The sequence below is a fragment of the Salvelinus namaycush genome, chromosome 20 (assembly GCF_016432855.1).
Source record: "Salvelinus namaycush isolate Seneca chromosome 20, SaNama_1.0, whole genome shotgun sequence".
Lineage (NCBI taxonomy): Eukaryota > Metazoa > Chordata > Actinopteri > Salmoniformes > Salmonidae > Salvelinus > Salvelinus namaycush.
In genome coordinates this window covers 16,238,573-16,382,751 of record NC_052326.1, presented here as the reverse complement: position 1 = coordinate 16,382,751, position 144,179 = coordinate 16,238,573, and the positions used below count along the sequence as shown (strand labels likewise).

Sequence of the window (144,179 nt, the reverse complement as noted above, 5' to 3'; positions counted from 1 at the left end):
CCATAATCATTATGCTTAAATATATTTTAAAAATATGTATACTTTTCTGCATATCTCTTGAGCTTTTTAAGAAACTAAATGTTTCTTTCCATCTCTGCTAAATTCTGGGTAAAAGGTTGAAAGGAACATGAGTTTTATTATGTAGGTCTACATTTAGAAATTGCTTGCTTTTCTCAAGTCTACCAACCTTGCCAGCAGGCATGCCAGCTAAGATTGTTAGACAAGCTAGCTCGTCCAACTTAATTGATGACTTGAAATGGCTTCTTGATACCTAGTTATGAGGCTGGGAGATTGGGAACCTATCTGGGCTAGCTAAACCCATCTTCATAAAATTGCTAGTTGGCTAGTAGTATTACAGAGCAACAACAACTATATATACATTTACAGTATTTTAATTAAAAAATGTGTAAACAGGACATCTGAGGGGTGACTTGACCCTATGGGCATGACACCTTTGTATGTACCCAATGATTCTTGAATAATATAACTTGATGCCTCATTGTCATACCCCTTCAGAACCTTAAATATAAGCTTGTTTTACTCCTATATATTTTTTTAACAGAGTAAACAAACACTATATAGCCTCAAAACATGGTTAAAACTATACTTTTGATATCATGGACGGTCAGTCCATACACTTTTTACCAAACGGGGAAGGGAGTCACTTTGTTATTGTTTCTACTGCTGATTGCCACTTTAATTATCCAACTCACTTGGGATCAGGGCCATAGCCAGGGTCTGAAAAAAAGTATTATAATATCCACAAAATTTTAAGCTCCTTTACTGCATTTCTATACAATTAAAAACCACTAAAATGCTATTTGGAGAACAGCAAAAAGTAACCCAGCCGTTATCACATTGGATGCTTAAGTCGCCTCAGTCGATCTACAAACACATTGGCTATTAGCCATACAATTAGCCGCTACACATTAACTCACATTAACTCAGCACCGGGATTAAAGACTATAATTGAATACTTAGAGGGATCTGTTAGCAGAAAAAAAAAATGTATTAACAAAATGTTAACAAATACGTTTGCTTTACAGAACTTTTTTTGTTGTTGTTGCTGTTTTCCTGCTAATTTCCTGCATTCTACACATTTTGCCATGACCTATGCCATGTTAATATATCGGAGTGAGAATGACTAACAAATTCAATGGGAGCCTCCTGGAGGTCAGTGCCCCTGGGTACGTACCCTGAGTGCCCGGTCAGTTATTTGGCCATGATTACTACAAGTTCAGATAGCTGGCTTGACTAACTAAACCATTTTACCAATCAACTTTATTTTTTTACTGACATGGGTAATTGTGTGAGTGACATATAACACGGTTTCGCTAACGCACAGACATGTTTCGAAATTGTACCTTGTGTATTCTACTATTCTAACTCTGAACATGAAGTTCAGACTTTGACTAAAAATATATATATGTTTACATTTTAAAAAAAATGACAGATGTCCCGACCTCTGTGTTCTCATATGTAGCTACTGCCCTGACTGGGATCAAGTATAAATCAACTAGATGGATGATCTCTAAAACAGGGGCCTCTGTTTGTCTCTGAGGTCAATTTCCTCCCCGTACCATTGTCCTGTTGTCAAAGACCCGTTGGGAATGATGCAGGGTGATATTGCTTATTCCTTAGTGCTTTATTGGTTACTGATGCTTGAAATGAAGAAACACCTCTGACGTCAGTGCAGAATAAGCAAGCAGTACACAGAAATGAGGTTATATGATCAGATTTTATTTTGCAACCTTTCCTTACATTGTTACAAACACAATAAACAGAATTCAAATGGTTCCCTACCTATTACAATGTCATGAGACCATCTGCCTATATATTATTATTTATGCTCACTGTAGCGGAGACAAAAGACCAGCTTCATCTTATATTTGATCAGTGACATTTAACTGGCAAAATTTGTAATTCTTTTTACATAATGTTTTAGTCCAGGCAGTCAGTGGAACTTTTTGGCATAAAATGAGGTAAGAATTATGCAATGGAAATATAAAACAGATAAAGGGCAACACTTATTAACGACTTCAAGATGTCTTTTCTTCTAATAACAACACTTGTTTCATCCCCATGACCTATCCATTCCTCAACCTGCTTTTGTAAACCCACAACCCTGGTGAGGTGAGAATTGCCCCCCTAGCCTTTTCCAATGTGACCCCAGCCCTTATTTCCTTTTGCCGATGCGTGCCATCAGCTCTGCATTGGCAGCAGCCTTGGCTCTCATGTCGTGGTTCTTGGCCAGGTCTATGAGGACACTGAGGATGCTGGTGGGCACGTCCAGGGACAAGGCAAAGCGGGACCCTTGCTGGGCTCTCTTGGGGACCTGGGAGGACGGGCGTGGGGCTCTGGTCTCCCGGAGGGTTGGGTGAAACTCTAGGGGGAGCAGGGAGCCCAGAATGCCACTGCGGTTTACGATGTTGACAGCCAACAGGTCACTTTCTGTGTCTTCTTCTCCCAGCTTGGCACTGGCAGGGCCCATCCTTTGGCACAGGCTGCACAATGGCAGCAACAGAGCCAGGCTCAGACACAGACGCATGTCTCGCATGGTAAGCACAGTTGATCTGAAGTAGGAAAGGTGGAGAGGAAGACGGTCAATAACTCAAAATCTCATGCTTTAGTGTGAGAATTGTCCTACAATTGTGAGGCATTTGTTAATTTGTTCTAAATATACCATGGTCCTTGTAATGATGGTAAGGCACACCATTAATGTTTTCTCCATGCTATGTAGTTATCACAAATAATGGTTACCCACTGGGATGTATTTACATATCAGTGGTCCTAACGGATGCATAAACTTCCAAACATGGTTGAATTAGTGAAGAAATGTAGCTTTGGTCTTCAAACTCTATTTCTGGAGTACATCAGACCATTCAACACCTGTTCAATTCATAATTAAAGACATTCTGGTTCCTTAGAATTATTTTTACAATCACATTTTACTGTGTAAGTTGTGGTTCATCCTTGGAAAGTATAAAACACAATGTAAGCATCAGTAATAGGGACTTACCCAATGTCCTGGCTTAGAAGTAGTAAGGTCCCCAAAAGCCACCTCTTAGATGCAGGGTGGTGGCAAAGTATTGTTTTTTTTGTTTCCCTCTGTCCTCTTCTGGTTCTCACAGTATCTCTGTCAGTTTTGCCCAGCAAGTAGAGGAGCGACCACTGTAATGCAAGCACAGATTTTCAACTGGACTTCTCTCTTGTTACCCAAGACTCTATCTTTCTCCCTCTCTATCGTCCACGTGTCACTGCACCGTCACATCCAGCTTTCCCCCTACTCTCTGTTTATCTTGTACATCTCTCCGTCCATTGCCCTCCCATCTCATCCTGTCTCATTTCCTTTTCTGCCACGGTTTGATATCATCCTCTTAGTCTAACAATAACGTGATGGTAATTGCATTTTTTTGCTCGGTCTTGATTGGATATCACCCCCACCACTCTAAAAATACTGTATATTTATCTCTCACAAAGAGAAAATAAACACATGTGTTCTCATGCTTTAGACAGAGATGCTAGATTAGTAATAATTTGGTGGATGCTTATATTTGTGCTATTTCACACATGTACAATGTATTATACGCATGTTAAAATACCATAATAATTTTTGTGTTCATTTTTAGGATTACGCCATCTGGTCCTGTCTAAACTACTAAGATATGTGTTTTTTGCAAATCCCAACTCCCCCTGAGACACCCTTGGAGAGTTGGGTCAGCCATCAACGGTGACCCTGGAGCGATTAGTGTCTTGCTCAATGGCACATCGACAGATTTTTCACCTTGTCTGTTCAGGGATTCAAACTAGCGACCTTTCAGTTACTGGTCCAACGCTCTAACCACTAGACTCCCTGCCACCCACATATACACTGCTCAAAAAAATAAAGGGAACACTAAAATAACACATCCTAGATCTGAATGAATGAAAAATACTTTTTTCTTTACATAGTTGAATGTGCTGACAACAAAATCACACAAATTATCAATGGAAATCAAATTTATCAACCCATGGAGGTCTGGATTTGGAGTCACACTCAAAATTAAAGTGGAAAACCACACTACAGGCTGATCCAACTTTGATGTAATGTCCTTAAAACAAGTCAAAATGAGGCTCAGTAGTGTGTGTGGCCTCCACGTGCCTGTATGACCTCCCTACAACACCTGGGCATGCTCCTGATGAGGTGGCGGATGGTCTCCTGAGGGATCTCCTCCCAGACCTGGACTAAAGCATCCGCCAACTCCTGGACAATCTGTGGTGCAACGTGGCATTGGTGGATGGAGCGAGACATGATGTCCCAGATGTGCTCAATTGGATTCAGGTCTGGGGAACGGGCGGGCCAGTCCATAGCATCAATGCCTTCCTCTTGCAGGAACTGCTGACACACTCCAGCCACATGAGGTCTAGCATTGTCTTGCATTAGGAGGAACCCAGGGCCAACCGCACCAGCATATGGTCTCACAAGGGGTCTGAGGATCTCATCTCGGTACCTAATGGCAATCAGGCTACCTCTGGCGAGCACATGGAGGGCTGTGCGGCCCCCCAAAGAAATGCCACCCCACACCATGACTGACCCACCGCCAAACCGGTCATGCTGGAGGATGTTGCAGGCAGCAGAACATTCTCCACGGCGTCTTCAGACTCTGTCACGTCTGTCACATGTGCTCAGTGTGAACCTGCTTTCATCTGTGAAGAGCACAGGGCGCCAGTGGCGAATTTGCCAATCTTGGTGTTCTCTGGCAAATGCCAAACGTCCTGCACGGTGTTGGGCTGTAAGCGCAACCCCCACCTGTGGACGTCGGGCCCTCATACCACCCTCATGGAGTCTGTTTCTGACCGTTTGAGCAGACACATGCACATTTGTGGCCTGCTGGAGGTCATTTTGCAGGGCTCTGGCAGTGCTACTCCTGCTCCTCCTTGCACAAAGGCGGAGGTAGCGGTCCTGCTGCTGGGTTGTTGCCCTCCTACGGCCTCCTCCACGTCTCCTGATGTACTGGCCTGTCTCCTGGTAGCGCCTCCATGCTCTGGACACTACGCTGACAGACACAGCAAACCTTCTTGCCACAGCTCGCATTGATGTGCCATCCTGGATGAGCTGCACTACCTGAGCCACTTGTGTGGGTTGTAGACTCCGTCTCATGCTACCACTAGAGTGAAAGCACCGCCAGCATTCAAAAGTGACCAAAACATCAGCCAGGAAGCATAGGAACTGAGAAGTGGTCTGTGGTCACCACCTGCAGAATCACTCCTTTATTGGGGGTGTCTTGCTAATTGCCTATAATTTCCACCTTTTGTCTATTCCATTTGCACAACAGCATGTGAAATTTATTGTCAATCAGTGTTGCTTCCTAAGTGGACAGTTTGATTTCACAGAAGTGTGATTGACTTGGAGTTACATTGTGTTGTTTAAGTGTTCCCTTTATTTTTTTGAGCAGTGTATATATTTTTTTATCAGTATGACAAAAGAAAGACCATATGCAGACAAAAAAAAATGCTTTGTACACTTTTAGGTTGACCAAGTGTCTTTTCTTTATGATACAACATTTCACCATCCTCAAACAATAGGTCCACGGGTATCAAGTAACAACACTATGGAACCGTGACCTGTTCACCGGACATGCTACCATGTCCCGGACCTGCTGTTTTCGACTCTCTCTCTCCCTCTCTCTATCCCTGTCTCTTTCCCTCTCCCTCTCTACCGCACCTGCTGTCTCGACCTCTGAATGCTTGGCTATGAAAAGTCAGATATTTACTTGTTGCATCCTCTACAGCCACTGTGATTATTATTTGACTCTGCTGGTCATCTATGAACATTTGAACATCTTGAAGAACGATCTGTCCTTAAATGGCCATGTACGTTTCTCTTCACCAAGCAAAGCCAGAATAGGCCTGGCCACCCCTCAGAGCCTGGTTCCTCTCTAGGTTTCTTCCTAGGTTCCTGCCTTTCTAGGGAGTTTTTCCTAGCCACTGTGGTTCTACGTCTGTATTGCTTGCTGTTTGGCATTTTAGGCTGGGTATCTGTAAAAGCATTTTGTGACATTTGCTGGTGTATAAAGGCCTTTATAAATATACTTGATTGATTTTAACTATGGTCTTTGAAAAGAGATTCAAACACTGAAAGATGAATGCAGATCTCTATCTCTGATTTTGAAGTTACCATGATTAATGTTTTACCTATGTGATTATCTTCTGTTCAGAGTGGAAGTTTAAGTTCTTCTACTCAGATCAGATTGACTTCACATCAAGGGCCGTTCGACTGTCACAGCACTTTGCCACTCAATCATCCTGTCCTTGAGTACTGTGACAGCAAAGCCACTCTACTGACAGATTCCTTTTGTCAATCCTGCCAACAGTAAACTGGAGGGTGTATGCAACTAGGGTTTAACTAAGTTAATCATCCAACAATGAGATCAACTGATCAATGACATACAGTATAGTCACATCCGAAATGATTGGCACCCTTGTTAAAGATGAGCAAAAATGACTATAAATGATACAAATACAGATAGATATATTGTATGCAATAGTATTTAATGCTACAATAATGTCTCAGAGAAATACTTTTTGTTTAACATGTTAAGAAAAAACATAAAAAACAAAAGATAGGTGTCAATGTTGATTTCATTCTTATGAATGAAATCAAACAATTTTATCTGCATTAATTTTCTACTTTTTAAGTTAATCTCAGTTTAATAAGGAACTGTATTGTGAACTTTCATGGTTCCTGTTTCACTGAGGTATAAAAATGAGGTAACACATGTAAAATCCATTTGTCATCCATCACAATGGAAAAAGGCAAATAACACAGATGAAAAGAGATAATGGTTATTGACTTTAATAATTCAGACAAAGGGTACAAAAAATGTAAATCAAACTTATATACCACTTACCACTATTAGGGCAACAATTTATGAAGTTTAAAACTGCTGGAACAGGGAGAAGGATGCTTCAGAGGGTTAATAAAAGACCAAGGGCCACAGTCAGAGAATTACAGAACTTAGTCACATCCTTGGGTCTCCAAATCTACAATTAGATGCCACCTCCATGCCAATAGGCAATATGGAAGGGTTGCCATAAAAAAAGCCTTTATTGAGCAACCAACAAATGAAATGCCTCGACTTTGCTAAACAGCATTGGCACCATTGCTATGGTCAAATGAGAAGAAAAAAGCGATCTTTGGCCACGCAGACCAATGCTGGGTTTGGCGTCAATAGAAGGATGCATGCAGAAAAGAACATCCTACTGTATCTACTGTAAAACATGGATATTTGATGTTATGGGGCTGTTTTGCTTCCCCTGGTCCTGCTGCCCTTGTTAAGGTCAACGGCATCATGAACTCTATCAAGTGCCAGGACATTTTAGCCAAAAACCTGGTTGACTCTGCCAGGAGGCTGAAACCTGGTCGCAAGGGGATCTTTCAGCAAGACCATGACCTGAAGCACACTCAAAATCCACAAAGAAATGGTTAATTGACAACAAAATGGCCATCTCAATCTCCGGTCTTTGAAAACCTGTGGTTTGAATTAATAAGAGGGCAGTCCATATGCTCAGACCGAAGGATATCAAGGATCTGCAAAGATTCTGTATGGAGAAATGATCTGTGATCCCTCCCAATGTGTTGTCCAATATTATACAACATAGTCTAAGTGCTTGTTATCCTCTCTTAAAGTATAAAAACCGGGATGTCAAAAATGTTGACCAATATCAGTTGGACTTTTTTTTATAACTTTTTAAACAAAATTTATTTTTCTCTGAGCAATTGTATTAGTATATAAGAAATCATTATTTTGAGCATACAATATATATATATATGTTTTAGCATACGATATACACTGAGCATACGAAACGTTAGGAACATCTTCCTAATACTGAGTGGCACAAGAAAGCGTTCCACAGGGATGCTGGCCCATGCTGACTCCAATGCTTCTCACAGTTGTGTCAAGTTGACTGGATATCCTTTGGGTGGTGGATCATTCTTGATACACACGGTAAACTGTTGAGCATGAACCCAGCAGCATTGCAGTTCTTGACACAAACCAGTGCGCTTGGCACCTACTACCATACCCCATTCAAAGGCACTTACATTATTTGTCTTGCCCATTCACCCTCTGAATGGCACACATACACAATTCACGTCTCAATTGTCTCAAATCCTTCTTTAAGCTGTCTCATCCCCTTCATCTACACTGATTGAAGTGGATTTAAACTGGATTTATCCAGCTTTCACCTGGATTCAGTCTGTCATGGAAAGTGTTCTTAATGTTTTCTATACTCCATGTATCTCAGTATTTGTATTTATTTATTTATTTTATAGAGTCTTTTTTTGTTCATCTTTATCAAGGGTACCAACAATTTTGGATATGACTGTATGTCTTGGGTGTGTGTTCAGTACGCGTTGACCCATTTATCATTGTTGTCTTGAACTGCACCATTAAGGATAGCCAGGGCCGTAGTTAGATATCATATTAACATGCCAAAATGTGTAGAATTGCAAGAATTTTGCTTTGAAACTTAAATAAAAAAGTTTCCCCAAACCATGGCAAAATGTTAAATTACAGGAAATTAGCTGTAAAACTGGCCCCCTCAAAAAATCTGTAAATCAAATGTATTTCTTTACCTTTTGTTAATAAAATACTGCTAACAGATCCGTCTGTGTACTAAATTATAGTTTTTCATCCTGGAGTTAATGTGTAGTGGCTAATTATATAGCTAATAGGCTTTGTGTTTGTAGATTGATAATGGCTGGGCTCATTTTTGCTTGTTTCTTATCTTCTCCAAATAACATTTTAGAGTTTTTCAATTGTATAGAAATGCAGTAAATGAGCTTCAACTTTCTTAAAATGTATAGGATGGGGCTGTCAACCTCAAAAGGAGGAAAAAGGAAGACAAGCCTCTTTCGTTTCCTGTGTCACATCTAGCCCATCAAGACATTATCCTCATCTGACTAATGATAACCATGGTCTTACTTACACAGCCTGAGCCAAGGGACTGGACCCTGAGGGCCACAGAGAGAAGGCCCCGCCTCATTCAGTGACCCTGTATGTAAACACAGAGTTGGGGGTTGTACGCTTCATTCAACGTAGTCAGGTCAGTGGGGGACGATACATAAGCTATCCTCTCGGTAGCTACAGCAAGGAACAGCTTGAAATAGAGATGTCTTGAACGGCTGAAGGAATACCCAGTCTCCCCAGCAGACCCAGAATCATAGATAGAGCACAGATGATGATCACTTTAATCATCAATCGTACACAAGGTCTAACTGAAGTTTGACTTCCGCTTTATCCCAACCCCTCTCAAAGACATGCATACAGCAGGGGGCTGCTGCACTGGGGTCCCGTGGAGCAGTTGTTTTGGGGGTTGCTTTGCTCAAGGGCACAACGGCAGGCAATGGCATTTAGGATTTGATATCAGCAGCCCTCCGGTTGCCAGCTCACTTCCTGACCAATTTTTACCGTTCGAACTGTCAACCCTACGTTGAGTAAAAGTATTTGGTTTTAAATATACTTAAGTATCAAAAGTAAATGTAATTGCTCAAATATAAAAAGTATGAATAATTTTTAAGTCCTTATATTAAGCAAACCAGATGGCACCATTTTCTTGTGTCCCCATTTTCATTTCCTTGCTGTCCCCAGTCCACCTGGCCGTGCTGCTGCTCCAGTTTCAACTGTTCTGCCTGCGGCTATGGAACCCTGACCTGTTCACCGGACGTGCTACCTGTCCCAGACCTGCTGTTTTCAACTCTCTAGAGACTGCAGGAGCGGTAGAGATACCTTAATGGTCGGCTATGAAAAGCCAACTGACATTTACTCCTGAGGTGCTGACTTGCTGCACCCTCGACAACTACTGTGATTATTATTATTTGACCATGCTGGTAATTTATGAACATTTGAACATCTTGGCCATGTTCTCTTATAATCTCCACCCGGCACAGCCAGAAGAGGACTGGCCACCCCTCATAGCCTGGTTCCTCTGAAGGTTTTGGCCTTTCTAGGGAGTTTTTCCTAGCCACCGTGCTTCTACACCTGCATTGCTTGCTGTTTGGGGTTTTAGGTTAAATTCTGTACAGCACTTTGAGAAATCAGCTGACGTAAGATGGGCTATATAAATACATTTGGTGTGTGTGTAGCCAGGGGCACATGCCAACACTCAGACATAATTTACAAATGAGGCAGTAGGGATGTTCTCTTGATAAGTGTGTGAATTGGACCATTTTCCTATCCAGCACTTTTGGGTCTTAGGGAAAATGTATGGAGTAAAAAGTACATTATTTTCTTCAGGAATGTAGTGAAGTAAAAGTTGTAAAAATATAAAAAGTACAGACACCCCAAAAAATGACTTAAGTAAAAATACTTTAAAATAGTACTATACACCACTGGCTACCTGCCGCCCTCATAAGGATGTGAGATGATGTCAGCGTCCACATGATACAGTAGCAGAGTTGTGTCCTTACACAAAGCCGGGGGTATGACATTGGTTCTTTAAATAGGCTTTATTCATAGATATGCCAAACAAGATAACACCAATGAGCTGTCTCTCTGCCATTGGTCCACAACTCATCTGTAATTAATAAATATTTTTCTGTGTTCTGTTCCTGGAGATGACTGATTGGAAGAACATATTCACAGATTACATGTTGATTATTTTTTTTCAGGCATGGAATGGTTAGGTTGCGGTAAGGGTTTGGTTTAGCCATACAGCCAGTCATGTCTGTACAGTGAGAACAGGCAGATCCGTGATGTAACACACGCCCCCCGCAAGTAGGGGGGTGGGGGCCACAGGCTCCAGTTGAATCCAGGTGAAAGCTATGATCCCGCCCCCTTAAATCCACTTTAATCAGTTCAGATAAAGAGGAGACAGGTTAAAGGATTTTTAGACCTTGAGACAATTGAGAATGTGTAGAATTGCAGTCAATTTGCTTTAAAACAGCAACATTTATTTTCAGCCTAATGGCAAAATGACTAGAATAGCATTGAGAGTAGCTATAAAGCTGCATATGTTTCTCCTTCCCCTCTGGCAAAATGTGTCGAATTGTAGGAAGTTAACTGTTTCCCTGCCCTTGTTGAGACCGCAAAACTGCAGTACGCCATTGAGGCAGATAGTAGATTTACTATCTTGAGAACAGGTAAATGGTCTAATAATATTATTATTGGTATGTTTAATGGAAAGGGGGATAAGGGAGGTACATTTAGAGGGGGGGAGTTGAAGCACAAATAAGGGGAGAGGAGATGCGGTTAAGGGAGCGTGTTTGTGCCGTCAGTAAAAATAATTTAAAAAAAATTGTACTGCAACAGGGGACATAAACGTGGGCATAGTCAACTCTGGTATCATCATAAAATAACATCTGGACCAAACATTTGTTAGCGAGTCAGTCCTTCACTGAAGTGTAAATGAGAATTCCTGTCCCCTGTAAAGCAGTTGTACTACAGTGACCTCTCCTGACATGTCTCCATCTATCTGATCATGCCCAAGCTGATGGAGTTTGGGAGTTGTGTTTGGTATGTATGTATGTATGTATGTATGTATGTATGTATACATACATACTGAACAAAAATATAAACACAACATGTAAAGTGTTGGTCCCATGTTTCATGAGCTGAAATAAGATTCCAGAAATATTCCATATGCACAAAAAGCTTATTTCGCAAAATTTCTTTGCATCCCTGTTAGTGATAATTTCTCATCTGACAGGTGTAGAATATCAATAAGCTGATTGAAACAGCATGATCATTACACAGGTGCACCTTGTGCTGGGGACAATGAAAGGTCACTAAAATTAGCAGTTTTGTAATACAACACAATGCCACAGATGTCTCAAGTTGAGGGAGCATGCAATTGGCATGTTAACTGCAGTAATGTCCACAAAAGCTGTTTCCAGGGAATTTGTGAATTTCTTAACCATAAGCCACCTCCAATATCGTTTTAGAGAATTTGGCAGTACGTCCAACCGGCCCCACAACAGCAGACCAGGTGTAACCACGCCAGCCCAGGACCTCCACATCCGGCTCTTCACCTGCGGGATCGTCGGAGACCAGCCACCCGGACAACTGATGAAACTGTGGGTCTGCACAACTAAAGAATTTCTGCACAAACTGTCAGAAACCATCTCAGGGAAGCTCATCTGGGTGCTTGTCGTCATAACCAGAACCAACATAGACCTCGAAGTGCTGTAAAGTCCAAATGAGACCTAAAGCCTCCTTATCGTTTTTCTGATACTTATTACATTTCCGGGAGAAGAAACTGAATGGACACTCAACATTGTCATCATTCTCCTGGAGAAGCACAGCCCCAGCACCAATTTGACTGGCGTCTACCTGCAATTTGAAAGGTTTCCCAAAATTTGGTGCTGCCAACACAGGTGCCAAACACAAAAGAGCCTTAACTGCATCAAATGCCTCTTGACACTGGGTGGACCAGAAATTCAGCCTTGGCCTTCAACAGATTGGTCAGGGGGGGACACTACTACCGAAAAGTTTACAGAAAGCACGGTAGTACCCCGCCATTCCCAGGAAGCGCATCAGTTTTCTTTGTGGAGGGCTGTGGGAACTGCTTCACAGCCTGAACCTTGGCTTCCACGGGACAGACAAATCCCTGACCAACAACCTTGCCTAGGTATGTGACTGTAGCTTTGCCAAACTCACATTTTGCCAAATCAATACCATTGTCCAACATATACTGCACCTCTGTTTCCAATTGCAGTCTCTTCTCAGATACACGATAAAATCTCTGTTTGATAGGCTTAGCATCTCCGATGTCTATATCATGCTCAATTAAGTGGGTTTGTGATAGAGTTTCAGAAAACAACAGGGTAGTTTCTAATAAGAGCTACCAATTCATCACGTTTCTCAGAGTCTAAATGATCTACCAAAACCCCAAGGTTTTGCAAAGTCTGGGAGTTTCTCAACCGACCTTGTAAGACCTCATCCGAAACTTTAACTTCCTCCTCTTCTCCCCCCTCCACCAAATTAAAGCCACAAGATGCAGTGACTGGAGCAGCAGTCAACGCTGACCTCACCGCTGGAGTGCCTTCAACTTTGCTTAGATCACGGGAGTGATAACATTTTAACAGGTTCACATGGCATAATTTAGAGGACTTCCTATGACTAGGGGTTTCAATAAGATAGTTCAAATCTGACACTTTACGCAACACAGTGAAAGGACCACAGTATTTTGCCTGAAAAGGTGAACTTACAAGAGGCAGAAGAGCAAGTACACGATCACCGGGACTAAACTCACGCAGCTCAGCCTGTCCGTCATATTTCAGTTTCATTTTCCGTTGAGAACATTTTAGTTTTTCTTTCGCTAGTTCACCAGCCCTATACAACTTCAACCTAAAACCATTTACATAGTCAATAAGGTTCCGAGGTGGTTCCTCAGGCAAACAAACATCCTGCAACACTGCTAAAGGCCCACGCACCTTATGACCAAACACTAAGTAATTTGGGCTAAACCCTGTGCTTTCCTGCACTACTTCCCGAGCAGCTAGTAACAGCCAAGGTAACCCCTCCTCCCAATCTGCAGACAGTTCTGTACAGTATGCACGAAGCAAGGATTTTAAAGTTTGATGAAACCGTTCCAAAGCTCCCTGGCTCTGGGCATGGAACGCAGTAGACTTGTTGTGTTTAACTTTAAGCTGATTGAGAACCTGAGCAAATAAATGGGAGGTAAAGTTAAACCCCTGATCTGACTGGATGGTTTTTGGAATCCCAAATGTTTAAATAAATTGAGTTAACTTCAAAATCAGTAGTTAAAGCGTTATGGTACGCAAGGAAAAAGCCTCCGGATATCTAGTTGCTTGACACATAACAGTTAATAAGTAGCTATGACCTGACTTGGACCTTGGTAATGGCCCAACACAATCGATAATAAGATGCTCAAAAGGTTGCCCTACGGCTGGTATTGGATACAAAGGTGCAGGCTTTACAACCTGATTTGGCTTGCTTGTGCGCTGACACGTATCACAAGTTTTAATAAACTGAGATACATCCCGCTTTAAACGTGGCCAGAAAAAATAACGAAGTATGCGATCATAAGTTTTACGAACACCCATATGACCTGCCACATCACCATGTGAAGTTTGCAACACTTTATTTTCGCAAACTAGTAGGTACAACTATTTGAAAGACTGGTTCTTCTAGACCCTGATCATAGTGTGGAACCCATTTCCTGACCAACAACCCATCAAGAAAATAACACTGAGCACTATTCCTCACCACTGAATCAGGAACCACTTCATCAAACAGATCAGCCAAAGTAGTATCGGCCTTTTGCTCAGCCATCAATGAATCTCTAGAACTAGTCAACTGTTCTGTCTGGAGTTTGACTGGCAACTCAAGACTTTCTGGCTTACTCTCAATCTCCTTACGAAAGGCCTCGCGGGTAACTGCACAAACTGGAAATACCTCAGGAGACACAGTTTTGATCCGGAGATTCCCTTGCAGGGGACACTGAAGGTTGCTTCTTACAGATGTTTAGTTTGCCATCTGCCCACACCTTACTACCTGCCAAGTCATTCCCCAAAATCATGTGGACTCCCTCTTCTGGCAACTGGGGTCTAACCCCAACATCTACATCACCCTTCACTAGACCACATTTTAGGGTAACTTCATGTAAAGGACAAGAGAGTGGAACTAAACCCATACCACATACCATTACACAACTGCCAGTATCAGACTCTTTAGAGAACAGCAAAACAGATATCAGAATAAAATAATCTAAAGCTCCAGTGTCTCTTAAGATCTTGATTGAAACATTTTGGTTGCCATTTACCAGGGACACTACACCATCTGAAATAAAGGCTGAAAAATCACAGCAGGAAGACTGAGAATCACACTCAACTAGTGGCTGAAACAGCTCACCCTGGTGGTCAGAGGCTGTAACAGAAGCTGCCATCACAGCAGGTTTAACTTGACCTGACTTTTTGGATTTAAGCCGAGGACAATCTTTCTTCCAATGTCCTTCAACTAAACAGTAGCGACAGGTATTAGCATTAACCGGTGCTTTAAGTCCTCCAGACCCAAACTTCTGCTGAGGCCTTTGGAAAGAAGCTCCAAAAAAAGGTGACCTACTATTCCTAGGAGTAAAGTTATTTTTATGGTACATGTCACTGTTTGACTCAAAATGGCTTTTATGTGTTAGCCTGTACCCATCTGCAAGGATTGCTGCATCACTTGGAGACTTAACTTTACGTTCATTCATGTATGTAGCAACCTGGTCAGACACAGAATTTTTGAACTGTTCTAACACAATCAAATTAGACAGACCCTCAAAAGTACTAACTTCAGAAGCTGTACACCAACGATTAAATGCAGAAGTCAAATCACGAACAAAATCAGAATAGGTTTGTGAATCTAACTTTTTCCTGTAACGAAAACATTGACGATATGCCTCTGGCACAAGCTCGTAGACCTTCAGAACTGCTGCTTTAACAAAAACTTTACTGTCAGCTACACTCAGTGCTGCAAAAGCCTCACGTGCTTTACCTGTAAGTACACATTGCAACATAGTCACGTCCAAATCTGACCAAGCTCTAGCTTCCGCAATACGCTCAAATAAAGCAAAGTATGTGTCTGGATCTGACTCATCAAATTTAGGCAACAAACGAAGATTCTGTGAAACATCAAACTGTGGTAGTCCTTCTGGTCTATTAGCATTTCTCAATCGCTCTATCTCTAACTGCATTTGCAACAGCTCCCTCTGCTGCTCAAAAGTTAAAGGGCTAGACTGAAAACTTGCACCCTCACGACTAGCAGACTGACCGCCAAAAACACCCATTTCCCTAAGACCCTGCTTTAAGCTAGTTTTAAGTCTCTTTCATTTTTTTATCAACAATCTCAATCTGATAATGTTCAGCAATTTCAATTAACTGCTCCTTAGTACACAACTCTAAGGCTACCTCGGAAGGAGCGTGAACAAAACTACTCAAAATGGAAGACATTTTCCTCAACCAATACAACTACACTGGTCCCGTGTGGCTCAGTTGGTAGAGCATGGCGCTTGCAACGCCAGGTTTGTGGGTTCAATTCCCACGGGGGGACCAGGGTTCAATTCCCACGGGGGGACCAGGATGAATATGTATGAACTTTCCAATTTGTAAGTCGCTCTGGATAAGAGCGTCTGCTAAATGACTTAAATGTAAATGTAAAATGTAAATATTACAAATGCTCCAAAAACACACAACTCACCTGCTGTCAGTCTGGGTTCAAGGACAGGAGCCACACCCCACTATCCTCCAAAAACAACTAACTAACTGGCCCTGGTCTTCGTGCAGTCACATGTGGTGGGGTTTTATGCACACAAAACCAGTGGAGTGGAAAAGACAACCAGAAACTGGCAGCCCTCCCATAACCACGGAGGTGCTCCCGAGCCGATGTAAGGGAAAGGGATGCTCTACCCACGTTCACTGCCACCTAAAACAAAAACACCACGAGCCTCCTATTGACACTCGCTGATAAGCCTGAACAGGAGAGGACTCCCACCTGAACAAAACCCAGAGTGAATTGCTTAGTTACCAAGCTAACTGAACCAAAAGAACACATGGCTCTCAATGCTCTCGTCAACAAAATTGCCCCAACCAAAACATCCCCTCAAACAATTATTTTTTTTGGCAATCTGAACTAAACTAACCCAAGTTAACTACTGTCCCGGACGAGCCCCCACTTGTCACAGGCCGGCTCATAGCCTGTGACAAAAATGAGGGGACACGAACAACAGGTATTGGCCAATTAAAAATGTTCTTTATTATAAACCAAACTATTAACTTTAAACTAAGAAAAAGGAATGAGGTGTGGAAGTATCATAATGTAAGGTGTATGTAAAGTGCATGGATGCGTGAATCTGTGTGTGTGAATATGACTGAGTGAAAACTATGCAAAACTACAAAGGAACAAACAAAACAGGATCATACCTGGAGGAGCAGAGAGAGAGATTAGTGAAGCAGCAGTTTAAATACCCTGAGCCCAGGTGACTCCAATCACTAACGACCCTCCTCTGCCTGCAGGAGGAACCGCCCCCTGCACTGCAGAGGAGGAGCCGTGACAACAGCGTGTTCCAATTCCCGCCAATATTCAGCAACTTCGCACAGCCATTGAAGGAGTGGGACAACATTGCACAGGACACAATCTACAGCCTGATCAACTCTATGTGAAGGAGATTTCGCACTGCGTGAGGCAAATGGTCACACCAGATACCATTTTTTTTATCCATGCCCCTACCTTATTGTAAGATATCTGTGACCAACTGATGCATATCTGTATTCCCAGTCATGTGAAATCCATAGATTACAGCCCAATGATTTTTTTTCTTCAATTGACTGGTTTCCTTATATGAACTGATAATCTTTTAAATTGTTGGTTATTTTTGCTCAGTGAAGTTACAGTACATATCCCTTGTTTACTCTTCCCTAGTGACAGATAGATGGGGTGTCACATCACTCGTGCCTCAGTCATAGCAATGTTTTCCTTTTGTCTAACTGATCCTGTGTAATCTGTGGGGACATCCAGGCAATTACTGATATTCTATCAGCCACAATGGGAGAGATCTGTAATCTACTTAACATTTGATATTCATAGGTCAAATATTTTATACATTGGAAGACATGTCATTTCATGACTGATAATCTCCTCCCTCATCAATAAAGCATGTTCATACCATTGACAGTGTTAGAAGATCAGTTCATACTGGAGTGATCTTGTCCCTCTGGTGGGTAGAAGTGGTCCCTGCAGCTCAAGTCAGAGGAACAGGAGTTTTAACCCAACTATTGTGGCTGAATTAGAACAAGAACTAAATACTGGAATTATGCCATTTGATACAAAAACAAGGATAGATCATAACATGTTAATTCTTACTAATCTAATTCTGTGTGGGACAATGACTCACAAACATGTTTTACTTGAATGTCAGAATGAGTTTATGTACAATAGGACAGAAACAAAACATTACCTCAATTCATAAATACTTCTCCACAACTGGTTGTACAGTGCTATGATTGTACAGTATATGCGTCACTGGATGTGTTCAGGTGTCCCCCTCTGTTCTCCAGAGCAGTACCAGGTGCCTGAAAAGGCTCAGTGATACTAACAATCTTCTGTATTACAATCTTTCAAGATCATCAGTGACAAATACAAGGAAATAGAACACTCAACTTATGCACACCCTCAACACACCATGGTTCTCTCCCTCATAACCAACTAGAACTGAAGTAGTGAGAGGAGAGATGGAGAGAAGGCCTGGAGTCCATACTGGTCTGTGCTAATGAGCTGAGGCAGTTCTCGGTTCTTTACTCTTGCAGTGATGGGAGGAGTATGGAAGTGGAGGAGCGTAGCAACACTATGGGGGATCTTAGAAGCGGAGCCAGTACATGGCACTGCGCATCCTGTTGTAGTCAGGCAGCTGCTCAATAGGGCCTGTACAACAGAGAGAAAGACAGATGAGAGAAGGATAGAGTCTGGACTTCCAGACTCTATCCTAGACAAGAGGATAAAGGTGCAAAGGCTGCTTGGAAGGAATACTGATGTGTGGTAACTAGGGATGCAAATTTCTGTCAATTTTTCTGCCGAATGACCGACCATCATTAACAGGTCAAACTTAATTTTTTTCCAAGGTAAAATAGTGATCAACAAACTATGCATGCATACAAGGAACTGACATTTTTCATTAAGAGCTTAATGGAAACATGCAACAATAACAAGCCTATTGTCTTAGTCAAAAGACTATAGCCTATTATTTAACATCCACCTCCTGTAATGAAGCAGCCAATTTAACATTCAAACATTTGCCAAAATGCAATAGCGGGCAAACACTGTTCTGAACAGCGCACCCAAGGCTCCCGAGTAGTGCAGCGGTCTAAGGCACTGCATCTCAGTGCTAGTAGACGTCACTACAGGCCCTGATTCAATCCCGGGCTGTATCACAACCGGCCGTGATCGGGAGTCCGATAGGGAGGCGCACAATTGGCCCGGCGTCACCCGGGTTTGGCCAGGGTAGGCAGTCATTATAAAATAAGAATTTGTTCTTAACTGACTTGCCTAGTTAAAATAAAGGTTAAATTAAACCTAATGCGAGCGATTCCATATTAGAAATCTCAGAAACAGAGGGATTCTAATAGCAACAACTACAATGAGTTGTTAATATGACTAGGATTGTGCTTCTGGACAACAAAAATAAGTTGATATGAAAACCAATAGAACAGGAAAGAATTGCTAGTTAATGTCAAGAGGAAGACTTTATCAAATAATTGCCTCCAATTAACAATATGTCCCACTTGGATTTTGGCAAGGCTACTTTGAAGCAAAGTAAGAATTGCCTCTATGAACTAAAGTAAAACGTTCAGGTTTCAAACAATTCTACTGCCTCAAGGTCACATTGCAAAGTGGCGTGTGACGCGCTGATAGCCTCCCGCTGACTATGGTCTACGCACACGAATGGGAGGTGTGCTTTAATTATGTGTTGAGATGGAGAAATAAAGTAGCTCTAAAATCATGGCCATCAACAGTTACACTCGATTGCATTTAGAATAGTTATTTGTTGCGCAATGACTGGGCTTACGAAAGCACGTTTCACTCCTGTACCGGCTTTTTGAGGAGCTGCTCTTGTGCCGTCTCTGACAGGTGATAGGCTATTCCGTTTCTCAAACTAGGCTCTGTAAGCTGTGCGCATGTGATAAGGTTTTAAAAAACCTAGAGACCGATAAGCATGTTTTATTATATTTTTCGGCAGCTAACCGATTTAAGTCAACATCCCTTGTGGTAACTTACCAACAGCAGAAACGGCGGGACACTTGTCATAGATGTATTTGGAGCAGACGTCACGCACCATCTTGGGCGTCACAGCCTGAGGGGGGGACAGAGATGGTAGGAAGAATGTGGGTGAACGCAGTGGGGGTCGGTTTGGAAGAAAGAGACGCAGAAATAGCACCCTCTAGGTGGTAGGAGGGTGTAACAGCCGTATGTGTGGTGCAGTGAAGGGGGTTGTACTCACGTTGATGCGGACGTCCCACTCGGCCAGAGGGATACGGCGGCCGTAGTTCAGGACATGTCTGCCGATGTCATCACATATCGGTGTCGTTCCTACAGGAGAGCAGTAAGGCAGTGTTAGTGGGGACCAAGGAGTACTAGTTCACCATGTCATCTCCAGTACCACACCAACATTAAAACGGGAAAAAACAGCACATTTCTATGTTTTGTAGTAAGAGGAAGATGAGTGTTTCTAATTAAATCAACCAATTAGTAGGCAACACCTACTCACAATTGGTTAAAATCACATGATGCATACCGATGTCATTGGAAACACACATTTTCCTCTTTCAATACAAAACAAATGCGCCATTCTTTTTTTTTTTTTTTTTACATGTTGATGCTGGTGTGGTGTTGGAGATGAGAACATTTCTGAAATGTCCATTGAAGTTTCTTATGGGCTACATGAGGTAAAGATCTTACCGTTGAGCTGTCCCACCAGGCTGGCCTTGAGGGCATTCTTGGCTCTGGCAATGTCACTCTCTGTCACTGTGGTGCACAAGTTCATCCTTCAGGGAGAGAAAGGAAAAAGGTGGGTCAATACCATCAAATTTAAAAATACACAGGCTGAGGACAAGTGTTCGACGAGGACTGCATCCATGTGTAGCGCTTGAGTGTACGTATTGTAAATCCCAACTAACCATGCGTTCTGTGACCAGTGCATCATGTCGTCGATGTGGTGTTTGTCAGTGACAAAGTAGATGCCCAGCAGACCAGTGTCACTGTAGGAGGAGTGGAAGGCCTGGAAGCTGTGGCACAGACTCTCCTCTGAGGCTAGACGAGCCAGGCGACTGCTCAGGTGCTTTCCACCACCGAAAGTGATGTCATAGCTGCCAATGATGGAGTTGGCCACCATGAGAGGCACTATGTCTGGGCTGGCGGCACTGGCACCCTCCACGGCGATGGCAATGTGTGCCAGGGGCATATCGTCATCACGCATGCGGATCTACAAAGAGGGAGACAACGCAGGGTTAACAATATGAACATTCTTAACAGAACAAAGAAGAAAAGCTCCGGGCCTCCCGAGTGGCGCAGCGGTATAAGGCACTGCATCACTACAGCCTGGGGTTCCATCCCATTACCGGCCGTGACCGGGAGTCCCACAATTGTCCCAGCGTTGTCCAGGTTAGTGGAGGGTTTGGCCGGGGGCTTTACTTGGCTCATCACGCCCTAGTCGACTCATTGTGGCGGGCCGGGCGCCTGCAGGCTGACTTCGGTCATCAGCTAAACGGTGTTTCCTCCGTCACATTGAAGCAGCCGGCTTCCGGGTTAAGCGAGCGGGTGTCAAGAAGCACGGTTTGGCGGGTCGTATTAGAGTCTCTCTCTCTCTCTCATTGGGGAGTTCCAGCAATGAGACAAGATTGTAATCACGGAAAGGGGGTGGAAGTGACAGAATAAACCCTCTGATGGGATGCCTGTGCCCTTGTTCAGACATCGGTAAATTCAGACAGAGACCGGAGCGTTCCTCACCTCGCTGCCAGAGAAGCGGCAGGGGGACAGAACAGGCACAGCATCATCCTCGTACTCAAAGGAAACGCCACTGAAGTGCTGCTTGGCCAACTCAACCAGCTCCTCGTGAGTCACACCTACACAGGAGACAGGCAGTGAGCCATTACAAACAAGGACGACATTACACACACACAAAACAATCAATCAGGGCCGGTTTGTATTTGCATATTATACCTCTCTACACAGCCTTAACATGGCAGTGTTAATGTATGGGAGACATACCTCCAGCAGCTGCCAGCACCATGCGCGGGGCCTTGTAGTGGCTCCTGATGAAATCTACCAGATCCTGTCGACTCAAAGTCCTGAAGGGAAGAGACAGATCAAAACTAACTCGGAACGCTGTGAAATGTAACAGGATGCTGTAACGGGTATGTGGGACTTTCCCTAGTGTTTTGGCTTGGCCCTAGCATGCTCTGACCCAATAAGATTCCCTGGTAGGCTCAGTGTGTGTGTACCTGGCGTTTTGGGATGGCCCCAGAACACTGTGTCCTAAGGGGGTGCCCTGGAAAGCTGTAGCGTGCAGCAGGTCCAGACACACGTCCTGCAGACTGCCCTCCACCTCCTCCAGCTCTTTCAGCACTACACTCCTCTGCTGCTCAATGTCAGCCTCGCTCAGGGCATTGCTCTGCAGCACCTCAGATAACAGCGCCACCGCTGGGAATAGAGTACTGATTCAGTACACACACACATATATATATATAGCCACGACAATAACTAGAGGACATGCACAGTAAACTATACTGAACAAAAATATAAACACAACATGTAAAGTGTTGGTCCCATGTTTCACGAGCTGAAATAATATATCTCAGAAATGTTCCATACGCACAAATTTGTTTACATCCCTATTAGTGAGCATTTTTCCTTTGCCAATGTAACCCATCCACCTGGCAGGTGTGGCATATCAAGAAGCGGATTAAACAGCGTGATCATTACACCGGTGCACCTTGTACTGGGGACAATAAAAGGCCTCTCTAAAATGTGCAGATGTCACAACACAATGCCATAGGTGTCTGAAGTTGAAGGAGGGTGCAACTGGCATGCTGACTGCAGGAATGTCAACTAGAGCTGTTGCCAGAGAATGTAATGTTAATTTCACTACCATAAACTGCCTCCAAAGTTGTTTTAGAGAACTTGGCAGGGAGTCCAACCGGCCTCACAACCACAGACCTGGACTGCCACATCCAGCTACATCACCTGTGGGACTGTCTGAGGGGGGTGGGAGGGGTGATGAGCATTTGTTTAATAAAGCCCCTTTGTGGAGAAACTCATTCTGATTGGCTGGGCCTGGCTGCCAAGTGGGTAGGCCTTTGCCCTCAAATGGCTGCGCCCCTGCACAGTCATGTGAAATCCATAGATGAGGGCCTAATTAATTAATTTCAATTGACTGATTTCCTTACAAACTGTAACTGTCAAATTGTTAATTGTTGCGTTTATTTTGTTCAGTATAATTGACCAAAAGGCAACAGGTGCTTTACAACTACAGTGGATTCGGAAAGTATCCAGACCCCTTCATGTTTTCCACATTTTGTTACGTTAGTCTTATTCTAAAATTGATAAAATTACATGTTTACCTCAATCTACACACAATACCCAATAATAACCTAGCAAGAGCAGTTTTTTCAAAAAGTATTCAGACCCTTTGCTATGAGACTCGAAATTGAGCTCAAGTGCATCCTGTTTCCATTGATCATTCTTGAGATGTTTCTACAACTTGATTGGAGTCCACCTGTTGTAAATTCAATTGATTGCACATGATTTGGAAAGGCACACATCTGTCTATATAAGGTCCCACAGTTGACAGTGCATGTCAAAGCAAAAACCAAGCCATGAGGTCAAAGGAATTGTCTGTAGAGCGCCGAGACAGGATTGTGTCGAGGCACAGATCTGGGAAAGGGTACAAAAACATTTCTGCGGCGTTCAAGGTCCCCAAGAATACAAGAAGGGCCTTGGTCAAGGAGGTGACCAAGAACCCAATGGTCACTGACAGAACTCCAGAGTTCCTCTGTGGAGATGGGAGAACCTTCCAGATTGGTGGAGTGCTGCAGAGATGTTGTCAATCAGGCCTTTATGGTAGAGTGGCCAGACGGATGCCACTCCTCAGTAAAAGGCACGACAACCCGCTTGGAATTAGCCAAAAGGCACGTAAAGGACTCTCAGACCATAAGAAACAAGATCCTCTGGTCTGATGAAACCAGGATTGACTATTTGGCCTGAATGCCAAGCATCACATCTGGAGGAAACCTGGCACCATCCCTACGGTGAAGCTTGGTGGTGGCAGCATTTTGCTGTGGGGATGTTTTTCAGCGGCAGGGACTAGGAGACTAGTCAAGGTAAAGATGAACGGAGCAAAGTACAGAGAGATCCTTGATGAAAACCTGCTCCAGAGCGCTCAGGACCTCAGACTGGGGCAAAGTTTCACCTTCCAAAAGGACAACGACACTAAGCACAGTCTATCAAACGCAGGAGTGTCCTCAGGACAAGTCTCTGAATGTCCTTAAGTGGCCCAGCCAGCCACATCTCTGGAGAGACCTGAAAATAGCTGCCGTGACGCTTCCCATCCAAACTGACAGAGCTTGAGAGGATCGCTGCCAAAGGTGCTCCAACGAAGTACTGAGTAAAGGGTCTGAATACTTATGTGATTGTCTCAAAAACAGTTTTTTCTTTGTCATTATGGGTTGTGTGTAGAGCTGATGAGGGGAAAAAACAATGATCAGTTTTAGAATAAGGCTGTAATGTAACAAAATGTGTTAAAGGTGATGGGTCTGAATACTTCCCGAATGCACTGTATATACACAAACACTCCCTCTCTATGACCAGGGGCTTATAAGAACCCCACCCCACATACACAACACTGAATTATCACATCTTATAAACAGTCTCCATTCCTTATTCCTGTCTCATTGTGTCTGCAGGTGTCTGGTTGGCACACCTTTGGGCAGGTCCTTGGCCAGGGTCTTCATGTAGTAGGCAGTGTGCTCCCGGGAAGTGTATGCACTCAGGTGAGCACCCATGGACTCCACCTGCTGCTCCAGGGCCATCTGGGAGTGCTTCTTTGTCCCCTGGGGAAAAGAAACAAAGGGAAAAGGGAGGGAACAGAAAAGTGTCAAATGCTTTTGGGCCAGTCTGGTGCAGTAGTTAAGTGTGAAATCCCTTATGAGACTCAAGGTAGATGTCACAGCTGTTATGTACCTTGAAAGCCATATGCTCCAGGAAGAACCCAGCTCCATTGTTCTTCTCAGTCTCGTAGCGACTTCCACAGTTGATCCACAACCCAACCTGAGAGAGAGTACAGGTGGAACTTATACCGTGCTGCGCAAACAAATAGACAGCCAGGTTCATCTGAAATGTGACTGTATTACGCAATGTTTCCCAAAACCATCATGAACAGTACTTAGATTGTATAATCAATGACACAGCAGAGGTCCTTACAGTGCATGTGCCATGTCCAGTCTCCTCGGATGCGATCCTCAGGCCATTGTCCAGGGCAGTGAGACGGGTCTCCGGAGCTCCTAGAAGGCTCTGGGCGTAGGTCACCGTCGCCTGGCCACGCCGTAGAGACAGCAGGATGGGCTAGAGGGAGAGGATAGTCAGCTGTGAAGAGATTCTTCAGCAAATTAATTTGGTTGTGTTGATAAAGACTACAGCTGGTGTACGGATTCCATGTATGAAATTGCTGAAATAATTTGTAGTAATGGGATATAGAGTCAGCAAAATATGAATTTTTCCAACTCAATGTCATCATGGCCAATAAAAATGTTAAATGGACAAGAGAAAGTGCTTGTGGGGTGATCTGCTGACTTGATCCCACAATAAGTGATAGCTACCAATTTACACGTACAGCCTGTCGACCTTGCTAGCTAATACGTTGGAGGTAACAGTGAGGGGCTATTTTTTTTATCTGAAGTGAGGGTCCGTCAAGAAAACACTTCACCGGTTAGCTAGCATAACAGCCCACTACAGTTTGCAGTCAAAATAAACTTCATAGTTAGCCAAGATCATATAATGACTTTCTAGCGAGCTCAAATTAACATATGGCCAGTGGAATGTGATTACCAGTCAGCAACGCAACTGGTCGACTACTAAAATATACTGTCATCATTTATCTGGACAAGAGGTAACCAACATCTGCTAGCTAACTGGTTAACTTAACGATTGGGCGAATAGCTAAGGACAACGCGGAAGATGGTCCAAATGACCTTGGGTTAGTTCTTAAAATCGAATAAACGCAGGTATAGGTTAACTAACATGATGTCAACATTTCCACTCATATTACGTAATCTACAGTGATGTGTTGCGCCTTTCCTGCCAATATAATGTTTACCGGCTAGTTATCACTTTGTCTGGTTACACAGCCAAGATAGCTCGCTAACGAGCTACAGCCAGAGACATACCTCTGCTACAGCCTACACAGGGGCCTACTTTTTTTCGCTGTGGTGAAGGAAATGCAGATACCAACCAACAACGTTATTTTCCTTACAGACCCCTCAAATACCAAGATGTTCCTGAATACTTACGCTACGTGCTTTGGCTAGGGCTCGACCCACCGTGCTCCCGACTCGGCACACGGACGCTGCCATCTTTTCCTGGCAAGTAAAGAAAGATCAGCTGCGCGCACGTTCCACAACGTGGACGCACGCGAAGTCCTGTATAGAACTGTGACGTCAGCGGTTGACGCAAGCAGCAGCGTCAACAAGTCGGACAAAGGCTACACTGTAGCAGCATACACTGTTATCTAAATGACAGTATTATACAGAAATGCTAAACAATCTAGCTAAGTGGATTCAATCCTGACTTTATTATAATGAGGTAGGCCTACAATGGCTGAGTGCAAAAAACTGCTTAAAACATTAGGCAACAGTAGTCCAATACCCCCCTCTGTCAGGAGCTCTTGTAAGTTCCCCTCCATACACATATGGTCCTGATCACCCTATGGGTGAGGTTCTTGTGCCTGGAGATGTTCTGGAACCTGATCCCAGCATGGGGTACCAGAGGAGTGGGCACAAGCAGGGCAGGGGGCTCCTTGTCTGGGTCTTGAAGGTTGATGACCTCCAGAGGAAGGAAACGGCTTTTGTAACTATCAGGGGCAGCAGGGGGCTTATAACTCTGGGGCCTTATAACCCGGGGTCTCTACCAGCAGTCCATGGTATGGGACTGGGTGGCAGATGGAGGGAGTTGACAAGGCTCAGGCGATGCAACCTCCAGGACTCTCTGGCCAGCAGCCTTCAGGCACCTCTTAGAAGAGGCCGGCTTGGGTTTCTCTGCCACAGCCTCGTTGTCCTTGCTTTGGTGATGCCGTCTGGTTCGAGACTCTGGGGAATTGGATGTTTTTTTAGGATGACGGCGGACCATTTTATCTGAGAGCCCTCAACAAGGAGGTTGACCCCCACATACTGAGGCACCTCCCTCTTGCCTATAGACAGAGAGCAAGAGAGAACATCTGTATAACCTCTTATTCGGGGCAGAGGTAGTCTGGCTAACACCGAACTCTCAAAGTCCTCCTGACGTCAGAGTCTGGAATGGATCTTTGGTGTCGGCACAATGTGTCGATAATGAATGGAGTTGTGCTTTTACTGGTTGCCTCTGTCTTTCTCACTCAAACACCCACACACACAGCCTCCGAGTGAGATTTATTGGTTGCCAGTCTTTAAACTTAAATCCATTTTTATCTAAGTTCTACCAGAATGTTATATGTGCAACCAGAGGAAAAAAACTAGACCACCTTTACTCCACACACAGAGATGCGTACAAAGCTCTCCCTCGTCCTCCAAATGGCAAATCTGACCATTACTATATCCTCCTGATTCCTGCTTACAAGCAAAAACTAAAGCAGGTAGTACCAGTGACTCGCTTAACACGGAAGTGGTCAGATGACGCAGATGCTAAACTACAGGACTGTTTTGCTAGCACAGACTGGAATATGTTCCGGGATTCTTCCGATGGCATTGAGGAGTACACCACATCAGTCACAGGCTTCATCAATAAGTACATCGATGAAGTCATCCCTACAGTGACCGTACGTACATAACCCAACCAGAAGCCATGGATTACAGGCAACATCAGCACAGAGCTAAAGGGTAGAGCTGCCGCTTTCAAGGAGCGGGGCTCTAACCCGGACGCTTATAACAAATCTCGCTATGCCCTCCACCGAACCATCAAACAGGCAAAGCGTCAATACAGGACTAAGATTGAATCCTACTACACCGGCTCTGACGCTCGTCGGATGTGGCAGGGCTTGCAAACTATTACGTACTACAAAGGGAAGAACAGCCACGAGCTAGCTGCCCAGTGACACGAGTCTACCAGATGGGCTAAATGCCTTTTATGCTCGCTTTGAGGCAAGCAACCCTGAATGCATGCATGAGAGCACCAGCTGTTCCGGACGGCTGTGTGATCACGCTCTCCGTAGCCGATGTGAGTAAGACCTTTAAACAGGTCAACATTCGCAAGGCCGCAGGGCCAGACGGATTACCAGGACATGTACTCCAAGCATGCGCTGACCAACTGGCAAGTGTCTTCACTGACATTTTCAACCTGTCCCTGACCGAGTCTGTAATACCAACATGTTTCAAGCAGACCACCATAGTCCTAGTAACCAAGAACACCAAGGTAACCTGCCTACATGACTACCGACCTGTAGCACTCACGTCTGTAGCCATGAAGTGCTTTAAAAGGCTGGTCATGGCTCACATCAACACCATTATCCCAGAAACACTAGACCCACTCCAATTTTCATACCACCCCAACAGATCACGCAATCTCTATTGCACTCCACACTGCCCTTTCCCACCTGGACAAAAGGAACACCTACGTGAGAATGCTATTCATTGACTACAGCTCAGAGTTCAACACCATAGTGCTCTCAAAGATCATCACTAAGCTAGGGACTCTGGGACTAAACACCTCCCTCTGCAAATGGATCCTGGACTTCCTGACGGCCCGCCCCCAGGTGGTAAGGGTAGGTAACAACACATCTGCCACGCTGATCCTCAACACGTGGGCCCCTCAGGGGTGCGTGCTCAGACCCCTCCTTTACTCCCTGTCCATCCATGACTGCACGGCCAAGCGCGACTCCAACACCATCATTAAGTTTGCCGACGACACAACAGTGGTAGGCCTGATCACCGTCAACGATGAGACAGCCTATAGAGATGACGTCAGAGACCTGGCAGTGTAGTGCCAGGATAACAACCTCTCCCTCAATGTGATCAAGACAAAGGAGATGATCATGGACTACAGGAAAAGGAGGGGTAAGCACACCCCCATTCTCATCGACGGGGCTGCAGGGGAGCAGGTTGAGATCTTCAAGTTCCTTGGTGTCCACATGGTCCAAACACACCAAGACAGTCGTGAAGAGGTCACAACGATGCCTATTCCCCCTCAGGAGACTGAAAAGATTTGGCATGGGTCCTCAGATCCTCAAAACGTTCTTCAGCTGCACCATCGAGAGCATCCTGACTGGTTGCATCACTGCCTGGTATGGAAACTGCTCGGCCTCCAAACGCAAGGCACTACAGAGGGTAGTGAGTATGTCCCAGTACACCACTGGGGCCAAGCTTCCTGCCATCCAGGACCTCTATACCAGGCGGTGTCAGAGGAAGGCCCTAAAAATTGTCAAAGTCCCCAGCCACCCCAGTCATAGACTGTTCTCTCTACTACCGCATAGCAAGCAGTACCGGAGTGCCAAGTCTAGGACAAAAAGGCTTCTCAACAGTTTTTACCCCCAAGCCATAAGACTCGTGAACAGGTATTCAAATGGCTACCCGGACTATTTGCATTGTGTGTCCCCCCCCCAACCCCTCTTTTTACACTGCTGCTACTCTCTGTTTATCATATATGCATAGTCACTTTAACTATACATTCATGTACATACTACCTCAATTGGGCCGACCAACCAGTGCTCCCGCACATCGGCTAACCGGGCTATCTGCATTGTGTCCCGCCACCCACCACCCGCCAACCCCTCTTTTACGCTACTGCTACTCTCTGTTCATCATATATGCATAGTCACTTTAACCATATCTACATGTACATACTACCTCAACCAGCCTGACTAACCGGTGTCTGTATGTAGCCTCACTACTTTTATAGCCTCGCTACTGTATATAGCCTGTCTTTTAACTGTTGTTTTATTTCTTTACTTACCTATTGTTCACCTAACACCTTTTTTGCACTATTGGTTAGAGCCTGTAAGTAAGCATTTCACTGTAAGGTCTACACCTGTTGTATTCGGCGCACGTGACAAATAAACTTTGATTTGATTTGAAATGTTAATGCCTAACCTCTGTATTCAAACATTCAACCATCTGACATTTTCAAGTGTGACCTCATGACTTATCCAACTGTCTTTATACATACATACGGTATACACACAAAGGCTGAATCTACTGAGAGTGTAAGCCATACAGAACACCCATAGCTTATATTATATCTGCTGCTGAGTCCAGTGGAAAAGAAATGCTGCACTGTAGCAGAAACCCCTATTAGTTGAAATGTGGCTGTGTGTATGTTCCTTATCTTTGACAGACAGATGATTACAGATGATTTCCCACACCACTGTCAATGCATGGTGTTGGGCTTCCATCAGTGTGCTGATATCCATACGGCCTCTGCCCCGGATGGACACACTTTCTGGGCTTGGGGCCCTCCAAAGAGACACTGGCCCAGGAGCCCATGGTCTCTACTCCCTATATCATGTTGTTTCCAGTTTGTACTGTTCTTTAAGTCTCTGTTTGGCCTGATCAGTTTGCCATAGTAACTGTACAAATAATTCACAGGTTATTGTGAGGTTTCAATTATGGAAACTATAATACCCAATGCATAATTACAAACATGTCATATCCATTCAAATGTTTACATCCACTGTTCATCTAATGCGAGACAGTTGATTGGTGCATGCAACGTGTCTTTACTAGATGCAGTGGACTATAAAGTGGGTCAAATTGTGGACTATAAAGTGGGTCAAATTGCTGAGTGGAGACAGCTTGGCTACACCTGTCACGTTTCTTACACCCTGGACCAGGCAGTGTTACGTTACACCTACTATTGTCACCTACTACTTCAGACAGTGGAACACTGGCCGAGTTCTGAACAGCCTATATCTGTGACATTCACAGATTAACACAGCAGGAGGACTAACCAAAAATACTAAATGACAAAAATGAACCTGTCATTGATAGATAGACACAAAAATCAACTACCTCTTTCTCACACTGCCACGTCTGTATTCGTGATTTTGCTGTTCGTTTACAAGACACCCACGCTTCTAAAGACCCCAGCTTCACTCAATGATTGTGAAGCTACAATAATCGGAGTGATTGCCCGATTGCACAAAACATTTTTCCCGGGAATAGGTTTAATTGTCCGTTCACCTTATTCTGCGTACGGGGTTTCTTGATGTTTAGGTCTACTGACATTTCAGTACGGAAAAAACGAGTTGTCAGAAAGCGAATTTTCGTGCATACTTCACTCGCCTCATAGGACATGGTGCGTTCTCCAGCTTGCAGGGTTGCACCTGTGCAATGCCATTTCTCCCTGCTATCAGTTTAGCCAGCCTAGCCCACTGTCTCCATACTGTAACAATGGCGAATATGAGACATATGAAGACAGTGTGAGGGCTAGGCTACATAGGCAAACGTTTTGCTCAAAGCAAAGTACATTCGTTTTTTTGGACTACATTTCATTCAGGTGACATTACCTTTCTATTTAATTTACTGCACGACTTTGCTTATCTCATGAGTGGTTAATCTACGGAAATCTAAGAAGAACTGATATTTGTGATGCGTTGCCTTCTGCTCAAAGTTGCTGTCTTGTTACAATGTTATGTAGCAATATTGTTTCCTGTAGAAAAAAATGTATCAGAAATTGATGTTATGATCAGTATGTTTATGATCACTAGGTGGCGGTCAATGCCCATAGTAGCATATCTCCGTATATGGAGAAAAGCACAAAGCCTCTCTAATGTGGTTCGAGAAACAATGCACTAGCCTACAACCATGTTTTATTTCTGGCTTTTGTACAACGATAGACTGATATCTATCCATATCTCAACCATGTTTTCATGGACATGGAGAGAGAAAATCTGGGTAATCTCACTCTCACTGCCAATGGCTCCCTGTGGGATGACTATGCAAGGTCATGGTTCTCATCCTATGGCCATTGCCCTCTGGAGCTAGTATATTATTTATTTATTTTTATTTAAATTCTTATTTACAATGATGGCCTATCAAAACGCAAAAGGCCTCTTGCAGGGACGGGGGCTTGGGATTCAAATGTTTAAATAAATACATTATAAATATAGGACAAAACACACATCACAACAAGAGAGACAACACAACACTACATAAAGAGAGACCTAAGACAACAACATAGCAAGGCAGCAACACATGACAACACAGCATGGGAGCAACACAACATGGTAGCAGCACAAAACATGGTACAAACATTATTGGGCACAGTCAACAGCACAATGGGCAAGAAGGTCGAGACAACAATACATCATACAAAGCAGCCACAGCTGTCAGTAAGAGTGTCCATGATTGAGTCTTTGAATGAAGAGATTGAGATAAAACTGTCCAGTTTGAGTGTTTGTTGCAGCTCGTTTCAGTCGCTAGCTGCAGCGAACTGAAAAGAGGAGCGACCCAGGGATGTGTGTGCTTTGGGGACCTTTAACAGAATGTGACTGGCAGAACGGGTGTTGTATGTGGAGGATGAGGGCTGCACTAGATATTTCAGATAAGGGGGAGTGAGGCCTAAGAGGGTTTTATAAATAAAAAAGTTTGCAAGTATTCAGCCCAGTCATTCAGGGATCTCTCACCGGGGAAATGTCAGGGCCTTACGCAGCTGGTGAAGTAGTGCAAATCTTGGATACTTTTTTTTATACCATAACATGAGACAATACAAGCTATTTAAACTCCAGCATTGTCAGTAGGCCTACAGTAGCTACTGGTATAGGAGGCAGCCCTCATGGTAGCCTACCTGAAGACCTGGGGTCTCATTTATAAACGTTGCATAACCACAAATATATGTCCCAAAACATGCGCCAGTTTTCACGCAAAAGTCAGCATTTATAAATACTGAACTTGATGTGAGAATGTGGTTATCCTCCCCCAAACTTTAGATCATGCTTGTGCACAGTTTCTAGTGGTTTAAGTATTGCATTGCAAGAAGGCAAAAGTAGCCTAGTAGTAGCCTAGTAGTAGCCTTGTAGTAGCCTAGTAGTAGCCTAGTAGTAGCCTAGTAGTAGCCTTGTGCAAATGTGGAATATACGATGACACTTTTATTCATAACAAAAAAAACAGGTAGGCCTAGCTAAATATAATAGCGTTATGGGAAAAGTTAGCTGAAAGGGTTAAGTAACCATCTGTCTTATGCAACCATACCAAAACATAACATATCATACTAAACATAATGTACTCCCTGTTCACTCATGACTGCAACGCCAGGACCGACTCCAGCACCATCATTTAGTTTGCCGACGACATAACAGTGGTAGGCCTGATCACCGACAACGACAAGACAGCCTATAGGGAAGTCAGAGACCTGGCCGTGTGGTGCCAGGACAACAACCTCTCCCTCAACGTGATCAAGACAAAGGAGAAGATTGTGGACTACAGGAAAAGGAGTACCGAGCACACCCCCATTCTCATCGACGGGGCTGTAGTGGAGCAGGTTGAGAGCTTCAAGTTCCTTGGTGTCCACATCACCAACAAACTAACATGGTCCAAGCACACCAAGACAGTCGTGAAGAGGGCACGACAAAACCGATTCCCCCTCAGGAGACTGAAAAGATTTGGCATGGGTCCTCAGATCCTCAAAAGTTTCTACAGCTGCACCATCGAGAGCATCCTGACAGGTTGCATCACTGCCTGGTATGGCAACTGCTCGGCCTCCGACCGCAAGGCACTATAGAGGTTAGTGAGTACGGCCCAGTACATCACTGGGGCCAAGCTTTCTGTCATCCAGGATCTCTATACCAGGTGCTGTCAGAGGAAGACCCTAAAAATTGTGAAAGACTCCAGCCACCCTATTCATAGACTGTTCTCTCTGCAAACGCACAGCAAGCGGTACCAGAGTGCCAAGTCTAGGTCCAAGAGGCTTCTAAACCGCTTCTACCCCCAAGCCATAAGACTCCTGCACATCTAATCAAATGGCTACCCAGACTATTTGCATTGCCCCCTCTTTTACACTGCTGTTACTCTCTGTTATTATCTATGCATAGTCACTCTACCTACATGTACATATTACCTCAATTACCTCGACTAACCGTTGCCCCCGCACACTGACTTTAATTATTTGTTACTTGTATCTATTTTTTAATGTATTTTTCTTAAAACTGCATTGTTGGTTAAGGGCTTGTAAGTAAACATTTCACTGTGAGGTCTACTACACCTGTTGTATTCGGCACATGTGGCAAATAAAATTTGATTTGATTTAATAATTTGAGTGTCCCGGATTTACATTTACTATGTTACATCTGTCTATGAGACCAGGCTGGTAAAGCTTGTAAAGCTGCTACCTGTGTCCTCTAAGCAAATTCATAATGCTAATGACTATCATTTAAACTTTAAAAACAGATGGAGCTATTGAAACCTATTCAACGAGTGTGTGTAAGTGAATGAGATAAAATGTGATGAGATGCTGAATAGCTGTTGGTTGGTTGTATTGTGCCGTGTGCTTTTGTTCCTTTCTGTACTCATAAACTGAAGGGCAGGAGGGCTTTATGTTGATTCAGAGCTCATACACCCTCAATGATGCTCATCCACTATTTGCAAGAACACTTATTGCATTGGCTTTAAATGCCAGTAGGACTCATTTTACTACACAGGTGGTTCTACCCTGTCATGAATCTTCAAGGCCATAACTTCACCCTGCCTCACACCAGAGCTCTACTCAGTCACAGATTACCTCCTCCTTCTCAATGTGTTTGTGAAATTGAGCTCAGTAGTGAGTGTATTCTCTCCTCTCTGTTATGGCCAGTAAACCTTTATGGGTGTCTGAAGAGGATGGCACTCCATTTGGAGGGTCTGGTAAACACTACTCTAACTCAGATCAGCTCCACTGGCACAAGGTTTAAATGGCAAGGAAGGGAAGAGGCAAACGGTGTGCACCATGTGTGAGGGTTGTGGTGGTGTTGAAGAGAGGATGAATATATTGTGTTTGTGTGTGTCAACGTGTTTGTACGTGCCTGCGTGTGTCTCTACAGAGAGAGGGGCTCTCTGTCCATTGGACCTTTGTCTTTGTCTGTGCAAGCCATCTCTTTCTCTCGGTCTCTCCTCCTACTCCACCTCCATCCCTACGTTCTAGTGTTTGAGGCAAACAGAGAGAGTGGGAGTGGGGTGAAGGCAGGGAGACACACAGTGGTTCAGACAGCTGCTGTGGTCCTTCCAGTGTGAGGAGCCTCTGTCCAGATAGGCCACGCCCCGGCTCCTCTGCCTCACAGAGCTTCCATTGTCCACACCATGACTGCCTCTACTATTGTGATGTCACAGTTTGTCATTCTCAGAGCTGTGCGGCTGCTGCTAAGGTAAACTGACATTCAAATTTTATTCGGGAGAGAATAATCACTAATACACATGTTGACACGACACACGCACACACTTGTTTTACTGTCTTTCTCTCTAACCAAGAGGAAGAGATCCAGCCTCCCTTATTAACCATGTGTCTCTGGTACAGGCTCTTCTCATGTGGATGTAACTGTGACTCATATGTCATGACAGATGTAAACATACTGTCTGTAACCCTCACCCTTTGACCCGCTCTTTATCATCCCTCATTTCAATCTATTTGCATCTCATTTGCATGGCAGTTGGAGCTCCCTGTGTGGCGCCGATGAGGCTGACAGCACATGCAAACCAAACTTTTTCTTTCCCATCCAGCTCAGATGACTATTAGAACCCAGAGGTGTTAAAGAAGTATGTGGGGGTCTCCCCCACTTCCCCCTCATTTCCCTTCATGGCCTGGTAGCACTACGGGCCATTCACTCTCAGGGGATCAGCAGAGGAAACAACGGTCGACATGTGAACAGGACAACACCCTCCTGTTTACTTTGTAAGCTGTTGTTGGTGCTTATATCAACAGGAACTAAATCTGGTTATTGGACTGTCTGATATGCAGTAGATATGGATATAATCAACAGTGGCTAGACCAACAACATCATATTATATTCGATTTTGCTCCACTATACGTTCAATAGGGTTCTTACATCATACCATACCTCATGGTGACACATCTAATGCTTGACAAACCTTGAAACTACATGCAGGTTGCTCTGGCAACCGATACAAGAGATAGAATCGCTAAGATGCAGCGATAACGACCAGACGCTGAATTATCAGTTAGTTCATATTTACTTTCTGTATCTTTTCATTGTTGTTCTTCCTGAGTCTCACCCACTGTTAAACTCTCCTAGTTCACTATGTGTCCTTGTCAGCACATGATCATAATTAAATCCCTCCCCCCTTATGCTCTGGACCTATGAGAGAGCCCCCTGAGCTGACAGGGTGTCCCTCATTGGTAGTCTACTGTTTCAACCACACAGAGCAGCAGTTTGTAAGAATCACTAAGGGATTACATGGGAGATAAGAAAAATAGGTATCCTGCGGGCGCCACATTAAAGCGCTGTTTGGACAGCAGTGGTCAAAGCTTTTGAGTGGCGATGGAGATAAGGCCTGATACAAGAGGTATGTGTAGAGCAAGTTTAAGTTAATGGCATCAAAACGCACTGAGAGGCAGGCTAGGAAAGTCGTACACACAGAGATGTGTGCGCACAAAAACAAACCACAAACACATTTTAGCATATAATTGAAACAATTATAGTCACCCCAGGGTGCCTAAACAATCCAAGAGGTGGAACCGAGCAGAGACGCTGTCAAGGGGGCAGTAGAAGGACCCATTAGGGGCTGATAATACGTGCCCTGTATTGACTTCCTCCATCCCACCAGGCCACTGGCAGACACAGAACACTGATGTGGATTTAGATGACAGCCTTTGAAGAGCGCTCAACATGTGAGGCACAGTGACACCCACAGTGACTCTTTCTCTCTCCTCCTCCTCTTTCTCTCTTTCTCTCTCCTCCTCTTTCTCTCTCACACTGTCTTTCTGCTCTGTTATTATCCAGATCATTATTATTCTCCCTCTACCTTCTGTTCTTAGGGAGAGAAAGGCCTGCATGCCCGCCCACATGGCTTTGGTGAGATTCCTGACAGAAGCAGAGGGGAAAAAAATAGACAAGAGGCCCAATAAAGTCTGTCTAAATATAGACTACAGGCCTTTTTTCCCTCTGTCCTTATAAAGAGCTGTGGTGAATCCGTGTGGAGTATCTTCCTCACTCCTGAGAGAGCAGAGCTGTGCGCTCCCCCTCGGACTGGGAACACTGGGAACACTGCCTCTGTACAGTTTTAAAATATTTTCTTAAAAAAAAAACATCTTAACTTACTTTTCATCTTTACACGAGAGAGGGGAAATAACATTAAGCGGAACATACTAAAATAGGAGAGGTTCAAGGGAGGAAATCAGGGAGAGAGGGATTTTGAGGAGTTAGGCTTCACAGAGGAAGATACTGTGGCAGATTAGGAGTTGGCCTTCAGATGAACTGCTGTCAATGAATACTGCCCAAGTATCTTTTATTCTACAGTCCTATTCAATACAATTCCTTCCTAATCTAATTTCTATGACCAAAATACCTTTGACAACCTTTGTCCTTATCGGTTTCTTTCTCCCTCCCTTAGTTGAGTTCACTTTATCTTTCCCTTAGTAGATTCTCTTGAGATTTAATCTAAATTTAAGGAGAAATCTCTGTTAAAGCACACAGAGTTCTAGAGATTGTTGCACAAGACAGGCAGGGGCAGACTGGGACCAGAAATCGGCCCTGGCATTCCTAACACACCTGACAATTTTTTTCCTTGAGGCCCCCATACCGGCCCATATTTTTCCTCAAGGCCCCCACACTGGCAAACTTTTTCCTTAAAGCTCCTATTATTAGCCAGATATACAACTCTCCTTCCGTGGCCTCCAATTGCTCTTAAATACAAGTAAAACTAAATGCATGCTCTTCAACCGATCGCTGCCTGCACCTGACCGCCCGTCCAACATCACTACTCTGGACGGTTCTGACTTAGAATATGTGGACAACTACAAATACCTAGGTGTCTGGTTAGACTGTAAACTCTCCTTCCAGACTCACATCAAACATCTCCAATCCAACGTTAAATCTAGAATTGGCTTCCTATTTCGCAACAAAGCATCCTTCACTCATGCTGCCAAACATACCCTTGTAAAACTGACCATCCTACCAATCCTCGACTTCGGCGATGTCATTTACAAAATAGCCTCCAATACCCTACTCAATAAATTGGATGCAGTCTATCACAGTGCCATCCATTTTGTCACCAAAGCCCCATATACTACCCACCACTGCGACCTGTACGCTCTCGTTGGCTGGCCCTCGCTTCATACTCGTCGCCAAACCCACTGGCTCCAGGTCATCTACAAAACCCTGCTAGGTAAAGTCCCCCCTTATCTCACCTCGCTGGTCACCATAGCAGCACCCACCTGTAGCACGCGCTCCAGCAGGTATATCTCTCTGGTCACCCCCAAAACCAATTCTTCCTTTGGCCGCCTCTCCTTCCAGTTCTCTGCTGCCAATGATTGGAACAAACTACAAAAATCTCTGAAACTGGAAACACTTATCTCCCTCACTAGCTTTAAGCACCAGCTGTCAGAGCAGCTCACAGATTACTGCAACTGTACATAGCCCATCTATAATTTAGCCCAAACAACTACCTCTCCCCCTACTGTATTTATTTATTTTGCTCCTTTGCACCTCATTATTTATATCTCTACTTTGCACATTCTTCCACTGCAAATCTACCATTCCAGTGTTTTTACTTGCTAAATTGTATTTACTTCGCCACCATGGCCTTTTTTTTGCCTTTACCTCCCTTATCTCACCTCATTTGCTCACATTGTATATAGACTTATTTTTCTACTGTATTATTGACTGTATGTTTGTTTTATTCCATGTGTAACTCTGTGTTGTTGTACGTGTCGAACTGCTTTGCTTTATCTTGGCTAGGTCGCAATTGTAAATGAGAACTTGTTCTCAACTTGCCTACCTGGTTAAATAAAGGTGGAAAAATAAATAAATAATTGCACAAAAGAAAAACCAAGTTGCACAGGCCCAACTGGCATTTGCCCAAAATTCCAGATGGCCGGTCTGCCCATGAAGACAGGTGAGAAAGACTTGAATCTAGTCTTTGTCTATGACCCCCCTCCCATCTCCAGACTGTTCCTGTCTGTCTCTGTCCCTTTTTATCAGTAATTGACTGCCCTGTTTTCCTCAGCCAGCTGTAGCATGGTGCCGCTGTCAGCATCCAGCTGCTCTGTCGCACCAGACAGCGTTATCTCAATCATCATTAACAACACAAGTGCCCCCTCACTTATCAGCAGATTGAAAGAAACACATACATAGTCAAAAACATATATTCATGCATGCATTTACACACACGGACAAAGACACAATATCACGAATAGATACCAACTCACAAAATACAACTCTTCATTCTGCTTCCAAGGGTGTTAGATAACAAAATCTATACAGCTGTCTCCATATGAGAACAATGAACCAAGAGGGCCTCGGTTCAGAAGTTGCTGACAGACAGAGGGAGAGAGTTATTGTGTTTTTAACATCCCCCTTACACCTGTTGCCTGCTCTCTCCTGTTGTATGTGGCCACACACAAAGGCCCTTATGAGAACACATACTGTGAAGTCTCACACACTTCCTGTGACTGTAAAGCCTCACACATGTCCTGTGACTGTAAAGCCTCACACAGGTCCGCACACGCAAACACGCACACATGTGCGACACATGCTCGCACACACACGGGCACACACACACACACACCTCATGTTAGTATTGTGCTGGCCGTCTGAACTGAGATCAGTTTAAATGCTTCACAGAAAGGCAGGCTCCGGGAGGCTGAATAACATCCACACAGAGCAGATAACACATCGTTATATGATCAGCCATTGCATTCCCTTTCACAGCAGAGCCAGTCAGAGTCGGTGTGTGAGGCAGAGCTAGTATTTCTCAGTGTATAGGTCTTTTTTTGTTTTGTTTGTGGATGTGTTGGGGTGTGTGCCTACACCAGTACATGTATGCTTGTGAGTGTGCAGAATGTGTGGGCACACATGTCCCCTGTTTGCTGCTGTGAATGACACACTGAATGAGGACGCTCAACTTTCAGAACACATCAGGCTTTCAGGCCTCTCTGTCTCTGTAGGTTCTGCCACTTAGCCTCTCCTCCCCTCTCCTGTCAGTAGCTCTCTCTTGGGCACTGCTGGGGGTTAGGGCAGGGGCCAAGCCCTGGGTGTATGCATGCTGACCAGAGATAAGGAAATCTGGCATAGAATCAAGGAAACCCCACTGCGGAGAGCACACACGAGTACCCTCTCACATTGGGGCCATGGTATGGTTTGGTCCTCAGAGGTAGAGTAATGATTGGGGAAAGGGGGTTAGGAGGGAGCAGAGGCACTTGTTCCATTTTGTTAAAAGCTAAAATAACACCTTGAGTGGATCCCTTTCTCCCTCACTCTCTCCTCTCACCCCTGCTCACCCTAACCCTTCCTCCCTCACCCTCCTTAAGACGTCCACATGCTTCCCATCCGAAACAGTTCGGAATTAGTTTGTGCATATATTCTGAAATTATTTTGGCAAGGGGTTTTTCGGCTGTTCGTGCACACAAAACATTTTCTCGAGGCAAGAAGAAGTCTATGCCTCTTTGTCTGTGACTTGTCAACAGAGAGACTAGTTTTCAAGCAAATTTTTTCACTTGAGAAATACTGCACCGAACATCTTAGTTAGATGTAAAAATTGCAACTAAGATCTCATTGGCAAAAACATTAAAATGAATGACAGATTTCTTGAGTTACCTTAGATTAACTCAGACTATTTTGAGGAAATGGCTACAGCGTCTCAAGATGGACAAACTTTTTTCTAGTGTTCAAGCGAAGGTCTTTTAAGTTAGTATATAAGCACACTCGTTCAGCCGAACCGAATCATGCTGATGCCTTTATTTAAACCTATCACCCCTCCTCATAACCCTTCTTACACACACACACACACACACACACACACACACACACACACACACACACACACACACACACACACACACACACACACACACACACACACACACACACACACACACACACACACACCCACACCCACACCCACACCCACACCCACACCCCCACACACACACACACACATTTTAATATCCTTGTGGGGACCTACAATTGATTTCCATTCACAATCCTATTTTCCTTAAACCAAACCCCAAACCCTAATCCAAAACCTAAACCTAACTCTAATCCTAAACCTAACTCCTAAGCCTAAAATAGCATTTTTTCTTGTGGGGATCGGCGAAATGTCATGTTTTACTATCCTTGTGAGAACTTATTTTCCCCACAAGGATAGTAAAACCAAAAACACATGCACAAACACATACACCTCACCCTTCTCTTCTCACCGCTCCTCACGCTAACCTTTCCCCTCGCCCCTGTATGTGATCTCACCCAGAGGAATGTGTTAGCCATGCTACATTAGCCACTCATACTGCATGATGACACACAGCCCTTGTGACTGCACAGAGAAACCCCCTTTTTCCAGCTGTATGTACAGCAAGGCCCATGTCCTGTGTGTGAGCAGACTGGGCACAATCACACATCGCTGGGGAAAGTGTGTGTGGTGCACTGTCCATCCTACTGAGGAGTGTGTTTGTGTGCATTGCTGAAGAGTGTGTGTGACAGTGTGTATGTGCATCGTGTAGGGCGTATGAACTGTATATATAGCCTGGTGTGAACAGATTAGTGGACAGGGGGAAGGATATGGAGATAAGAGGGTTTTGTCTTCCTCGCCTGGCCTGGTCTGTATGTCTGTCTCTTGGAGACTCTGAGCCAATGATTACACACTGCTCCTGCCTGCCCTCCCCAGGCTTAAACTCAGTGAGACAAACTCAGATCAAATTACAGGCTTGAAGACATGGGGGATCTGAAGGGAGAGAGAGAGAACAAAACACAAACACTCCATCACAAGGGTGATGAGAGCACACATACACTCACTCACTCACTCACCCACCCACACACATTTAATTTCTCTCCCTCACACTTCCTGTAAAGTCATACATAATCACACTCCCAGAGCAAAACCTGTGCATCAACATTCTGTTATTAACACCAAAAGACTGAATATGTCCAAGTGCATCATCGCTCTAGAATAAAACACGCATGACCTTGCAAACACCTTGCAAGCACACACACACATAATCACACGCATACCAATTAACCAACCTCCACTTCCATTTAGCCTTTAATGCACATGACTGACAGTAACAGCCTGCTATAGATAGTCTGAGTAGTGGATGTCTTCATTATCATCACCCACCCACGCCTTTTAATGGCTGAGTGTGAGAATCACACAGAGGTCCATTAGACTAGCTGATAGGGAGCAAGCCTGTTTATTGGAACGCACAACAACCCATCCCATTCCCACTCAACAGTCTGCGGCCCCCTGTCCATAGCAACCTATCCTCTATTCCCTACCTCCTGGTTTTTCTACATCCCATTCCTTTCTAACTATGTCCTTAAGAGCAGGCTGCTCACACGGACATCAAACCTGCCTTCACAATCTGCCTTCACAATAAACCCCTGTCTGGCTTCCCCCTGCCTCTAGAGACCCCCCCCCCCCCATCCATTGTTCCCAATACCCTACCACTCATCAGCCCTCTGCCCCCTCTGTCGATGTTCCACATACCTATCCCCAACACTCTACCCCACTCCAGACCTGTCCTTATAATCTCTCTGGGTTGGCGCGGGAAGATGACACGGGTCAGGGCTGGGCACTTTGAGAGGGGGGGTAAATATAGAGCTGACCCTATCTGAAATGGCTGCTGATATTACCCAGGCCCCAGGGGGCCACTTCAGACTGTTACACAGGACCACTAATACAGCCGAGTTGAGAGATGGTCAGAGTAGCTGGATATAGGGGGAGGTGTGTTTACAGAGGAAACAGAATACAGACTTTGAGTAGATGGGTTAGTTCAGTATTGCAACAGTACACAACATTCCAGTTATAGTACACAATAGGATATACCAGAACATTCACCTTTTGCTGTTGGTGTTTTGCAAAGGGGTTTCCTTCAATCCAATCTATGTGGCTTTTTGAATACCACTACATAAGGTGACCATGACAGGCATTACCTCATACCATTATCCATGAAAAAAAATTATTCAATAATAGTTGTCGATTAATATTGAAAAATGTTATACAAATATTTTATAGTTATAAAAACGAGTAATTGCAAGAGGCATCACAGAGAGTTATAAAATGTGTCTGAGGGATGGAGTGGAAATCCACCTCAAAGTGAAAGATCAACACATAGTGAAATCAAGAAGGGTGGGAGTTGGGGGGTAACTGAGTAGAAAAAGTCATTTCATTCTGAGTGTAGCTGGGGGCTGATAAGACAGGACCAAGTTATATGAGTTCTGAGGAATCCATTGACATCAGAGGGGAACATGACTCAGAGTAGAGCATGTGTGGAGTTAGATTTGAGTGAACTGCACTGTAGAATGTGCGTGTGATGCCTTATGGTGACTCTGCAAAACATGCTCCAATGGGCCTGTGTATGACCTCGTTCATCCACCTGACACTCTACTCTGTTTCTCCCCGCTCATGATTGAGTGGGACAGTGGGAAGGTGAGAGAGGGGTTAGAATGACAGGGAGAGCGTGAGATAAGGACAACGGAGGGTGAGGAGGAGAAACAGAGGCAGTAGGAAAGAGAGAGAGAGGGAGAGTGAGAAAAGAAAGTGAGAATAAAAACAGAGAGGATGCAGGGAAAAGGGCTACAAGGAGAAACTGTGAGGACTGTGAGAATGTGAGGGAAGCCAGACGATTGGGAGGAGCGTTGGGGAGAGTAGGGAAAACAATGAGGCGACCATACATTCACAGCACTTTAACTCAGCACTCTCCTACTTAAACACAGTGACGTCACATAGACCAGAGGACACCCAGTCTGTCACCCCACACTGGCCATAAACACCTATGACATGATTCAACAATGTAACTGTAACCCTGAGACATGTTTAATTACTGCACATTGCTTATTTAAACATGCTGTATGGTTCCCTGAAAATGTCCAGCATACTGCAACAAAGCCATCTGGTTTCTCTCTGCGCTCTTTAAATATACACACGGTCCTTCTTCCTCCACTAGACCTTTGTACGGAGTCCTGTCAGTCAGTGAGGCTTCACAACCTTGTACTTGACATGTTCCAAAGCATTTTACATGACTCCGTCAGCATCTCTGTGTGGTCTGGTAAAATAAAACATCTCAAATTGTTAAAGGACTTAAGCACAGATAGAGGGAACCAACCAGGTAGACCTTTTATATTTGACAGCTGACAACTCACATGGTTACGATGCATTAAAATAAGCACGGTAACTAGGGTGACTGTGCTTTTAACCACATACTGTACTAACAAACTCCCCCTTCTGGCTCTACAGTTCCAAGTTTGTCATGTCCTCAGCAACACCCCGTGGCCCTGGCAGGTGGTAGTGTTGTGGGCTGATAAAGTACGGCCTCCTGCTCCCAGAGTCCACCACAAAGCCGACAGAACACACAGCACTGTGATAACGACTGTCACACACACTAGCAACTGAACCCTCTCACCCCAACAGGAGATAGTTTGTATCTCTAGTCAACTTTAGAAAAGACTAATGGAGTCCATTCTTGAGATTGTAAAAATCCATTCCTTCATACATCTAAGGCAAAAATATGACAGTTTGTAAAATGTTCTGCTCTTCATAGAGTTGTGGTATCAAGTTAGATTTTTAAAACATTTAATCAAGAAACATTTAATCAAGAAACAAGTCAAGAGCCTTTTTAAATACAAATTCTTTATTTTTCCAAGATTTTTTTGGTTCAGCTTCTTTGAAATGACATTTTGCTGAAACAGTCTACAGAGTGTCTGATCCTAGCCAGCAGCAGTGAAACTGGGCTACAAAAGAGCATCTAGCATTGTGCATACAGGCAAATCCATTGTTTCTGAGGGAACATGGAAAATACAAATATGGCCATCATCAAATGAATAAGAAATTGTGGATCTGCACATACACTTTCGAAGTTGTAGGACTTCAGTGCAACAAGACCAAGTTACAAAAAAGCTACAGAATTTCCTATAAATACCTCAAAACATAAATATTGTAAATGTACTTGATAATGAAACACTTACAAATACTGTACATGTCCTTTCTGAGAGGTCAACATTTGACAATCCTAGATTAACAGTTCCACAAAATATGCAGGCACTGGTTACATCAGCTGCCTTACATAAAATACCCAATGCTCTTTGACCCCCTCCTCCCACTTCCTGCATATGATTATCTACAACAATCAAGACAAAGTGAGTCAATAGACTACAAGTGTCTGGTATAAATATGAAGAGTCAGGCCATGTGAAAACTACCCTGTGGCTCTGTGAGTGAAGGAAGGGGTTAAAGGAGGAGTGTTTGTAAAAACAGGAGTTTTATTAAGGCATCTTTCATAAAAATAAATGTAGTCCTGATGTCTAACGATTGATCGACTCAAATAAGGGGATCCCAGGATCTCTTCATTCTCCATTTAGTGATGACCTCTGAAAGGCACAGAGTCATGACCCCCATGGTGTTGGAGCAATAACACTGGGGGTATGAGAGGGCAGAATCCTCATCTGCTCTGGTGTGGATAGAAACAGTTGGCGTCATGCCTCCCACCTCTGTTCCAATTCCCAGTGTACCCAAGCAGCAGTGCCGTCGCCAACCCCATGCACTGGTAAAGAGGGGGGAGGGGGCAAATGTCCAAGTAAGCCCACCACCCCCCTCAGCGCTCTCCAAAACACAGGTATGTACCATGGACATTGAAGGTTTCCATTGATTGAAACAAAATAACAATTAATAATTTTACATTGATAAAGGATACTAGTATTAATACAATAAAGACTAATAATAAAAATGAAGTGTCTGTTTCTGGAAGCCCTCTGAAGCAACCATGCATTTTATCCTAGCCCCCCCCCCAGACTCAGGGGAGGGCTCATTCTATATAGTGCAATAGTCCTGCTTTCTCCAGCCCTTCCCTGAAAGCCCTGGCAGGGGCAGCACAGGGTGACTCCCCAGGCAGCCTACAGGACTCCCTGCATCCTGCCTCTCCTCACTGCATGCGGTCTGGCTGAACATGCTGCTGGGGGTTGTACTGTAGGAAGGTGGAGGCTGGGCCTGCCCCTGTGGGGAGAGTCTGGTGAACAGAGGCAGGGGCCTGGGAGGGGGCGGCGGCAGGGCTGGGGGTGTAGCCATAGCCCAGGAACCCTGGGGAGGCAGCGTAGGGGTACTGCTCAAAGGCTGCCTGGGCGTACTGGGCATAGGCAGCACTGTAGTCCAGGTAGGGGGCGGAGGAGGACAACTGAGAGGGGAGAACCAGGCTGGGCTGGATGAAGGCTTGGGGATACACATACTGCTGGGCCAACCTGGAGAACAGACAACAGGACACTAGTTACACACTTGAATATACAATGAAGGACAGGAGCAAAGAAAGCTTAGGCCTGGATGCTGTCATTTACATTCTCCAGCAGGTCTTCAATACATTAGTTGTGCTGTATGTGCTGAGCCCAGTATATCCAGTGGTGGGGAAACTAACCAGATGCCACACCACCCACTACTAATGTGCAAAGAGAGCGAGGTATTGAGAAGAGATCTCAACATCCCTCGTCACTTAAAAAAAACCTACAAAACCTGTTAGGTAAGCCCCCTGAGAGAGAAAGGGTGTGGTAGTGGGGAGAAGAGAGCCAGCCGTTACTGGCAGGTTTTCAAGCCCAGACACCAGCTAGTGTTTTAACAGCTGCTGCTCTTCACTCACTGAGCACACTCCAACCAATGTCTGCGCACACGCGCACTTGCTCACAAAGGGGAAGTTTGATGGAGTTGTGGTTCCTGTTTTTGTGTGCAAGCTACATTGGGCATCAATGGTTGAAAGGTGGGGAGTACTTATCAAGGCAGTCTATTAGCCAGTTGGGTCTCATGTGCTCAAAGCTCTCCCTCCCTGAATGATGATTAGTGCTCTGGAGTCTGAAGACCGCTCATTCTCCTCCAGTCTCAGTCTAGCAGCACATCATTCATGGGGAGACAGGCGGAGTTGGGGCGATATTTTTAACCAGGCCTCAAAGTGCCTCTAGGGTCTGTTCCTCTGGGGTTGCGCCCCCCCCCCCCTTGATACTGCAGCTCAAGGGAAACAGAGGAACTCGCTCACTGCAAAAGCACACAAGCCAAAAGCAGAGCTCAGAGAGTAAAATGGGGAACGTTCTTCACACAGAGTGTCTGGTAGGAGACTGCAATACGGTCGGAGTGAAAGAAGGTCAAGACAAGATAGTACAGTCACAGCACACAATGCAACAATTCTCAGCTGAGTTTCAATAGACCAACGGCTTCCTTTCCTTGCCTCTTAACGTCATGGCCACTGGATGGGTTACCACCATGTTGTGTCCACCCGTGTCCTTTCAGGTCAGTGGTCATGAGAGAAGACGTGGGAAAGAAGCAATGGAAGACAGCCATCAAATCAAATACAGCAAAGGGGAAGCGTGCAGGAGTGACAAGACATACTCACAACATCCAATTGCACCCTGCCTTACACACTCACCCAGCCACACCCCCAAACCCTTCAGCCCCACACTGGAACTTTAAACAGCAACCAAAGTCACCACTGCAAACCATGCCATAATAGGGAATAGGCACTCTAATCAGCATAACCTTTTCATGTCATATCACACACATGGAAAAATAAAGGCACTCCAATCCATCACAACACACTGCACTCTCAAGCCATCGTTGGCACCTTAGAGGGGCGGGAACAGTCACAACTGCCTGCTACCATCCTCCTGGGAGCTTCCAAACAAGGCAGAACGAAGACTGTACCTCGGGTATCTTCACTCCCCCTCCGGCACACTGTTCAGCTGGGAGCACAGAGCAACCATGAGGGGGTTGGGGAGGATAGTGGAGGTTAACAACATGTATTCATTATCTGGATCCTCATTGATACTATTGGGATTGTTCCATCCTTCAGGGTGATGAGTGAAGCTAGTGGCTAAGCTTTTTTGCAACGTCTGGAGACATTATGCTGATATGATACAGAAGTCTAGACCCGTGTTGCCTGGGTTCACACACACACATAGCAAGTCTTTCTCTGTGTAGGTAGGCATTTAATAGTCAGGACAAGAGGTCTGCTGAGTGGTATAGACAAACAATAATCCACACAAAAATAAAAAACATGAACGCTATAGACAGAGGGAGCAGAGCATGCTGATAGACACTGTTCTCCCCTCTAACGGTACTGAACGGTCAGCTACTCACAAAGAACCATTCAGACATCCACACAGACAGATGACTATACATGAAGCCTGTCGGGCATACGCACATTCACACAGAGATGAGCCTCTCCTGTGGCCACAGACCTCAAGCTCAGACCTCTGGTTAGATCAAGATGACCTTTCTGATGTACATTAGTAGGAAGTAAAACAAAATAATGGTCAATGCTTCAATCATTTTGATAGAAAAGTGAATAGAAATTACTCTACTGAGAGGACGAGACATGAATGCAGAGAGAAACAGTGAGAGAAGAGGCAGAAAAGGAGAAGATGAAACCGGGACGCTGAGGAGAGCAGAGCTCTCTGGGCCATCTGACATCACAAGGCCTGTGGGGGTCTGGAGGGATCTGAGGTCAGCTGGTTTTGTGACAGGGAGGTGGGGCTGGCAGGGCAAAGGGACTGCCGCACCAAGCAGATGGACTTCCTGACCAAGCCCGCATGTTTTCGTCATGGTGAAAAATCAAAGGGTTTCATCAATTCATGCTAAATGTAGTTAGCTAGGATAAATCCGTTACATTTTGGCTTTCATGGCAAATAAATCCACTGCCAATACGTAGTTCCTACCTACATGCTAGGGCTGACCCCATTTAGTCGACTGGTCGATTGTTTGGTCAATAGGTTGTCAGTCGATATTAAAACACATTTTTACGATCTTGTCTCGTCGCTGCAACTCCAACGGGCTCGGAAGAGGCGAAGGTCGAGTTCTCCGAAACACCCGCTCGCTTAATCCAGAATCACCAATGTGTCGGACGAAACGCAGCGCAACTGACGACCGAAATCAGCCTGCAGGCACACGGCCCGCCACAAAGAGTTGCTAGAGCGCAATGAGCCAAGTAAAGCCCCCTCGGCCAAACCCTCCACTAACCCGGATGACGCTGGGCCAACGGGACTCCCGGTCACAGCCGGTAATGACACAGCCTGGGATCAAACCCCAGGCTGTGGTGATGCTTCAACACTGTGCCTTAGACCACTGCGCCACTCGGGAGGCCCCTTTATAGCACGTCTTGATTGACGCCAGTCTCAGTGGACTAATCAATTGCGGAGACGGCACACCAGTAGCAAACTTACCGTTAATTCTAATAATTTCTCATCTACAATGTTTGTGTGGTTACAGTAATTTCTGTTAATGGATTCAATATACACTTAACAAAAATATAAAGTGTTGGTCCCATGTTTCATAAGCTGAAATAACACATTTTCCATATGCATAAAAAGCTTATTATTTCACTGAAATTAGTTTACATTCATGTTAGTGCGCATTTCTCCTTTTCCAAGATAATCTATCCACCCGACAGGTGTGACATATCAATTAGCTGATTAAACAGCATGATCATTACACAGGTGCACCTTGTGCTGGGGAAAATAAAATGCCACTTCAAAATGTACATGAAAAAAATGTGAGAAAAAAAAGTTTATTTCATTCCATTTATAAGTTGTCAATTTATTCATTATGTTTTGTTTGGAATGCTCCTGTCAATGTTGAGTAAGGACCTGCACCTGATTACGCATGGAAGTAGGCATAAACTACCTGGCCTGCGCGCAAATGTGGGCTTATAAAATGTGCCCATTTGGGGATCTGATAGTATTTCTGATCACTCACCACCACTAATGAGCTGTGGAGCTTCTCAAAGTAATGTTCTCTTCACAACAAACAGCAAGTCTGTTTTTACATCCATTAAGAATGACAATAGTTCAATGTAGCCCATTTGAAAAATCTTTCCAGCTCTCTCCCTTTTGATAACCACTCAGCGTGAAAGGGAAAACAATGGCATGCTCTGATCCGCTGGAAACGTCATAAAATAGGTCTACCTGATTACTTCTTAACCCTTGCACAAATAGCCTATAGCGGTGTCTGTCCAGAGCTCACTTTCACAGGAAAATGAGGGTTCAGAATATTTTATACAATGCTGCAAGTTTGTTAGATCAAGCTTTCTGCTAGACCAAGTTGATACAACGTTTCAAGATCCTAGCCGACAGTCTATGTGTAGCCAATGTGATTTATTTGTATCAAGATATTTTCGACCTGCAGGCTGCAATGTTTTTATTTGTTGGCTTTACGTAGGCAATTTTTAAAATTTACTTTTTTAGAGATTTGTATAACTTACATTTAGATATCATTTTTATTTATCACACAATAGCAACTTAATTATAGAAGAAATTAAACTTTCACAAAAATGTGCATTTGAAAATCATAATTGGCACGCAGATCGGTAGAAATGTTAAGATAAATTGGCACTCCAAATGGAAAAAAAGGTTGCCAACCCATAGTGTAGCCTATTACCAGCAACTTCGGGGGCGTAATGGCAGAATCTGCTAGGGCCAGCAGCAGCGGGAGAAGGTTGGGAACAGCTTTTTTCTTCTAGTTAGGCCATCTTGATCCCTGGCTCCCTCTGAGTCATTTGTGTGTCGTAATTATTTAAAATCACATTATGCTTAAAGCATCAGACAAGCTCAGTAACCTACATATACAGTAGTCAATTTTATTAAAAGACATAGGGTGTCTACATGGAAAAACTTCAACCAGTCGATTGGTCAAAAGAATAGACTACTCTTGGTCGACCAAGATAGTTACATTTTTTGGGGTCGGGGACAGCCCTCCTGCATGCAAACTTAAGGCTACATGCAAAAAAAGGTCCTGGCATCACAAATTCTGGCCTGGAAGTATAACAAAATTATACAGAAAAGCGATCATAAATATTTAATGCAAAAAAAAAAAATAATAACTTGTGGGGAACACCTGTAGGAGGTGTGGCGCCTGGTGAAAGTACCATTAAGCACAATGCCTCTTCAGAGACAGAGCTGTCGCAACCCCCCAGTTTATACCCGTTACCTAATCTTCCCCCCTTATTCCCACCCCCAGTCTCACAGGGGTGTCAATTTTCAGTGTCTGTCTAATCACCCTCCCGACACCAGCAGAAAACAGTGTTAGGGCTTTGTCTTTCTCGTCTTGTTTCTTCTCCTTCTGGGAGGGGAGGACAAGACGGAAAAAAATACTATAGGAGAAAATGAAGGGGGAGTGGAAGAGGAGCATTATGCTACGGTCCAGTCTGGTCCACACACATGCTCAATCCCTCTCAACCATACCACTTCATAACATGCCGTTTAAGGGTCTGGTGCGGGAGAAAGGCTGAAAGAACACTTGTGTGCGCTCCATCTTAGAGCAGCCTGTGTCTGTCACCGGCCCATAGAGAGATCTCCGAGCTCAACAGACAGGTGCCCTCTCTCCCTTTGGGGCTGCAGTCAGTCAAGGGGGATTAGGTAGTGTAAATAGCTCCAATAAGAGCCAACACCTGTCAGACACATGACCACAGAGCCCGTTTCAGACCCTGGGGGGCTCCGCCCAGCCCGTTATGGACATAGGGGGGATTCTAAGCACCCAAAGTCCATTGACACGATCTTATAACATGTAAGGGCTTAGACCTCTGGCTTCAAAGCTAGGACATGAGGAGAGAGGGAGGGGGAGGGGGGGGGGGGGGGACACTGCAACAGCAGGGGGCGAGTGGTGTCAATCCCATGTCAGTGGCATGGCCATTAAATGCCCAGCGGAACACGTGTCCTGGACACCAGTGACAGACTGGCCTCCCTCCAGGCTGTTTCTACAACAGACAAACACACTGCCCTGGAGCCTTGCTCAGTGAGAGAGCCCACTCAACCAGATAGATACTGGAGGGTCTAAAAGAGGGGATGAGCATCACATGTGTGATGTACCATCACATGTACCATGCTACGACCATTTGAAAACAAAAAAAAGTTAGCAATTGGCAAAAGTCTAAAGCTCACATACATTATGCACATATGGGTTTAATCTGTCCTAATGTGTCATTCAGAAAATACTGTGGTATACTGCCCACTCCCACTCACTTACCCATACTGCCTCTGGATGAGCGCTGGGTGAATAGGTTGCACTCCGATGGATATACCTGGAAGACAGAGGAAACTTCCCTTCAGATACATTTACAGAAGAGGGCCAGAGAACAACGCAGAGAGGAGAGGCAGAGCCAAATTCCCTAAACTCTGGGGTAACTCAAGCAACCTACCAATAATAAACAAAACATGCAGAGGGCGCAAATTACATTGTGTTTTTGTTATACATGAACTCAGTCCCCTATTATACAAGAGTAAGAGTCAATCCAGATGCAAATAAAATGGTTTGTACTTTTCTGTATGATGTGAGATTTCTGAATTACCATTTACTAACACATATTTGTCTAAAAATTCCAATATGGTGTGTGTGTGTGTACGTGACAAGTGTAGTTGTGGTGTTGGTGCATCCGGCGGTTGTTCTCACCCCTGGTCGGCTCACCTATCTGCATATTGCGGGGCTTGGCACCAATGTAAGCCAGGTTCACATTGGACTTGCGCCCGTCGATGATGGGGTTGGGGTCTTTACAGGCCCTCTCTGCTGATCCCCGATCTGTCATCGTCACCTGACATGTAATCACACAGACAATATTAGCAATACTGAAAAGACACCAGTTCCCCATTTTAGCTGGTAATACAGTCAAAAGTAGAAATCTATTTATCGCCAATTATGGCAGCGAAGCTATAAAAGGTCAGTCAAGGACAGGGCCACCCTGATCCACCAAGCAGAACTAAAAGAAACAACCCCTACTGGTCTGTCATCACAGAAATCCCCCTGTGGAAGCTCACTGTAAAAATTCCCCTTTCTGAACAGAAGAGGAAATTGTAAACAAAGCACAGTGATTATCAGTTAACAACCCAGAAGACTTGATCAGCCACCCATCCACTTGTCAGCAGCACAGTCAAAGAAGTCAGCTGAAATATGTCTCAGTAATGATGAATAACAAGGGCTTATCCAATTAGGTAATAGAACATAAGGAGATTGTTAGAATCCACCCCTCACTCTCCTCCCAAGGCATTAGACAGCATCACCTTCTGCCAATTCAAGATGTCTCAGATGATTACATATCTGAGGTGTAAATCTATTCTAGTCTGTTGAAGAAAGCATACCTCTTTAGACTAGATGAGAGGTTGAGCCCACTCCATGACATGTGTTATGAACACACATGAGCAGCGAGGCTGTGTTGACACTGAAACTCTATTGAAGAGGGTCTACTAATCCACCTTTGGAGTGTGTTTAAAAGTACTCCTTGCTCTGGAGCCGTTTTTTCTCCTCCTGCTACTCAAGCAGTGAGCAACAGGATGATCAAGTTGGCGGTTACTGGGATAAAATCTGAGTGTTTTTTGCCCTCCGCTGCATGCAAGGTGGGGAACACCTATTTCCCAGCCTCGAGCACCCTCATATGCCCGAGCCAGTCAGACCTGAAACACCAGACACTTTCAGCAGCAGTAGCAGCCGTTAATGACAGAGCTCCACAGTTTTTTGGTCACCACTGATGTGTAAACAAAGTGCCATTTTCTTAACAGTTATAAACTGGCTGAGGCATAAAGTTATCCATTCCATCTTTGGCCTCTATTAATGCTGATGAGTCTCTCCAAGTTTCTGGTAAATATTAGCATTTCTTCTGGCATTTATGTTCTTTGTAACCATGAGAAGGAAGTTGGGTTTCTTTTTGCCTGCCTCATACAGATTCTCTTTGTTAATGTTTCTGCTCACACTGGCTGATTACCAGAGGGTCATTAAGGAAACTAGCAGACAATCTGAATTTGGGCTGAATAGTGTCAATCTTAGGAGCTGAAGATTTGGTTTTATAAAAGGGTTAATAGAACCATCTATGGCAATCAAAAACCCACCTGTGGTGATTGGTAAAGCTGACACGAGGGGGAAGTGCACATAACTTCCATCTCTGACAGCTGCTACTACAACAAGGAGGAGGAGTGTTGTAGTCCATCTTGGGAGAGAAAATAACTCCCACTTTCTAACTCATAACCGCAGTTATGATTCTATAAACACCACTTGTAAGGCCTGAGTGCTTCAGTTGTTTACAAATGGGAGGGTCTATGTCCACACCGCTCCAAAATCCCCATATAAAGCAAGCAAGGACAGCAGTTCTCACTTCTGTGTGTGCCCTTGCAAAGCTCATAAACGATAAGAGCTAGGTCCTTCACGGGCCAGTGCTGAGAGGTTGGTGGGAGGAAAGGCATGTGGTGTGTTCGTTTTAGGGGATAAGCAAGAGGGACATTAGATATATAATCTTCTTATCAATAAACTCATGTGATCTCTCATCCTGATTACAGCAAGGCAAAAAATGATACTCTGCATTTGCACGTTTAAGCCGTACATTTGGGCAAGGATTTATTTTGACATGCGTTTGAATGACCGCAATACACAAGAGATGCAACAGCATTGTATTCTGCTGGGGATATCCATTTGTACTTAAAGGCCCAGTGCAGTCAAAAATGTGATTTTTCTGTGTTTTGTATACATTTCCACACTGAGGTTGGAATAATAATGTGAAATTATGATGCCCTTTAGTGTAATGGCGAGGTGTAGCTTGGTGCAATGAGTTAAGCATTTAAAAAAAAAAAGTGACCTACGTTTAAATTGCGCCGCCATTTTCTGAAATTCTAAGTTTCAGTTTATGTGACAAAACAAGCAAGTATAGTGCAGAGAATCAATGCCGCAATTAAATAACTTTACCATAAACAAAAAAGTGTATTTTCAGCAAGTGTACAAAACGAGAATGAAAGATCTATAACTCACATTTCTATGTGAATTTGGTCAGGTCGCCCAAAAAGTTACATATTGCAGCTTTAAAAATGAGAAGTGGCAATGCTGACAGCATTCCCCAAACCAACCACTCCCCATTTAACTGCTCATACAGTAAATGTTCCAGAACATAAAAATGTACTGAAAGCAGCCCTGGTCAAGTTCGTTTTGCATGGCAGTGCCCCTGGTGGGCAGCGTTTGCCCATTATAGACCATTCCATTGGTCTTCAAGTGAACTCCAACAGCTAGTTCAATTTCCCCTCCACACTCAGACCACTCACAGGCAGTCCTAGCTAAATTATTGCTTGCGAAAATGCATATGCCAAGAAGAAATTCGTATTTTTGACCATTTTATTTGAAAACAATCACCGTCAGGTGCTTAATCATTACCAAGAAATTATTTGATATTGAGATAAAAACTGCTGCATTGGGCCTTTATACAGGTACTTGGAGCAGCCTCATGTATTATTGTTTTCCTCTAGGCAAGTAGCCTAGACAGTTCCATGGAACAATAACTTGGTGGCGGAAGGAAACGTGGTGAGCATTTGCCCAATGACAGCTACATAGAAAACAAATAGACCAACCATTACCATTTTATAGGCAACTCGATTTTACTGTGTTGCCGTAAAGACGCACGTGCTGCCACTGGTCAAGCTGCAGGATAAATGCATAACCGACAAGTGTCAATGTTACTTACAAAGCCATATCCTCTGGATTTCCCCGTTTGTCTGTCCGTTATCACCACCGCCTCGTCGATGTCTCCGAAGGCCTCAAAATACTTTCTCAAGGAAGCATCGTTAGTGTGGTAGGGCAAACCGCCCACGAAAATTTTGGTAAAAGTAGTGTCTTTTTGAATTGCTGTAGAATGCATCACTTCCAGGCCTCCGTTCCCGAACTGATGCAAAAGCATTGACAAGCCGAGCCGGTAAGAGAGCTAGGCTAAAGACTAGTGAACAGTTAACTAAAGGTAGCCTAGTTGGTTAACCAACTATTGATATGTCCAGCATCAAAAGGCTATTAGCTGCTCGACTCGAGATGTTTTGAAATATCCAACAGGGGTCTGTTCTCGCTTGCTTCTCAATTTTATGTTTTTTCTTCCTTGATTCAGACCTTGAACTTCTTGTTGCCAAGTTCACTGCGTTTCCGTATAGGCTACTGCTTGAAATAGTTTTTGCGCTTTCTAAATAGTTCCTTCAGTTGCCTCTATATTGAAAGTGTTCCGGGAGAGTTTATATAGTCGCCGAACCTGATCACGCCCATTTTAGATGACTGGCCTATGGGCAATGATTCTGGATGACCATTTTTTTTCGAACGCAGTAAAGCCCGCCCCCACGCGTTCTTCTTGCACCTGCTTTTGTCCTTTACTACACAAAGACAAGTAATAACTGTAGGTCTACAGCCCGCCTCACGCACATGTTACATTGTATCACTCTCGTAGTAATAGAGAAACAACTCTCTATCTCGTCTGTTGTACCTTAAAGATACATTTGTTGACTTCATTTTGATTTTGTTTTGCAATTTTCTATAACCATATGCTGCACATGTGATATGCCTAATGATTGTAATGGCTCAACAATAGTGTACCACAGTATGCGTCACAATACTGACACCTCCACTGTGACGCTATTTTGACTATGCCTGCTAAAACGCATTACACATGTGTCTTATAGTTCATCTTGTCATTCTTCTCACTGTCATAAATTCTAAATTGTCATTTCAGTTTTTAGACTTAGCCTACAAGGGGTTCTCAATATAAGTGGCACAAACACATGTGATTCCAATATACGAATTACATGGATTTCACCTTCAAGGTTAGTATATACCACAATAATGATAGCCTATAAGCCAAATTGTACACCTCAGTAGCAATGGGTTACAGACGGCCGTGTTTTCCGGTCAACCCATTCATATAACGAGGATGATACATAGCATTATAATAGGCCCGCCAAAGACGAGCGCCCTTTAGGTTATTATTAACAAGGTATTTTTGCCAGCGCCCATCATAAAACAAATGCTTGGCTCACATTGATTACAAGAGTGATAACAGCGTGCAAATACCGCATAACTCTGTTTACTTAAACATTGCCGTTATATGATTCAGAGGGAGTTCACAGACTCGTAAATGGTGTGTGTCTGTCAGACAAGATTGTAGGCTATAACGCCACGTTCAAAACAACTGGGTACTCGGAAATCTCCGACTTCCGACTTCAATGCGCACAAGACAATTGGGAACTCGACAACAAAAAAGAGCTCCGACTGGAAAAAATCGTTTAACGGTTATCCAACTAGGAATTCCAAGTCGGAAACTTGGGCATCTTTCTAGAGCTCAGACTTTCCGACCTGAAGATCACTGACATCATGATTTGACCTAATTTTTTCAGAGTTCCCAGTTGTCTTGAAAGCACCATATGCAAGTATATCATCCTGAGACTCAGCAATTCATTTTTGTCCTCTAGTGGACATCAGTTCTTGGTCCGTATCTCTGAGGCCATACAAGCCACTGTATTAAGTCCTGTTGTCCCTTTTCAGAGGACATTCTGCAGGCTTTTCATTGATATCACGTGTAGGGGTGTGACCTTGACAACTTTATCTTCCTGGTTCATACAAAAATGTCTGTCATCAAAATTAGCACATTTGATGGAAATTTTAAAAGAAGTGTGTGTAATTATGAATCATTATTTGTGTGAGTTTAATATTCAAACAATTTCTAGTAAGTGAATATCTCAGGAATAGTTGAGTAGTCAGGACTGTGAAATAATTATTTTACATGAAATAAGAGCTAAATAAGAGTCTATCAAGAAATGTCATCTGTAGTGGACATCCGGACGCTGCAACTATGTTTTTCACCTACTGTACCCATTGACTGTAATGTTAATTTTTCATATTTACTTCCTTTCATATGTATTTACCACTATGGCGGACCATTTTGCACTTGCAATAAAAGATAAATAACAATGTTTTGTCTATTTTTTTCTTGGTAACCTTTCCCAACTCCCTAAAAAAAATGTTAAAAAAATAATCCCCCCCAAACAATTATCAGGAGGATAGGGAGGGGAGTAGAGCTATCCCGTAAAAGAAAGGTTCTTGGGGTTAAGTTATTGCTCAAAAACAGTCAAGCCTTTCTTTTTGGAATAACCTACCCTCTGAATTTATCACTAACGGTTTAAGCCACGGCTTAATGTTACACTGGTTGCCATGTTCACAGTGACCTCCAGTAGTATATAAATTATTGGTTAATTGTTCGGAGGAACATCAGTTAGGGCTGAGTAGGGTCTGGAGAACATGCCAGGGCAAGTACCAGAATTGTGGGTCACCACCATTACTCCTGAATAAGACATTCATAGGACTCTACTTACTACAGGAGCATGGTACAGCATGGTACAGTGTTAGCTGGACTACTATTAAACAACTTGACACACTGACAACCACATCATTTATGAAAATATGGCGTGGAGAGGGTAGAGGTAATAAAATATTGGGTTTCAAATGATGGATTGTGACCTGTGTGGCTGGAAATATTGGTTTGTTTAAATTGACAAGGCCTTTTTGATGAAAGCACAGCACCGTTTGTGAGGAGCCAGTGGACAGTAACACTAACTTCCAATCCTTGGTGCTTTGGAGCACATCTGCTAAGTACCCAGGCCCTGGCTGGCAGCAAGACACTAATGACCACAATATAAGGCATTTCAGTCACACCTTCTCCATGACCAGCATCTATTCACACATGGCTTTTGTAGCTCCCCACCACCCCTTCTTCATATCCTACTGATAAATCCCCAATATCAGACTCCTTTCCCACTCCAATTCAAGACTCACCTGATGAATCAAACTGCACTGCGTTGATCCTCAACTGACCTCCCAACCTTTCTCTCTCTGTCTGGATCACCGCAGGCGCAGGGGCTAACTGAAAGACAAAACATACCACCTAGTGGCCAATTATAGAGCATCATGATCATGTTAGCTCCAATTTGAAGTTGATACAGTTGAAGTTGGAAGTTTACATACACTTTAGCCAAATACATTTAAACTCAGTTTTTCACAATTCCTGACATATAATCCCAGTAAAATGTCCCTGTTTTAGGTCAGTTAGGATCACCACTTTATTTTAAGAATGTGAAATGTCAGAATAATAGCAGAGAGAATGATTTATTTCAGCTTTAATTTCTTTCATCACATTCCCAGTGGGTCAGAAGTTTACATACACTCAATTAGTATTTGGTAGCATTGCCTTTAAATTGTTTAACTTGGGTCAAACGTTTCGGGTAGCTTTCCACAAGCTTCCCACAATAAGTTGGGTGAATTTTGGACCATTCCTCCTGACAGAGCTGGTGTAACTGAGTCAGGTTTGTAGGCCTCCTTGCTCGCACACGCTTTTTCAGTTCTGCCCACAAATTTTCTATAGGATTGAGGTCAGGGCTTTGTGATGGCCACTCCAATACCTTGACTTTGTTGTCCTTAAGCTATTTTGCCACAACTTTGGAAGTATGCTTGTGGTCATTGTCCGTTTGGAAGACCCATTTGAGATGTTCAGATGTTGCTTCAATATATCCAGATAATTTTCCTGCCTCATGATGCTATCTATTTTGTGAAGTGCACCAGTCCCTCCTGCAGCAAAGGACCCCCACAACATGATGCTGCCACCCCTGTGCTTCATGGTTGAGATGGTGTTCTTCGGCTTGCAAGCATCCCCCTTTTTCCTCCAAACATGATGGTCATTATGGCCAAACAGTTCTATTTTGTTTCATCAGACCAGAGGACATTTCTCCAAAAAGTACAACCTTTGTCCCCATGTGCAGTTGCAAACCGTAGTCTGGCTTTTTTTATGGCGGTTTTGGTGCAGTGGCTTCTTCCGTGCTGAGCTGCCTATCAGGTTATGTTGATAGACTCGTTTTACTGTGGATATAGATACTTTTGTACCTGTTTCCTCCAGCACCTTCAGTGTCCTTTGCTGTTGTTCTGGGAATGATTTGCAATTTTCGCACCAAAGTACGTTCATCTCTAGGAGACAAAACACGTTTCCTTCCTGAGCGGTATGACGGCTGTGTGGTCCTATGGTGTTTATACTTGCGTACTATTGCTTGTACAGATGAACGTGGCACCTTCAGGCATTTGGAAATTGCTCCCAAGGATGAACCAGACTTATTCTGAGGTCTTGGCTGATTTCTTTTGATTTTCCCATGATGTCAAGCAAAGAGGCACTGAGTTTGAAGATAGGCCTTGAAATACATCCACAGGTACACCTCCAATTGATTCAAATGATGTCAATTAGCCTTTCAGAAGCTTCTAAAGCCATGACATCATTTTCTGGAATTTTCCAAGCTGTTTAAAGGCAGTCAGCTTAGTGTATGTAAACTTCTGACCCACTGGAATTGTGATACAGTGAATAAGTGAAATAATCTGTCTGTAAACAATTGTTGGAAAAATTACTTGTGTCATGCACAAAGTAGATGTCCTAACCGACTTGCCAAAACTATAGTTTGTTGACAAGAAATTTGTGGAGTGGTTGAAAAATGAGTTAATGTATGTAAACTTCCGACTTCAACTGTATATTCATTCTGTAATCGTAGCTATACATATTTATTTACAAAGCACTGATAAAAGTAAACAGGTCAACATTAAGAAACATGGTCATACGGGAACCTGGTTAATTCCATAGTAATGCATGCTGCACATACTGTGGACGTGAGAATCCAAATTCAGTCAACCAATGCACCAAACAGAAGAAACTTTATTTCATGCAGGTGTTTCTCAAAATGGAACAGAAATGTGGGGGGAAATTTGGGGAGTATCCAGTGTAAATCTATTTATTTCATATTTGATATGTGGTAAACGAGCTACACCATGGAGCTACACCACGGAGTGACAGCAAATCAAATGAGAATTTAATGTCTTTGGAAGGCAGTGTAAAAATAAAGAGCTGCACATGAATGACATAAAACAACATGGTCGCATTCCCCTGCTCAGACGTAAGATATGGCATGCAGCAGCAACAACGCCGTGATAGGTATCAGCAACCGCATCATATGTTTTTGCAATCTGGTGCCTGACGGCACTGTCGATGACGTGGCACGCAACCATTGGTTGATGCATGCAATGTCTAAGCAAGGGAACACGACCATGACCGACAATAACCCATCCCCCATTATGACCTCATAAGACCAATAGTCAAGCAGCTGTCATCAGTACTGGGCAGGTCGTCTCCTCTGATTGCAAACTGTGCATGGACCAACACCATGCCATAGGTCCAGGTGTTTGCCAAGAGGAAGGTGTCTCTCTCTCTCTCTCTTCAGCGTTTGCGCACACTAAAGCAGCAGGTCCTCAACAGATGGGACTCAACGGATCTAAAGACAGGAGAGAGCAGTCAGTCATCATCAGTCATGTGTTTGTGTCCCTTTTTGCCACAGAACATAAGTTTCTAAACCAGCCACGCACAAAATATTTGTAAAATAATATTGCATAATTAATTTCAAATGAATGTTTTCCCTTAATTACATACAGATGAAACACTGAAAAATAGTTATCTACTCTGATTCAATACATCAAAAAGTTCTTAATTTCTGAATGTGAAAAGAAATACAATACAAATCCTTATCTTCCCCCCAAATTCAGGAGTTGTGTCAAAGTAAAACCTTCTCAAAACGAGCCTTGAGGAAATCACTCACCTTTCAAGGGATAAGGAAGCCTATATGCACAGCATAGAATAGTTTAAACCTAAACTGACAGCCTGACTTGAAGTCAGTACAACTGCCACTGCAAACTTAGCGCTACACAGCAGCACTGAAAACTTCTATCACACTACTCTCAAAACAGCCAAACTCCTGACAGCCCACATCCCTGCATTCAAATAATCATGGGACGCTGATAAAGGCACCAGGAAGTGATGAGCTTGGAACTATAAGGTTCAATCTGCATCTTTTTCAAAATTGAGTTATTGACATAGCTTTGTTCTGTTCAATGTTCTCTATCAACACTGAGTACACCTTACTAATATTGACTTGCACAAGGTGTCGAAAACATTCCATAGGGATGCTGGTCCATGTTGACTCCAATGCTTCCAACAGTCATGTCAAGTGGGCTGGATGTCCTGTAGGTAGTGGACCATTCTTGATACACATGGGAAATACAGCAGTGTTGCAGTTCTTGACACAAACCGGTGCTCCTGTCACCTACCAGCATACCCCATTCAAAAGGCACTTACATGTTTTGTCTTTCCCATTCAACCTCTGAACGGCACACATACACAATAAATGTCTCAATTGTCTCAAGGCTTAAAAATCCTTCTTTAACCTGTCTCTTCCCCTTCATCTACACCGAAGTGGATTTAACAAGTGACATCAATAAGGGATCATAGCTTTCACCTGGATTCACCTGGTCAGTCTATGTCATGGGATGAGCAGGTGTTCCTTATATTTGTGTACAGTACTCTCAGTGTATATAGTACTCTCAATACCCCAATTCATGTTGTTAAATTTAAAAGAATACAAGATAAAAATGGCTGACACCACTCAAACCAATGAGGGTTCGGAACTTAAGCCAATTATCGCCAAGAATCATCTTTTGTAAAAATAAACTTTTGTCCCAAGCTCTTTACAACGGTAGTGAGGATGGGGGGGGGCAGCCCCCTTTGGCGACATTATTCCCAAGGTTGAAGCCTGCTTGACAGAGATGCTAAGCTGCTAGCCATCAAGCTAACGAAGTTGGTTCCAGATGAGTTTTGCAATGGAGCCCTCTTTGTCTGGAGAAATAAATGAACGGTTCCAGCGGTGTAGCGGCTTTGTTTCGGGACAAACTGGATCACTCAGAGTTCCAATGTGGCCATTGTTTGCTAACTGAGGATTACAGGCTTGAGGTGGCTTCCTTGATTACGTAGGTCGCCAGCCTATGTAAGAAACTGCGGAAAACGCAGAGTGGAATGTTAAAATTTTCTACACCGGTTGCTGGACGGCGTTCGCGCTTGTTGGATGCATCTCCGCCTTGGAGATGTCATTAGCCGACTGGCCGTTGTTGCCTGGAGTGCCCCCATCTGATAGCGGAGTCAAAAGAGCACCGCAAGAGGAGCAAGGCAATCAACGATGGTCGCATGTCACGAGCCGTGGAAGCCAAAGACATCGGCCTCCCGCAAAGTAGTCTACACTCCCAACGAGAGGCCCGGAGCAGATACAAACAACGAATAGTTTCGCCCTCCTGGAGCCTGATCTTCCTGCACCTTCGTTGCTGGGGGTGCCTGTGGCCGCAGTGCCTATTACTACGATTTCGAAGTCGACGTCGGCAACTTTACGTACCTGCTATGGATCGAGCGGGGCTTCTCCATCTGTCGGAGGCCTGCACCAGGTGTCGAGAACAACGGGCTCAAGTTATCCTGCCTCTCGCCCGTCCATGAAGGGTTTCCCCGAATCCTGTGAAATGTGGGAGTAGGCGCATTTCCTCGTCCTTCTCGCCAGCCGTGATTTTGGGCAGCTCCATGGTAAGAAATGTGACCTGGTGCAAAACAGTGTCCTATCCCGGAGCTCGAGTAAATGACATTACTAAGCTGCTCCCGAATGTACTAAATCGATTCTATTGTAGTCCATGTGGGTTTTAATGACATGACAGGCAGCTCTGAACAATTGAGACAATAACTTATCAATGACCCAAGCCCAGCTCACATAACCCCAACCATTGTGACGCAGAGTTGTCATAATGCTTCAGCAAATGTACATTACACCAGGAGCGTTGGTAGACACAATGTAAGTAACATAATTTATGTTCCTCTAACTTCCCTGAATGCCTCTGCTGATCCTACAGCTATTGTATGTAGTAATTGTGCCTATGAACCAGATTTGTACTGTTAGCACTGAGGCGGTGTGCCCTAGGAGGAAGTCCACTGTGTGCAGCTCAGCCTGTACTAACATAAATTACATGAGCATATCTACTTCTGCTAAGCTTCCTAGTAAAGCAATGAAAACAAGTAAGTATCCCAGAAGAAAAGTGATCAAAATAGCCCACGTTACCATATGTAGCTTAAGAAACAAGATTCATGAAATCAATAATTTGCAAGTAACAGATGGCATTCATATTGTGAAACTCACTTAGATAATACCTTATGATACAGTGGTAGCAATACAAGGTTATAATATTTACATAAAATATAGAAATGCCAAAGGTGGAGGTGTTGCTGTTTATATTCAGAACCACATTCCTGTAAAGATTAGAGAGGATCATGTTAAATACTGTTGAAGTAATCTGGCTACAGGTTCATTTGCCTCAGCTAAAGCCCATTCTGGTGGGAAGCTGCTATAGACCATTAAGTGCTAACAGTCAGTATCTGGATAACATATGTGAAATTCTTGATAATGTATGTGATATCAACAGAGGTATATTTTCTGGGTGATTTAAATATTGACTGGCTTACATAAAGCTGTCCACTCAAGAAAAAGCTTCAAACTGTAACCAGTGCCTGCAACCTGGTTCAGGTTATCAGTCAACCTATCAGGGTAGTTACAAACAGCACAGAAATTAAATCAACATGTATTGATCACATCTTTACTAATGCTGCATAAATTAGCTTGAAAGCAGTATCCAGATCCATTGAAAGTAGTGATCACAATATAGTAGCCATATCTAGGAAAACCGAAGCGCCAAAGGCTGGGCCTAATATAGTGTATAAGAGGTTATATAATACGTTTTGTAGTGATTCCTATGTTGTTGATGTAAAGAGTATTTGTTGGTTCGTGGTGTGTAATGAGGAGCAAACAGACGCTGCACTAGATACATTTATGAAATTGCTTATTCCAGTTACTAATAAGCATACACCCATTAAGAAAATGACTGTAAAAACTGTTAAATCTCTGTGGTTCGATGAGGAATTGAAAAATTGTATGGTTGAGAGGGATGAGGCAAAAGGAATGGCAAATAAGTCTGGCTGCACAACCGATTGACAAATGTGCTGCAAAATGAGAAATCAAGTGACTAAACTGAATAAAAATAAATTACACTATGAAACAAAGATAAATGACATAACGAATTGATAGTAAAAAGCTTTGGGTACCTTAAATTACATTTTGGGAAAAAAGGCAAACTCAGCTCCATGATTCATTGAATCAGATGGCTCATTAAATCACAAAACTAACTGATATTCTCAACTACTATTACTGAGGATAATAGCGGATGATATTGCCACTCCTATTTGCCATATTTTCAATTTAAGCCTACTAGAAAGTGTGTGCCCCCAGGCTTGGAGGGAAGCTAAAGTCATTCCGCTACCTAAGAATAGTAAAGTCCCCTTTACTGGCTCAAATAGCCGACCAATCAGCCTGTTACCAACCATCAGTAAACTTTTGGGGAAAATTGTGTTTGACCAGATACAATGCTATTTTATAGTAAACAAATTGACAAAACTTTCAGCATGATTATAGGGAAGGACATTCAACAAGCACAGCACTTACACAAATGACTAATGATTGGCTGAGAGAAATTGACGATAAAAAGATTGCGGGGGCTGTTTTGTGAGACTTCAGTGCGGCTTTGACATTATCGATCATAGTTTGCTGCTGGAAAAACTTGTGTTATGGCTTTACACCCCCTGCTATATTGTGGATAAAGAGTTACCTGTCTAACAGAACACAGAGGGTGTTCTTTAATGCAAGCCTCTCCAACATAATCTAGGTAGAATCAGGAATTCCACAGGGCAGCTGCCTAGGCCTCTTACTTTTGAAAATCTGTACTAATGACATGCCACCGGCTTTTAGTAAAGCCAGTGTGTCTATGTATGTGGATGATTCAATACTATAAAGGTCAGCTATTACATTGACTGAAATGACTGCAACACTTAACAACGAGTTGAGGTTAGTTTCAGAGTGGGTGGCAAGGAATAAGTTAGTCCTAAATATTTCTGAAACTAAAATCATTGAATTTGGGACAAATCATTCACTAAACCTCAACTACATTTTGTAATAAATAATGTGGAAATTGAGCTAGTTGAGGTGACTAAACTGCTTGGAGTAACCCTGGATTGTAAACTGTTATGGTCAAAACATATTGTCCATAATAATGCGCTGCTCTACCTTCAAATTCAAATATATATATTTTTTTATTGATCACATACACATGGTTAGCAGATGTTAATGTGAGTGTAGCAAAATGCTTGTGCTTCTAGTTCCGACAGTGCAGTAATATCTAACAAGTAATCTAACATTTCCCCAACAACTACACACACATACATATACAGTACCGCGATGGTGGCACTGTATTATCCTCAAAGCGGGCAAAGAAGGTGTTTAGTTTGTCTGGAAGCGTGACGTCGGTGTCCGTGATGTGGCTGGTTTTCTTTTTGTAGTCAGAGCCTATTACTGTGACCCTCATATTGGCTATTCAGTAGCTACCTCCCAAGTCGTTGCGGGACAGTAGTGCTTGGCAAGCGGGAGAGGACAGTGTCCTGGTGTTGTTGCCATTCATGTCCTCCCCATTGAGTAGACTGTATGTATGCATCAAGGTGACATCTAGATGGTTATCAATAATAGTTATTGCCGGTGACACCATGATACAGCTGCCCAGCGGCAGGCACCTCAGCTAGGCGAAGTAGTCTGAATTAATCTAAGTTAAATCAAGAAATCTGTCATTCAGTTTGACGTTTTTGCAGAGGTCTTAGTCGCACAATTTTACATACTAAGATTGTCACATATACTCCCTCTCCGGCACTCAAGGTCTCCAGTCTACTTATTATTATGCACACCTGTCACCATCATTACGCGCCTCATCAGACTCACCTGGACTCCATCACCTTCCTGATTACCTTCCCTATAACTGCAACTCCATTTGGACTCTGTTTGTGTTCCATGTCACTGCACTACTCTTGTTTTGGTCCATGTTTATTTCTTAAATTATTCACTCCCTGTATTTGCTTCCTGACTCGCAGCGTACACGTTACAAAGATGTTTGGTGCAGTATTTCTCAAGTGAAAAATGCGCATGATAACTAGTCGTCTCTCGTTGAATGACAAACACTTCATGTTCCCACTCCTACTAGGAGTAGTATTGGAGTAGTAATCACCGGCAAAGGGGCGTAGACTTCAGCTATCTAACTTCGATGTCAATAAAAAAAAATGTTGCGCAAAAAGACACAAAAAAACCTGACGAAGACAAAACAAACAAATGTCACAAAATGTAGTCATAACATATGCGCAAATTGTTTCAACTGGGAAGCATATGATAAGCTTTATCGACTCGTCATGCAGCCCAATCAGCCACACAAAATGGTATTGAGTGGCAACAAATCTGCCCAATTAGCTGATTCGCTTTCCACACACCCATTCCTTTGACACACCCACTCACCCATACTCAGGTCAACATATTGGGCTACAGCTACCCATACCTGCAATTAGAGCCTTTGAAGCCACCGGCGGACATATTGGCACTCCTCAGAAGGAGCGGTCATCCATAGGAATGAGTGCAATTCTACAGTATTTCAATAAATGTAAAGGACACAATTATATACTGAACAAAAATATAAACGCAAATGCAACAATTTCAAAGATTTTACTGAGTTATAGTTAATATAAGGAAATCAGTCAATTGAAATAATTTAATTAGGTCCTAATCTATGGATTTCACACAACTGGGAATACAGATATGCATCTGTAGTCACAGATACCTTAAAAAAGGGGCGTGGATCAGAAAATCAGTCAGCATCTGGTGTGACCACCATTTGCCTCATGCCGTGCAACACATCTCCTTCGCATAGAGTTGATCAGGCTGTTGATTGTGGCCTGTGGAATGTTGTCCCACTCCTCTTCAATGGTTGTGCGAAGTTGCTGGATATTGGCAGGAACTGGAACATGCTGTCGTACACATCGATCCAGAGTATCCCAAACATGCTAAATGGGTGACATGTCTGGTGAGTTTGCAGGCCATGGAAGAACTGGGACATTTTCAGCATCCAGGAATTATTTACAGATCCTTGCGACATGGGGCTGTGCATTATCATGCTGAAACATGAGGTGATGGAGGTGGATGAATGGCAAGACAATGGGCCTCAGGATCTCGTCACAGTATCTCTGTGCATTCAAATTGCCATCGATAAAATGCAATTGTGTTTGTTGTCCGTAGCATATGCCTACTCATACCATAACGCTACTGCCTCCATGGTTCACTCTGTTCACAATGTTGACATCAACAAACCACGCGCCCACACGATGCCATACACACTTTCTGCCATCTTCCATTTGCACAAAAAGCTTATTTCTCTCAAATTTGGACCTACTGCCAAATTCTCTAAAACAACGTTGGAGGCGGCTTTTGGTAGAGAAATTAACATTCAATTCTCTGGCAACAGCTCTGGTGGACATTCCTGCAGTCAGCATGCCAATTACACGCTCCATCAAAACATGAGACCTCTGTGGCATTATGTTGTGTGACAAAACGGCACATTTTAAACTGGCCTTTTGTCGTCCCCAGCACAAGGTGCATCTGTGTAATGATCATGCTGTTTAATCATCTTTTTGATATGCCACACCTGTCAGGTGGATGGATTATCTTGGCAAAGGATAAATGCTTACTAACAGGGATATAAACAAATTTGTGCACAAAATTTGAGAGAAATAAGCTTTTTGTGCTTATGGAAAATGTCTGGTATCTTTTATTTTAGCTCATGAAACATGGGACCAACACTTTGCGTTAATATTTTTGTTCAGTTATAGTTATGTTTTCATCTTGTATTGTAGTAACACTCAAGCATGTTTTCGCCATGAGGACTATTTCATCACTCAGATTGTTTAGACTCTAAAAAAACATTTGACTTTGTGCAGTATCTACAATCTAAATGTGTTTATCCAACTTTCTTGTCGTTTTTCTGTTTGACTTAATATGGTAATTTATTTGAGGTCAAATCATGGTTGATATGCATAAAACATGACTTAATAATAAGACATTAATACATCAGTGCATTATCACTTATCTACCTACAACATATTTGGCTGGACAGCAAATAAATCTTATAGCCATTTTTCTCAGTTTCACTGTTTGTGTAGTTACTGCTCTTTGCCTTTCTATGGCAGAGCGGGTAACTGCATTCAAAACCTGGTGGAACAAAGCCAAAATGTTTGTTTACATTGGTTTTTACTTGGATTTTATAGTTACTGCAAATTTTACAATCAATTTTCTCTGAAACAGAACATAATTGAACCTGGACACTTTGTCACAAGATAAAACAGATACCACAAAGCCTAATTTCAGTCTCAACTCAATTTTGACCAAAAGCGTAGTTACTGCGTTTTGCCTTTATAGGGCAGAATGCATAGCATTAGCAATTCAGGGTTTCTATTTACATGATTGGTAGTTACACTAGGAAGATTTTACTTGACACCCCATTATTTACCCAAACAAAATGTATATATATATATACAGTACCAGTCAAAAGTTGACACACCTACTCATTCAAGGGTTTTTCTAGATTTTTTTACTATTTTCTACATTGTATAATAATAGTGAAGACATCAAAATTATGAAATAACACATATGGAATCATGTAGTTACCGAAAAGTGTTACACAAATACAAATATATTTTTGATTTTTGATTCTTCAAAGACACCCTTTGCCTTGATGACAGCTTTGCACTGACCTTCATGTCTTACTCCAATTAGGGGAGTGTGTGAGGGTGTTGGTGAAATGGAGAAAGGTGGAGTCAGGCGCAGGACACAAAGATGAGTTTAGTCCGATAGTTTACTCAAAAAATGAGAGAATAATGTTCCAATACGGAACACAAAATCCAAAACACAAATAACACGAACCCACATGACAAACAATAACGCACAAAACAGAGAGGGAAACCAAGGGGTTAAATAAGGAACATAATTAATGGAATAGAAATCAGGTGTGTAATAATGAAGACAAAACCAAACGAAAATGAAACATGGACCGGTGGTGACTAGAAAGCCGGTGACGTCGACCGCCGAACGCCGCCCGAACAAGGAGAGGGACCAACTTCGGCAGAAGTCGTGACAGAGTGGTGGTAGGGTTAGCGGAAAATAATAAAATAAATGAATTTTAAAAATATCTATATGTACAGTACCAGTCAAAAGTTTGGACACACCTACTCATTCAAGCGTTTTTTCTTTATTTTTACTATTTTCTACACTGTAGAATAATAGTGAAGCTCATCCAGTTTGATTTCTATTTTGCCATACATTTTTAACTGTGCTGTTTCACAAAAGTTCTGAACCTATATACATTTTACAGACAGAGTATTTTACAGTTGTTATCTTGTTGTTATTAGTCCCACCCTTCAGCTCCGTTCAACTCCTCCCATCTATCTCTATTTGCCATATATATATTTAACTGTGCTGTGGTGCTTCAAAAAAATTCAGAACCTTTCTATTCTCATAGTTTCATAGTTACAAATTGTAAATTAAAAATTAAAATTTTTGCTTAAATTATTATAATATTATTGATCGATTGACTAAGACATTTCAAATCACCCAGTATTGCTCTCTGCAGCGTTAGCTCCAGGTAAATGTTGCAATTCTTCAGCCATTCCTGGACCTGAGACCAAAAACAAGCTACATATAGTATGGACAGTACCAAAACAAATTATCTAATTGTTCTGTGTCTTTACAGCAAAATATGCAAAGTTGGGAAGGTTGTATCCCCCACATATATAACATTCTGTTGATTGCAAGAATGTTTTGTATAATAATTTAAATTGAAACATTTCTAAGTTTTGAATCCGGCGTCGTTTTGCGCATCAGTTTATAAACCATGTGCCATGGAATCGGTACATCGAAAATCTTACAGCTATCAATTTTTTGGTCCTTAAATTAAACTGGTATATTTATTTATTTATCACAAATTTCTTTAACCAATTTTGGTTTTTAATGCAAGGCCGACAGACAAGTTCCTTACTTTTCCCCCTTCCACTTGCCACTTTTTCTGCGGTAATGCTGCAATTAGTTGGCTGTAATTTTGGGTAGAGCAGACATTTCCATATATTTTTGTTAGCTGCATGTGTGACATAACCCCAGCAGTCCTGTTTATGTCCTGTTTATGATAGCATATACAAAGATTATATTTTTAAAATATTTGTTCAGTCTTTTCTGGTGGATTAAACTGAAATTGCAACCAAGTTTCTATGGCTTGTTTTTAAAATAGCAATATTTTGGAGATGATTTAATTTACAAATAACCGAAAGTGAGAGGTTGTAATCTGAATAAAGAGAAAAAGGCTATTCTTGAACATGGGGTGAGACATTCTTACTAATCTGATAGAGAACCAGTTTGGATTTACTGACGGGCCTGGACATGTACTGGCTTAAGCAGGGGGACACGTCTGGCACTGCAGGATTTGAGTCCCTGGCGGCATAGTGTGTTACTGATGGTAGGCTGTGTTACTTTGGTCCCAGCTCTCTGCAGGTCATTCACTAGGTCCCCCCGTGTGGTTCTGGGATTTTTGCTCACCGTTCTTGTGATCATTTTGACCCCACGGGGTGAGATCTTGCGTGGAGCCCCAGATCGAGGGAGATTATCAGTGGTCTTGTATGTCTTCCATTTCCTAATAATTGCTCCCACAGTTGATTTCTTCAAACCAAGCTGCTTACCTATTGCAGATTCAGTCTTCCCAGCCTGGTGCAGGTCTACAATTTTGTTTCTGGTGTCCTTTGACAGCTCTTTGGTCTTGGCCATAGTGGAGTTTGGAGTGTGACTGTTTGAGGTTGTGGACAGGTGTCTTTTATACTGATAACAAGTTCAAACAGGTGCCATTAATACAGGTAACGAGTGGAGGACAGAGGAGCCTCTTAAAGAAGAAGTTTACAGGTCTGTGAGAGCCAGAAATCTTGCTTGTTTGTAGGTGACCAAATACTTATTTTCCACCATAATTTGCAAATAAATTCATAAAAAATCCTACAATGTGATTTTCTGGATTTTTTTCTTCTCATTTTGTCTGTCATAGTTGAAGTGTACCTGTGATGACAATTACAGGCCTCTCTCATCTTTTTAAGTGGGAGAACTTGCACAATTGGTGGCTGACTAAATACCTTTTTGCCCCACTGTAACTTTAACCCATTTTATAAGAGATTCTCCAAAATTGAAATATTCCAGGCATTTATATATAAATTCCAGTCGTACTTTATCAAAAGCCTTTTCAAAGTCAGCTATGAATACCAGGCCTGGTTTCCCAGATTTTTCATAGTGTTCTATTGTTTCCAGTACTTGACTTATATTATCTGCAATGTATCATCCATGTAAACAATCTCTCTGATTAGGATGAATTATATCCGACAATGTCTTTATGGGCTATGCATTTTGCTAGAATTTTTGCATCACAACCATGAAGTGTAAGGGGCCTCAAATTTTTCAAATGTAATTATTAACTTTTTAAAAAACCTTTATTTAACTAGCCAAGTCAGTTAAGAACAAATTCTTATTTACAATGACAGCCTACACCAGACAAACCCGGACAACGCTGGGCCAATTGTGCGCTGCCCTATGGGACTCCCAATCATAGCCTGGAATCAAACCAGGGTGTCTGTAGTGATGCCTCAAGCACTGAGATGTAGTGCCTTAGACTGCTGCTCCACTCGGGAGCCAAATGGACTGGATCTTTTATTCACCACTTCTATCCTGTTTCAGCAATAATGAAGTCAGACTTTCTTATTGAGTATCCGATAATCTACCATTTTTGTAAGAGGGATTAAAACATGGTAATAACGGTCTTCCGAGTATATCAAAAAAGGTATGGTATAACTCCACTGGTTTTAATTGAATCAAGAAGTTCCTCCTCTGTAATTTGGCCTTCACATGAGTCTTTTTTTACAGCTGTTAATTGTACATTATAAATAGAAAAGTTCCTACTTTTCTTTTTGTTTTTCATCTAATTTATTCTGTGCCTCTATTGTACAGTTTTAATTGCTATTGATCTGCATTAGTCCTTCCATTTCCTTTGTTAGTATGGACTCTTTTGACCTAAATTGCTTTTGTTTTAGTGACTAATACTGAATTGCATGGTCTCTAAAGGCACAAAGTGTCCCATATAATAAGGGGATCTGCTTAACCTATGTTATGTCGGAAAAAGTCCTTTAGAAATTCTTCTGTCCTAGTATTCTTCTGTCCTATCATTCAATAGGCTTTGATTAAATTTCCAATATCCTCACCCACGTAAAAATGATGTATGAGTAATATATATGCCAATTAATTGATGGTTGGACCGCATTCTGTCCGCTATCAACACTTTTTAAACTTTTGGTGCCAGCGAGAATGGCATAAGAAAGTAGTCAAGACTACTAGTTTGATTGAGCCTCCTTCACGTATATCTCACTAGGTCAGGATATTTAAGCCTCTATACATCCACTAGTTCCAATATCCATGACATTTGTGATTTCCTTAAGTGTATGAGGGTGATAGTTTGTAGTGTGATTTCCTTTATGGTCCATTGAGGTATTATTATCAAAGCACAAGGCAAGACCCAAATGCAGACACAGGAGGCAGATGGTTGGAGTCTACAATGTTTATTAGTCCAAAGGGGTAGGCAAGAGAATGGTTGTGGACAGGCAAAAAGGTCAAAACCAGATCAGAGTCCAGGAGTTACAGAGTGGCAGACAGGCTCGTGGTCAAGGCAGGCAGAATGGGCAGGCAGGCGGGTACAAAATCCAGAAACAGGCAAGGGTCAAAACCAGGAGGACTAGAAAAAGGAGAATGCAAAAAGCAGGAGAACAGGAAACACACTGGTTGATTTGGAAACATAAAAGACGAACTGACACAGAGAGACAGGAAACATAAATACACTGAGGAAAACACTGGGGAAAACAAGCGACACCTGGAGGGGGTGGAGACAATAACGAGGACAGGTGAAACTGATCAGTGTGTGACAATTATAATCTCCCACCATAATAGAGTCTTGTATTGCTTGTATGTTTGCTAAATTATTATATATATTTTCAAAGAAGCGTGGATCATCATTATTTGGAGCGTATAGATTAATGAGCCATATCTGTTTAATAACATACTTAAAATCATCCATCTACCTTGCGGATCTGTTTGGACAATTTGCACATTCGGATCAAAATGATTGTTAATTAATACCATCACCCCTTTTGAATTTCTTTGCCCATGGGAGAAGTATATTTCGCCCCCCCAGTCCTTTTTCCACACAACTTCATCTAACATTGTTGACTGAGTTTCCTGTTAACAATAGATATTATATTCCTTCTCTTTTAGCCAGGTAAATACTGATCGTTGTTTCTTATTATCTACTAAGCCATTACAATTATATTTGGCTATACTTATTTCACCATTTACCATAATGAGATACAAGTTTCAATTATATTAATCATAATATATGTCTGTAAACTTACCATTCAAAAGTGCTATAGTAATTGAGTGTCCATATAGCTGTACTATGATATTTGCATTGCTACTGAGTAAACCTCCAATTGTCGTCGTCCCCCGTCCCCCCCTTTCCCCCGATCCCAAGTTGAGTTGTCATTCCAGTGACTGGCAGACCACTTCTGTCCCCCCAGATCACAGGGACCCCGAGAGACCGGGTCCCATCTTTGGAAAAGAGCACATAGTGCCACCCACAGAACAGAAGCAGATCAACCGCCAAAACCATTTCCACTTAGACTTGTATTATATATAGTTATCAAAACATACATATACCGTATATAAAATCTTGCATATCTTCATTTCCACAATTCACAAAAAATATGCGTATGTACTGTAGGCAGTTCATGTGAAGGATTGTTACTTCTAACCGGTATTGACATTACAAAGATTACATTTTTTGCAAGCAACTATTATTTTAGCAAACAATTATTGTCATTCATCCTATATTGTCCCTAACATTATGACCCCATAGCAGCAGATGTGGTATACATACACACACACACACACACACACACACACACACACACACACACACACACACACACACACACACACACACACACACACACACACACACACACACACACACACACACACACACACACACACCCAAACACACATACTCATACACACTCGGCCCCATTTCCCCCACAAACAACCACAAGCTCAGTGGTTCAACAGTTGTTCCATACCCAACTCAAGAAAGGACTTGATGTGTGAATGCATATACAGTTGCAGCTGTTTGAGAAGGCATGCAAAATGTTGCAAAAAAAATGAAAAAAATTGGGATATTTGATTAACTAATGTCAAGTCCTAGATGTTGGAAACACACACACGCTGGTCCCCCGTTGTGACCATCTTGTCAAGCATCTCTGTGCAGTCAGACCTTTGATCATTCTGTGCCACTAGGGCCACAGTAATTTGCCCCCTCTCTGAATGTCCGAGTGTGACCCCCCTCTCCAATGGGTTACTGCAGCTAGTGTTGCCAGCACCGCCACTAACTGGGTGGGGGCACCCCACCGGAATCCCCACCGGCTAGGTATAAGGTCATCAAGGTTCTCATAAACAGCTTTAAGAAATTCCTTGCATATTATGCTCACCTAATCAGGGTGCTTTGGCTTTGTAGGACCAACCCTGCCAGGCAGGCTCAGAACCTTGAGGGGGCCGTGCTGCTTTAGTGGGTTTCTGACCTCATTTATCTTTCTGTTTTGACTGCGTATAGGCTACTTACAGTAGTCCATAAAACAGATAAGGACTTCTCCTTAGTGTATGGGTCGCTCAGGTGGGTGTCTAGGGTATAGGGTTGGGGACCGTTCCACCATGATAGGACAATAAATAACTAAACTATCTTTATTTATTTTAAAATGTATATCCCATATCTGCACACAATTGAAAGCTCTCTCTGACAACCCCTGCTCGCAGACATACATGGGCTCTTGTATTCGCAACCATTTTCCTTTTTCATTGACTTAACTCAGTTTTGTCACCAAAGCCCCATATACTACCCACCACTGCGACCTGTATGCTCTCGTTGGCTGGCCCTCGCTTCATATTCGTCGCCAAACCCACTGGCTCCAGGTCATCTATAAGTCTTTGCTAGGTAAAGCTCCACCTAATCTCAGCTCACTGGTCACCATAGCAGCACCCACCTGTAGCAGCCGCTCCAGCAGGTATAAATCATTGGTCACCCCCAAAGCCAATTCCTCCTTTGGCTGCCTTTCCTTCCAGTTATCTGCTGCCAATGACTGGAACGAATTGCAAAAATCACTGAAGCTGGAGACCCATATCTTCCTCACTAACTTTAAGCACCAGCTGTCAGAGCAGCTCACAGATCACTGCAGCTGTACATAGCCCATCTGTAAATAGCCCATCTGTAAATAGCCCATCCAACTACCTCATCCCCATACTGTTATTATTTTTTTTGCTCCTTTGCACCCCAGTATCTCTACTTGCACATTCATCTTCTGCACATCTATCACTCCACTGTTTAATTGCTAAATTGTCATTATTTCGCCACTATGGCCTATTTATTGCCTTACCTCCATTATCTTACCTAATTTGCACACACTGTATATAGACTTTTTTCTCTATTGCTGTATCTTTGTTTATCCCATGTGTAACTCTGTGTTGTTGTTTGTGTCGCACTGCTTTGCTTTATCTTGGCCAGGTCGCAGTTGTAAATGAGATCTTGTTCTCAACTGGCCTACCTGGTTAAATAAAGGTGAATTTTTTTTTTGATAAAAAATAAACTCCACACTTTTCCAAACGCAAAAACACACACCCCACCTTCCATCACAATACACCCGCACATACTCACATAATGTGCTTTCTATGTCTTCTGTTTGCTGTGTTTTTATCTCTACCATTGTAACGATCGTCTGAAGAAGTGGACCAAAGCGCAGCGTGGTACATGTTCATGATAATTTATTAACCAAAAACACTCAAGCAAAATAACAAAGTGAGAAATGAAACAGTTCTGTAAGGTGCAGACACTAAACAACAACTACCCACAAAACACAGGTGGGAAAAGGCTGCCTAAGTATGATTCACAATCAGAGACAACAATAGACAGCTGCCTCTGATTGGGAACCACACTCGGCCAAAAACAAAGAAATATAACACATAGAATGCCCACCCTAATCACACCCAGGCCTAACCAAAATAGAGACTAAAACCCTCTCTATGGCCAGGGCGTGACAGTACCCCCCCCCCAAAGGTGCGGACTCCGGCCGCAAAACCTGACTCTAAAGGGGAGGGTCCGGGTGGGCATCTATTCACGGCGGCGGCTCCGGTACGGGACGTAGACCCCGCTCCACCGGACTGGGGACCCTCGCCGCAGGCCCCGGACTGGGGACCCTCGCCGGAGGCTCCGGACTGGGGACCGTCGCCGGAGGCTCCGGACTGGGGACCGTCGCCGGAGGCTCCGGACTGGAGACCGTCGCTGGAGGCTCTGAACCGCGGATCAACGCTGGAGGCTTCGTGCCAGTGATCCTCACTGCAGGCTCCGGGCTATGGATCATCACTGGAGGCTTCGTGCCATGGATCATCACTGGAGGCTTCGTGCCATGGATCATCACTGGAGGCTTCGTGCCATGGATCATCACTGGAGGCTTCGTGCCATAGATCATCACTGGAGGCTTCGTGCCATGGATCATCACTGGAGGCTTCGTTCGTGCAGCAGGCACAGGACTCACCAGGTTGGGGAGACACACAGGAGGCCTGGTCCGTGGAGCAGGCACAGGACTCACCAGGCTGGGGAGACACACAGGAGGCCTGGTCCGTGGAGCAGGCACATGACTTACCGGGCTGGGGAGACACACAGGAGGCCTGGTCCGTGGAGCAGGCACAGGACTCACCGGGCTGGAGAGACACACTGGAGGCCTGGTGCATGGAGCTGGCACCGGATACACTGGACCGTGGAGACGCACTGGTGGTCTCAAGCGTAGAGCTGTCACAACCCGTCTTGGCTGGATGGTTACTTTCGCCCGGCAAATGCGGGGCACTAGCACAGGACGCACTGGGCTGTGTAGGCGCACCGGAGACACAGTGCGCAGAGCCGGCGCAGGATATCCTGGGCCGTAGAGACGCACTGGAGGCCAGGAGTGCTGAGCCGGCACCATCCGTCCTGGCTGGATGCCCACTCTAGCCCGGCCGATGCGGGGAGCTGGGATATAGCGCACCAGGCTGTGAACGCGCACTGGAGACAACGTGCGCTTCACCGCATAACACGGTGCCTGACCAGTACCACGCTCCCCACGGTAAGCACGGGGAGTTGGCTCAGGTCTATAACTTGACTCCGCCAATCTCCCCATGCCGCCTCTCGTGCTTGCTTCGTTGCCGTGACTCCTGGTATCGTTGTCGTTCCTCCCTCGCTACTTCCGCCTGTTTCCATGGCAGGGTCTTGTCCCCTGCCATAACCTGCTCCCATGTCCAAGATGTCCTCCACTCTCTCTTCTCCCGGGCCCAGGATCCCTGCTCCTCCTGGCCACGCTGCTTGGTCCTTTGGTGGTGGGTAGTTCTGTAACGCTTGTCTGAAGAAGTGGACCAAAGCGCAGCGTGGTACGTGTTCATGATAATTTATTAACCAAAAACATTCAAGCAAAATAACAAAGTGAGAAACGAAACAGTTCTGTAAGGTGCAGACACTAAACAGAAAACAACTACCCACAAAACACAAGTGGGAAAAGGCTGCCTAAGTATGATTCCCAATCAGAGACAACGATAGACAGCTGCCTCTGATTGGGAACCACACTCGGCCAAAAACAAAGAAATATAACACATAGAATGCCCACCCTAATCACACCCTGGCCTAACCAAAATAGAGACTAAAACCCTCTCTATGGCCAGGGCGTGACAACCATGTTGATTTTGAGTACTTTTGTGTTCCAATTCGTTATATTTGAAGATGTATTAGTTTGCTAATTATCCTTCCTTCTAATGCTGACTTATCTGTTTATAAACTACTATATATAGAAAGTTGAATACTAATTATTTTACAACATTCCCTATCTTGATTGGTATAGTGTAGTTGTGGTTTATTTCTTCATCAATTGTTGTATTTTATTGTTTTCCTATATATATTGTTTCATTACAATCCCTACTGTGGGTAGTATTGGGTGTTCCATTATTCGACTCCTTTATGGGAACTTTGAAATATTTAGAATAACCATGGAGAAGTCTTGGTGTCTCAGAACTCAGATTTTTCACTTTAAAATGTATGACAAACTAAAACCAATGATTGCAAACCCTACAACTCTATGCACAACATGTACTTTGTTATTGTTCAAAGTAGTCCTTGTGCATGAAGATTTATGGTTTGATTAACTTTGCAATCATGCTGTGGAATTGCCCAACTAGAATTTTCAAGGGGTAGTGTTTGTATTTTATTCAACAAATGTTAATTGTTGTAAATTAACCAAATAATTTGAATAATCTATATATGCCTACTGACTAGTTTACTCACATAGTGAGTTTATTGCAAAAACCTATTTATCGAGCATTATACAACTTTTTTATTAGGTCATAATTGAGGAGGAAAGGTACTCTACTACTATATGCTGATGTCTCTGTTCACGTGGTCCATTACCACATTGATACACAAGAGGGCAGCATGTGGCTGTGTACGCAACAGTAGAATGCTGCAGATGTAAGGGTTTAGGGGATTTTGTTGTTTTCCATGGTTGTTCTCAACAGCAATAAAATATATAACTTCCACAGCATCTTCTTCCCCAACAAAAAGTGGTTGAATTATGCCCCCCATTAAAATGACTAAGCTGAAGAAAATGATGTTGTACTCATTATAATGTTGTCATTTTTAGTTAAATCTTTTATGTGTAGTTAATATTAAAGTTAATTTTGGTTTGTTATAGGGTAAGATGTGAGGTTGCCCACATGTGAAAACCATGTCCTTTGATAGTTTCCTTTAGATGAATCCAGCAGTATGACGAAGGGATTATTTCCACCCCAAACCCACCGAGACACAATTTCTGAGTGGGACATGGTTTTGACTGAGGCAGTTTGATGTGGGTTTAACAACTGGCTTTGTTCTTGGCATGAGGTCTCCCCACACACACACACACACACTGCACACATACCTTTGACAAAAAAATTAAGGGATATGAATGTGTGTATGCATGTTACTTAAATAGATCTTCATTATAAAAACACCAAATTTATAGCCAGGAGAATATTTCGGTTTGGTGGCTCAAGGACAGCAAATGTAGGTACCCAGTGAGTAAAATGACGTTGAAAAGACATCTAAAAGATGTATTTTCCGGATGTTTAAAATTAGTATTTGTATCACAATATTAACTTTTAAATCCATTTAATATAAAAAAGTGGAGCCAACATAGAATATGTTCTATTGCTCCCATCTGTCACATTCACTTATGTTAGCTTTTCAAAATAAAAAAAAATACACTAAAAAAATCTAAAAAAATATGAATAAAATAAACAAAAAAAACAGCAGCAATGATGTTCATAGTAGGCCAACCTACACAAGAAATCAACAGAACACTTCAACTACCATAACATTCTCACTACAGAATTATTACAGAATAATTGTTCTTACTATGACTGTGATATGTTGTTGTTTATCTACCGTAGTTGAATGCACTGACCGAAAGTCGCTCTAAATAAGAGCGTCTACCGAATGACCAAATTCTAAATATAAAACAAAACACTTGCAAAGCATACTGGGTATTATACTAATGAGCTCACCCCACAAACAAGTAAAAAATGTGGTCATTCCAGACCATTGACGTCTAGGCAATTTTTCACAAGTATGAAAATCCCAGTAAAGTATGGCACAGTTGAGTAGAGTACAGTATGGTACAGGACAGTAAAGTTTAATTCAGCAGAGTACAGTAGAGTTTAATTCTCTGTACTATACTGCACTGTACTATACACAATTTTTCTTTACTGTACTGTAATGTACTGTATGCTTCTGTACTGTACTGTGCTGTCCATACTGAACCATAGTCAAGGCCGGTCTATACACTATAAAAAAAAGACGTCCAAAAGACATCGTCGTCATTCGGTGCTTAGTGGGTATTTTACCTTTCAGGTGAGGATTTTCAGAAGTTATTTATAGGCCCACTACATTCTTAGTGCTCTGTAGTGTGGTCCAATCTCTTTTTTTCTTCTTCTGAACAATAGAAAACCTCCACAGGAGTAGGCTGTATGTATGTGTGTTGTGTGTGGGTGATGCCAAAGATTCTGGGCCCATCCCCACCCTCCTCTCACACAAAAAGAAGAACCCTGGCCGTGGGGAACTTCGCACCTTGTCCTGCAATTCAGTGGCTACATTAGCACCTCCCTTGTCATGTGTCTCCACAGGGCTGCTGTTGATCATTCACACACAACAAGGGTGGACCCTGACTCATTGTTTAGGTTCAAAGGTGTCTGCTGGTGTGAAAGAGGGATTAGAGGATTATCCCTCATTACCCATTACCTTTTGATTGACCACAGGGGAGTAGTGGGAACACTCATGCAACAATCGGTAATATAGAACACGGTTGCTTGTGCCCTAGCAAAACACTATTGGAATTTGTGATTTATTGACGTCATAGGCTGAAAAGCATGCTCTAAACTTTCCAGAGGGGTATTGAAACGAGATGTTGATCAGATACCAATTTAACCTTTCAGCTGAGGAGCTCAGGAGCAGAGGAGTGAGGAATCCTGGGGCGGCCACACAGCGGGGGGAATGCCAGGCCTGAAGCCTCTGTAGTTACAGTAATGGGAAAGGGAGGCCCTGACACAGCAGGAGTCAATGCTGTGCCAAGAAGTAATCAACTGTCCCTAACTGTCACATGCTTCACTTGCAGTTCAAAATTAGGCTGGAGTGGAACCTTTGAGTCTGGATAGACCTATTGGAAACAGGTGCTTTCAGCTCTTGTAATCTATATTGGTATTTTGTATGTGTGTGTGTGTGTGTGCGCGCACATGCCAGCATGCAAGCTAGTAAAAACTGTATGGGTAAATGTTGTCCCTATAGGAAAATCTCAAATGAGATAAACTGTGATAATGATAAACTTGTGGTGGTTATACTATTTGCACACCTGCAAGTTTATCAGGTGCACAATTTAGCAGAATCTACTGAATTATTATTGTCTAAGTTACTTAGTAGCTATATGGCACCAGTTTATCAACTGATGCACTAGTTGCAATCATGTCCAAACAAAGGATTGATAGGACAGGACAATTAGGTTTTAAACGTTTACCCAGATAGAGGTGCATACACAACCAGCGACGAAATTGACCCCCCCCCCCCCCCCGCCCCCACCCTGATCCCCCCCCCCCCCCCCGCCCCCACCCTGATCCCCCATGGGGAAATCCCATCCCAAAGCCCACTGACCCCTCCCCTCAGATACTGCAACTCAATAAAGTCCGATGGCAGGGGAGCTGCTTGACATCGCAGCAGCAGCGCGAGCACACTCCAACAGCAATCCCGAGTGGTGTGCAGATGATGTGTGGCTGATGTTTGATTCAGTCTCTAAAGTAAAATCAGGGTCTAAACTCGTCCTCCAATGCATGCGGATTTGAGACAATAATTTTAGATAGCCTATCTCTACCCTTATATGAATCAATTACACGGATTAATTTGATAATGGTGGTTGTATTGCATCAACGTGCGTCGGCGATGGTTCTTGCATGGGGTTATTGTATTTTGGCCGAGACAACTTTTTCTAACTTCACTCTGGATAACGAAGTTCAATCCAGCTTCATCCAGCGCCGTCTGCGGAACCAGGAGCGCCGGGAGATGCAGCGAGAAATCCTCTCCATCCTGGGGCTGCCCCACCGGCCCCGGCCGCACATCTACACCAAACAAAACGCAGCCCCGATGTTTATGCTGAATTTGTACAACGCTATTTCCACGTATGGACAACAGCCCGCCGGCTTCTCATATTATAAACCCGTCTTCACTACCCAGGGACCCCCGATGGTGACCCCCCAAGACAGCAGTTTCCTCAATGACGCGGATATGGTGATGAGCTTTGTCAATATTGGTATGTCCTTATCATCACCCTATCCAGAGACGTATCAATTCATTTCGATGGATATGAATTGAGAAGTTATTATTTAGTCTACATGATCTCATTAATGCTGTAGCATAAAACAGCTTTCCCCATATATCTTACTTTATTTTTTAAAAGCAAAAATCATTTTTGTTCACCTTTGCGCAAGAGACGACGCAGTCTTAACACAGGCTCTTATCTTAATCTCTTTAAACTGTTTTTTACTCAACACATCTCACATGAACATTACCTAGACGTTACCTTAACAGCTGTTTATGTTTACTTTGTGATATCTGATACTGGCACTGTCATGCTGATAGTTTACGAAACACTCTTAATGCTTGCTTTGACTCATTCAGTGACTCAATGTCTCATCGCTAGGGTGGCCTACATTTCATTGGAAAATAGTTTTGAAAAACACTTCTTACCGGGGTTCTCTGTGGACCTGTCTGGTCTGTAGGTCTGCTGACTAGGAGAGCAGAGGTCAGGCAAGGTGAAGTGTGGGTGTGTTTTACTGCTCAGACAGAGCACTGCTGAGGATCCAGTGGTGCTCCAGACAAGAATCTCTATGGGCTTAACCTTGCCTTATAGCACAGGAGTTGACTGAGAAGGCAGGCTTACTCCCAGTTTACCTGTTGGCATAAGGATTAAAGAGTGAAAGCTTTCTTCAATGCCTTTTTGTTGCCTGAATGCACTTTGCAGAAAGGACAGTACTGTTGAACCCGAGTGCATTAGCTAAGTGTTTGTCTGTGTGTATAACGTTCGATTTGTGTACAGCTCCTAAATGTGGAGGCTTTAAGGTAACTTTCTCTGTGCTTCAGATAAGACTGCTCTAAGACTGTTCTGCATTCCGAGTTGTAAATGTTATGACAACATGGCTGTATCCGATTTCCCCTGAATCCTGTTAAAGCTCTGGGAGACCGGCTTCAGCAAGGCTTTGTTTCGCATGACTAGGATTTGAACAGGCATTTCAGTACCCTGGGGAGGGCAGGACAAGTTGACAGGGAGATAAAGACTCAGGTACTGCATCTAAATACTCTTTACTGGAGACAGCTGGCAGTGTGTGTGTAAATCAAGGGGGGGGTGCTTCCTTGGACATTATTGCATTTCTAAAACCCAAATCCTGCTTTTGTTTCCTTTGGAGATCTCACTATGGGTTTGATATCACTAAAGTGAAACAGTAGACGGAATGGTGCCTGTGACTCCCACCCAGATGTGGCTTTTCTTCCAAAGACAACCATTTCCCCCTTCATTGTCCTGGCTCAGGGCTTACAGGTTGGGCTTCATGGCCTGCTTTACATTTACATTTCAGTCATTTAGCAGACACTCTTATCCAGAGAAACTCACAGTAGTGAGAGCATATAGTTTCATACTGGTCCCCCATGGGAATCAAACCTACAAGCCTGGCGTTGCAAGCACCATGCTCTACCAACTGAGCCAAAACGGGACCACTGTATATGTTAGGATGTCAGTTTATCATCAGGAATAGATGTGGCACTTTTACACTTTTATTCCAATTCATATGAGAATGTACGGAGTGACCTTGTTAGAGAGAAGGGGAAGAAGTAAGTGCATAAACTCAGCAAAAAAAGAAACGTCCCTTTTTAGGACCCTGTCTTTCAAAGATAATTAGTAAAAATCCAAATAACTTCACAGATCTTCATTGTAAAGAGTTTAAACACTGTTTCCCATGCTTGTTCAATGAACCATAAACAATTAATGAACATGCACCTATGGAATGGTCGTTAAGACACTAACAGCTTACAGACGGTAGGCAATTAAGGTCACAGTTATGAAAATTTAGTACACTAAAGAGGCCTTTCTACTGACTCTGAAAAACACCAAAAGAAAGATGCACAGGGTTCCTGCTCATCTGCGTGAATGTGCCTTAGTCATGCTGCAAGGAGGCATGAGGACTGCAGATGTGGCCAGGGCAATAAATTGCAATGCCCTACTGTGAGACGCATAAGACAGCGCTACAGGGAGACAGGACGGACAGCTGATCATCCTCGCAGTGGCAGACCACGTGTAACAACACCTGCACAGGATCGGTACATCTGAACATCACACCTGCGGGACAGGTCCAGGATGGCAACAACAACTGCCCGAGTTACACCAGGAACGCACAATCCCTCCATCAGTGCTCAGACTGTCCACAATAGGCTGAGAGAGGCTGGACTGAGGGCTTGTAGGCCTGTTGTAAGGCAGGTCCTCACCAGACATCACCGGCAACAACGTCGCTTATGGGCACAAACCCACCGTCGCTTGACCAGACAGGACTGGCAAAAAGTGCTCTTCACTGACTAGTCGCAGTTTTGTCTCACCAGGGGTGATGGTCAGATTCGCGTTTATCGTCGAAGGAATGAGCGTTACACCGAGGCCTGTACTCTGGAGCAGGATTGATTTGTAGGTGGAGGGTCCGTAATGGTCTGGGGTGGTGTGTCACAGCATCATCGGACTGAACTTGTTGTCATTGCAGGCAATCTCAACACTGTGCGTTACAGGGAAGACATCCTCCTCCCTCATATGGTACCCTTCCTGCAGGCTCATCCTGACATGACCCTCCAGCATGACAATGCCACCAGCCATACTGCTCGTTCTGTGTGTGATTTCCTGCAAGACAGGAATGTCAGTGTTCTGCCATGGCCAGCGAAGAGCCCAGATCTCAATCCCATTGAGCACGTCTGGGACCTGTTGGATCTGAGGGTGAGGGCTTGGTCCATTCACCCCAGAAATGTCTGGGAACTTGCAGGTGCCTTGGTGGAAGAGTGGGGCAACATCTCACAGCAAGAACTGGCAAATCTAGTGCAGTCCATGAGGAGGAGATGCACTGCAGTACTTAATGCAGCTGGTGGCCACACCAGATACTGACAGTTATTTTTTATTTTGACCCCTCCCCTTTGTTCAGGGACACATTATTCCATTTCTGTTAGTCACATGTCTGTGGAACTTTTTCAGTTCATGTCTCAGTTGTTGAATCTTATGTTCATACACATATTTACACATGTTAAGTTTGCTGAAAATAAACGCAGTTGACAGTGAGAGGACATCTCTTTTTTTGCTGAGTTTACATATGAGGTGCAGAGAAAAGAGAAAGAAAGAGAAGGAAACACAGTGCCCCAATCCTCTCACGAACCAATGGCCACTCTCCTGTTGATTGGTAGTCTGTTTTCCCACCATTTTGTAAAGAGCCAGTCATGGTGGTCTCTGGAGTGATCGCTTAAAGCCAAACTGGATTAAGGCATTTCCCCTCGACAAACCACAGCTTCCAGTGAGGGAAAGAGAGCTACTCTTCCCCCCTCTCTCTACTGTATGTGCAGGTATATAGGTGGCCAACGTTGACGCTTCTTGGAAATTATGGAATCTGTTCAGTTTTATTTGTTATGTGCCTTTCATTTTCTAAACAAATTAACGGTGGAAAAGCTTTGGCTTCCAATGCCCAATATTTTGGAATGAGATGCTCGATGAGCAGGTGTCCACATACTTTTGGCCATGGTGTGTATGCACATGCCCACAGACTCAGGGGTGTTAGAATCTCCAACCACCATCCAGTCTGCCCACTACCAATATGTATTCATCTCATGTCCATGCAACACATCTGACCATACAGATGCAGTTTGACTGCACGCATCTGTAGCTTGCCTGCCCATCTGTGTGATTATAATAGAGCTATAGCGATGCTGAATACAGAGCTCAGGCCTGCTTTAGCAGTCTGACTATATTCTGACTGCCTGGTTGGACTGAGTTGACCTGCATTCCTGCACTGCTAGTGCTTCTTGCTGGGAGTCTGCCATAGGCTGATACAGATGTCTCTGGGATGTTCTTGTTCCCATGAGAACACACCTGCAGCATATGGGAATAGGAGACAGGCCTATCCGTCATCTTTCACAGCTCTCCATGTGAAATGAAATAAAGAAGATGATGCTGTATAGTTAAAGTTTGACTTATAACAGTTTTGGGATTAAAAAAAGGGTTTTATAGTATAGACATAATGTAACTGTAAAAATGTATTACCTTTTAAATGTGCCATGAAAACAACCATTCATTGTGTTTTCATCTGATTGTCAAACAAATCACTTCAAAAAGTAGGCTACCGTCACACATTCATCCCAAATAATTCCAGCATCTGAACAGTGCGTTGTGCACCCACCAACCTTCCTTCAATTCGCAGGAGGTTGAAACTATCTCACTGGAGAAAGGATCCGAGCAAGCAAAACAGTGCCCCTCTGTCTAACTATATGTGTCTGATGCTGTCTGGCCAAAAAATGCCATACTGTTTTTGGCCAGACAGCATCAGATACATGGGCTACACATGCATGTCCTCTGCCTCAACGACAATGGCAGTATTATCTGCAGCACCTGTCTTTTTACTAAAGAAATGCGTTTTGTAACAAATCAAATTGTTTTTCTCACATGCGCCAAATACAACAGGTGTAGACCTTACAGCAAAATGCTCACTTACAAGCCCAACAATGCAGTTCTAAGAAAATAGAGTTAAGAAAATATTTAGTAAATAAACGAAAGTAAAAAATAAAAAAGTAAGACAATAAAATAACAATAATGAGGCTATATACACAGGGTGGGTACCGAGTCAATGTGTGGGGGTACAGGTTAGTCAAGGTAATTTGTACATGTAGGTAGGGGTAAAGTGACTATGCATAGATAATAGACAGTGAGTAGCAGCAGTGTAAAAACAAAGGGGTGGGGGTCAATGCAAATAGTACAGGTGGCCATTTGATTAATTGTTGTTAAGGAGCCTTTTGGACCTAGGCTTGGCGCTCCGGGACCGCTTGCCGTGCGGTAGCAGAGAGAACAGTCTATGACTTCGGTGACTGGAGTCTTTGACAATATTTGGGTTCTTCCTCTGACACCACCTAGTATATAGGTCCTGGATGGCGGAAAGCTTGGCCCTAGTGATGTACTGGGCCGTACGTACTACCCTCTGTAGCGCCTTACGGTCAGATGCCGAGCAGTTGCCATGCCTGGTGGTGATGCAACCGGTCAGGATGCTCTTGATGGTGTAGCTGTAGAACCTTTTGAGGATCTGGGGAACCATGCCAAATCTTTTCACTCCTGAGGGAGAAAAGGCATTGTCGTGCCCTCTTCACGACTTTCTTGGTGTGTTTGGACCATGATAGTTTGTTGGTGATGTGGACACCAAGGAACTTGAATCTCTTAACCCGCTCCACTACAGCCTCAGCGATGTGAATGGGGGCGTGTTCGGCCCTCCTTTTCCTGTTGTCCATGATCATCTCCTTTGTCCTGCTCACATTGAGGGAGAGGTTGTTGTCCAGGCACAACACTGCCAGGTCTCTGACATCCTCCCTACTGGCTGTCTTATCGTTGTCGGTGATCAGGCCTACCACCGTTTTGTCGTCAGCGAACTTAGTGGTGGTGTTGGTGTCGTGCTTGGCCACGCAGTCGTGGGTGAACAGGGAGTACAGGAGGCGACTAAGCACGCACTCTTGAGGAGCCCCCATGTTGAGGAGCAGCGTGGCAGATGTGTTGTTGCCTACCCTTACCACCTGGGGGCGGCCCGTCAGGAAGTCCTAGTGATGAGCTTTCGGCACTATGGTGTTGAATGCTAAACTGTAGTCAATGAACAGCATTCTCACATAGTTGTTCCTTTTGTCCAGGTGGTAAAGGGCAGTGTGGAGTGCGATTGAGATTGCGTCATCTGTGGATCTGTTGGCGGTATGCGAATTGGAGTGGGTCTAGGGTTTCCGGGATGACGGTGTCGATGTGAGCCATGACCAGCCTTTCAAAGCACTTCATCGCCACTGACGTGAGTGCTACGGGGCGGTAGTCATTTACGCAGGTTACCTTTGCTTTCTTGGGCACAGGTGCTTAAAACATGTAGGTATTACAGGCTCGGTCAGGGAGAGGTTGAAAATGTCAGTGAAGATACTTGCCAGTTGGTCTGCGCATGCTCTGAGTACACGTCCTGCTAATCTTTCTGGCCCCGCAGCCTTGTGAATGTTGACCTTTTTAAAGGTCTTGCTCACATCGGCTATGGAGAACGTGATAACACTGTCGTCCGGAACAGCTGGTGCTCTCATGCATGCTTCAGTGTTGCTTGTCTTGAAGCGAGCATAAAAGGCATTTAGCCCATCTGGTAGACTCGCCTAACTGGGCAGCTTGCGGCTGGGTTTCCCTTTGTAGTCCATAATAGTTGGCAAGCCCTGCCACATCTGACGAGCATAGGATTCAATCTTAGTCCTGTTAGATGGTTCGTCTAAGGGCATAGCAGGATTTCTTACAAGCATCCGGATTAGTTTCCCGCTCCTTGAAAGCGGCAGCTCAAGCCTTTAGCTTGGTGCGGATGTTGCCCGTAAACCATGGCTTCTGGTTGGGATGTGTACATACGGTCACTTTGGGGACATCGTCGTTGTATATGCACTTATTGATGAAGCGGGTGACTGAGGTGGTATATTCCTCAATGCCATTAGATGAATCCCAGAACATATTTCAGTCTGTGCTAGCAAAACAGTCCTGGAGCATAGCATCAGCGTCATCTGACCACTTCCGTATTGAGCGAGTCACTGGTACTTCCTGCTTTAGTCTTTGCTTGTAAGCAGAAATCAGGAAGATATAATTATGGTCAGATTTGCCAAATGGAGGTGGAGTAAGAGCTTTGTACACGTCTCTGTGTGTGGAGTAAAGGTGGTCTTGAGGTTTTTTTCCTCTGGTTGCACATGTGACATGCTGGTAGAAATGAGGTAAAACAGATTTAAGTTTCCCTGCATTAAAGTCCCTGGCCACTAAGAGAGCTGCTTCTGGATTAGCATTTTCTTGTTTGTTTATAGCCTTATACATCTCGTTGAGTGCGGTCTTAGTGCCAGCGTCGGTTTGTGGTGTTAAAAAGGCGGCTATGAAAAATATAGATAAACTCTCTTGGTCGATAGTGTAGTCTACAGGTTATCATGAGGTACTCTACCTCATGCAAGCAATACCTCAAGACTACCTTAATATTAGACATCGCACACCAGCTGTTATTGACAATACACACACCCCCATCCCTCATCTTACCGGATGTAGCTGCTCTATCCTGCCGATGCATGGAAAACCCAGCCAACTGTATATTATCCGTGTCGTCGTTCAGCCACAACTCGGTTAAACATAAGATATTACAGTTTTTAATGTCCCGTTGGTAGGATATTCTAGAACGGATGGTAGAGGCGGGTTACCCACTCGCCGAGTAATTCTCACAAGGCACACTGATCTGTGACCCCTGTATTTCCTTATTTCCTTCATCGGAATGACAGGGATTTGGGCCTTTTGGGCAAAATTATATCCTTCGCGTCAGACTCATTAAAGAAAAAATCTTCTTCCAGTTCGAGGTGAGTAATCGCTGTTCTGATATCCAGAAGATCTTTTTGGTCATAAGAGATGGTAGCATCAACATTATGTACAAAATAAGTTTCAAACAATGCAAAAAAACACACAAAATAGCACAATTGGTTCGGAGCCCGTAAACCGGCAGCCATCCCCTCCGGCGTCATTCTTCACCCTAGAGTCTAAGGTCTTGGGGCTGGATTTCTACTACCTCGTCGAGAACAGATTTCCCTAATCAATTCATATCAAATGTTATTTGTCACATACACGTGTTAAGCAGATGTTATTGCGGGTGGCGTGAAATGCTTGTGTTTCTTGCTCCAACGGCGCAGTAATATCTAACAAGTAATATCTAACAATTTCACAACAATACACACAATACACACAAATCTAAAGTAAAGGGATGGAATTAAGAATATATAAATATTTGGACGACCAATGTCAGAGCGGCATAGAGTACGATACAGTAGAATAAGATAGGATACAGAAAATACACTACCGTTCCAAAGTTTGGGGCTCATAGAAATGTCCTTGTTTTTGAAAGAAAAGCACATTTTTTGTCCATTAAAATAACTTCTAATTGTTTAGAAATACAGTGTAGACATTGTTAATGTTGTAAATGACTATTGTAGCTGGAAACGTCTGATTTTTAATGGAATATCTACATAGGCGTACAGAGGCCCATTATCAGCAACCATCACTCCTGCGTTCCAATGGCACGCTGTGTTAGCTAATCCAAGTTTATCATTTTAAAAGGCTAATTGATCATTTGAAAACCCTTTAGCAATTATGTTAGCACAGCTGGAAGCTGTTGTCCTGATTAAAGAAGCAATAAAACTGGCCTTCTTTAGACTAGTTGTATCAGAAATCAAGGTAAGACCCAGATGCAGACACGTTGAATAAACAATGGTTTATTAGACCAAGGGACAGGCAAGAGACAGGTCAATGCAGGCAAGGGTAAAAAATCCAGAGAAGGGGCAATGGTACAGGTCAGCGGTCAGGGGCAGGCAGAGTGGTTGGGTAGGCGGGTACAGAGACAGGAAGAGGCTAGGGTCAAAACCAGGAGGGCGAGAAAAAGAGAGGCTGGAAAAAAACAGGAGCTGACAGGACAAACGCTGGTAAGCTTGACAAACAAGATGAGCTGGCAACAGACAAACAGAGAACACAAGTATATATACACAGAGGATAATGGGGAAGATGGGCGACAACTGGAGTGGGGTGGAGACAATCACAAAGACAAGTGAAACAGATCAGGGCGTGACAGTACCTTCCCTCTAGGGGCGCCACCTGGCGTCGTACCTGGGCGCATAGCAGATTGACCGGGGTGCCGGCGGTGGAAGTCGGCGATGAGGGCTGGGTCCAGGATGTCTCTAGCGTGGACCCAGCACCTCTCCTCCGGGCCATAACCCTCTCAGTCAACCAGGTACTGGAAACCCCTGCCCCGTGGTCAAACCCTCAGAAGGCGTCTCACCGTGTACGCCGGATGGCCATCAACGACGCGGGGAGGAGGGGTGGGCCTGGAAAAGGAAGACAAAGGACTGTGAGACACAGGCTTAATATGGGACACATGAAAGGTGGGGTATGGGGTACGAAGGGTACGGGGCAACAGATGACGAACAGCAGAGGGGCTAATGACCTTGGAGATGGGGAAAGGGCCGATGAACCAGGGGGACAATTTGCGAGACCTACCTTCTGCTCAGGACGATACCAGGGAGCCGTGGTCCGATGGCGATCCGCTTGTCGTCGATACCTGGAGGTGGTCTTGAGGAGGGCCGACCGCGCTGTCTTCCAGGTACGATGACAGCAGCAAACAAACATCTGGGCAGAAGGTATGCCGACCTCCTCTTGCTGCTCAGGGAAGAGCGGGAGCTGATACCCCAGGGAACACTCGAAGGGAGATAGGCCCGTGGCAGAGCAGGGAAGGGTGTTGCGGGCATATTCGACCCACACAAGCTGCTGGCTCCAGGTGGTGGGGTTGACGGAGACCAGGCAGAAGGTGGAGTGACCGATGAGCCGGCACTGCTAGTAGCTGTGGAGCTGTGGGGTTACCACCGTGCTAGGCGGCCTCCCCGACAATCCGTGGAATTTCTCCAGCAAACTGGCCAACGCCCAGTCATGGTGATCAGCCAACATTTGGACCCCCTCTCCAAGGCCACGAAGCAATTCCTCGTGCCTACCGAGGGTGGCTCCCTGGGTGGAGATGGTGTTGCACAGCTGGGCCGTGTCTGCTGGGTCAGTCATGGCCAGTTCATACTATCAGAAATCAAGGTAAGACCCAGATGCAGACACGTTGAATAAACAATGGTTTAATAGTCCAAGGGGCAGGCAAGAGACAGGACAAGGCAGGCAAGGGTCAATAATCCAGCAAAGGGACAAGGGTACAGGTCAGCAGGCAGGGTCAGGGGCAGGCAGAGTGGTCCGGCAGGAGGGTACAGAGATGGGAGAGGCGAGGGTCAAAACCAGGAGGGCGAGAAAAAGAAAAGCTCATGAGGCCCCTTGATGATGTGAGGCAATTGCCTAGTGGTAAGTCCGCCAGTGTGTGGACCCAACAGGTTAAATTGAAAGCTGACTGTTTATCATGGTAATCTGATTTGGAGGGGAATAAGGAGATTACACCAGGGATTTATTCTCTATACTCAAAATACTATAATTCCTCCAATTATTTTTTCATCCCTTTTTGAAAGATTGCTTTATTTTAACGTTGGACACGGTTTTAGTTGAGATGCCAAGCAAGGTGTAAGGTTGTTTTGGTGGATAAAATAATCTGATCCAAGAAAAAGGGTTTTTGAACATAAACCACTGAATTTTGTCAAACTTCCACCAGTGGCGTTTGGTGCTGTTTATGATTAGGGAGTACAATATATATATATTTTTTAGCATGGCCTTATTTCTATTACAGCATATTGGATGACTGTCATTCATATTACATTCATCCAGGTCAATGTAGCATTGTACATAATACTCAAATTTTCCCGATACCCAGGTTGCTACAACCTATTCTACGAATGAAAGTTTATAATGTATGTAGGTGCACATGTCAAGAAACAAATTTGAGTAATCAAGGTGACAGACAGTGACACATTCAGTGACACAGTCTTGCACACTCTTGCCTTCATCTAGCTGGTCTAGGGTGGAATCATTAGTCCAAACAGTTGCAAACAAACGTTTCTATTGGACAAATTCATGTAGGTTTACCCCTGTTTCAGGTGCCATATGGAATTGTTTCAAGGTCATACCATGGATCATTTAGAAATTTGATTTAGGTATCCAATTTCTTTGTATTTTTTTATTATTTCATAAAATATAGAATTTGGCCTTTACTTCTATATAGAAATGCATTGAATAACACATTGATAAATGGCAAATAAGACAATCCAAAAAATGTATCATAAGGAATAAGGTTTTGAAGTGTCTGTCCTTTATCTAGGAGATATAAGAAAGGAAATATATATATATTTTGTTCACACATTTAACCCGTTGTAGTTTTGTGGCAATTTTTTATTTATTTCTTCCATTCATTTGTATGGGTTACTTTTAGACGAGGCCATGGGGCTTGTGGCCAAACTGTTCGGATGCTACAGATGTTTTTGTGAGAAGACATATTTTCGGGATGTCTCCTGGTCTGACAGACAGCGCTGTAACTCTGCCACTTTCCACCGCAGATGCGGAAGGGCGACATAGGTGAATGCGGCGGATTGAGATTCAGCCATTGTAAAAAAATATCTCTAGCTTGAACTGAGGGATTTTGATGGAGATGTTTTTATTGTTACTTCGATTGACACACCGGTGCGTCAACAGACTCTAGGGGGTTTTAAGCAAGTGTTTTTCATTAGACAACAGGCATGCTGTCTGCATTGGTGGAAGTACCCAATTGTCATAGTTTAATGGAAAATAACTAAAGTAAAAGTGAAAGTAACCCTGTAAAATACTACTTGAGTAAAAGTATTTGGTTTTAAAGATACATAAATATCAAAAGTAAAAGTATAAATAATTTCAAATTGCTTATATTAAGCAAACCAGAATGGACACTTTTCTTGTTTTTGTATTTATTTACGGATAGCCAAGGGCACACTCCAACACTCAGACATCATTTACAAACTAAGCATGTGTGTTTAATGAGTTCGCCAGATCAGAGGCAGTAGGGATGACCAGGGATGTTCTCTTGGTAAGTGTTGAATTTGACAATTGTCCTGTCCTGCTAAGCATTGAAAATGTAACGAGAACTTTTGGGTGTCAGGGAAAATGTATTGAATAAAAAGTACATTATTTTATTTAAGAATGTAGTCAAGTAAAAGTGAAAGTTGTCAAAAATATAAATAGTAAAGTACAGATGCCCCCAAAAACTCTTGAAGTAGTACTTTCAAGTATTTTTACTTAAGTACATTACACAGCTGGCTGTCTGCCAGTCGGTCTGTGTTTCAGCTTACTTTATTTTATAACAAGTAGATTTTCTAGGGTTTAGTTGTGCCTCTGATGTAGGATATTCATAAACTTCACCCATATCTTTTGATTGGCAGCTGAAAATTATTAACGCCAGCACGGCAAGTTGAACCCTTCGTCATGAGCAAAGAAAAGTGTTGAAATGCCTCACAAAGAGAAGTTTGCATATCTGAGGGCTGATCTCTGGAGCTAATGGTCCCTAACGTAAACACACCAAGTCCTTACAAGCAATTATTGCCTTCATAAAAACGCCCCTGGTTTCTTTCCAGCGTTTAATTGCGGTCAAACAAATGACTAGCAGGGTTCAGAATGCTCTTCTTTATGGCGTATGTGTGTGTGTGCATGTGTGTGCGGTTAGAAGTCGTTTTCAGGGGTTTAAAGCATTTTGGTGCATGTGTGCTGCATTAAGTTGTGTGTCTGCTGTAAGAGGGTTTATGCTATTGTGTGTGTGTGTGTGTGTGTGTGTGTGTGTGTGTTATCCGGCACTGAAACAATACCAAGGCATGAGTGAGACAGACGTATGATGTCATGGCGGCTGCCAGTGGGCAGGATGTGTTTAAGGTGGGTAATCATCGCTCCACTCTGCACACCTCCAGTGTGGGAAGTCCCCCATTGCTCCGGAGACCTCCACCAAGCTTTCCAAGGACAAACACATTGGGTAACACTGTAAAAACACGGTGTTGGAAACCTCCAGGAAATCTTTGGCTCTGCCCCACCACCATTATTCTGGAAACTCTGAGAGTAGCTCAGCTGTTTCAGGGCAGGGTGGGATATCGTGGATCTCAGTGGTGGCCCTTCAAAAGGTTCATTTCAACTGTTGGGATTTATCAAGCATACTCTCAGAAAGCCCATTCATATAAATGCTATTTTATAGCTTTATCATTACCTCCAGAGTATAGTACTTTACGTATAGTTAAATGTATTCTCCTATAGTACGGTGGATTATGGAAAACATACTGTACACTGAATGTACAACACATTAGCAACACTTTCCTAATATTGAGTTGCGTCCCCTTTGCCCTCAGAACAGCCTCAATTTGTCGGGGCATGGACTCTGCAAGGTGTCGAAAGCGTTCTACCGGGATGCTGGCCCATGTTGACTCCAATGCTTCCCATAGTTGTGTCAAGTTGGCTGGATGTCCTTTGGGTGGTGGACCATTGTTGATACACACTGGGAAACTGTTGAGTGTGAAATACCCAGCAGTGTTGCTGTTCTTGACACACAAATCGGTGCGCCTCGCACCTACTACCATACCCCGTTCAAAGGCACTCAATTATTTTGTCTTTCCCATTCACCCTCTGAATTGCACACGTACACAATCCATGTCTCAATTGTCTCAAGGCTTAAAAATCCTTCTTTAATCCTTCATCTACACTAATTGAAGAGTATTGACATCAAGGTGACATCAATAAGGGATCATAGCTTTCACCTGAATTCACCTGGTCAGTCTATGTCATGGAAAGAGCATGTCTTGTATTATCAGTGTATTGAAGATGATGACATTATGACCATAGTGTTTCTGTAGGGTGTATGTCTGCATGTGCATGTGCATTGGATTGGCTGCTGTGGTTTTCCAGTCAGTGCTTTTCTTGTGGTCAGCACATGTGTGCAATTTAAACATGGAGCCAAATTGAGCCTTGAGTGTGGTTTTCCTCCCACATTGGCACATTATGCAGACTGATGTTTAGATCAATCAGCTCTCTCATGGAAGCAGGAGTTTCCTATTTTTGACACAGTGCTTCCTATATGTGGGCTGAGCAATGTGGATCAGAAGACTTTGATTCAGCGACAGTTTTGACAGAATTAAACCATGGACTGGATTCCGATCTGATTGTATTCACAGCAGTGAGTGTGTTGGGACACATGCACCCCCACTGTTTCAAAAGACCAGGGGATGTGGCGAGAAAAGGGAGGTGCCTTTAACCATCCAGCGTCTGTGTTAGTTGTACAGCTCATAATGGGCGAGGTTAGCCATTGGAAAAAGCTGATCCGGGATGAGTTGGTATCAGTAGTGAGTAACCTCTTCTCTTCCCCATCTCCTTTCATCAGCTAAGCTGGATCAGGATGTCCTGTCGTCTCAGCACAACAGGGAATTCCGCTTTGACTTGTCCCGGATCCCAGAGGGAGAAGCTGTCTCCGCTGCAGAGTTCCGAATCTATAAGGACTACATCAGAGAACGCTCTGAGAATGAGACCTTCCACGTGAGCGTGTACCAGGTGCTACAGGAGACCTCTGACAGGTGACGCCTCTTCCATTAATCTTTGTGTGTGTGTGTGTGTGTGTGTGTGTGTGTGTGTGTGTGTGTGTGTGTGTGTGTGTGTGTGTGTGTGTGTGTGTGTGTGTGTGTGTGTGTGTGTGTGTGTGTGTGTGTGTGTGGCCTTATAAAACGATAAACTACTCCCTGAAACAGCAGAGACGCCACCTTGAACAAATAGAGCACCCCCACAAACACCACCCTCAATGCCCACACCCACAAACACCCCCCTCAATGTCCACATCCCCACAAACACCACCCTCAATGCCCACACCCTCACAAACACTACCCTCAATGCCCACACCTCCACAAACACCACCCTCAATGCCCACACCCCCACAAACACCACCCTCAATGCCCACCCCCCCACAAACACCACCCTCAATGCCCACACCCCCACAAACACCACCCTCAATGCCCACACCCCCACAAACACCACCCTCAATGCCCACACCTCCACAAACACTACGCTCAATGCCCACACCTCCACAAACACCACCCTCAATGCCCACACCCCCACACACACCACCCTCAATGCCCACCCCCCCCACAAACACCACCCTCAATGCCCACACCCCCACAAACACCACCCTCAATGCCCACACCCCCACAAACACCACTCTCAATGCCCACACCTCCACCATTCACTTAATCCCCCTTCTCCATTACCTAACACCCCTCCCTTAACCCAACCCCACTCTTCCTGGAGAACGGACCACACTAGACGTTTTGATTGTAGTGAACAATAGTTGGATTTCTCCAACTAGTAAAACCACCCCCTTCTCTCCAACACACACATACACACAGCTTGTCATGCTCGGTAACATCAGAGCCAAGTCGTGTGTAGGCATGGCCTGTCCCACAGCGGTGACGGTGAGGCTACGAAGGTGCTGAGAACAAAAGCATTGTTGTTCAGAGACACGTTTGCCTTTCATACAGACAAGGCAGCAAGACAAAGAGACAGTCTGAGGAGTAAGCCTGGGGGCCTGAAACTCAATCTGTAAACAAAGCCATTGTCTGTGAGATATGCCCCAATCAGTCTGGGAATTTTCATCTGTGATAAAGAGAGAGCCATTATTAAAAGAGCTATCGGTAGGGTTAGATCAACACTGCCAGTTGTCTCTTGTTTTGGATTTCATGTATCCTGTGTTCTCTCTGGGTGGCTAATCTTTACTGTTATTAGAATATGAATCTACCATCTAGATCAACTTTTATATAACTGCTTTACTTTTACATACTGCACTAGATAGCATCACACCTGCTACTGAGGAGAGGGGTTTGAATTGCAATGTGAAGTGGCCAGGCTATACAGTTATGCAGATTTTAGTCAACCAATGTTAGAATTTAGAGCACACTTCCTAGGTCGGAAACTCTTTGTTGTGTATCTAACTGTTAGACTGCATGTGCTGTGTATCTAATGTTAGTAGTCTGCGTGCCCCGTAGTAGTGACGACTACCTGTTTCTTCTGGACACGCGGGTGGTGTGGGCTGCAGAGGAGGGCTGGCTTGTGTTTGACATCACGGCCACCAGTAACCAGTGGGTGGTGAACCCGGACCAGAACCTGGGCCTACAGCTGGCTCTGGAGAGTATGGACGGTGAGTCACTGTCAGAGTTATAAGGGTGCTGTATGTCCACTGGTCCAACGGAGATAGAGCTCTATGGCTGGTACACACCCACCACATAAGATTGAACTGAAGCATAACAATATCAAAGACGATGTATTATATTGACAAGATATTCAAGTGACCGCTCTAACAATGGAAATATATGTCCTCAACGATGGAAGGCAGGCGAGATCAGATGGAACCATTCTATCCAATGAGAGGGCAGATATGCGTGTGAACAACAGGCGCGATTAAGTTGTTTCTCTCAAAGTTGCCGGAATGCCACGTGCATCCACTTGTATCAGTACATTTGTAACAGCCTAAACTGCTATTCGATCAAATAAGCCTCAGGTAATTCGACACTCTCTCATAGACCTCCATTAAAAAAAAGGGCTTATCTCACACGGACAGATTTTGGCCGGAGTAAATCCTCTGGCTTCACCTCTCCCTCTCTGCCCAATATGTACCCTGGACTGAAGTGTGCATGTCTTTCTGTCTCCCCCTACAGGTCAGAGTGTGAACCCCAGACTAGTGGGGCTGCTGGAGGGCAGTGGGCCCCAGGACAAGCAGCCCTTCATGGTGGCCTTCTTCAAGGCAACCGAGGTTCGCCTCCGCAGCGTCCGTTCTGCCCACGGCCACAAGGGGCGCAACCCCAACCGCTCCAAAAAACCCAAGACTCCCCAGGATGCACTGAAGGTTGCTGAGGCTGCAGCAGGTACACAAACGGAGCACCCACTTGGAGCACAAGGAATCAGTCATCTAGTCACTAGATCTATACACAGACATTATCTGATAAACTTGTAATATAATGATAGAAAAATGGCTGCTCCTTTGACATGTTAGAGTACTTTGTGTTGATAAAAGCATTCAGGCTATGGATAATAGATAGTATATACCAAGATACAGTGCTCACAGTTGATTGTGTTGATTCATCTGTATGTTGTTCATATGACCCTTTGTCTTTCAGAGAACCTCAGCACAGACCCGAAACAGGGATGTAAGAAGCATGAGCTGTATGTCAGCTTCAGAGATCTGGGATGGCAGGTACAGTACAACGACTCATTCTATTACACCAGTTCTGTTCTGTACTGATCTGAGCACGTCCTCCTCTTTCTCTGTTCACCCACTTAGATAGGTGTTTGACTTCACTAGATTCAATGACATCTGCATCTCCGTTTTTTGGATGTACTATTGTTATATGAGTCATATCACTTGTCCTCTCAGGACTGGATCATTGCACCAGAGGGCTACGCAGCATACTACTGCCAGGGTGAATGTGCCTTTCCTCTGAACTCCTACATGAACGCCACCAATCATGCCATTGTGCAGACTCTGGTAAGAATATTCATGGTTTTCATGAGTCATATCATCATGTACATTTCTGAGGGGGTTGAATATGGCATTTACTCAGGGTTTCACTGTAGGGTCTCTAGCGTCATTGTAAATTTAACCAGTCAGCAGCTGATTGAAATTCTTATATTCATTTTGTGAAATCAAAGCGCTCTTTGATGTCCCACATCCTGTGAGAAAAACTGCTGAAGTATCAACACACATTTTCCCACACACTTGAATCTTTCTAATTGTGCATGATTTCCCTGATACTGGTGTTATATTCTATTCCCCCCCAGGTCCACTTCATAAACCCAGAGACAGTGCCCAAACCCTGTTGTGCCCCCACCCAGCTCCATGGCATCTCAGTCCTCTACTTTGACGACAGCTCCAACGTCATCCTGAAGAAGTACCGCAACATGGTGGTCAGAACCTGCGGCTGTCACTGACCACCATCAGACCTCCCCCTCCCAGGATACACGGGGGCTAGTAGAGGAAGATAAGGAAGAGGGGATGGTGCAGGGAAACTAATTTACTGCCTGATCTATAAGGACCTGTTGCTTCAGGACTTGCAGGAAGACCAACTTCCTTTATTATTGGCTGCAAACTGACAAGTACATAAAGTACTGGCAAAGATGTTCTACTTTATTGCCTTGGTGCATTGAAACAAGTAGAGCCATATTGCCTTAGTGCAACTGCAAAGAGGATCTTTGGCATCTGGACTGTATACACTACATGATGCATGACACACAGGATCAAGAATGCTCATCTAGAGACCATAATAGAATTCCCAGTCAATACCATGGAGGAATGAAACATCAGACACTGAACTGTCGTCAATTTATTTATAAGCTCATTTTACTTCAGTGATCAAAGTAAGGAAAGTGTTGATGAATACAAAAAGTCAGCCCCTAGGACAGAGGCATGAGACTCAAATGAAATGTTAGAGATGCTCAATAACTGATACAAATTTAGAATTGAGCAATTATTTGTTTGTCCATGAGCAGACATTTTACAGTGTCTTTTAAAAAGATAAGTTCTGCTCTGTGCACTCAGCGTCTCTGTGTAAAAACATTGCATATGATTGCATTAAACGGTCTATAAAAATGTGTTTACTTTGACACATGATTATTTATTTTACGGCATACATTCTTTTCACAAGCAGCTGGGTTTACTTAGATTTCAATGAGAACAAAATGGCGGTCTATTTTTCCTTTGAACAACAGGTAGGTGATGGTGTAGTTTGCAGAGTGGAGGTCAGGTGTAAGGCTGTCTGTATGCAGATTCAGAGGCTGCTGCTGTGAGGGATGACAGGGCTGACGTTAAATACGAGACTGCGTGGGATTAACAGAGCAGGCCCTGTCAGTTTCCTGAAGGAGGGGGCACAGACATACTGTACATCACTAAGCTCTGCACAATACAACAGAGGCATGTGGTCTCAGAGATGCCAAGGTTTTTGCCCACAAGAGACAGAGCGAGAGAACTCTGAGCTATCATTCAGTTTCAGCTGCCTTTTGATGTCCTTCCAGATCTGCAGGTGGGCGAATCGAGGCTGTATTTTCTGTCAAAACTAAATGTCAGAATACAGCAACAAAATATACCAGAACTGTCAGACATAGCAGGTGCAATACATTTATATCATTTGGCCAGAAAAGCATTTTCTCACACAGTGACAGCCAAAACATGGTAACTGAAAACACTGATGGCTTTATACATGATATATCATAGGCTCTATGAGCCTATGATATACATATTGTAAACATAATCTGGTGAGGTAAAGCATAGAAAATATACTTTAAACATTTACTATTCTTAATCAACACAAACATTTCCTAAATCAGTTGCAGTTATTTACCTTACAATGCTTCTACATCTGCATCGCTTGCTGTTTGGGGTTTTAGGCTGAGTTTCTGTATAGTGCTTTGTGACATTGGCTGACGTAAAAAGGGCTTCATAAATACATTTGATTGAGTTATCATTTCAGAACAAAAATATTGTCATACTGTAGCAAGAAGTAAGAACAGACAAACACCAAAGAAAAGACACCGGTGTATAAGGTAATGCCAACAACTGTCAGCTAGACAGCACACAGAGAGACATTCACACTCACTGAGACATACTACAACATTCACTGTTATACATACAGAAAACAGTTGTCAATTAAAATGGTTTATATAGGAGGTAGCGAAGAATAAAATATATTCCCCCTGAATGATCTAATTGATAAAATTCTAAAGTTGGCTAAAGGTAATATGTTGTGCCTGACATATTCTGTCTCTCACATCTCTGATAATCCATGGCTTTTACACCAGTACCTGCAACTGTCCTTTGCTTACTATCCCTACAGAATTCTATCCTACTATCCCTTTTATCATTGTTATTCTTTATACAAAACAGAGACAGACAGGCACGAAGAAAGGGATGGAAAGAATGTGAGGTTGAGATAAAGATAATAAAACAAAAGTTAGGCTTGGCTTGGCTTTGTTGGCTCCCTCTCCATAATGGTAACGGTGTTTATCATTGTCAGTAAGGGCAGTTGGTGCCTGGGCCACGCAGCTCAGGGGCTGATCAATGCCTCTTCCGTGCTGGGCCCAGCCCCCCTCCCTGCCCTTTTATTGGCCTGTCTGGAGCAGCGGGAAGGGGAGAATGGGGACAGGACGTTTGTAGGGTCTTAGGCCCTCCATGTGTCCCTCGGGCTGGGGTGCCAGGCTCCTGGGGCTGGGTGGCTAGGGGGGCAGAGGGTGATGTAGGTATAAGAGCCAGGCAGACATCACCAACACTGAGCTGATGGCAGCGGAGGCCACACAGACGGGCTGTTCTCGGGGGGCAGCAAGAGGACCAGCCACGTCCGCACACAAAGAACGGGTACTCCACATACACATCCAGAAACTCCTGTGATGAGAGATACTGTTAGTCATGACAATGCAGTACCTCTCTTTGTCCTCTAAGTGGTGGTAGGGTTCTGGAATTGGGGATTGGCATCAATACGTGCATCGTGTCATGATGAGGGATACTTTAGGAATGTAAATCATTAGCATTTTATTTACCTTACTTTATGATGTAGACTGATCAAGAAGTGTACTATTTGCAAATATGTATGATATCTTGTATATTGAAATCCATGTTATAAGTTATGGAAATGTAAGAAGCCAAAAACACACTGACCAAAAACACACTGACCCTGTTATGAGCTTGTGTGATGTAATGATGTAGTAGACTCAGCAGGATCAGGACCAGCTCACCTGAGAGTGTTCCTCATGTAGGAGGATGAGGAGGCGGGAGAGGGAGGGGTCTGTGGAGGGGGAGATGTGCTGCACAGTGCAGCAGCTCAGATGTAGTGCTGGACAGGCCTCTGCGCCGATCAGGAAGTCTTCTGTCTGCAAATCCTCCACCCTCCTCAGTCGCCCGTCACTGAGCTCGATTAGAGAGCCTGCCGCAAAGTGAGGGAGCAACCAGGGCAGCTGGTCGGAAGAGGTGGAGGGGTAAGAAGAGTGATGGGTGGAGAGAGGGGTAGACACGTCTACTTTTTCTGTTACTCCCACAGTCCAGTTTTTCTCTGTTGACTGAACAGTAAGTGATGGTCTTATGGGAGATTGTTCTGCAAACGCCAAAGGACTTTGCCCTGAATCAGGATACTTGGGGGCTGTGGAGTGGTGTGTGTAGACCAGTTCAGGGTGGTGGTGTAGGTCTTTGGAGGCCGTAGGAGAAAGAGCAATGTTCAGGGGGGCAGAACCTGCCTCTGAGCTGTGGCTCTGTGGCTGGTGTACTCCCTGTTTCTCTCTTCTCATATACGGGCCCCTCTGTCTGTTTTGCTGTTCGGTGTGTAGACTTAACTTCTCCCTCATTTTTTTATTAAAGTGCCAACTGTACCCTCCATCCTCCCCACTGGGCTCCTCTGTAGGCTGGGCCATATTTCTGCAGATAGAGTGGCGGCGTGGGTGTTCTGAGGGATATGTGGAGCGGTGATTGAAAATGTAGGGAATATGCCAGCCTGGCGGCACTGCAGCCCAACCTCTGTAATAGTGCTCCCTCCACTCAGCCCAGCCATGGCTATCCCTGATAAGAGAGGAGAGATGGTTGGCTCTGGTGGTGGAGGCTGTGGTGGGGGACTGGGTCCAGGGCTGGTATAGCGGGGGAACAGATGCATGTGTAGGTGGGAGCAGGTCTGAGTGGGATGCATTGTAGGGCTTGACTACATTATGGCTCTTGTAGGGGAAGGGGACCTTGAATGTGACAGCAGCAAGCTGCTCTGAGAGGCCTGGTCTGGGGTCCCTCTTTTTGGGCGGGAGGCTCTCTCTGTCTGGGTCTGGGGTTGGTGTGGTGCTCATTGGTTCCTCCAGTCGTCACATATACTGTCACTTCTCTTCTCCGGCCTACAGGTTGTTGTGGAAAGGTCAAATAAGACTCCTGTGAAAGAGGGATCCTGTCACTCCCTGGTGAAGCATCACTGACAGAGAGGTCACAAGAGGTCTCAATTTCAATGCTCCAGTCTGAAAAAAGACAGGAAGGTATTTGTTTGACATATATTATAATTTAACCAATTCTTACATTTCCATATAATTTATGTCAAAAGCACTAAGATCATTTTATACATTTTATAGGCTCACATTACAGGATTTTCAGCTTCTAGTCACATGGCTTTTGATGATTTCTTAAACCATACTTCACTATGTACTCATAACACCTCTCTCTCTCTTATCCCTCTTTCTCTCTCTCTCCCTCCCTCTAACTTGTACTTCATTAGTGATAGACAGACTTTCTCTGCCCGTTCTCCCTCGCTCTCTTAGACCCCTGTGGAGTAACAGATGGTAACTATGAACCTCGAAGTCTCATCACTAATTTCTCCATTGCCTCGAAATTGGAGACATTCAAACCATAGACTGCTGCATTGAGAGTGTGATTGACAGCTGAAGTCTGGATTAGTAGAACACTTCAATTTTACCAGATCTCCCTCAGAAGACGTTACTATGGTTAATCAGTGTATTACTGTACATGTGCATACTGTGAGAAAAGGGTAGATAAGGGGAGGTGTTGCACAGGGGTGCTGTGCTTTTCAACACTGCCCAGCCTGGACATTCGGTTCTGGGAATGAAGCCATACATTTCCTGACAAGTAAAATTGAATGTTTTTGAAATGTTCTAAGAACGGAAGTGAAAAATGTGCCTGTTCTGGAAACTTACATTTTTAGGTTGCAGGGAGGTTTTAGGTTGCAGGGAGGTTGATTATCATCAGATCCTCAAAAGGTTCTACAGCTGCACCATCGAGAGCATCCTGACTGGTTGCATCACTGCCTGGTATGGCAACTGCTCTGCCTCCGACCGAGGGGGCACTACAGAGGGTAGTGCGAACGGCCCAATACATCACCGGGGCCAAGCTTCATGCCATCCAGGACCTCTATACCAGGCGGTGTCAGAGGAAGGCCCTAAAAATTGCCAAAGACTCCAGCCACCCTAGTCATAGATTGTTCTCTCTGTTACCACACGGCAAGCGGTACCGGAGCGCCAAGTTTAGGTCCACGAGGCTTCTAAACAGCTTCTACCCCCAAGCCATAGGACTCCTGAACATCTAGTTAAATGGCTACCCAGACTATTTGCATTGCACTCCCTCCCCTCCCCTCTCCACATCACTGCCACTCTCTGTTGTCATCTATGCATAGTCACTTTAATTAACTCTACCTACATGTACATACTACCTCAAATAACCGGTGCCCCCGCACATTGACTCTGTACCGGCACCCCCCTGTATATATCGTTATTTTTTACTGCTGTTCTTAATTACTTGTTACTTTTATTTCTTATTCTTATCTGTATTTTTTGAAACCGCACAGTTGGTTAGGGGCTCATAAGTAAGCGCTTCACTGTTGTATTCGGCGCATGTGACTAATAAAATTTGATTTGATTTGATTCTGAGAACATTTTACTATGGTTCCCTGAACGTTTTCCTGGGAGGTTTTAAAGTTCTGAGAACTGAAATTATAGGTTATGTGGAACTTTTTGAATAACTTCTTTAAAACTTTCAATGAATGTTAAGACTGCTAGCTTAGTTTAACTGTTTGGAACTCCAAGCACAGATAAGACACATGGAAATGATTTTGCTTTAGGCATTAATCCTGCAAAAACATTTCTAGCGTGACATGTTTTTTTAAACTCATACAAAGCTGTTCATTTTAGTCTATTCAAACAGACCCCATTTCAAAGGAAACAAGCACTCATTAAGATCAGGTGTGGCCAATTAGTGGGTGTGGCCAGCACACCTGAACACACTTAACAAGATAGAGGCTAGAGAGAGTTTTGTTTGCGCTGAGAACAGAATGTATACGTTTTTCAATAACATTCTTAGAATGTTCTTTGAACGTTATGGCTTTCTTGTGGTTTTTATGTCAAACCAGTTGGAGAACATTCCTAGAACAAGTTCCTTAAATGTGCTGAAAATGTTCCAAAGCCAAGCAACTATCCCTCATCATTCCCAGAACATTGTGGGAAGGTTGTATGCAAAATAACCATAGGACAACCACGCTCTCACCAAGCACTAAGAAACATATGGTTCTCAGAATTTTATGTGCTAGCTGGGTGATAAATATAATTGTCATGAAAACCTCATGCTTCAATTAGATAATCTGATAAAAATGAATCCACTTCCAGTAATATCTTTCATTCCTACCCAATGATCAACATACATGGAATAGATTTTAACGTCAACATGAGTTATACATTTTTCTGTAGCTGACCTACAATGCAGCACAGCAACAAACTATTTATTAATGTGACCCTGAACAAAATAAATGCAGATAAAGCTATTATACTTCTCATGTGAGGAATTGTAAGTTAATTGTTTCAGCTAGTTTCATCTTGTTCTTGATACCAGGTCTAGTTTTGAGGTGTTTTGACTGATTTCATGTCAATGCTAATATGGCTAAAATTCGCTAGCTAGCTAACCAATAACTGTAACAATGTATTTGAGAGACGAGTGCTCATGTCACACCCTGACCTTAGTTATCTTTGTTTTCTTTATTATTTTGGTTAGGTCAGGGTGTGACATGGGGGATGTATGTGTTAGACTTGTCTAGGGGTTTTGTATGTTTATGGGGTGTTTACTAGTCTAGGTGTTTGTATGTCTATGGTTGCCTAGATTGGTTCTCAATTAGAGGCAGCTGTTTATCGTTGTCTCTGATTGGGAACCATATTTAGGCAGCCATATTCCATTGGGTATTTCGTGGGTTATTGTCTATATGTAAGTTGCCTGTGTATGCACTTGTTTAATATATAGCTTCACGTTTGTTGTTTTGCATAGTTTGTTTAAGTGTTCTTCGTTTCGTTAAATAAATAGAAGAATGTATTCTTATCACGCTGCGCCTTGGTCCTCCTCTCTTCATCCAAACGACGAACGTGACAGCTCATTGTGCAAATTTAAGTTTTGAATTAACATTGGTAACTAAATATAGTTTACATGTTGTCAACAATCTAAGCCGACCCTGTCTGTTTTGCCCCATATTTGCACACGTGTTGCTTTTGTTGCTAAACAACCAACCCATCAACCATGTTGTTTTAGGTACTAGTCTGGAAAATATTGCATTGAGAGTAGGGCTGTGGCGGTCACAAAATTTCATTTTAAAAAGTTTAATAAATCCATGTAATATAGCCTACACCTTCACAATAAATCCATTATTTATTTTAGACAGGTCTTAAGCTGCATTAAATTAATTAAATATAGTATATTTCAGAAGAACAGAATAACCAACTGCGCACGTCCTCATCCAATTCCAAGGTGTTACTTCCTGATCAGGCTATGCCAAATGGCTGTGGGCTGCATTAGTTCATTTAGCAGACAAGATTTGCTTAGAATTCTGTGGCATTATTTTTATATTATTTTATAGTATGAAGAATACAATTGAACAAAGCTGAATAAAATAGAAACAATATTTTCTCCAAACGATTTGAGGGAGTGTGCACATGTGGCTATTCTGTGTTGAGCGGTTAACAAAGAAATAGGTATTCCTATATGCTTAATTTAGAGTTATTAATGTAACTTTAGTTGTTCTACAAACGTTGGGCTATATGTTTTGATTTTTAATACATTGTAAGGCTGCATGATGCGACTCTAATGATGATTTGAAAAAAGTTGCTTGAAAGGCATGAGCTCTGCTTTGTTGTTTGTTCCAGGCTGTACACACTTCATCAGTCTCGCATTCACAATTTGACAAGCACTTGATAATGTCTTGAATTTCACGGCAGCATCCCCTTTGTGTGGGCGTAATGCACCCTAAAAAAATCCATTCCTTTTACGGCCAGTGGCCGTTGTGCCCTTGCCCCGGAGTGCTGCGTTGTCCCCTTCTCCCTGAGTGCTGCGCGTTCCAAAGCATCTCTCACTCACATGGCTCTCCATCACACCTCTCACTCACATGGCTCTCCATCACGTGATCGGGTCTTTCTCACAGGCTACAAGTGAAGACAGACACATCGGGGACGCAACTGCCTGCGTCCTTATCCAATTCCAAGGTGCATATTGAAGCTATTGTCCACATTTACTTTTCGTCAGCCAACAAGATGAGTAGGCCTAACGAACAGCAAAAGCACTAGCCTATGTCAATCTACTATCCCCCATAGTACAAAAGTTGACCTATTCTATGTGAGAAATTAATATTCCAAACATAGTCTGGGACAGTTGGGGATACGATAGAACCCAAATTAATACAACCACTAGTTTCAAAAAACTTCTTTACGCAATGTGGTTGACTCAACAGATTAGAATGTTTATCTTAAAATGTTGCTAAACTATTAGTCTATTTCTTCACATTATAAGGGACGGAATACGCACATGGCAGTAGGCTATAAGTGCGAATGTTCCATTAGCGGGACAACACCATTAACAAAAGTGACCACAAATGGGATTATACATATAATGCATTTATTATTTGCATTATGTGCATTTCTATGGTGAAAATTATCTTCCCCAAACTTGAAACTCACGCGCTGCTTATGTAGGCTCTACACCCCTTGTAAAGCGGATTAATGTGCTTAATTTTAAGACGTTTTTTGGCCACTTTAGTTGTGATGCAAACCTTATAAAAACATATTGGCCTATGGGCTAGGCTACATGAGGTGTGCAAAAAAAGTGCATAGTTTCTTGCCTCATGCTGGGCATCATTCACAAGTGACAATATATCATTCACAAGTGATAGGCTAATATTATCAACAATCAGACTATCCTTGATTTAATCTTGTCTTTACATATAATAAATAATATACTTGTGAAATTTGTTTTGATTTAGAATGGACCATTATCATGCATCTGTCTCGAAACAAGGACAGTGGGAAAAATACATGTCATCTATGCACTTAAATAGCGAACGGAGGATACTTTTCCCATGGTTAATTTTCATGCCAGCCAGGTAGGATATAATCTTGTTTTAAAGATAAGCAATGTGCTAAATATTAGAAAAAGGTTAGAAATAAATACATTAGACCTAGCATATAGAAAGATGAAGGGATTCTCCTCTTTTTAATAGAGGCCATCACTCTCTTTTCTCACACAATTGCATAGCTTATAGAAATTATGCGCAACATGAGTTCATGGGCTCTCATGAAGTGTTTGATTAGATTTTTGCATTGATGTCAGACTGATTATATAGTCAGAGCTGTCACGCCCTGGCCTTAGTTATCTTTGTTTTCTTTATTATTTTAGGTCAGGGTGTGACATGGGGGATGTTTGTGTGTTTTTGTCTCGTATAGGGTGTTTGTATTGTATAGTTTTTTTTTGTAGATTTCATGGGGTTGTGTTCAGTGTAGGTGTTTATGTATGTCTATGGTTGCCTGGATTGGTTCTCAATTAGAGACAGCTGTCATTAGTTGTCTCTGATTGAGAGCCATATTTAGGCAGCCATAGGCATTAGGTAGGTTGTGGGTAATTGTCTATGTTTGACGTTAGTAGCTTGTGTCTGCACTTTCGTTTGTAGCGTCATGGTTGTTTTTTTGTTTAGTGTGTATTAGTGTTCATTTTCATCTCTTCAAATAAATAGAAGATGTATCTATATCACGCTGCGCCTTGGTCCTCTCTTTCACCTAACGATGATCGTGACAAGAGCCCTTTATGTAGTCTCGCTATTGTTATTTTACTGCTGCTCTTAATTACTTGTTACTTTTATTTCTTATTCTTATCCGTGTTTTTTTAATCTGCATTGTTGGTTAGGGGCTCATAAGTAAGCACTTCACTGTAATTTGGCGCATGTGACTAATAAAATAAAATTTGATTTGATTAGAGGGACAATAGAGTGCTGAGTACCAGGCAGTTATCAAGTTGGGTAGGCTACGTATGACCATCAACAGCATCAGATCTTGGAGAAGTCTAATTACCCTGACTAAACGGTAACGTGGAATTTGATCGCCTTCATGACCCCTGTTTTGGTGGTAATACGGTCACCACATCAGCCCTAATTGAGAGACCTTTGTCCAAAGATGCCACATATCAAGTTTCATGAAGATCGGTCATTCTTTGCCAGAAGAGTAGCGTTTTAAGTGTTTTTCATAAAATTCTAAATGGCGGGAAATCTATCATGGTGGACCTTATGGGTCACTGAGGCAAATTAGTTCCTCGTGAGGAGAGGGACCTATGTACATCATTTCATGACATAAAGTCAAACGGCTTGAGGGGCGTGACCTCTCAAAGTTTGTATTTTCAGTCTCTTGTCATAGCGCCACAATCTGGCCAATCAGTGTCATTTTGTAAATGCCGGATCTCTATGGCAAGAAGCATCACTCACACAAGTTTAATGCAAATCGGGCCAGTGCTGTCTGAGATATTGCGTGTGACTAATATACAAACCTACGAATGGACGGAGACAGATCCACAGTTCCTTCCCCGATTTCATTGTGGGGGACAACTGTGCTGTATGTACTCAACTGTGTTACTATTAGTGGAATAGTAATTGGTATGAAAGTCCTGACATATAATGTTTATTGGTTATCATTATATATGTGCAGAGATCTTTTGTCACAAACAAAACATTGCCAAGCTACTAAAGTTACACCACAAAACAAATCATATCACAATACGTAAATTCTGATTGATGTGAAACCTAATGATCTAGATGAGTTACAGTAGATGCATTTCATCACTGATGCAATACAGTATTGCTGTTGAGTTTTTACCACTTGGTGTAAATGTAACACTTCAGGCAAAACATACAATAAATAGCATGTATATCTAATGACTACAAGGGCGATGTTAACATGAATACCTTCCTCCCACACACATTCACACATGGTTATTATCACATACACATGTGAATACTTGACGCCTTACCTCTCTTTTCTGGTAAAGGTATGAGTCCTTAGTAAAGCATGTTGCAGAGTGAATGAACATCCAGACAGCGTCACTGTGTCTATCAGACAGATGCATGCTCGATTTTTCCTCCCACCCTCTTTAACCCCTCGGTAAAAGAGAGTGGGAGGAAAAATAGAGCATGCATCTGAGAACGTTTTATTATAGAGTGGCGTGACCTCTATAGAGCATGCATCTGAGAACGTTTTATTATGGTTCCCTAAACATTTTCTTGGGAGGTTAAATTAACATTCTGAGAATGGAAATTCTAGGTTACTTGAAGGTAATTAAATAACGTTTTAAATAACGTTTTACTCATACAAAGCTGTTTTTTTCATTATATTCAAACAGACTCCATTTCAAAGGAAACAAGCTGTCATTAAGATCTTAACAAGATAGAGGCTAGACAGAGTTTTGTTTGCGCTGAGAACAGAATGTATATGTTTTTAAATAACATTCTTAGAACGTTCTTTGAACGTTACTAAGGTTTTCTTGTGTTTTTTATGGAAAGTTTTCTTAATGTTCTGAGAACATGACTTTAAATACACTGAACAAACATATAAACACAACATGTAAAGTGTTAGTCCCATATTTCATGAGCTGACATAAAATATCCCAGAAATGCTCCATACGCACAAAAAGCTTATTTCTCTCAAATGTTCTCCACAAATTTGTTTACATCCCTGTTAGTGAGCGTTTATCCTTTGCCAAGATAATCCATCCACCTGACAGGTGTGGCATATCAAGAAGCTGATTAAACAGCATGTTCATTATACAGGTGCACCCTGTGCAAAACGTTATGTGCTAGCTGGGTATCCTGCACCATTCCCAGAATGTTGTGGGAAGGTTGTATGCAAAATAACCTGAGGACAACCACTCTCTCACCAAGCACTAAGAAACATATTGTTGTCAGAACGTTGTGTGCAAGCTGGGCCACCATCTCTAGCCCTCTCAACCTCTCTATAATATTTCCCACTTTCCCTCTCTCTGGCTCTGTCTCTCTCTCTATGTTTCTAGCTATGTCTTCACTCCATCTCCCTCCCTTCTTCTTTCCCTTTAACAACCCTTCTTTCTCTCTCTATCTTCTCTCTGGTTTCCGACTCTTTCCCTATCTCCTTTTCTCTTTCCCTATTTCCTTCCTTCCTTCTCTCTCTATCTCTCTCTCTCTCTCTCCCTCCCTACCCCTCTCTCCCTCCCTACCCCTCTCTCCCTCCCTCTCCCTCTCTCTTGGTGTATGAATAGACATGACTGCTGTGAGACTTGTCAGCTGATAGTTGGGGTATAGCTGCCTGATGGGCGTGGCACTCTGGTGAAGGCGGGAAACTATAGCTTCGATTGTTCCGGGCATTACACACCTTTAGCTTTCTTGAGTGTTCAACCAGGTGGAATGCAAAACGTTCCTATGGACTATACACTGAGTGTACAAAACATTAGGAACACCGGCTCTTTCCATGACATAGACTGACCAGGTGAATTCAGGTGAAAGCTATGATCCCTTATTGATGTCACTTGTTAAATCCACTTCAATCAGTGTCGATAAAGGGGAGGAGACAGGTTGTCCGACGGACAAATCTGGGTTTGGCGGATGCCAGGAGAACGCTACCTGCCCCAATGCATAGTGCTAACTGTAAAGTTTGGTGGAGGAGGGATAATGGTCTAGGGCTGTTTTTCATGGTTTGTGCTAGGCCCCTTAGTTCCAGTGAAGGGAAATCTTAACTCTACAGCATATAAAGACATTCTAGATGATTCTGTGCTTCCAACTTTGTGGCAACAGTTTGAGGAAGGCCCTTTCCTGTTCCAGCATGACAATGCCCAAGTGCACAAAGCGAGGTCCATAAAGAAATGGTTTGTCAAGATCGGTGTGGAAGAACTTGACTGGCCTGCACAGAGCCCTGACCTCAACCCCATCGAACACCTTTGGGATGAATTGGAACACAGACTGCGAGTCAGGCGTATTCGCCCAACATCAGTGACCGTCCTCACTAATGCTCTTGTGGCTGAATGGAAGCAAGTCCCTGCAGCAATGTTCCAACATCTAGTGGAAAGCCTTCCCAGAAGGGTTGAGGCTGTTATAGCAGAAAAGGGGGGACCAACTCCATATTAATTCCCATGATTTTGGAATGAGATGTACGACGAGCAGGTGTCCACATACTTTTTGTCATGTAGTGTGCATCCGTTAGCTTCACAGTTATAGCAATTCTCAGTTGTTGAAAATTCCCACAGCCAATTCTCACATGTCTATCACTCTATTACTGTGAACACCAACAGCTTTTCTTAACTCTCTCACTGCTGCATACCTTTGAGAGACACCCAATACATCCGATCCAATGAACAGAACGCCAGACAGTGTGAATGTCAGTAAAGTTAGAAAATTATGAGCCATAATTACCTTCTATTGAACAGTTAAAAAGATCAGCATTTATACCGAGATACATTCAGAACAGACATTATTTTGAACTCATGACACTAAAATATATGTTCCTTCTTTTACTCTCCTTCGTTCTCCTCTCTTTATATTCTGATATTACATTCTATTCAGCTCTACTCTCTCATTCTACAGACTAAAAAGTGATGATGGCCTGATCTGATTCACATTTAGCTGCAGATGCTCCATTCTCTGCAGGGTGAAACCCCAATCATGATGAAGCCCACAAACACATTCGAGAGAGGTGACAAGAGCTTCTCATTTTGAGTCACATCATGCTTCCTCTGCCCACACACACTTTCTCAGACAGTACAGGACATGCCATTAGCGTTATGCATGCATCTGCAGTCAGTAGCTTACATCTGCACCCATTCATGGATGCCAAGACTTGTTATTGTTAAGGTTTCCACTTGTATACAAAGACAGAGTTATTCATATGTCCTTCTCCTCTCTCCATTTCTTTCTCTTTATGTCTCTCTCTGGGTGTTATCATGTGTGTGTGTGTGCTTTCAGTTGAAAGCTACCGCACAGGAAAACATTGTATACAATAAAACCCCATTGACATGACGGTTTATATACCATATATAAGGCCTATTCACATCAAGCTAATAAAACATTTCATATGAGCTATTTGGATGCTGGAATAATAATGATCTATTTCCAACAGCTCAGGTTGCAAGGAAAAGAAAGCGTATATATTTTCACCACTAGATGGTGTCAATAACTTTGATATTCACATAATGCTGTTTTGCTGAGTGATCATTATTTATGTACTTGCAGGCAATCATGAATTATCATTAACATTGTCCCAGGCAACATATACATTTGCTGGGACTGTACTACCCTTACATCAAAAATACCTACTTTTACATTATACTTTTTGCAGTATCAGTATAGTATGGTATCAAAACTGCCTTGCAATTAACATTAGCAACACCTGCTCTTTCAATGACATAGACTGACCAAGTGAATCCAGGGGAAAGCCATGATTCCTTATTGATGTCACTTGTTAAATCCTATTCAATTCGTGTAGATAAAGGGGAGAAGACAGGTTAATGAAGGACTTTTAAGCCTTGAGACAATTGAGACGTTGATTGTGTACGTGTGCAATTCAGAGGGTGAATGGGCAAGATGAAAGATTTAAGTGCCTTTGAACAGGGTATGGTAGTAGATACCAGGCACACCAGTTTGTGTCAAGAACTGCAACTCTGCTGGGTTTTTCACACTCAACAGTTTCCCGTGTGTATCAAGAATGGTCCACCACCCAAAGGACATTCAGACAACTTGACACAAATGTGGGAATCATTGGATTCAACATGGGCCAGCATCCCTGTGTAACACTTTCAATTGAGGCTGTCCTGAGGGCAAAAGGGGGTGGAACTCAATATTAGGAAGGTGTTCCTAATGTTTTGTACACTCAGTGTAATTGTATGCTTTTACGGCTACAAAGATTTATTTAAAGTAAATTCCTATAATAAATATTCTGCAGTCTAGCTAAACACAATAGGATATTTTAGAGGTGTTGGCTTCTAATGACATTTTTTGTGAAAAAAATGGAACCTATGCCATGAACTGAATTATACATAAAGCCTCTGTTCTGAAGAACAGTGTGTGCTCTGTCAAAAGGGCAAGCCTTTGATTTGTTCAATAACATCAATGCTATTCCATTAATGGCAAGAAGATCTCGTATCCTGCCGCATTACATTTTGTGCACATCAATTGACCCTTGAAGTGAGAGGGACACGGAGGAGAAAGAAGAGCGAGAGAGGGCGAGGATGACAAAAATAAAAGCGAGTGTCTGTCTACTGACTTGGTATTTTCCACTGTTACATAAAAGACCCTGCGCTATAGCCTATCCACCCCTCTCACACCAAGCTCCTCCCTCTGTGAATGACCACTTGGTATGCTCCACAAGCCATAACCTGCTGTCCTCATCCAAATACTTTAGTTGACTGAGTGAGTACACTAAGGGAGAAGGGTCCTGTAGAAGAGAGAGCGTGTGCTTGAGAGAGCCAGTGACTTTCTTGGGAGTGCTTTGACTCTGTCTCTCTGTCCCAGGAGAGGAGGAGAGCGATGAGCTGTCCTGCTAAAGCTCTGGAGGGCTGATTGTTCCCCACCTCATCGCATCTCTGTGCCTGACTGTGTGACCTGACCCTCCAGTCCTCCTCAACAGCACATCTAATCTGATTCTGCAGCTCTCTGTCCGAAGCTGCCAGCACCATGAGCTCATCTGGGGCAAACCTCCACAACAAGCGTCTACCCTGTGAGTAACTTTACAGCTTCTTTAGCTCTCTCAACAACTGCTTGAATGTGTCGGAGTTGGAAAGACTGTGTCACTGTGTGAATACACCATAGGTTATTACAGATCCTTTTTGTCATTTATTCTGTACTGTACTGTTTTTATTAACCTTCTACATAGGTTCATTTACTGTAATCCCCCTATTGCTGAGCAGAAAGATACATAGAAAAAATTCCTGTCCATATTTGGTTATCTGCTTTAGCTTTTACAGACAGACAAACACATTCAATATTTAGGGAAGAGAAACATAAATCAAGCCACAATCAACAGAACCTGTTGAAGTAATTATGGGTGAAATACTGATTCCTGTTGTTGTGGTTGATGTTGTTGTTGTTGATGTTGGTGTTGTTGTTGGTGGTGGTGATGTTTGAGCATTTAATGCAAAGAATGTGTTGGTGTGTCAGTGTCGGTGTTGGCTGTTTTGAATGTTCAGCCGATGTGGTAAGGACCTGCAGTTTGTGATGTTACTAAGGCTGACATACTATACATGCTTTCCTGACCAAATAAAGACAAGAATGTTGAATCGTCACCATATATACTGTCCCGCTGTAATCAGTGGGACTCTGCTCAAGCCACTGAGGGTTCTTAAAGGGATATATTCTCATTTTGGTTTGGGGCCACAAAGGCATCCATTGGTTTCACTGACATAAATCTTTAACTCCTAATGAGATTGTGTGTCTATCTCTCATGGGAACAGATTGGCTGCAGTGACATAGGGCTACAGACTGTCCTATAGACGGTGCTCTCACAGAGAAACCCAGATAGGGGTCATTTAATTTGTCAGTCAGTCAGTGGTGTCTGGGGCTAAATTGGATCAGAACATGACTGTGAGAGAAGACATCTTCCATCTGTTGCGTTGATCAGTCCCGGTGCCCAGTGCCCTGCCTGTATGGACTGCATTGTGTGGGAATGTTATGTTTGGAGGTTTGTGGTTTGTGTTGGCTTGGAGGACTGAACAGCTGTTGTCACACTGTTGAAAAGTTAGGTGACGGGCTGAGAATTATGAAGTGAGTACGCAGTTGGTATTGAATGGTCACAGACAGGATGGTTGCTGTCAGAGTGCTCCTTTAAAACGGAGCCGGCCTCCCACCGAGGCAGACACAGCCTGGTATTGTCCTCATAGTGACACAGCCCACTGTAGGATGGAGAGATAGTCACAACACAAGTCTGTGTTTTTAGTTCACCTGTACTCATTTAACTTTGACTGCTACAGCTGCAGTGTAGATACTGTAGTTTTTCCCCAAGCATACCTGACCAACAACTTGATCAACCAGATATTTATCTTTCTAATGCTATTCGGTAGCAATTAGCCTGTGGACGAGGTTAGGCGAGAGAACAACTTGATTGGTATGAGGGGGGGTGTATCTATATGTATTAATGTATGTGCACATGTGTATTTCCACTCAGATCCTTTCATCTATGCAGCCCTCAGATCAAAGACCAAGTCCTCCTAATTAGTTTTGAACAAATCTTCCATCATCCGTCAAACTGACTATCCTACCAATCCTTGACTTTGGCGATGTCATTTACAAAATAGCCTCCAACACTCTACTCAGCAAATTGGATGCAGTCTATCACAGTGCAATCCGTTTTGTCACCAAAGCCCCATATACTACCCACCACTGCGACCTGTATGCTCTCGTCGCCAAACCCACTGGCTCCAGGTCATCTATAAGTCTTTGCTAGGTAAAGCTCCACCTAATCTCAGCTCACTGGTCACCATAGCAATACCCACCAGTAGCACACGCTCCAGCAGGTATATTTCACTGGTCATCCCCAAAGGCAACACCTGCATTGGCCGCCTTTCCTTTTAGTTCTCTGCTGCCAATGACTGGAACGAATTGCAAAAATCACTGGTTGGAGACTTATATCTCCCTCACTAACTTTAAGCATCAGCTGTCAGAGCAGCTTACTGATCGCTGCACCTGTACACAGCCCATCTGTAAATAGCCCATCCAACCAACTACCTACCTCATCCCATATTTGTTTTTCTGCTCTTTTGCACCCCAGTATTTCTACTTGCACATCCTCATCTGCACATCTATCACTCCAGTGTTAATTGCTAAATTGTAATCACTTTGCCAATATGGCCTATTTATTGCCTTACCTCCTTACTTAATTTGCACACATTGTATACAGATTTTTCTATTATGTTATTGACTGTTTGTTTATCCCATGTGTAACTCTGTGTTGTTGTTTTTGTCGCACTGCTTTTGCTTTATCTTGGCCAGGTCGCAGTTGTAAATGAGAACTTGTTCTCAACTGGCCTAAATGGTGAAATAAAGGTGAAATAAAAAATATTTAAAAATCCCACCTTCTGCTTGGTGAAAAACAACCCCGGATTCAGACCAGGTACATATTAATGCCTATAGGCATATTGTAGCTAATTAAATACAAAATTCAACAGGCACTCGCACATCTGAGCAATCTTTTTTGCAGGTGCATGGCAACAGTTGAACAAGATGAAGGAAAAAGGAAACCGCACACTGCTCTTGATAGTATCACTGATATTTAATAAGCTTACGTATCGGCCTCACGGCCTTCAGCTAATTAAATACAACAATACAGTTATTATTCATTATTCATAAATCAATCAAGTTTGCGCTGTTCTGTGAAGGGTGTAGTACACAGCATTGTATGAGATCTTCAGTTTCTTGGCAATTTCTCGCATGGAATAGCCTTCATTTCTCAGAACAAGAGTAGACTGACGAGTTTCAGAAGAAAGTTCTTTGTTTCTGGCCATTTTGAGCCTGGAATCGAACCCACAAATGCTGATGCTCCAGATACTCAAATAGTCTAAAGAAGGCCAGTTTTATTGCTTCTTTAATCAGAAAAACAGTTTTCAGCTGTGCTAACATAATTGCAAAAGGGATTTCTTATGATCAATTAGCCTTTTAAAATGATAAACTTGGATTAGCTAACACAACGTGCCATTGGAACGCAGGAGTGATGGTTGCTGATAATGGGCCTCTGTGCGCCTATGTAAATATTCCATAAAAAAATCTGCCGTTTCCAGCTACAACAGTCATTTACAACATTAACAATGTCTACACTGTATTTCTGATCAATTTGATGCTATTTTAATGGACAAAAAAAGTGTTTTTCTTTCAAAAACAAGGACATTTCTAAGTGACCCCAAACTTTTTAACGGTACTGTATGTTTAAAAAATAATATTATTCTTTGAACAATACTAATGTTTTCTTGTGGTTTTCATGGAAAGTTTTCTCAATGTTCAAAGAACATGACTTTAAATAGAACCATGAGGAAACCTGTAGAAAACATTATGCTGAAGTACCTAAATTCCCACCTATGGTTCTCAGAACATTATGTGCTAGCTGGGTATCCTGCACCATTCCCAGAACATTGTGAAAAGGTTGTATGCAAAATAACCATAGGACAACCAAGCTCTCAACAAGTTATAAGAAACATGTGGTTCTCAGAACGTTATGTGCTAGCTGGGCAGGCTCATGACAGCACAAGATTTGAGAAATACTAACAACAACAGAATAGATCAGTGCAAGGCCAGAACTATTCTATTGCATTTAGCCAAACATTTCAGTGACACTGCCCACTGATATGAAAATAGCAATGTAAACTATTCCTCACAAAAAGAGGATCCACAACAAATAGGTTACAGGAACACCAGGGAAGATGAACAATGGGATAGTTTATGTGTTGCTAAAGGGCTGGTAATGAGTTATCATGTGATTATGACTAGGAGTCTTCAACTCACGATGGAGGGAGTTCAGTTGACCGACACATACATCCACTCCCTCACAACACTCCTGGCAAAACCTGCACATTCATGGTGAGTGAGTGTAGTCCAATGGAGACATTTCTCAGATGTCAGCTGCTTGGGTCCATTGTGGACCAGTAGTCTGCTCATGGACCACATAGGAGGGCACTATGTGGCTGAGGCTGACTGACCCATAAACGGCCCTATTGTCTGGGGTGTGTATGTTTGTGCTGGGGGAAGGAGGGGATTCATAATGTCATTGTGGTGTTTACAGAGTGGGGTATGTGGTGGTGCCAGGCTGTGATTCAACCCATTGCAAAAAGCTTCCCCCACACACACGATCCAAACAAACACACACACTGCTCAACTCTCACCATCAATAATTCACTCTCTTTGCAATTGGAACCAAGCCCAAATGGGAGATTCCGGAGAGAGAGCAGGAAGATACAAAAAAATTACCCAAAATAAGCAGCGTAAAGAAAAAACGACGAGGCATCTTCTGTTTTATGAAAGGGAGGCTGCTGCCTGCCACAGGTCAGTTTACCACCTACCAAACCTCTTCAATGAACTAAGTAATTGCACAGGGCTTCATATAATCTGATGGTAAAGCTTGTTTTTCTGAAGCTGTTTAAATGTTGCCCCCTGATTCGCAGCAGTTTATCCAGTGAATTTCCAGTTACAGGCAGTCATGGCCAGCTGGCGATCTCCATAGTGCCAGCTTTAGCCAGCTACTAGACTGCTGAGAGTGGAATGTCATGATGAGAGCAGCAGAAAATACATCCTGTCAAAACAGCAAGACATACTCAGCTAATGAGCCCCAATCAGAGTTGTCATATTTTTTCTCTCGGCTCTCCCTGTCTATTCCACACCAAATCCTTTTGCTTCTCTTTTAAATTCTACTGCTGGCTTTCCTCTGAAGCTAAGCAGGGTTGGTCCTGGTCGGTCCCTGGATGGGAGATCAGAAGCTGCTGGAAGTGGTGTTGGATTACTAGTAGGAGGCACTCTTTACTTTGGTCCCCCAAAAAATATCTCAATGCCCCAGGGCAGTGATTGGGGACATTACCCTCAGTAGAGTGCCGTCTTTCGGATGGGATGTTAAACGGGTGTCCTGACTCTCTGTGGTCACTAAAGATTCCATGGCACTTATTGTAAGAGTGTTAACCCTGGTATCCTGGCTAAAATCCCAATCTGGCCCTCATACCATCATGGCCACCTAATCCTCCCCAGTTCTCAGTCAACTTACCTGGTAAAATAAAGGTTACATTTAAAAATGTAAAAATACATTCCTTCTTTCTCCCACCTTCTTTGTACTTCTATTGAAACATTTACTCTTTAGCTGACCTTTCTCACTCCTCTCTGTGTTTTGTCCACTTTCCCTCCTGATTTCACTCCTCTCAAACTCCAGAACAAGTGATGAGATGGTCCATGTTAAAATAAAATGTTTCCTGTCGCCCTCCCACACCCTCAGCAACATTAAAAGGTCAGTCTCATCTCCCCAAACAGCATTACATCACGTCTTGTTGGTCCTGATGCATCTGGTCAGGAGTCACTGCCTGGTGAAGGGAGGGAAGGCAAGAGGGAGAGAGAAAGAGAGAGGGTGAGAGACTTGCAAAGTGATGTGTAATTCCAACATTTTGAATTTTCTTTCCAAATTTAGAATGACTGCCGGGTTGGAAAGACTAAGATATGAGACTACCTAAAGCATGAAAACTGGAACAACCATTTCAGTAATGGGTGCAATAAATCCAAGTAACAGATTGGATTAGTTTAGCAAAATGTATGTTATACATAAGTAGCATAACATTAATTAATCAAAAATATGGTTATTGAAACAATGTCAAAAATCTACCTGCAATAGAGCATGCTGGGAGATATGAGAATGATGCCTGTGGTTTTGGTTTAACACTGGTTTAATTTGCTGTATGGCAGAGAATTCCCTCAAAATGAGAGTCTGGCAAACTAGTCTATAATCAGTTTGCACAGAAGGAAGTGGCCATTCCCATAAGGGTTTTAGTTTCAGAGCTGCTCTAGCAGGGCCACAAACCAGCAGCCCGAGTGAAAGATCTAAAACCCAAAAGCATCTGGATCATCTGGAAAGCTAATCATCCATGTTTTGTTCCCAAACACTGTTTGTTGTTCTGAGGCTCTTCCGGTCATCACCCTCTCAGTATCTCAGTATCTGGCTAGCACTAAGGTCTAATGTAAGGATGAATACAGGGAGGGACAGTGCGTTGTTGATGTAATGGGATACCCCTTCCTACCCTTCCCTAAATGCCCATGGAGTAAAATAACTTTCTCTCACTCGCATCAGGTCTTCAGAATCAGGCCCAGGCCCACTCCCTCACATCCCTGATTTTGTATTTCTGAAAGGTCTCTTTCTGTTTTTACTGTCAGATCTGTGTTTGTCTTTGTGTGGGAAGGTAGAGTTGGCACGCTGACATGTCCGGCTCTTTCTGAATCCGACCCATTTCACACATCCAGCTGGTACTGAGCCCTAATCCTATGCTCTGTCCTTCCCACAACTCCCACTGCATTCACTGAGAGGGAGGGAGTGAGTAAAAACTGTGAAAAAACATTTCTGTAAGAAAGTCTGACAATCTGCCTTCATCCTTTTTGTCCCAGTCCTCTCTCATTGCGAGAGAGGGGGGGGTGGAGAATGACTGACCGGAAAAGTGATCTCATCAATCCAAGACATTTGTGATCACATCATTGTGTGACCTAGGGAACTGATCAGAGGTTAAAAAGGTCAGTTGTGAGTTTCCCAGACCTTATTGATTAAGGTGACTAGATGGTAACAAAATGGAATAGATAGAAAAGCATATTTAACTACTCTCCCTTTAGCTCATGTATAAGCCAGGTCCCAGGCCTCTAAGAAAAATACATCAATGCATCAATGTCAACCAGGTTGTAGGATCTACTACACTAGCGTGGCGGGTCATATTCAATTTGCATAGCTGAAGCGATTGAAATGAATGGTAATTTACGAATGAGCCGACATATGCAGCATTTACCGTGAATGCAGTCTCCACGATATGAGACAGAAACAGTTGGAAGCAGTAGAACGGTGAGTGGACATTCTCCTTTTCTCTTTATATTGACTATTTTCCAGCTTTTAGATATTCATTAAACCCTCTATAGCCTACGTTGTCTCAATATCATATGCCCATGGGGAGCAATTACGATGCCTGTCACTGTATTTAGACATAGCTTAATTAAAAGAAGTTTCATTTTATTATAATTATTCATCATCTTTTTAGGTCTTGTCATAAGTGAATTTAATCGTGCTTATTGTCAACGCTTAGCATGTCCATGGCTCACAGGCTGACTACACTGCTCGCGTGTACCAACGAGCGTCTGCGTTGCCAAGTGCTAAAATTGAAGTCAGTTCTATTTCTGACGCAGATCGCTCTGCAAGTCCTGCCTCTCCCATCTCCTCATTGGTTTATAGAAGCAGGTACCCACGTGCCATCTCCTCATTGGTTATACCCACGTGTGTGACTGAAAGACGAAATAGGTCGGTGGCAGTAATGCACGTAATTTGTGAAAATTGCCAATCGCAATATAAAGTCAAGAGAAGAAAAAGCCTGGAAGGAGGAAAGATGACTATAAACGATTCGGTTGACCGTTTTATGTGTGGATTAATTGGTGGAGTAGAGGACCTTGTGCATTTCAGGTAAAATAACAACTCAATGTTTATATCCCAGGACAAATTAGCTAGCAACAGCAAGCTAGCTAAACAGGACAAATTAGCTAGCAAGTGCAAGCTAGCCAGCTAAATTGCCATAAATGTTTAATGCTTTTCGACCTGTCCCCAAATTAATATAATTGGTTCAGAGTTTGTTTTGATATTTTAACCTGCGTGTCGTGATCGCGTTTGATGTGGGGGGACAAAATAAATTTATGCACGATGGCGCACGATGGTACACGCACGCAGCCGGTTTGGGTTCCGTGTCAGACATAATTACAATTTAGAGTACAGTAGGCCTGTATCAGTGCTAATGCTGTGTTTTAAAAATATTATTTTTCTTATTGCAATTACTTACAACAATGTGGACTGCAAACATGTTCAACATATTTAGCAAACATGGGATAGGCCTACATTTTGTTATTTTGTTTCTGTTGGCTATTTCCACTGAGTGTACAAAACATTAGGAACAACTGCTCTTTCCATGACATAAGCTATGAAGGCTATGGTCCTTTATTGATGTCACCTGTTAAATCCACTTCAATCAGCGTAGATGAAGGGGAGAAGACAGGTTAAAGAAAGATTTTTAAGACTTAAGACAATTGAGACATGGATTGTGTATGTGTACCATTCAGAGGGTGAATGGGCAAGACACAGATGTAAGTGCCTTTGAAAGAGAATGGTAGTAAGTGCCAAGTGCACTGGTTTGAGTGTGGCAAGAACTGCAACTCTGCTGGGTTTTTCACACTAAACAGTTTCCCATGTGTATAAAGAATGGTCCACCACCCAAAGGCAATCCAGCCAACTTGACACAACTGTGGGAAGCATTGGAGTCAACATGGGCCAGCATCCCTGTGGCACACTTTCGACAACTTGTAGAGTTCCTGCCCCAACAAATTTAGGCTGTTCTGAGGGCAAAGGGGAGTGCAACTCAATATTAGGAAGGTGTTCCAAATCTTTTGTACACTCAGTGTAGAACAGAGAAACATTCAAATTGGAACTGATAACAAAAGACTGTAAATACACAACTTCAAGCAAGCACATATTTAGCCATGGAGCATGTTCTTATTGACCAGTGAAGGGCCAAGCTTCAACACACCTACAACTTAATTACTCATCAAAACCCAGCCCTTTTGGGCTATCAGCTATTGCGCCCATAATTCCCACTGTGAAATTACCCAAAATATTTTTGACACACCCAGACCTATAGCGCTATTGCCATCGCTAAGATTTACCATTGCCATTGCATTATGTTTTTTAAAGGCCTGTGCAGTCAAAAATTAGATTTTCATTTGTTTTAAATATCTTCCACGCTATGAGGTAGGAATAATACTCAGACATTTTGAAAATTATGATAACGGACTTTTAGTGTAAAAGCTGTTTGAAAAGAAATTTCAGCCTGTTTTGGTGGGATGGAGTTTGACATCACCAGGCTGTAAATGAGATAATAGACCAATAAAAAAATGTTCCAAACCTCTCTGCCAATAACAGCATATTTTCAGTTTTCTCTTCCCCACTCAGACAGTCCTAGCAAAGTTCTTGCAGTAAGGTACTTAATTGTTACCCAGAAATTATTTGATATTGTGATTAAAAATAGTTGCATTGGACCTTTTTAAACCTCTTAAATTTAAATATATGTAATCAAAAATGTTATCTATTTAATCCCCAAAAGTAATTATTTATCATCAGAGGGCCATAAACAATAACCAGTAATTCTGTTAAAATTTCACATTCTGGTAAAAATATTTATAAATGGCTGAAGTGTAGTCACTTTTGTACACAGTACAAATATAATACAAATATGAGAATATAAAATTTTATATTATGTATTTCCTATTCAACAAACTAAACTCAGCAAAAAAAGAAATGTCCCTTTTCAGGACCCTGTCTTTCAAAGATAATTCGTAAAAAATCCAAATAATTGAACAGATCTTCATTGTAAAGGGTTTAAACACTATTTCCCATGCTTGTTCAATGAACCATAAGCAATTAATGAACATGCACCTGTGGAACGTCGTTAAGACACTAACAGCTTACAGACGGTAGGCAATTAAGGTCACAGTTATGAAAAATTAGGACACTTAAGAGGCCTTTCTACTGTCTCTGAAAAACACCAAAAGAAAGATAACCATGGTGCCTGCTCATCTGTGTGAACGTGCCTTAGGCATGCTTCAAGGAGGCATGAGGACTGCAGATGTGGTCAGGGCAATAAATTGCAATGTCCGAACTGTGAGACGCCTAAGACAGCGCTACAGGGAGACAGGATGGACAGCTGATCGTCCTCGCAGTGGCAGACCACGTGTAACAACACCTGCACAGGATCGGTACATCCGAACATCACACCTGCGGGACAGGTCCAGGATGGCAACAACAACTGCCCGAGTTACACCAGGAACACACATCAGTGCTCAGACTGTCCGCAATAGGCTTAGAGAGGCTGGACTGAGGGCTTGTAGGCCTGTTGTAAGACAGGTCCTCACCAGACATCACCGGCAACAACGTCGCCTATGGGCACAAACCCACCGTCGCTGGACCAGACAGGACTGGCAAAAAGTGCTCTTCACTGACGATTCACGGTTTTGTCTCGCCAGGGGTGATGGTCGAATTCGCATTTATCGTCGAAGGAATGAGTGTTACACCGAGGCCTGTACTCTGTAGTGGGACCGATTTGGAGGTGGAGGGTCCGTCATGGTCTGGGGCGGTGTGTCACAGCATCATCGGACTGAGCTTGTTGTCATTGCAGGCAATCTCAACACTGTGCGTTACAGGGAAGACATCCTCCTCCCTCATGTGGTACCCTTCCTGCAGGCTCATCCTGACATGACCCTCCAGCATGACAATGCCACCAGCCATGCTGCTCATTCTGTGCGTGATTTCCTGCAAGACAGGAATGTCAGTGTTCTGCCATGGCCAGCGAAGAGCCCAGATCTCAATCCCATTGAGCACGTCTGGGACCTGTTGGATCTGAGAGTGAGGGCTTGGTCCATTCCCCCCAGAAATGTCTGGGAACTTGCAGGTGCCTTGGTGGAAGAGTGGGGCAACATCTTACAGCAAGAACTGGCAAATCTGGTGCAGTCCATGAGGAGGAGATGCACTGCAGTACTTAATGCAGCTGGTGGCCACACCAGATACTGACTTATTTTTTATTTTGACCCCTCCCCTTTGTTCAGGGACACATTATTCCATTTCTGTTAGTCAGATGTCTGTGGAACTTTTTCAGTTCATGTCTCAGTTGTTGAATCTTGTTATGTTCATACAAATATTTACACATGTTAAGTTTGCTGAAAATAAACGCAGTTGACAGTGAGAGGATGTTTCTTTTTTTGCTGAGTTTATGAATAAGGCTTAAAATTACTTCTAAATATAGTATAATCAATTTATAAAATGACTAACTAGTAGATTACACCTCGTATATTTAGTTTCAGAGAAAATGTGCATATTTTCTAAAGGTTTCTTGATCAAAACATCTGCCCCCATCGCTGTGAACGTCTCACAGAACTTGGCTTCCTGAACTTGTTAGGAACTTGCCTTTCATCTCATATTAATCATGTTCGTCTAAGACAAACAGAAAGTGTTTTTTGTTTAAAATCCATAAATAATTTTTAGATTACTGGCTATAAATCGATCTCTGAATGTGCTACAGTGGCGAAACCATATTACAATGTAAGGTTATGCTGCGATGTAGGGTTCAGCCAGGAGTTGATGGACTTCACACAGACAGAAGAAACATACTCCTGTGAAAATTAGGGTTACCGCTCATTGCAAGCCATTTTGATCTATGGTGACCACATATCAATATATAAGTGAAATGTCAGTTGGAACCCGGAACCATAACCACGCAGGTCCCCAAAACAGGGGACTTTACATCTAAGACATTTAAAAAAAGAGCCCACAGACATTTGTCATTTCACCAGAATTTTGAGATGCACCATGGCATGTTTTGATATTCCAGAAATCAAAACGAATTAAAGTTAATGTTGGACATCCTCCTCAGATGCCTGGCCTCAATTTTGTCTGGCATCTTGCTTTGTCAGCATGGCTCCCACTGTGCCCTTATGAGAGAACACAGTGGCATATCTGGTTGTGTAAGACTGTGAGAAGAGAAAAAGGAGTCACTCTCTTTCCCCATGCCTACACTGAACAGCTCTGGTCTGAGCATGCAGACCTCTCCAGTGACCTTGTTGAATGCCATCTATACCTGACGGGGGACATTGTAAAGAGACCCTGATCCATTGAGGTTTCTTTTTTTCGACAAATGTTAAGAGCTTGAGCTAACATTTAGTTTGTATTGTTGTGCCTATTTTATCTTACCCTTATCTTATATTGTTATGATAATATGCATTTATTTATAAATTACAAAGGTTAAAATTACTAGGCGTAACAGAGATTGGGGTCTGATCATGTGTTGATGTTGCCGTAGAGATGCAGTTGTCTGTATTGCTGTTAAGCGCCGGTGTCTCAGCCCTGGTTGTGATGTCAGGCGTCATGGAACTTCTTGCTGAAGAAACTCTCTCCACTTCATGTCCACTGTCAGGGCTGCCAGATGGTTTCTCCTCAGTGGTCTTGGTTCTTTTGTCGTCCGAAGGAGTAGGTGATGGAGATGGCACACCAAGCAGCTGCCAGCCCAATAGAGATTCCTGGGGACCTTTGCTGTTCCTCAGGAATGATGGTGAGGAGCAGGATTGACAGTTGTGAGTCCATGACTGTGAGGAGGTTGGAGTTGTAGTTGACTCTGGAAGTATCCGGGTTACTTTGGCGTAAGGCAGTGAGAAAAGTGAGGACAGTGACCACAGGACAAGGAGACCAGTCTGGAAGAATCCTGATCTCCTTGATGGGAGTCTTTGATGTGCTGTGTCAGAGATCTGGCAGATTTTCAGTCCATAGATCTTTGTTATTGGCTGTGTCATAGTCAAGGTCTGATGTGTAGGTTGTAGAGGCTTGATCTGGATCTTTCTGTTCCCGCTTCCTCTGAATGAGGCAGATCTGGTTGATTTGTAGGAGTTTGGTCAGCATTCTTGGTCCTTAGCATCTTTCATTCTTTTTAAATCGTCAGGTTCTGGGGTCTTGAGGTCTGGTTGGGTGGCTTTTTTCTGTTTCATCTTCACGAGGCAAATATAGACCTACAATGTGAAACAGACGATGTTGGTCTACTGTGGTTGTCATTTAGATGTCTATGTTCAGAGGAGTTTGATCCTGGTTGTTTTTTCCTTCTTGCCAGAGCCAACCCCACAACAGGTCAGCAGTAGACTGGAAGACATGAATAAACTGCTCTTCTTATTATTTCATTTTACCCCATCTTTATCCTGATCAGTTTGCCCTTCAGGGGCAGTCGGGTCACTCTGGGATTGACCTATCTTAGTAGATTCGGCTATCAATCGTGTCGGTCTTCAGTTTTTGTACAACGAAAAGCAATAGACAAAAACTCCTGAGACGCTCTCTGAAAGCAATGTGAGCGAAGCTTTGAAAGCAATGGGCTTTTATATGGATGTAACCATTATGATGTGTTACAGATGTTGGATCCCTGTTAAAGCCTGAGGAGTTGTTTAGGGCACAGCTGTTTTTTGTTGTCAGAAAATAGAAAGTGACAGCCCTTGTATTTTTGGATATTGAACTCAAATCTTACTGCTGGCAATGTCATAAGAATCCCCCCCCCCTCCCCCAAAAAAACATTTAGTATGCATGGAAAGGGTACACCTTGGTCATTGACAATGCATTTCCTTCTCCATCCACATTGTTTGTAGCCACGTTGTAGCCACTGTAACAGGATGAGCAATTCAGTGAACAACTATCCCAAAATGGAAATATCTGACATGAATAACAAGTAAACAAGTAACAATATCGATCTCCTCAGTACCTAATGAATGAATGTTGACACCTACCAGAATAATTATCCTACAGTATAGGGTCCTCTAGCATATTGCTTGGTCTGCTGCTGCATCGTTGTGGACATGCCAGGTAAGCTTGCATGCATGATATCATACAGGCTACAATTTTTTGAGATGGCTAAATAATCTATTTTACTGACTGTTTAAGAATGATTAATAGCCAGAATAGTGGTGTTTCACTGTGAAGCTAATATTGCATTAGAGCTAATCATGCTTTTTTTCTAATGAGTAGGCTTGCACTGGGATTAATTCATACAACTATCACACCCATGTATATTATTAAATTAGACCGATGTTGAAGATATGCTTTTATATTCGTTGGTAAGTAATATTGAAAGGTGATATGATGGAAACTAGATTAGAAGGCCTAGGCTACTTCATCCTAATGTAAGCTACATCCATTGTTGACTATCATGGTGGTTGGGAGGTTCACAAGTTCTTTACATCTGCAGGGTGTCATGTCCTTCCACCTGGAACAAGCAGACAAGGGGGAAGAAATGAACCTCACTACTCAAATTTCAGTGCTGATTCAAGTTGCTGAAGGCACAACTACCTTTATTAATATTCAATTGTTTTGTCAACAGTTCTGTATATTTTTTGTCTTGGTTAAGTTGTTTACATCTAGGTAGACAGACACTGCCTGCAGCTAGCTAGCAAAATAGACTCATCAGCTGGCTAACAAGCCTAGATTGAACCGAACGCCGCTGGCTGCATTTCCTACGTTTTTCATCAGCCGTTAAAATGTCTTGCCTCCAAAAGAATCCGGCAGGACTGTTTTTTCCTGCCAAGCCAATGCAATGGAGGGAAATGCGATCAGTTGCCCACTTCAGTCCCTGAAAACAATTGGGGGGAAAAACGAATTTGCTTTAACTGAATAGCAAGTTCACCAATTCATAATTAAAAAACTGTCTGGGTCTTCACAATTGACACATTGCTGATGCTACAATGAGTTAGTTTAGTTGTTCATCTCTAAAACAGCCAACAGGCAGGATGAGATTGCCTGCTAGCTAGCTATCATGTCCGACGTGTTAGCTAGTTAGTTCGCTTGGCAAAACACCAGTTACTCAACATTTGAATTCCAAATTTATATGAAAGCAATTTATTGAACATCATTTGGTAAATAAATGTTATACTTACATTTCAAAAGTTATTCCTTATTGTTCTGGAAAATGTTTTCCCAAGCGGTGGACTTCTGTCAACCATTAATTCACCGCAAGGTGTTATGGGATAGCCTCCCCGTCAAAGGATACACAGGATTGGGACATGCCAATTTTGATGTACTGCCTACAAATTCTGCCTCAAAAGGCAGCACCCTTATTATTGCCAGCTGATGTCTCGTTAAACTGTATTGTGCTAAATTCACCCGTACAGCTGTTGCAACCATTAGTGTTCACCTCATTGTCGCTTCTTAAAAGATGATGGGCTTGTTCGACAGTGCAGGCAACTGCCGACTGACTGATCTACAAAGAACCTTGCATCACAAATAACTAGACATTATTATTAGTATTATTATTTGTAGATCAATCAGTGAGTCACAATTTACCCATGGTACATTATGGTTTTGATCGTCTCGAACACCGCCTATGTCGGTGTCCTACTTGCAACCAACGTCTTTCAAGATATGTTCGCCCTCTAGTTGGTATTGTCATCTCAACATATTTGTCCTTTTTGAACAGACTAAGGGCTTTTTATCTGTTTGACAAGCATTCCGTACAGTAGAAATAAAGTATTTTCTTGTTTATCACGGCAAATCTACGATTGCAATTTACCCAACGCTTTGTCTGAATGGGAACTAATGTTGGTGTAACCGACTGATTGTTATTATTTTGTTTCCTATTTGTGTTATCCAAAAGTGCTTGGTATGGGCATCTCTTGTCAAGCTCGGGGGTACAATAACCCTGGACTGTCCATATTTGAGATGTGTAACTACATCAAGTTATTTGTGCCAGAAAGGCGTGGGCCCGAATCAAACCCACACTGATACAGTAGGCCTATATGTGCATGCTGGCCTTAACCGCTAGACCACCCAATTAAACTCCATTCGTACCCTTAGGATCCACTAGACACTTTTATGTCGTGGAGACCAATGTCTATCTTGTATTATTAAGCTTTATAAAATGACGGTTGTCGATGTGTATGGCTGCATTTCAGATACATTTTTGTACATTTGAATGTTGCAGTAATAGGACCTAGGCCTAGCATTTGAGCAAGTGAGAGAGAAAATGATTTTGATTGCAAGCCTTGATCCCAATGAGCGACAAAAGAGTGATCAAGTTAAGATCCGACATCTGTAGGTCTCCATAGAAACCAATGATGCATTACAGGTAATAACTTTATGACATCACATTATGATGCGTTTGGGTTCCGTGCACACTAGTGATGCAGTAAACATCACAATAGGCTTATTTTTCAGCCTAGCATTGAGAAATTTGAGAAATCAGATGATGTATTAGATTTCCATTGAGTTTTCTATTGTATATGTCTGTAGACCCACACCATGAGTTCACATGATCTCCCAGATTGAGGCTGAAAAAAGAGCAGCCTGCATGGCGAGAGTGTTTCAGTGGGCTCAGTCGTACGACTTCATGACGTAATTGTAACTCCACCACTCACACCATGCTTTGCTTTCTGCGGGGGAGTAAAAAGAGTGACACTATCCTCTCTCTCTGTTGATTACATAAAAAGCAGCTCTGGGAGACTTGACCTTTAGAAAATACAGAGTTGGAAATGACAATGAAAAAAGTTCTAAAGGCTGGGTAATGATTTTTCATCACTTGATGTTAACAATGACCACGAGGGGAGAGAAAAGGGGTTGATAAGAGAAGAGAAGACAAGAAAGGAGAGGAGAGTAGAGACTGCTTCAGGAGTGAAAGACATATCTCTAATTATATCGGCTTGTTACATGCCTCAGTTTAGCTTAGTTGGTCAGATAGCTGTTAGCCTGCACACCATTGCAAGTTATGTTAGGAAATAGAAGTGACAGATGAAATGATGTTGCTCAATGTAACGAGTTACATCATGTACATACACAGAGCAGTTGTGACAGCTAATGAGATCTGATATGTTGTGGGTAAAGTTGACTTCACGAGGGTGGGTTCAAAGAAAGTGCGACTGAATCAGGGGCAATAGAATCTAAGATGAAGCACAGTTGTGGCCTAATTCCATGACTGCTAACTTGTAACCCATAGAGCACACAGAATACCAATGTTATGAACATAACTAATTTAATGTTTGGCAGGACGCAGTAGACATCTCACCAGCTCTGCATTATTGCTGTGTCGTTTTGGTTTTGTGCCTCTGGAGCTCTGAGAGTTTTCTTGGGCTGGTGTCAGAGGCTCTCCATCACACGGCTCAGTGTCTTAGTGTTTACCCACGGATGCCCAGTGGTGCAGACAGACAGACAGACAGGCCCAGGGGGTGAGTGAGGCGTCTCCCCTCTCCTCCCCGGCTGACCCGAAGCCCCAGGACAGGGCTGTCAGACTGAAGGAGACAGTAAGTTGCTGTGACAGGCCTGCCTCCTGCTATCACTAGACAGAGGACTCCACAGGACCCACAGGGAGGCTGGGGCTGACACAGCAGACTGGACTGGGGGGAGCCTGTTGCCCTTTTCAGATGGCCTTGAATCATTCTGCATACAAAGGAAAACCAGGAACACCATTGATATTATCATTATACTGTACCATTTGCTTACTGAGAAGCATGGGCATACACAAACAGAAGCAACACTGCTTCATGTGATTCCATGACTCAGCAAGGATAGAAAAAACATTTTATGAAGACGATGTGAAAATACAATCATACACCCATTTGGAGCTTGCAGTCCTGTGGTCGAAGGCCTAGTTCCTCTTTCCTTTGTTATTGTTTCTATCCTGATCCCTCTCTGTCCTCAGCTGCTCGGAGCCTAAGTACTGTGCTGCTAATAGCACCACTGCCTGTGTGTGATCAGTGCTCGCAGCACAAGCCAGATAATATTTACATTATTCCCAATTTAAAAACCTCATCCAATTAGCGCACTCCCTGCCTGTAGCTTCTCATTATGCCTAAATCCCTAGACACTTTTTTCAGAGTAGGGGGTCAATATATGGATGTGGTGAGAGGAGAGAGCGAGGGCAACACTTTTACAGAGCTGTGTTGAAATCTCCAATGTATATCAATCTGCTGTCTGCTCAAATGTGTGTACATGTCACTTTATGATGTCCATATTCCATCGCTAATCCATGAGTGACTGTGTTTACAGGTTGAGTTGTATGTTGACAGTGGAAGAAGATGTTTGGTCAGTCTGTATACGTGATGTGTTCAGGGAGCCCACCATAAAAGGTGATGTAACCTGATTTACTCTGAGCCATGAACACACTGACATTCCTCAGGTTATTCTGGGTTCCTGCATTTCTCTTTCCTGTCTCCTGCGTATCACACTTGTGTGCTGTCCCCTCCCCTGGCTCTAGCAGCACTTTGCTTTATTACAATGGTGCTGATGAGGTGGGAAATGTGATTGCATTGTATCCCAAACAAGATTAACTTAGGGAATTGACAGTTGACATTTGCAAAGCAATTGGTGGGTGTTGAGTGATTAATACAGTACACTGTGGTACTGTGTGAATATTGTATGTTTTGATTTCTCAAGCCGTCCACACTGGTCAGGACATTTATGGGTCTGCAACAGTAAAAGCATTAGCTTTATGTAGAATGGGCCGGCTCTAGCATTTTGGGGGCCCTATGCGAGATTTGATTGGGTGGCCCCACACCTCGCAGCAAAACATTTTAGTGGCCCCCCTATTGACGGTGGAGATCTGCCTACAGTGTGGATCTGCCCAACGATGTCTCTCTACCAGACGAAATCAATGCATTTTATGCACGCTTCAACAATAACAACCATGCCATGTGTGAAAGCCCCCACCAACCCAGAGGACTGAGGGATCTCGCTCTCAGAGGCCGACAGTAAGGTCTTTAATTAGGTCAACACTCGCATGACAGCAAGGCTGGATGGTATACAGGTCCGCGTTCTCAGAGAACGCGCAGAACAGCTGGCAGACATATTCACAGTCATTTTGAACCTCTATTTGTCCGGGTCTGTAATCCCCACGTCTTAAACTGACCACCATCATTCCTGTTGCCGAGAACTCTAAGGCTTCATGCCACTATAACTAGCGCCCTGTAGCACACATCTGTAATCATGAAGTGCTCTGAAAGGCTGGCTATGGTACACATCAACTCCATCATACCAGACACCCTAGACCCACTCCAATTTGCCACCCCAACAGATCCATATACAATCTCAATTGCACTCCACACTGGCCCTCACCCACCTAGATAAGAGGAATACCTACAATTGAAGTCGGAAGTTTACATACACCTTAGCCAAATACATTTCAATTCAGTTTTTCACAATTCCTGACATTTAATCCTAGTAAAAATTCCCTGTTTATGGTCAGTTAGGATCACCACTTTATTTTAAGAATGTAAAATGTCAGAATAATAGTAGAGAGAATGATTTATTTCAGCTTTTATTTCTGTCATCACATTCCCAGTGGGTCAGAAGTTTACATACACTCAATTAGTATTTGGTAGCATTGCCTTTAAATTGTTTAACTTGGGTCAAAAGTTTCGGGTAGCCTTCTACAAGCTTCCCACAATAAGTTGGGTGAATTTTGGCCCATTCCTCCATACAGAGCTGGTGTAACTGAGTCAGGTTTGTAGGGCTCCTTGCTCGCACACGCTTTTTCAGTTCTGCCCACAAATTTTCTGAAGGATTGAGGTCAGGGCTTTGTGATGGCCACTCCAATACCTTGACTTTGTTATCCTTAAGCCATTTTGCCACAACTTGGAAATATGCTTGGGGTCATTGTCCATTTGGAAGACCCATTTGTGACCAAGCTTTAACTTCCTGACTGATGTCTTGAGATGTTGCTTCAATATATCCACATAATTTTCCTTCCCATTGATGCCATCTATTTTGTGAAGTGCACAAGTCCCTCCTTCAGCAAAGCACCCCCACAACACCCCCGTGCTTCATCGTTGGGATGGTGTTCTTTGGCTTGCAAGCCTCCCCCTTTTTCCTCTAAACATAACGATGGTCATTATGGCCAAACAGTTCTATTTTTGTTTCATTAGACCAGAGGACATTTCTCCAAAAAGTATGATCTTTGTCCCCATGTGCAGTTGCAAACCGTAGTCAGTTTTTTTTATGGCGGTGTTGGAGCAGTGGCTTCTTCCTTGCTGAGCGGCCTTTCAGGTTATGTCGATATAGGACTCGTTTTACTTTGGATATAGATACTTTTGTACCTGTTTCCTCCAGCATCTTCACAAGTTCCTTTGCTGTTGTTCTGGGATTGATTTGCACTTCTCGCACCAAAGTACGTTCATCTCTAGGAGACAGAACGCGTCTCCTTCCTGAGAGGTATGAAGGCTGCGTGGTCCCATGGTGTTTATACTTGCGCACTATTGTTTGTACAGATGAACATGGTACCTTCAGGCGTTTGGAAATTGCTCCCAAGGATGAACCAGACTTGTGGAGGTCTACAAAAATTTTCTGAGGTCTTGGCTGATTTCTTTTGATTTTCCCATGATGTCAACCAAAGACGCACTGAGTTTGAAGGTAGGCCTTGAAATACATCCACAGGTACACCTTCAATTGACTCAAATTATGTCAATTAGCCTATCAGAAGCTGCTAAAGCCCTGACATAATTTTCTGGAATTTTCCAAGCTGTTTAAAGGCACAGTCAACTTAGTGTATGTACACTTCTTTCCCACTGTAATTGTGATACAGTGAATTATAAATGAAATAATCTGTCTGTAAACATTTGTTGGAAAAATGACTTATGTCATGCACAAAGTAGATGTCCTTCCGACTTGCCAAAACTATAGTTTGTTAACAAGAAATTTGTGGAGCGGTAGAAAAATTTGTTTTAATGACTCCAACCTAAGTGGATGTAAACTTCCGACTTCAACTGTATGTGAGAAGGCTGTTCATTGACTACAGCTTAGCATTCAACACCATTGTCCCCTCCAAGCACGTCACCAAGCTTAGGACCCTGGGATTGAACACCTCCCTCTGCAACTGGTTCCTGGACTTTCTGACGGATCGACCCCAGGTGGTGAGGGTAGGCAACATTACCTCTGCAACGCTGATCCTCAACATGGGGACTCCAAAGGTGTTTATGCTTAGTGCCAGGACAACAACCTCTCCCTCAATGTCAGTAAAACAAAGGAGCTGATCATGGAGTACAGGAAACGGAGGGGTGAACACGCCCCCATCCACATCAACTGGGCTGCAGTGGAGCGAGCCGAGAGCTACAGGTTCCTCAGTGTCCAAATCACTAAGAACTTAAAACGTCCACACACTCCCGCACAGTCGTGAAGAAGGCGTGACACCACCTCTTCCCCCTCAGGAGGTTGAAAATGTTTGGCATGGGCCCTCAAATCCTTAAAAAGTACAGCTGCACCAATGAGAGCATCTTGACTGGCTGCATCACTGTTTGGTATGGCAACAGCACTGCCCTCGATCGTATGGTGCTACAGATGATGGTGAGGACAGCCCAGTACATCACTTGGGCCGAGCTCCGTGCCATCCAGGACCTCTATCAGACAGTGTGAAAGGAAGGCCTGGGAAATTTGTTCAAGACTCCAGAAACCCAAGCCATAGAGTATTCCATCTGGTTCCACACAGCAAGCTCTACCAGTGCATCAAGTCTGACACCAACAGGCTCCTGAACTGCTTCTATCCCCAAGCCACAAGACTGCTAAATAGATTAACAAAATGGCTACACGGGCTATCTGAGTTGACTGTTGTATTTTATTTTTGCACTCTCTATGCACACTCACAAGACTCTACACACTCAAGCACACTGATACTCCAACACACACACACACACACACACACACACACACACACACACACACACACACACACACACACACACACACACACACACACACACACACACACACACACACACACACACACACACACACACACACAGACACACACACACTCGCTTTATTTGCTCTCACACACAACATGCACACACATTTATAATGACTCTACACACCCACCCACTCACATACAATCATCATATATGCTGCTGCTACTCTGTTTATCATATACCCTTATTCATACATTATCTACCTCTATCACTCCAGTATCCCTGCACATTGTAAATATGCTATTCGAACTGACCCTGTATATACAATTCAGACCCCTTGACTTTCCCCACATTTTGTTAGGTTACAGCCTCATTCTGAAATTGATTAAATTGGTTTTTCCCCTCATCAATCTACACACAAAATCACATAAAGACCATGCAAAAACAGGTTTTTAGAAATTGTTGCTAATTTATTAAAAACAAAAAACTGAAACATCACATTTACATAAGTATTCAGACCCTTTACTCAGTACTTTGTTGAAGCACCTTAATAAGCAGCTATTACAGCCTCGAGTCTTCTTGGGTATGATGCTACAAGCTTGGCACACCTGTATTTGGGGAATTTCTCCCATTCTTCTCTGCAGATCCTCTCAAGCTCTGTCAGGTTGGATGGGGAGCGTTGCTGCACAGCTATTTTCAAGTCTCTCCAGAGATGTTAGATCGGGTTCAAGTCAAGGCTCTGGCTGGGCCACTCAAGGACAATCAGAGACTTGTCCCGAAGCCACTTCTGCGTTGTCTTGGCTGTGTGCTTAGGGTCATTGTCTTGTTGGAAGGTGAACCTTACTGCACATGCAGGGTGTCATTAAGTGATAATACATCATTCACAAGTGATAATATTGTCACTCAGACTATTTTAATCTTGTCTTTACATATACTAAATAATATATGTGTGAAATGTGTTATGATTTTGAATGGACCATTATCATGGACCTGTCGGAATAGGTGAGCTTTTCCCCGTGGTTTATTTTCATGCCAGCCAGGTAGGCTATACTCCTGTTGTAAAGCGAAGCAATGTGCTTAATATTTGGAAAGTTGAGAAATAAATATAGTAGGCCTAGCCTATAGAAGCTGATTGGATCCTCTTTTTAAAAGAGGCCATGTTTTATCACGCCTATAGAAATGTTGCGCAACATGAGCTCATGGGCACTCATGAAGTGTTTGATTAGATTTTTAATTACATTTGCATTGATGTCATTGTGATTAGAGAGACAGAGTGCTGAGTTCCAGAACATTAGCAACTGGCAGTTAACAAGTTTGGTACTCTACTAATGACCATATGCACCATCAGAGTGCAGTTTTGGAGAAGCCTAGTTACCGTGACTAAACGGTCACGTATTACCATCACCATAACAGCCCTACCCTAAACCTTCAGTAAACCTCTCTCTCTCTCCTTACTTGTGACAAGTGTTGGGGTTAAAGGTGAAGCCAGGTTCAGGTATGAGGGAGAAGCCTGCCCCCTGGGTGGTCCTGAGCGCTCTGGAGCAGGTTTTAATCACGGATCTCTCTGTACTTTGCTCTGTTCATCTTTCCCTTGATCCTGACTAGTCTCCCAGTCCCTGACGCTGAAAAACATCCCCACAGCATGATGTTGCCACCACCATGCTTCACCATAGGGATGGTGCCAGGTTTCCTCCAGACGTGACGCTTGGCATTGAGGCCATAGAGTTCAATCTTTGTTTTATCAGACCATAGAATCTTGCTTCTCGTGGTCTGAGAGTCTTTAGAGGCCTTTTAGCAAACTCCAAGCGGGCTGTCATGTGCCTTTTACTGAGAAGAGGCTTCCGTCTGGCCACTCTACCATAAGGCCTGATTGGTGGAGTGCTGCAGATATGGTTGTCCTTCTGAAAGGTTCTCCCATCTCCACAGAGGAACTCTAGAGCTCTGTCAGAGTTACCATCGGGTTCTTGGTCACCTCCCCGACCAAGGCTCTTCTCCCCCGGTTGGTCAGTTTGATTGGGCGGCCAGCTCTAGGAAGTGTCTTGTTGGTTCCAAACTTCTTCCATTTAAGAATGATGGAGGCCACTGTGTTCTTGGGGACCTTCAATTTTACAGACATTCTTTGGTACCCTTCCCCAGATCTGTGCCTCGACAAAATCCTGTCTCTGAGCTTTACGGACAATTCCTTCTACCTCAAGCCTTGGTTTTTGCTCTGACATGCACTGTCAACTGTGGGACCTTATATAGACAGGTGTGTGCCTTTCCAAATCATGTCCAATCAATTTAATTTACCACAGGTGGACTCCAATCAAGTTGTCGAAACATCTCAAGGATGATCAATGGAAACAGGATGCACCTGAGTTCAATTTCGATTCTCATAGCAAAGGGTCTGAATATTTTTGTAATTAAGGTATTTATGTTTTTTATTTTTAATACATTTGAAAAAAAGTAATGTTTTTTGCTTTGTTATTATGGGTTATAGTGTCCAGATTGATGAGGAAAACATTGTATTTAATCCATGTTGGAATAAGACTGTGTAACGTAACAAAATGTGGAAAAAGGGAAGTGGTCTGAACACTTTCCGAATGCACTGTAGCTTGCTTACTTCTCGTGTTCTTGGTCGTGATTTGGCCATGATTGCTACAAGTTTAGATGGCTGGCTAGACTAATTTACCAATCTAAAAATTGTTAGCTGACATGGCTAATTGATTGACTGTCAGTGACTGACATAACATGAGAAAATGCACAACTGCTGATGCAAAACCACATTTCTAAATTGCACCCGGTTTATTCTACTATTCTTACTCTCAATAGTAAGTTGATACCCCAACTGAGTTCCTAAAACTTGTTGTTTCATGAATAAAACAAAGGAGAGTATGTATGATATGTTTTACATGATCAATCATATTTCACCGTAAAGCATTAGTAAGAAATGTTGCACATGCATGCTCTATCTACATTATGCTAAAAGTGTCTGCTACTGAGAGGTACCAAGGAAAACAAGTCTGCAAGAGGATATGAAAAGCCAAAAATTCACAGCCCCAAAACCTGAGATTACAGTAAAGGCTGAGTTTTTCTGTCATTTCTTGTTCCTATGGTTCAGTGTTACCCCTTTCTGGCCATCACTTTGTTTGTTGCAGCTTTGGGGAGTGTTGATCTTGCAGACCTGTTTGACCAGAGTTTCTGACAGATATGTTCTGTTGTTCTCTGTGCCAGCGGAGACCGAGCATGCTCAGAGGGTCCCAGGAATGGACGCAGCCCAGCAGATGAAACTAAGAGAGCGACAGCGCTTCTTTGAGGAGGTCTTTCAGCACGATGTGGATGTCTACCTGTCCTCTGCTCACTTGCAGATTCATGACTATAAGAGACGTGAGTGCAGTCAGCATCACACATGTCCATACCCAAGCACAACCCTTACCTTAGCCATTACTCTAACACTAGATTCATGTCCACACCCTGGCTAAACCCTAACACTAACCCTAGATTAATGTCCAAACCATGGCTCAACCCAAACCCTATCCATAACCCTATATCCAAGTCCGCACAATTCAAGTACTCACTTTCTACCACTCGCCATATTACACTGAACAAAAATAAATAAGTATCCCAGAAATGTTCCATACTCACAAAAAGCTTATTTCTCTCACATTTTGTGCACAAATTGTTAACATCCCTGTTAGTGAGCATTTCTCCTTTAGCCAAGATAATCCATCCTTACCTGACAGGTGTTGCCTAAAAAAAAGCTGATTAAACAGCATGATAATTATACAGGTGCACCTTGTGCTGGGGACAATAAAAGGCCACTAAAATGTGCATCTTTGTTACACAACACAATGCCGCAGATGCCTCAAGTTTTGAGGGAGTGTGCAATTCGCATGCTGATGCAAGATAATTTAATGTTTATTTCTCTACCATAATCCGCCTCCAATGTTGTTTTAGAGAATTTGGCAGTACGTCCAACCAGCCTCACAACCGCATGTAACCACGCCAGCTCAGGACCTCCACATCCGGCTTCTTCACCTGCGTGATCGTCTGAGGGGAGGGGGGTGGTATTTCTGTCTGTAAAAAAGCAATTTTGTGGGGAAAAACTCATTCTGATTCGCTGGGCCTGTACCCCTGCCCAGCCATGTGAAATCCATAGATTGGGGCCTTATCAATTTCAATTGACTGATCTGCTTATATGAACTGTAATTCAGTAAAATCTTTGAAATTGTTGCATGTTGCATTTATATTTTTGTTCAATATGCACACGTGAAAGTTTCTAAATGTTGCTAAACATTTCCTATGAGAAGTGAAGCTGACATTATATGCCTCTAATCAACCTCACGGTTGTCTCTTGGGTTGTTGTTAGCTCCCATTGGCAGTGTCTCATCCATGGAGGTTAATGTGGACATGCTGGAGCAGATGGACCTCATGGACATCTCTGACCAGGAAGCACTGGATGTCTTCCTCGGCTCTGGGGGGGATGAGGGGGTGCTGGCCTCCCCTCTGCCAGGTAAAGGTGAGTGGAGGGGAGACGCCAGTCTGAGGCCATCCTATGTTGATAGTGTAGTATTTGGCAGAGAGTCGAGGCTTTTACCCTCCCCTATACTAGCTGGCAACACTAACTGCAATATTGAGCGTAGCACTGAAAATCTTTTGTCTAATATCCCCTTCATTTCACCTACAGTAGTTCATGGAAACAACAACAACGATAAGGTAATCAACCAGGGACGCTCTCTCCACTACACTGACGGTTGTGATGGGAAGTTCCGCATGTCCTCCACCTCCTCCACTAACAGCCAGAACACCAATGAGGACGGACGGGACACCCAAGTCGTCCAATCAGATGATGAAGATGTGCATGTCGACACAGTCTTGCTGATGGGATCACCCCCAGGGAAAGATGAGAAGAAGGATCGGTCTATCCTCTCTTCCTAGGCGCCTTCCTTCACTTCCAATATTCAGTAACAGTTTGGACTTACTGATGCTTACAAGTATCACTTAAACTGGACACACAAACTTCTGTGGACTGGCAAGACAACTGCCACTTTCCACAGCCTTTTCTTTACTCTTCATTTTGTTTTGCCTGAACTGTACATATAAAGCCAAATCTTCTCCAAGCTTGCTTATCTCCATTTATACTTCTGGAATGTAGATGACAGGACATTTCTTTTTATTTCCTCATTTAGCATCATATTAAGATCTGGCAGTGTGTGGTACTCTTTTGGGAAGGACATTTTTGTGTGTAAGCATGCTTTGCTATACTACAGATCGGAACAACTGAGTGTTAGTAAAAAGTAAGCATCTGTATTAACCAGGTTGAAATAAAGGTTGAATAATTTATAAAATAAAGATGTAGAGAATTAATATTTTTTTATAAAGACAGGTTAACTTTTTTTCTTTAGAGAGAAACATATAAACTGTGCACAACTTTGCCATGCTTTGTAAATCTGGCCCTTAGTTCCCATATTCCCTAAAATGTTCAACCAACCCAAAACACCTGCCACAAATAAGGACATATTGTACATAGTGCTTAGTGGTGCTTTAATTTGTTGTATCTTTCTCTTAGTCTCCTCTTATTCTCTGACTTAAGGTTTATTTATTTTAACTATAAATAGGAATAAAAAAATAACATTTGTTTCCCTGCAAACAATTATTTTTGTTCCTTTTTTGTGTGTGTGTGGAGGTATTTGTAATGAACACGAGGGGAGACAGAGAGCTGGTTTCAAGCGCAGGGCGCTGCAGGTGTTTATTGCAAAGGACCACAGGAGGAGGCAGGTAGCTGGGTCCAGGGGCAGGCAGAAGGTCATACACAGGGGGTCCAAAAAGGCAACAGTACAGGCAAGGAAAAGGCTAGTCTGGGAGATGAGGCAATAGGTAGATAACAGGAAATCTGATAGGCTAAAGTACAGGTAGGGAATAGGCAAAAGGCGTCATTAGTGAGACACGGGAGGCGTAAAATCACGGGAAACTCAGAGCTCCAAAAGACATGTGTCACAAATCAAACAATACCTCACAGTGATAGGGTGCAAAGCACTGAACTAAATAGTGTGTGATAATGACATACAGTAAAAATACTTTCGCACAACATTTTCACACAATACTGTAACATCTGCTTCCAACTCACACCCTCAAACACGTAGATCCCCTGAACGCAGCTCACTTTCCAGCCCACTTTCCAGCTCACACTCTCAAACACCTATGTCCCCCGAACGCAGCTCACTCTCCAGATCCCAATCACCTGACTTCTAATCACCTGTTCACACATCCAGTGTTTGTTCCAGTGGCTCCCCTGTGAATCTAGACATTTTGGCAGGCAAAGTAATTTATGAACCCTGCTACTGGGCTTGCTTGTAAGCTAGATGTGCACTGTTCACAGGTCATCCTACCACCAGGACCTGTTAGACTTAATACCTCTGCTTTAAAAAAAAAAAAAAGGTATTCTTTTTCACCCAAAACATCAATGCAAATGTGCATATACAAAACAAACTCATTGAATGTGAGACAGCTTGACATGCTAGTTTAATTGTTCACCACTCATACATTACCTTAGGCAGATTATATCTGAAAAATGTATGCATAAGAAGGAATGCCGTTCAACTTCTTTCACCACTCTATTGAACTGACATGAGCACACATCCATCCCCAAACACATTAATCCTGGATGAAAACCTATTATCTCCAAAACATAAACTTTTCAAGAAATAAAAAAAATCCCATATTTTCCCATTAACAAACAAATATAATTATGAAACTTCAGACAATATTCTTGGTCCATGAGTCATGAAATGTTCAGAGTATATTGAGTGGAGTTCAATTAATGCTTTCAATAAATGCAGACATATACACTACCGTACAAAAGTTTGGGGCCACTAGATGTCCTAACCTGACTTGCCAAAACTATAGTTTGTTAACAAGAAATTTGTGGAGTGGTTGATAAATGAGTTTTAATGACTCCAACCTAAGTGTATGTAAACTTCTGACTTCAACTGTAAATAAACACAACATTTAAAAGTGTTGCTTTCATGAGCTGAAATAAAATATCTCAGAAATGTTTCATACACAAAAATCTTATTTCTCTCAAATGCTGTGCAGAAATGTGTTTACATTTACATTTAATGAGCATTTATCCTTTGCCAAGATAATCCATCCACCTGACAGGTGTGGCATATCAAGAAGCTGATTAAACAGCATGAACAGTACACAGCTGCACCTTGTGCTGGGGACAATGAAATTCCGCTCTAAAATGTGCAGTTTTGTCACACAAATGCCACAGATGCCAAAGTTTTTGAGGGAGCATGCAATTGGCATGCTGATTGCAGGAATGTCCACCAGAGCATTGAAAGTTTATTTCTTTACCATAAGCCGTCTCCAACGTCATTTTAGAGAATTTTGCAGGACGTCCATCCGGCCTCACAACCTCAGACCACATGTATGGCGTTGTGTGGGTATGCGGTTTGCTGATGTCAACGTTTTGAACAGAGTGCCCCATGCTGATGGTGGGTTTATGGTATAGGCAGGCATAAGCTACGGGCAACAAACGTCATTGCATTTTATCGATGGCA

General features: G+C 43.2%; 4 protein-coding genes across 10 annotated transcripts; 2 read left to right on the top strand and 2 right to left on the bottom strand.

The window, feature by feature from the left end:
- Positions 1–17,887: 17,887 nt before the first annotated feature.
- On the bottom strand, positions 17,888–26,168 carry LOC120065080 (cytochrome b-c1 complex subunit 1, mitochondrial-like). Its single transcript, XM_039015787.1, has 12 exons — positions 26,036–26,168; positions 24,951–25,091; positions 24,711–24,797; positions 24,451–24,580; positions 21,974–22,172; positions 21,741–21,820; positions 21,480–21,595; positions 20,651–20,955; positions 20,433–20,518; positions 19,975–20,063; positions 19,752–19,827; positions 17,888–18,401 (listed from the first exon to the last, which is right to left on the bottom strand). Exons 1-12 carry the CDS (start codon positions 26,096–26,098, stop codon positions 18,337–18,339), a joined length of 1,437 nt encoding a protein of 478 aa, XP_038871715.1. The 5' UTR covers positions 26,099–26,168; the 3' UTR covers positions 17,888–18,336.
- Positions 26,169–44,456: 18,288 nt separating this feature from the next.
- On the bottom strand, positions 44,457–55,795 carry LOC120065079 (RNA-binding protein 38-like). Of its 2 annotated transcripts, none has more exons than XM_039015785.1 (4): positions 55,295–55,795; positions 52,255–52,393; positions 51,832–51,886; positions 44,457–46,076 (listed from the first exon to the last, which is right to left on the bottom strand). In XM_039015785.1, the coding sequence occupies exons 1-4, from the start codon at positions 55,505–55,507 to the stop codon at positions 45,764–45,766; spliced, it is 720 nt and encodes a 239-aa protein (XP_038871713.1). In that variant the 5' UTR covers positions 55,508–55,795; the 3' UTR covers positions 44,457–45,763. The 2 variants fall into 2 exon arrangements, with proteins under 2 accessions (XP_038871713.1, XP_038871714.1); XM_039015786.1 differs by having other exon boundaries at positions 52,270–52,393.
- A 26,258-nt stretch (positions 55,796–82,053) lies between these two features.
- Positions 82,054–99,874, top strand: LOC120065701 (bone morphogenetic protein 7-like). 6 transcript variants are annotated; one of them, XM_039016779.1, is made up of 9 exons: positions 82,054–82,453; positions 84,119–84,145; positions 94,335–94,342; positions 96,320–96,477; positions 97,939–98,087; positions 98,605–98,811; positions 99,064–99,140; positions 99,321–99,431; positions 99,725–99,874. In XM_039016779.1, the coding sequence occupies exons 1-9, from the start codon at positions 82,054–82,056 to the stop codon at positions 99,872–99,874; spliced, it is 1,287 nt and encodes a 428-aa protein (XP_038872707.1). The 6 variants fall into 6 exon arrangements, with proteins under 6 accessions (XP_038872707.1, XP_038872706.1, XP_038872709.1 ...); XM_039016778.1 differs by lacking the exons at positions 84,119–84,145; positions 94,335–94,342 and adding exons at positions 83,454–83,482; positions 89,639–89,644; XM_039016781.1 differs by lacking the exons at positions 84,119–84,145; positions 94,335–94,342 and adding an exon at positions 88,058–88,080.
- Positions 99,875–115,135: 15,261 nt separating this feature from the next.
- On the top strand, positions 115,136–142,248 carry LOC120065700 (dysbindin-like). The gene is made up of 4 exons (XM_039016776.1): positions 115,136–115,429; positions 139,849–140,001; positions 140,984–141,133; positions 141,302–142,248. Exons 1-4 carry the CDS (start codon positions 115,387–115,389, stop codon positions 141,550–141,552), a joined length of 597 nt encoding a protein of 198 aa, XP_038872704.1. The 5' UTR covers positions 115,136–115,386; the 3' UTR covers positions 141,553–142,248.
- Positions 142,249–144,179: the final 1,931 nt, after the last annotated feature.

Excerpts from the sequence above, each read along its gene's own strand:
- LOC120065080 (XM_039015787.1), bottom strand. The coding sequence starts at position 26,098 with ATGGCAGCGTCCGTGTGCCGAGTCGGGAGCACGGTGGGTCGAGCCCTA. Across the intron at positions 24,581-24,710 it reads TGGAGCATATGGCTTTCAAG|GGGACAAAGAAGCACTCCCA; the intron begins GTACATAACAGC and ends TCTTTTCCCCAG. Across the intron at positions 21,596-21,740 it reads GGTGCTGGCAGCTGCTGGAG|GTGTGACTCACGAGGAGCTG; the intron begins GTATGTCTCCCA and ends TCTCCTGTGTAG.
- LOC120065079 (XM_039015785.1), bottom strand. The coding sequence starts at position 55,507 with ATGCTTTTGCATCAGTTCGGGAACGGAGGCCTGGAAGTGATGCATTCT. Across the intron at positions 51,887-52,254 it reads GATAGGTGAGCCGACCAGGG|GTATATCCATCGGAGTGCAA; the intron begins GTGAGAACAACC and ends TCTGTCTTCCAG. Across the intron at positions 46,077-51,831 it reads CTCATCCAGAGGCAGTATGG|GTTGGCCCAGCAGTATGTGT; the intron begins GTAAGTGAGTGG and ends TCTGTTCTCCAG.
- LOC120065701 (XM_039016777.1), top strand. The coding sequence starts at position 82,054 with ATGGTGGTTGTATTGCATCAACGTGCGTCGGCGATGGTTCTTGCATGG. Across the intron at positions 82,458-89,626 it reads AGCTTTGTCAATATTGGTAT|AACGGATGGTAGAGGCGGGT; the intron begins GTCCTTATCATC and ends AGGATATTCTAG. Across the intron at positions 98,812-99,063 it reads GGTTGCTGAGGCTGCAGCAG|AGAACCTCAGCACAGACCCG; the intron begins GTACACAAACGG and ends TTTGTCTTTCAG.
- LOC120065700 (XM_039016776.1), top strand. The coding sequence starts at position 115,387 with ATGAGCTCATCTGGGGCAAACCTCCACAACAAGCGTCTACCCT. Across the intron at positions 115,430-139,848 it reads CCACAACAAGCGTCTACCCT|CGGAGACCGAGCATGCTCAG; the intron begins GTGAGTAACTTT and ends TCTCTGTGCCAG. Across the intron at positions 140,002-140,983 it reads GATTCATGACTATAAGAGAC|CTCCCATTGGCAGTGTCTCA; the intron begins GTGAGTGCAGTC and ends GGTTGTTGTTAG.